At 40.5% G+C, this 126,241-nt stretch overlaps 24 protein-coding genes and 3 long non-coding RNA genes across 46 annotated transcripts; 13 read left to right on the top strand and 14 right to left on the bottom strand.

The window, feature by feature from the left end:
* The first annotated feature begins 16,642 nt into the window (after positions 1-16,642).
* On the top strand, positions 16,643-26,458 carry Dh31 (diuretic hormone class 2). Its single transcript, XM_031969554.2, has 4 exons — positions 16,643-16,734; positions 24,712-24,816; positions 26,116-26,220; positions 26,309-26,458. Exons 2-4 carry the CDS (start codon positions 24,731-24,733, stop codon positions 26,439-26,441), a joined length of 324 nt encoding a protein of 107 aa, XP_031825414.1. The 5' UTR covers positions 16,643-16,734; positions 24,712-24,730; the 3' UTR covers positions 26,442-26,458.
* Positions 26,459-26,904: 446 nt separating this feature from the next.
* Positions 26,905-31,004, bottom strand: LOC143174818 (uncharacterized). Of its 3 annotated transcripts, none has more exons than XR_012999203.1 (6): positions 30,661-31,004; positions 28,719-30,586; positions 28,423-28,644; positions 27,893-28,037; positions 27,129-27,806; positions 26,905-27,041 (listed from the first exon to the last, which is right to left on the bottom strand). It is a non-coding gene; the product is annotated as an uncharacterized LOC143174818 (long non-coding RNA). The 3 variants fall into 3 exon arrangements; XR_012999204.1 differs by having other exon boundaries at positions 27,129-27,259; XR_012999202.1 differs by having other exon boundaries at positions 27,129-28,037.
* On the top strand, positions 28,789-30,644 carry LOC143174817 (lysosomal acid phosphatase-like). 3 transcript variants are annotated; one of them, XM_076370079.1, is made up of 7 exons: positions 28,789-28,937; positions 29,003-29,098; positions 29,260-29,316; positions 29,395-29,499; positions 29,668-29,974; positions 30,086-30,306; positions 30,423-30,644. In XM_076370079.1, the coding sequence occupies exons 1-7, from the start codon at positions 28,809-28,811 to the stop codon at positions 30,564-30,566; spliced, it is 1,059 nt and encodes a 352-aa protein (XP_076226194.1). In that variant the 5' UTR covers positions 28,789-28,808; the 3' UTR covers positions 30,567-30,644. The 3 variants fall into 3 exon arrangements, with proteins under 3 accessions (XP_076226194.1, XP_076226193.1, XP_076226195.1); XM_076370080.1 differs by having other exon boundaries at positions 28,882-28,937; positions 29,260-29,330; XM_076370078.1 differs by having other exon boundaries at positions 29,260-29,499.
* Positions 31,005-31,510: 506 nt separating the features above from the next.
* Positions 31,511-37,955, top strand: Past1 (putative achaete scute target 1). 2 transcript variants are annotated; one of them, XR_012999201.1, is made up of 8 exons: positions 31,511-32,214; positions 32,561-33,071; positions 33,161-33,474; positions 33,744-33,852; positions 33,988-34,306; positions 34,742-34,912; positions 35,098-36,828; positions 37,020-37,955. XR_012999201.1 is itself a non-coding variant. In XM_031969445.2 (7 exons), exons 2-7 carry the CDS (start codon positions 32,586-32,588, stop codon positions 35,301-35,303), a joined length of 1,605 nt encoding a protein of 534 aa, XP_031825305.2. In that variant the 5' UTR covers positions 31,511-32,214; positions 32,561-32,585; the 3' UTR covers positions 35,304-37,955. The 2 variants fall into 2 exon arrangements, 1 of the variants encoding a protein (XP_031825305.2); XM_031969445.2 differs by having other exon boundaries at positions 35,098-37,955.
* Positions 37,956-38,384: 429 nt separating this feature from the next.
* LOC116423862 (uncharacterized) lies at positions 38,385-40,580 on the top strand. Its single transcript, XM_031969553.2, has 4 exons — positions 38,385-39,584; positions 39,690-39,812; positions 39,898-40,060; positions 40,146-40,580. The coding sequence occupies exons 1-4, from the start codon at positions 38,441-38,443 to the stop codon at positions 40,237-40,239; spliced, it is 1,524 nt and encodes a 507-aa protein (XP_031825413.1). The 5' UTR covers positions 38,385-38,440; the 3' UTR covers positions 40,240-40,580.
* A 158-nt stretch (positions 40,581-40,738) lies between these two features.
* On the top strand, positions 40,739-44,966 carry Gga (ADP-ribosylation factor-binding protein Gga). The gene is made up of 11 exons (XM_031969552.2): positions 40,739-41,555; positions 41,625-41,785; positions 42,004-42,237; positions 42,324-42,497; positions 42,564-42,783; positions 42,873-43,220; positions 43,398-43,533; positions 43,594-43,907; positions 44,011-44,177; positions 44,294-44,404; positions 44,489-44,966. The coding sequence occupies exons 1-11, from the start codon at positions 41,519-41,521 to the stop codon at positions 44,579-44,581; spliced, it is 1,995 nt and encodes a 664-aa protein (XP_031825412.1). The 5' UTR covers positions 40,739-41,518; the 3' UTR covers positions 44,582-44,966.
* A 122-nt stretch (positions 44,967-45,088) lies between these two features.
* On the bottom strand, positions 45,089-47,140 carry Lst8 (MTOR associated protein, LST8). Its single transcript, XM_031969560.2, has 8 exons — positions 46,700-47,140; positions 46,495-46,620; positions 46,252-46,404; positions 46,108-46,169; positions 45,860-46,010; positions 45,562-45,764; positions 45,318-45,460; positions 45,089-45,234 (listed from the first exon to the last, which is right to left on the bottom strand). The coding sequence occupies exons 2-8, from the start codon at positions 46,618-46,620 to the stop codon at positions 45,110-45,112; spliced, it is 963 nt and encodes a 320-aa protein (XP_031825420.1). The 5' UTR covers positions 46,700-47,140; the 3' UTR covers positions 45,089-45,109.
* Positions 47,141-47,313: 173 nt separating this feature from the next.
* LOC116423867 (SAP30-binding protein) lies at positions 47,314-50,338 on the bottom strand. Of its 2 annotated transcripts, XR_004234326.2 has the most exons (4): positions 50,324-50,338; positions 49,645-50,190; positions 49,143-49,263; positions 48,921-49,069 (listed from the first exon to the last, which is right to left on the bottom strand). XR_004234326.2 is itself a non-coding variant. In XM_031969559.2 (2 exons), exon 2 carries the CDS (start codon positions 49,081-49,083, stop codon positions 48,094-48,096), a length of 990 nt encoding a protein of 329 aa, XP_031825419.1. In that variant the 5' UTR covers positions 49,084-49,263; positions 49,645-50,184; the 3' UTR covers positions 47,314-48,093. The 2 variants fall into 2 exon arrangements, 1 of the variants encoding a protein (XP_031825419.1); XM_031969559.2 differs by lacking the exon at positions 50,324-50,338 and having other exon boundaries at positions 47,314-49,263; positions 49,645-50,184.
* A 130-nt stretch (positions 50,339-50,468) lies between these two features.
* Positions 50,469-54,246, bottom strand: LOC116423869 (dnaJ homolog subfamily C member 17). The gene is made up of 7 exons (XM_031969561.2): positions 54,096-54,246; positions 53,856-53,984; positions 53,601-53,768; positions 53,311-53,523; positions 53,120-53,200; positions 52,873-53,037; positions 50,469-52,797 (listed from the first exon to the last, which is right to left on the bottom strand). Exons 1-7 carry the CDS (start codon positions 54,162-54,164, stop codon positions 52,681-52,683), a joined length of 942 nt encoding a protein of 313 aa, XP_031825421.1. The 5' UTR covers positions 54,165-54,246; the 3' UTR covers positions 50,469-52,680.
* Positions 50,566-52,662, top strand: SerRS (Seryl-tRNA synthetase). Its single transcript, XM_031969555.2, has 5 exons — positions 50,566-51,027; positions 51,094-51,378; positions 51,460-51,681; positions 51,758-52,014; positions 52,126-52,662. The coding sequence occupies exons 1-5, from the start codon at positions 50,566-50,568 to the stop codon at positions 52,388-52,390; spliced, it is 1,491 nt and encodes a 496-aa protein (XP_031825415.1). The 3' UTR covers positions 52,391-52,662.
* Positions 54,247-54,562: 316 nt separating the features above from the next.
* BckdhA (Branched chain keto acid dehydrogenase E1 subunit alpha) lies at positions 54,563-56,821 on the top strand. Its single transcript, XM_031969556.2, has 8 exons — positions 54,563-54,863; positions 54,947-55,144; positions 55,236-55,431; positions 55,533-55,694; positions 55,778-55,922; positions 56,001-56,204; positions 56,280-56,543; positions 56,641-56,821. The coding sequence occupies exons 1-8, from the start codon at positions 54,786-54,788 to the stop codon at positions 56,717-56,719; spliced, it is 1,326 nt and encodes a 441-aa protein (XP_031825416.1). The 5' UTR covers positions 54,563-54,785; the 3' UTR covers positions 56,720-56,821.
* Positions 56,760-57,782, bottom strand: mRpL17 (mitochondrial ribosomal protein L17). Its single transcript, XM_031969562.2, has 3 exons — positions 57,305-57,782; positions 57,027-57,237; positions 56,760-56,956 (listed from the first exon to the last, which is right to left on the bottom strand). The coding sequence occupies exons 1-3, from the start codon at positions 57,497-57,499 to the stop codon at positions 56,823-56,825; spliced, it is 540 nt and encodes a 179-aa protein (XP_031825422.1). The 5' UTR covers positions 57,500-57,782; the 3' UTR covers positions 56,760-56,822.
* LOC143174819 (uncharacterized) lies at positions 57,783-58,946 on the top strand. The gene is made up of 2 exons (XR_012999205.1): positions 57,783-57,902; positions 58,070-58,946. It is a non-coding gene; the product is annotated as an uncharacterized LOC143174819 (long non-coding RNA).
* LOC116423819 (E3 ubiquitin-protein ligase RNF34) lies at positions 58,160-60,605 on the bottom strand. The gene is made up of 6 exons (XM_076370081.1): positions 60,342-60,605; positions 60,048-60,240; positions 59,843-59,918; positions 59,501-59,732; positions 59,227-59,407; positions 58,160-59,148 (listed from the first exon to the last, which is right to left on the bottom strand). The coding sequence occupies exons 1-6, from the start codon at positions 60,387-60,389 to the stop codon at positions 58,976-58,978; spliced, it is 903 nt and encodes a 300-aa protein (XP_076226196.1). The 5' UTR covers positions 60,390-60,605; the 3' UTR covers positions 58,160-58,975.
* Positions 60,606-61,470: 865 nt separating this feature from the next.
* Positions 61,471-69,542, bottom strand: LOC116423804 (uncharacterized). Of its 8 annotated transcripts, none has more exons than XM_031969415.2 (5): positions 68,568-69,542; positions 65,589-65,927; positions 64,538-64,874; positions 63,668-63,805; positions 61,471-63,570 (listed from the first exon to the last, which is right to left on the bottom strand). In XM_031969415.2, exons 2-5 carry the CDS (start codon positions 65,851-65,853, stop codon positions 63,420-63,422), a joined length of 891 nt encoding a protein of 296 aa, XP_031825275.1. In that variant the 5' UTR covers positions 65,854-65,927; positions 68,568-69,542; the 3' UTR covers positions 61,471-63,419. The 8 variants fall into 8 exon arrangements, with proteins under 8 accessions (XP_031825275.1, XP_076225962.1, XP_031825277.1 ...); XM_076369847.1 differs by having other exon boundaries at positions 69,092-69,542; XM_031969417.2 differs by having other exon boundaries at positions 69,125-69,542.
* Positions 69,543-72,345: 2,803 nt separating this feature from the next.
* Positions 72,346-90,035, bottom strand: LOC116423852 (uncharacterized). Of its 4 annotated transcripts, none has more exons than XM_031969528.2 (6): positions 89,884-90,035; positions 89,231-89,333; positions 77,509-77,777; positions 77,124-77,365; positions 76,868-77,041; positions 72,346-76,754 (listed from the first exon to the last, which is right to left on the bottom strand). In XM_031969528.2, the coding sequence occupies exons 2-6, from the start codon at positions 89,244-89,246 to the stop codon at positions 76,493-76,495; spliced, it is 963 nt and encodes a 320-aa protein (XP_031825388.1). In that variant the 5' UTR covers positions 89,247-89,333; positions 89,884-90,035; the 3' UTR covers positions 72,346-76,492. The 4 variants fall into 4 exon arrangements, with proteins under 4 accessions (XP_031825388.1, XP_031825389.1, XP_031825387.1 ...); XM_031969529.2 differs by lacking the exon at positions 89,884-90,035 and adding an exon at positions 89,401-89,491; XM_031969527.2 differs by lacking the exons at positions 89,231-89,333; positions 89,884-90,035 and adding an exon at positions 81,648-82,728.
* Positions 88,548-90,549, top strand: LOC143174786 (uncharacterized). Its single transcript, XR_012999126.1, has 2 exons — positions 88,548-88,928; positions 89,986-90,549. It is a non-coding gene; the product is annotated as an uncharacterized LOC143174786 (long non-coding RNA).
* Positions 90,550-91,589: 1,040 nt separating this feature from the next.
* On the bottom strand, positions 91,590-93,354 carry Ctu2 (Cytosolic thiouridylase subunit 2). Its single transcript, XM_031969526.2, has 3 exons — positions 93,205-93,354; positions 92,823-93,136; positions 91,590-92,728 (listed from the first exon to the last, which is right to left on the bottom strand). The coding sequence occupies exons 1-3, from the start codon at positions 93,273-93,275 to the stop codon at positions 91,626-91,628; spliced, it is 1,488 nt and encodes a 495-aa protein (XP_031825386.2). The 5' UTR covers positions 93,276-93,354; the 3' UTR covers positions 91,590-91,625.
* A 114-nt stretch (positions 93,355-93,468) lies between these two features.
* On the top strand, positions 93,469-96,467 carry mRpL40 (mitochondrial ribosomal protein L40). Of its 2 annotated transcripts, none has more exons than XM_031969538.2 (5): positions 93,469-93,656; positions 94,292-94,375; positions 94,466-94,636; positions 94,710-94,908; positions 95,033-96,467. In XM_031969538.2, the coding sequence occupies exons 1-5, from the start codon at positions 93,625-93,627 to the stop codon at positions 95,153-95,155; spliced, it is 609 nt and encodes a 202-aa protein (XP_031825398.1). In that variant the 5' UTR covers positions 93,469-93,624; the 3' UTR covers positions 95,156-96,467. The 2 variants fall into 2 exon arrangements, with proteins under 2 accessions (XP_031825398.1, XP_031825395.1); XM_031969535.2 differs by lacking the exon at positions 93,469-93,656 and adding an exon at positions 94,067-94,217.
* LOC143174785 (uncharacterized) lies at positions 94,925-96,406 on the bottom strand. The gene is made up of 2 exons (XM_076369844.1): positions 96,006-96,406; positions 94,925-95,908 (listed from the first exon to the last, which is right to left on the bottom strand). The coding sequence occupies exons 1-2, from the start codon at positions 96,404-96,406 to the stop codon at positions 95,389-95,391; spliced, it is 921 nt and encodes a 306-aa protein (XP_076225959.1). The 3' UTR covers positions 94,925-95,388.
* A 152-nt stretch (positions 96,468-96,619) lies between the features above and the next one.
* On the top strand, positions 96,620-102,480 carry Qbp-1 (Queen brain-selective protein-1). The gene is made up of 4 exons (XM_031969541.2): positions 96,620-97,206; positions 99,863-99,929; positions 100,284-100,422; positions 100,762-102,480. The coding sequence occupies exons 2-4, from the start codon at positions 99,877-99,879 to the stop codon at positions 100,951-100,953; spliced, it is 384 nt and encodes a 127-aa protein (XP_031825401.1). The 5' UTR covers positions 96,620-97,206; positions 99,863-99,876; the 3' UTR covers positions 100,954-102,480.
* On the bottom strand, positions 101,916-104,183 carry LOC116423821 (uncharacterized). The gene has a single exon (XM_076369846.1). The coding sequence runs from the start codon at positions 103,691-103,693 to the stop codon at positions 103,325-103,327; it is 369 nt and encodes a 122-aa protein (XP_076225961.1). The 5' UTR covers positions 103,694-104,183; the 3' UTR covers positions 101,916-103,324.
* A 310-nt stretch (positions 104,184-104,493) lies between these two features.
* On the bottom strand, positions 104,494-111,569 carry LOC116423822 (uncharacterized). The gene is made up of 3 exons (XM_031969449.2): positions 105,524-111,569; positions 105,313-105,434; positions 104,494-105,249 (listed from the first exon to the last, which is right to left on the bottom strand). The coding sequence occupies exons 1-3, from the start codon at positions 110,481-110,483 to the stop codon at positions 104,551-104,553; spliced, it is 5,781 nt and encodes a 1,926-aa protein (XP_031825309.2). The 5' UTR covers positions 110,484-111,569; the 3' UTR covers positions 104,494-104,550.
* Positions 111,570-111,602: 33 nt separating this feature from the next.
* On the bottom strand, positions 111,603-113,078 carry Dph5 (diphthine methyl ester synthase). Its single transcript, XM_031969531.2, has 5 exons — positions 112,931-113,078; positions 112,641-112,810; positions 112,348-112,524; positions 111,916-112,243; positions 111,603-111,839 (listed from the first exon to the last, which is right to left on the bottom strand). Exons 2-5 carry the CDS (start codon positions 112,773-112,775, stop codon positions 111,616-111,618), a joined length of 864 nt encoding a protein of 287 aa, XP_031825391.1. The 5' UTR covers positions 112,776-112,810; positions 112,931-113,078; the 3' UTR covers positions 111,603-111,615.
* Positions 113,079-113,411: 333 nt separating this feature from the next.
* On the top strand, positions 113,412-114,048 carry EMRE (Essential MCU regulator). The gene has a single exon (XM_031969544.2). The coding sequence runs from the start codon at positions 113,412-113,414 to the stop codon at positions 113,676-113,678; it is 267 nt and encodes an 88-aa protein (XP_031825404.1). The 3' UTR covers positions 113,679-114,048.
* A 167-nt stretch (positions 114,049-114,215) lies between these two features.
* fliI (FLII actin remodeling protein) lies at positions 114,216-120,282 on the bottom strand. Of its 3 annotated transcripts, none has more exons than XM_031969522.2 (22): positions 119,882-120,282; positions 119,697-119,807; positions 119,360-119,598; positions 119,114-119,275; positions 118,795-119,015; positions 118,518-118,734; positions 118,205-118,446; positions 117,984-118,072; positions 117,840-117,910; positions 117,518-117,764; positions 117,237-117,422; positions 116,833-117,144; positions 116,407-116,579; positions 116,195-116,321; positions 115,991-116,113; positions 115,710-115,913; positions 115,511-115,632; positions 115,179-115,430; positions 114,917-115,064; positions 114,654-114,836; positions 114,461-114,574; positions 114,216-114,383 (listed from the first exon to the last, which is right to left on the bottom strand). In XM_031969522.2, the coding sequence occupies exons 1-22, from the start codon at positions 119,942-119,944 to the stop codon at positions 114,249-114,251; spliced, it is 3,741 nt and encodes a 1,246-aa protein (XP_031825382.1). In that variant the 5' UTR covers positions 119,945-120,282; the 3' UTR covers positions 114,216-114,248. The 3 variants fall into 3 exon arrangements, with proteins under 3 accessions (XP_031825382.1, XP_031825383.1, XP_076225957.1); XM_031969523.2 differs by having other exon boundaries at positions 114,938-115,064; XM_076369842.1 differs by lacking the exons at positions 114,216-114,383; positions 114,461-114,574; positions 114,654-114,836 and having other exon boundaries at positions 114,985-115,064; positions 115,179-115,226; positions 115,312-115,430.
* A 108-nt stretch (positions 120,283-120,390) lies between these two features.
* mge (translocase of outer mitochondrial membrane 22 homolog mge) lies at positions 120,391-122,249 on the top strand. The gene is made up of 3 exons (XM_031969539.2): positions 120,391-120,774; positions 121,038-121,143; positions 121,226-122,249. The coding sequence occupies exons 1-3, from the start codon at positions 120,652-120,654 to the stop codon at positions 121,429-121,431; spliced, it is 435 nt and encodes a 144-aa protein (XP_031825399.1). The 5' UTR covers positions 120,391-120,651; the 3' UTR covers positions 121,432-122,249.
* Positions 122,250-126,241: the final 3,992 nt, after the last annotated feature.

Raw genomic sequence — 126,241 nt, 5'->3', positions numbered from 1 at the left:
CGGAGGAAATTTTCGAGCCGCTAATCGGTATCGTCCGCGAACGCGCTATAATTTTTTCCTCTTCGAGTCTGCAGTCGTTCAAGGTCATATTTAAATCGTTCTGCATCGAAGCACCCCTCTCTCCTCGCCGGCCCCCGTCCGCGGCGCGGCTCGTTCGCCCCTCCCCGGCCGCGGTTTCCCCTACCGAGCCCGCTCGTCCCCTTTCTCGTCGGACGCGGGTACGCCGTATCGCGATCGAGGTATCCCGATCTCACGGAGGATTTTATCGTATTCGCTATCGTCTGCGCGATTATCTCGATAGCGATCTATCGATGCCGACGCGTCGGGTATCTTGTTTTTCTACCGACGAATTTCCCTCTTCCCTGTTCGCTCGGGCGATTCGCCGTGATCGACGAGTGGTACATCCGTCATCTCGAAACACGACGGTGATACTGACTGCTCTTTCTGCGGCCGATGTTCGTCTCGTCGAATAAACGTATAGAGAAACAGCGTGAAGTGTATTCTTAACTCCCTCGCACCGATGCATTATACACAGTTCAATATTAACCCCTTGACTTGCACGCTCGGGTTAATTCGAGCGCGCTGAACCCAAACTGTGAAAATAATGTGAAAGCAAAGAAAAATCGTTTTATCGATATTTATCATTTACATGGGATGTAAGCTATAACACTTATTTATTCAAGAATAAAATATAGCCTTTTTCTATGGAAAAAAAGCGCAGTATATCAAAATTGATTTGTTTGGCCGGTTTTTTTAAAAAAAACTGCGTTAAGGGTTGAACAATAGATTTTATAGTTTCCCCGCATTGAATCAAGTGACTGAAAATCAACTCCCGAGTTCAAAGGGTTAATACCGCGAATTTCGTTACATCAAATAATTCTAGGGTAGTGTCTTTGATTCGTGAAAATGTTTCATATTATAACTGGTGCGATATTGGAGCCTACAGAGTCCAAAAGGTTAACCCTTTGCGGACGAACGTCGACATTCTGCCGAGATTAGATGTTCATATTTGCAACACACTTACCAATGTTTGTTTTTTCTCATTGTCACTAATTTTTAGGCAGGAATGATGTTCTTGATTATTTTTCGTAAAGCCTGACCAGTGTTTAGTCCTAAATTTATTAATTTTTAAGGAAAAAAAGACTAATTTTCGCCCGCTGTACGTGTGAGTCGAGCTCATGACGTTACCCGCCGATAGTGTGTTAACTGATTACTTAATTTTACTCGCTACTTTGAGTGCAAAATGGAATAAATCAACGAGATGCCAATATACTGATACGCGACTTCAAAGTTACACGGGCCTACATAGGGTTAAGATGACGCGTATACCGGTGAAACGCGGTTAATTGGTTAAAAGGTTTGATTACTAGGCGGTTACTAGTTGGCGACTAGATTGTCACTAGTTCGTTACTACCGCAAGAACGATTGCGTCGACGGGGACACTCTCGTTGTAAATAAATACATCGAACAGCCGCGTTTAGTATTCCCGAGCTGCAGGTAGCATCCGGTTAAGTGGCGACAGCCGCACCCACCGATCGCGTATACAACGTTTATTCCGCCGTCTCTGGCACGATTCCATTTAACTCGATGGAAACAGTCCTTGAAAATCGGAGGACAGCCGAGCGATTTCTCTAATCCCGGCGCGCGGGATGCGCACGTCGGTGTGCGTTTACAACGGAGCCAGCGATACTCGATCGGAGCGACGATGACAGCGAGAGGCATTGAAATACACGCTTCCGTTTCGCGAAGGAAGCGATCGGCTTGGTGACAGTAACGCTAACGCTGCGTCTCGTGATTCTTCTTTAATTCTTCTCGTATTCTTATTTAAAATTTTGTTATTAACCCTTTGCGCTCGAGAGGTGACTCTCGGTCACCATTGCCACGGTGGTCGACGATGACAAGAGCTTCCAAATTACTGGAGAACAATTAGAATAAAAAGCTTGATTTTGAAAATAATTATTAATGATTTAGTATTACAGTAGTCATGTCACGCTATGATCTAGCTACTTATGTTACTAAACATTCTTATTTAAAACAGAGGCAAATGGTTTTGAAAATAATTATTAATGATTTACTATCACAGTAGTCGTATCACGCTATGATCTAGCTACTTATGTTACTAAATATTCTTCTTTAAAGCAAAATCGACAAAGAGCTTGGCCGATATTATTGTAACTGTGAAAAGTGATCGTTCGCGACGGATCGACGAGTAGTTTAGTCGAGACGTTCCAAGAAGAGGCTCGCAGCCGCTGCGTTCCGTCGATCAGTCGACGCGATCGCTCGGTTATCGGGTTCAGTGATAACCGCAAGATCGATCGGCACGGTTTGCTACCGCGCACCCGATTCTCTTTGCATATCCTTGATCCGCGAGCAACGCGGACGTCCCGGGAGAGATCGAGATGACTGGCTGCTGTCGGCGAAGGTGGGGAGGGCGGGCGGGGGGAAGGAGAAAAATTGATCGCCCACTCTTCTAAATAGCGATACGTTGCGAAACGACCGGTTCGCGCGCGCTCGGTCTACGGCTACGACTATCGCCGAACACCCGCGCCGCATTTCACCCGTCTGAGTCAGCGTATCGCGCGACTCGACCGATCAGAACGACTCGCGCGACTCGGCTCGCGAGTGCCGTTGCGCAATTTTCGCGGAGCGTGCTGAAGTCCGTGCGCGGACGCACTACCGAGAACCGTGGATCCGGAGCCGAGACTCTCTCTCCTTGGTGAAATATTCGTTTGGTTAAAGTACGCTAGCCGTGTTCCTTGTTTCCCTTAACTGGATAGTTGGAGTGGGACGAATGGTTGGACGGTTAGGTAGTTGAATACTTAGATATTTGAATATGTAGATAATTGAATGTCTGGATGGCTAATTACTTGGATAACTATATTGCTGTAGACTTGGATAATTGGATAAATAGATAACTAGATAGCTAGATAGTTAGAAAGTTAAGATAGCTAGATAGCTAGGTAGCTAGATAGCTAGATAGCTAGGTAGCTAGATAACTAGATAACTAGATAGCCAGATAGCTAGGTAGCTAGATAGCTAGATAGTTGGATAGTTATATAGTTAGATACCTAGTTACCTAGATAGCTGGATACTTAGATAGTTAGAAACGTAGATACCTAGATAGCTGGATACTTAGATAGTTAGAAACGTAGATACCCAGATAACCAAATAACTAGATAGCTAGATAGCTAAACAGCTAAATATCTAGATAGCCAAGTAACTAAATAACTACGCAGATAGCTAGATGGAAAGATACCAAAATAGCTAGCGAGCTAAATACCTGAATAAAAACATAACTAATCAGCTTAGTAGCTAGGTGTTTCAACACTTATATAGAAAAACACCTAACCAGCAATAACCTAAGAACTCGAATTATTAAATCTGCTAATAACTAAGACTCCGAACGATCTAGGTCACCTAAGATAACTCGATTAATTCAGATCCCACTGCATCTGCGAGTGAATAAGCTACGCAGTTTCCACGACGATCGACGATCGAGCGAGACGGTAAAAGCCAGGTACACTCGAAAACTCGGCCGGAAGACCAGATTTCCCTGTCCGTGGGAACCGAGCGAAAATCGATCCGGTCTCGAAGGCTTTCGAGAGGTCCGCGCGTCTGTATGCACGCATCTCCTCCAATGCGTGTTGCCCGCTACACGTATGGCCTCCCGAACATCCTCCGCCGATTCAGTGTACGAGTCGTATCGATTCGCCACCCTTTTCCGCGATGAAAGCCTCCGACTCGCGTGGTCAGCCGATTTAAAACATCGCCCAAAGGAAGGATGTGGTCCAACCGTGAACCGAGGCAGGTGCTTTCAACCGTTTCGAGCCGCTCGCAACACCGACGAGTTGTTTGTTCGTTAACGCTTCGACTGCCCCGTCACCCAAATTCGAGAGACACAACCTTACATACAGACATAAAACTGTTCTCTTCGATAACTCCTCGGAGAGACCGAATTTCCTTCGAACCACGAGATCCAAGATGGCCGACGCTAGAGCGGCCCGACAAGATGGCGGGTCCCACGTGTCTCGGTTCATCGCTTTTACTCAACTATACGTTAAATTTCGTCTAAATAAAAGAACTCCAGTTGATTTTTCTACCAGCTATTATCTTAAAGTTCTTTTTATAAGATAACTGTACACCAAGATCCATCGATGCGATCGATCAATATGTGAAGCAGTCAATAACAGTTTCGAAGTTTCTTAAGGAAACTCTTCCGATTGGATGGGATTTCGATGAGTGCCGATTAATAATTGCTTCGTGTCGCAATTCTTATGATATACTGTTGTCTTGCACTAAATGTTACTAAACATTTTCATTCGATGATCTCACTTTCTCGCCGTTTCCAGGCAATTCGGTTAGCACCAGTTGCTTAACCGCTCCCTCGCGTTTCGCGTTCGATCGACGAAAACAGAAACTCGGCGACCAGCTCCGACACCGTTGAACCGGCGTCGGCGACGCATCGAATTTTACAACCGCGAACGACTTATCGATGGAATGTACGTGGAAACGGATATCGGTCCAGCTGTCCAACAGCAGCTGTATACTTCACCTGTCGGCGTATCGCCGCTCGCGTGTACGCGGCCCGCTACGTATGTGCGCCGCTACGTACGCGCGTGCACCAGTCGAACGTATCGTATCGGTAATTCCATGGCAGTAAACGCGGCCTCTGTTCTTGCCTGCCTGACACTCGACCCGCACTGTAGCCGCGACCGTTAATCCTTTTCGAACGAGGATTTTTTCGAGTACTCGAAACCGAGTCATCGAGAGAAGCTACGTTACAAATCGAACTCTGAAACCGTTCGAGTGTCACTTAATCGCTTTATCAGCTTCAGCTCAGAAACAATGACGCTTTTTTATTTTCATATAAAACAATTCTAAATAGTGCGATCGTTCTATTGTTTCATTTATAAGCAGGTGATAACAGAGATAAGTAATTAGAAGAAAGACAAATATTTCATTTGATTCTGTGAACCGGTAGCACTTAACCCTTTGCACTCGAGAAGAGACTCTCAAAATGATCAAACCTTATGTATAACATTTAATTTTATCTAATGCATCAATACATAAATTATTAAAATATTGAAACATAAAATATTCAAATATTGAAACACTCTTCTACTGAATTTAAATGTTTCCTCATTACTTAGTTTCACAACGTCTATTTCACCGGAAATCGTTGAATACCTCTAAAAGCTTTCGAGTGCAGAGTGTTAATATTCGAACTAAAGGAGACCACTCGTTGATCTTTCCAAATGATTCGATTACTCGCCTGCGACTTTCTCCTCTAAATACGAAAGCTTGGTGTCTTGTTACATATCAGAAGAAAGGGAATTATCTGTTAACCCTCTGCACTCGGACGTTTCTTACTAGAAATATTTAACTCTTAGCACTCCAGATGGTTTCGTAATCTATCAGCAACTGCAGCTAATTTTTATAGTATCTCTAATGAAAATGAAAAATGCTATAACATTCCTTCAATCTCTTATTTCCCTTCTCAGTACAAAATTTGGATCTGTGAAAAATCTAATAATTTTAGGGTAGTTTCTTCGATTCATTAAAATATTCAATATTACAACTGGTGCAATGTTGGAGCCTACAGAGTTCAAAGGGTCAACATTTCTTTACGAGAAGACGATATTCTTTGAGACTAATTCGAAGAGAAATCACTAGCACATTGAGGAACAAAACTGTTTCACTCCAATGTTCCACGTATCGAGGCATTACAAAGTTTAACATTAAACATCGCATTCTATAGTTTCCGGTGTCAAATCAGGCGATAACTGAGAATCACCTCTCGACTGCAAAGGGTCAAGCTTCCATCGTCCGAACAACGCAATTACTTTCGCGCATCTTTCCGTTCCACATTGAAGCTAGAAACTTCAATCTCAACGTCGCCAGTGCAACAACGTTCGTCCTCGAACGATTGAACGTACATTCGAGACTATCGACGAACGGCGTCCAAATAAACGACCGTGCAATCGCGAGCCCTCGGCGCCTTTTCGACTCCGTTCCTCCTGGATACCCAGAGGAACATCGGGAGATGATTCCGAAACAATTTTCGCAGTCGCCGCTGCGAAACGTGCTCCGTCACGGTACAGAAGTCAAGGGACAATGATTTTACGTATCCGGCTGTTTCGCGCCGGCCACGCTAAGCGTTCTTCCTGTTTGTCCATCACAAAAGGCCTGACCGCTGATTTTTCGGTATAGACACATCCAATGGCTATCACAACAACAAGTATAGCTTAAGCGACTCCGATCGATCGTTTGACAATTTTCTCGTGTCCGGCTTGCCGAATCTCCGACCAGTCCCACGGATTACCGCGTAAAGCCGATGGCGGGTGGACAGCCAGGTACGCGGAACGGTCTCCGACGATTCGGAAAGGTAGGCTAACAATAAGCGTATTGGCGGGCAGGTAGACAGGTAGACCGATGGACAGGTACGCAAAAAAATTGACCAATGGATTTACGAGTAAATGGTTAGCTATGCAAATAGGTGTTTAGGCGGACAGGTAGACGCTAGGGGGGATGAGATCGGTAAATAGCTAGGTAGTTAGGTGGCAAGATACTTAGCTAGATAATTAGTTGAAACAGCTAAATACCTAGGTACTTAGCACGATACGTGGATATGTGGATAAACAAACAGGAAGATTTGAGAAAGTAAACAAGTATCGCTAACAGAACGACGAAACCTCATTTCGATCTTCGGTTACGCGACAAAAACGGAAACGATCGGTTCCCCGTGTCGCACCTGTTCCTATTCGTACGTCCTATTTGTCGCTTGCACCTTTTCCGATCGAGCGGGTAAAGCGTGGATGCGAATCGGCGAGCGTTTTAAATAAGACTAATTTCTTCGGGTTCCGAGTACAAGAAACCGGATGGAAAGCCCATTTTATTGGTTTGTACGAAAGATCGGACAGGTGCGGCCGACGGTAGTACACCTGCGCGAGTAACCGTACATCGGTTCTACCATTTCATCTTGCTTCCCTTCCAGCTGGTGTTCACGCGAACTTTAAACGGCGGGTACGACTGTGCGCGAGTATTCTTCGAGGATACGAGGCCTGTTATTCGTGTTGCTTTTGTGCCGTTAAATGCTCGACCCGCAACATTTATAAAACCACGCGTCGCTTATTTCTCGGCGGTTTCGTGTCTCGGGAACAATAAGTTCGAATCGTCGAGATCCTGCTAGGTACGCACATCCCATTAAATGACTCTCCTTTCTTTCAGGTTCATCGGCGAGTCCGTTCGATGGTGGACCGGAAATGGCCGAAAAATAAATTGCAACGCGATTGAGTTATATGTATGTAGGTGTGAGAAATTTAAGAGATCGAGAGATTTTCAAATGTGATAAAATAGCGGCTTCGTCGATGTTGCGAATTTCTTTGTTACTTACGGATTTATTCAATGGTAAGGAAGAACTTCAATGCTGCGTCGATACGTGACGCATTCTGTCATTTGCAACCTTACCGACGGAATATAAACGAGTAAATTAACATTATCTCTACCGAGGGTGTTAAAAGATCGAATGTTTAATTTAAAATTATTCTCCAAGTTTGGTTGTATATATTCTGAACTGACTTTTCGATCTTTTTAACCCTTTGACCTCCGTAGACTCCTCTCAGTCACCTTTCGATTTGGCACAGAAAAATTATGCAGTATAATATTTAATGTTAAGTTTCGTGTGATGCATTGATGTGTGAAATATTGAAATAAAAACAGTTTCAAGAAATGTTAACTATATTTCATCAGAAAGTGGTGGGTATTTTTGGTAGAAAACTCTTGGAGTGCAAAGGGTTGATAACGATTACGAAATTAACTATAGAAAATTAACCCTTTGCACTGGGAAGTATTAGGAATAACATTTTCCAGCTAGACGAAGACGACATTTGTAAAATTCGTTTAACTCAAAACGAAATCGTAAATTGAGGACATATGGAACACTAAGTTTCAAACGAATGATTTAATTACTTGAATATCAAGAAGTATAGTTTCCTTTTTTTCAATTGTTTAAGCATTCGTATAATTCAGTTTCATACGTTCCCTTCGTGTACAAACAGTTTTCGTCCAAGATTAGAAATCAAATTCTATGGAGTTAAACGTAAGGATCAAATCATTTGCATAGTATTCCAAATACAAAAGTTTCCCTCAAAATGTCGACATTCGTCCGCAAGGGGTTAGCAGCAAAGGTCACATCAAAACCACTCTTTACACGATCGGTACTTCAAACTATCCATTAAGAACTCCCATAGAATGTCTATACTATCTCTCGTCGATGATTTCTGTTTCCCATCAATGGTGCATTCCCGTGTCCATACCGCTAGTCGGTTAAGCAGATGTCTCACTACTCGCGCCACCCACGCATTGCTTTCCCTGCGGCGCGACGGAGCCATCTTTTCCATCGAGCCATCAAGCACCGTGCCCCATTTTTATTTTTATTTCTTTGTCCCGGGGTTCTTCGAGCTGCTAAACGGATTACAGGAGGGTCGACGTTTCCGACGACTTGATTATCGAAAAACCACGAAATGAACGTCCGATAAATACAGCTTAAACGGGAGAATTTACGTGTCGAAAGTTCCCTCGGAACAACATCCGCGTGACGCGCGTGCACGAAATCTCATTGGCGAGCCGAAGGAGCCGGATCGGTCGTTGTAAAAATTCATTGGAAGCCGGTAAATTTATTATTTCCATGTTTCCCGTTTTATTCGCCAACGGGTCGCCGGTTCTTTCTTCCCTGGGACGCGAGAGCGCCTGGGAAATGTGCGCTTGCACGCGAATGCAATATCGACATCGGTATCGGCGTCGCTATCAACAATGGTAAATAACGACGGCAACGGCAGGGCGCAATGTTGATAATCGTTTCGCGAGGATGAACGTTAAGTCGATTCACGTTGGCCCGACGCGACGCGAGGCGACGCGACGCGAGGCGGCATGTACTTTTACGTTAGTTACGAGATACGCGGCACCTACGCGATTTCCCTTCCGTTCGACCGCGCAAGATCGTCCACACTCGATCGCGTAGGAAAACGATAAATTCTAATTACAAGACGGAAAGACGCGTTATCGAGCGGCACGCGGAAAAAGAAACCCGAGATCCGCGAGAGCACGGTTCAGCTAAGTTTTGATTAATCGAGCCGTTACCTCGTTAATTCCTAACCGATCAGTTTCCGCCCCTTTGGAGATCGATATTCGGAATATCGTCGGTCCTCCCCGTTTCTCGGGGGAGCACGCCGCGTCGAGAGTTCAACGGAGCTTCCGCGAGTTTAACTGATTCCGCGAGCAGCCCGCTTAAACTGCTCCCGCCAGGGAATCGTTGATAAACCGAAATCCTTGGGATCGGTATCATTGAAACGCGCGTCCCTTCGAAAACGAATTAACGAACTCTCGACCGACCCCTACACGATCGGGAATATACCCTTCCGAACGGCTAAACGTATCGGCGACTGCACCGCCCGCGACAGATTGATTTCCAGTTTACGACTCGACAAATATTCCATAAAACCGACGGTGGTATTTCGTTATAGCGGCTAACGGTATCATTTTTCTCCGACGTTTCTGGTCCGTGTCGTGGATATAACGCACGCGGCGCGCACAGATGCGGAGTGTGTACGTGCACACGCGTCCCTGTGTGCGTTAATGAGAGAAAATGGAAGAATCGAAACAGCATCGAACGAAAAATGAAGATATCCGATGCGCCAGAGGTTCTATGGGAAACTCTTTTACCTTGAGTTTATTGCCGCCGTTACGTCTGCTGAAAATCGGAAGGTTTCCGAGTAAGCTAGATAGCTAGATACAGAGATACCTAGATACCAAGATATCAAGATAGCTAGATAGCTAGATAGCTAGATAGATAGATAGTTAGATAGCTGGATAGCTGGATAGCTGGATAGCTGGATAGCTGGATAGCTAGATACCTAGATACTTAGATACCTAGATACCTAGGTACCTAGATACCTAGATACCTAGATAACCAAATAACTAGATAGCTAGATACCTAAACAGCTAAATAACTAGATAGCTAGGTACCTAGATACCTAGATAACCAAATAACTAGATACCTAGATAGCTAAACAGCTAAATATCTAGATAGCTAAATAACTAGATAGCTAGATAGCTAGATAGCTAAATATCTAGATAGCTAAGTAACTGGATAGCTAGATAACTAAACAGCTAAATATCTAGATAGCTAAGTGACTAAATAGCTACGTAGATAGCTAGATGGAAAGATAACATAACTTTATATAACATAAAATAAAATTCGATATTTAATATTGTACCTTGTATAACGCATCAATTTGAAAAATATTGAAATAAACTAGCTTCGTTCTTCAATGTACATGCGATTTCGCTTCGAGTCAGTTTCACCAAATATCGTCTCATCTCATTAGAAAATATTAAATTATTTCTAGTGTAAAACTTCCGAGTGCAAGGGGTTAACTGAGATTCCACCCTCATTCGCATCTTTTTGCATCATCTCGCGACGTTCTCGACCAGCCCGTGTCCCTGTTGCTTCAGCCGCGAAGCCAAGAAATTGAGAACCGATAAATCGACCGAATTCACAAGATTAACAGCGATGGGACTGCTCGCACACCGCCGTCTCAATCGATTTAGAAAGGCGGAAACGATTAAAAGTTCAGCCGCCGGCCGAACAGACAACACCCATTTCGTGTTCTTTTTTCCCTTATTCCCGTCCTTCCCGCCACTCCTTTTCGCTGCTTTCTTGTCCCCCATCTTTCCCCGTCTTCTTGCTTCACTGCTCCATCTTTACGCGAAACGTGCGGTCTCTCCCCTAGTTTCGCGATGGTACAATCCTGTCGAGATCCCATGCACCCCTACCATCCCCTAAGTCACTCGAATCGCTTAGACCGCTGCTACTACGGACGCGAACTGCGTTCTGACGAATCGTTGTCGATACGTCAGAATGATCGGATACATAAAACAGTTTCGGTAGATATGAGCAAGGTCGTACGTAAGTTTGAACTAAATGTTTCATCGCTTTTCGGAACATTCTCCTTGAACATCAACGCATTTTCTATTCTATCGTTTCCTAACCTTAAACATGTGATGGTTAAACAGCTGAATGACTGCTAGAAATGATAGATCTAAACTTTCGCAGCAACCTGCCAGATGTCTAGCACAGAGGCAAGAGTTTCTAGTTTACAGTTCTATAGTTTTAATTAGTTACTTATAACCGTATCGACGACAAGCGACATTAGTAATCGGGAATATCAAGAATCAAGACATGAAAGCAACAAAACAATCAATGGTAGAAACTGAAAACTGATTGATCAATCGAATTTCTTAGCTTTCTCATCAAGTAATCTACCAGCAGCGTTGTGTTTTATCAAATTCTAGTCTTTTTAGTTTACAGTTCTATAGTTTTAATTGGTTACTTATAACCGTATCGACGACAAGCGACATTAGTAATCGGGAATATCAAGAACCAAGACAAAAGCAACAGAAAATTCGGTGGCACAAACTGAAAACCCATCGATCAGTCGAATTCCTCAGCCTAGCAGCGTATATTAGTTCTTATGGGAGTAGTTACACCATACGCGGTGTGTTTTTTTCGAATTCGTTGGGGCGCATTGATTCTAGGACCGCCGGAACCGCTTAGATCGCTTAGACTAGTCGAGTCGCGTCGCCACAACCACCAGTTTATCCCGTCGTTTGTAACGCGTTATGCCCGGGACGGCTATTTGTTTCACGAGACCACCATTATTAAAATGGGCTATTAGGTGATTTGCATGCCGACTATGCTAGACGCAGCTTCGTGACGGGGGAACCCGTGGGCGCCACGTTAAACGGCATTACGACGGTCTTTCCTGCGTACGAGATGGTCGAAAAATGGAAACGAATCGGAAAAATGCGAGGGTGGACGGAACAACCACCCGCAAACCACCTTGGAAAAAGCACTGTGCTCTGGGGTCCGCATCCGTCACGTTTCGACCACAATGCTACACCCCTCGCTGATGTATCGCAGACGTTAACACTGGAACTACACGACAGTTGAACCGACTTCTTAAAATTTCCTTGTAGGAACTATAAGTTTGTCTTTATTAAAGCTTCAGTTGACTTGTATTATAATTTAGGTGTCACTTCATTAGCTTGTTTAATCGTTTCTCAATGAATTATCCTTTTCAGAGATTGTGAAGGAAGAAAGTAAGACGACCTAGTGTTAACACTGGAATCGAGCAGTTGAACCGACTTAAAATTTCCTTGTATGAACTATAAGTTTGTCTTTATTAAAGCTTCAGTTAACTTGTATTTTACTTTAGGCATCACTGTATTAGCTTCTTCAATCGTTTCTCAAAGAATCATCCTTTTCAGAGATTGTGAAAGAAGAAAGTAAGACGACCCAGCCAACACTGCAACTACCGAGTAGTCAAGCCGTATTCTACAGAAATAAGGCTGCACATATCGAGATCACGATCTACTTATACTCTACGGAATAAATCGATTTATATCAATTTCTCAGAAACATATCTATATACTCTCGACAACTATGAAAGGAGTCCGACGCAAGTGATTTCGAACCATCCGTTTCCAATGGTTTTCGGAGTATCGGTTACAGACAGCCATTTGCCATCGTAGTCTTCGCATTATCGATAACGCTGTTAAGAATCTGAATTCGTTTAGAGAGCAGCAGTCTACACCGTCGGAGTATTCCTGGCCGTGAAAGCCTCGAGCGAATCGATAGTTACCGTTTACGTTTCCCCTTTTGAGAACGTTCCCCGAGTAGGCTGATTGGGTCCAATTGTCGCCGCGTATTCGAACTCGGTGAATACCGATTACAACGACAACCACGCGAAGATATGTTCCATTTCGCTCGGCCGTGTCCGAATACCAGGAATAGTCGGATAGCGGCGCGCGAGTGCCTCAGGAAAGGAAAACTTGTCGAGTCGTTGCCACGAGGACGCAAACACCGTGCTACGCTTGTACGCTTAATGGACTCCGGCTTCGTTCAATCACAACTACGCGCGTCTACGATAAAATTATCGATGAATCAAACGTGACTAACGACCGACCAGTTTCTGTTTCCTTTAAATGCCGCTTTTGTGTACCCACGCTTCCCGAACCCTTCCCTTTAACACTGGAACTACCGGATAGGTCAAATCCGCCCGTTCCTGTAACCTTCTTTCGCGATTGTTTCAACTACAGCGGACGCTTCCGCGAGAAGCCACCAGAAAAATTGATTCGCGCGAACTCGGTCGATCGAAATCTTAACCCTTCGCACTCGAGAGGCGACTACCAGTCGCCGGATGATTTTGTACAAAATTAGAGACTTTGGTGTTTACCATTGACCTTTGTACACTGCATCGATACGTGAAGTATTGAGAGAAAGTAGCTTAACTAATTTACGTATTATTTCTTGTTAAACTCATTTTATAGAATCTTGTCTGCATCTAATTAGGAAATATAGAATAGTTCAAGTGGAAAACCTTCGAGTGCAAAGGGTTAATTCGTTCGAGTCGGTCCCGCGACGATTTTCAATCGAATTCGAGAAATGAGAAGGTTGTTTGCTTAGTTTTTGTACGAATGAAATATTGTCAACCCCTTGTTCTACAACGAGCGAGAGTCGTGGTGGTTTTCAACATGATTCAACAAATATATATATATAATTAAATATAGGAATAATATTTACTTTGAATTCGAATGAACTGAGAACAATTATAAAATTGACTACAATTACATATATATATATATATATATATAATATATATATATATATTACTCAGTTCATTCGAATTCAAAGTAAATATTATTCCTCTGTAATCAACTGTTACGCTTAAAAGTTAATATAGGCGAAGCTTAGAATTTTCCTCTTTTCCACTAATTTATTAATGACAAAGTAGCCGTATCGATCAGCGTTGAGAAAGATATCATAGACGAAGGGGTTAATCCTCAATCTGCAGAGTAAACGTAGACATAGGCAATAAATTCTGTTCCTTTTCTACTGAATTATTAACGATAAAGCAATGTCAAGCACTGTTGCGAATGGAACCGCAGGACAAGAGGTTAACCCTTTGAACTCTGTAGTTCACTTTTGTTGTGATCTTCCGCACATCCAAATTTCGTGCTAAGAAGGAAAATAAAAGATCGAAGGAATGTCACAGAATTTCTCATTTTCGCTAGAGATACCATAAAAACTAGTTGCAGTTGCTGATAGATTACAGAACAACCTGGAGTGCTAAGGGTTAACCCTTTGAACTCTGTAGGCTCCAATATCGCACCAAGAATAATATTAGATATTTTAACGAATCTTAAAGGAACTACCCTACAATCATTAGACTTTCCGCACATCCAAATTTCGTACTGAGAGGGAAAATAAAACATCGAAGGAATGTCACAAAACATCTCATTTTCGCTAGAGATAAAAACTAATTGCAGTTGTTGATAGATTACAAAACCATCTGGTGTTCAGGGTTAATAGATACTTTCCCAGAGTTCCCATAGGAAAATCTGAAAGTACAGAAATAAACATTCCGTTGCGTTACGTTGGACAACAACGTCGTATTCTCATCGGATTAGCCGGGAATTCGATGATTCTTCGCTGGAAACTCTGCCACGCACTTCCCATCGAAGTTCAGTTGTATTCCTTAACTCGGAATTTAATCGACTGCTGTGTGTCTATTTAATTAGGCAACAATTAGGAACGTTGCTCGGTAAAATAACAGAGGAATACTGTGGCTGTGGCTGAATGACAGTGCGCGGAACGGAAGACACGTTGAGAAGAGAGATTTTTTGAACCTTTAGCCTGAGATCGCAATCACGTGCATCGTTCCAAGCGAAGTGGTTAATGGCGGGTACCTACATTTTACACGTTCCGAAAGTATCTCGACTGAATAAACATCTTCGAAACGACGAGCGCCGCGGAATGGGATCCGCGCGACGAAACGTTCGAATTGTTGCCGGCCGAAAGAGGACAGGAACGAAATGGCCGAACGCGGCGCGGGAATTAATCACGCGTGGATTCTGCTTCGATTAATACATTAAAGTCTCCTTTAATCCGGCTGGATCGTAAAACTCGCGGTAGGATACGGTAAACGAGAAAGATAGCTGGCTATAACGATTCGGCGACGTCCGAACACTGAAAGAAGTGTCAGGACAAGTACAAGGACAGCTGTGGTTACGTTCTCAGAGTGTCGCTTGAATTCGATTTAATTAATATTTAAATTAATTATTATATTAATTATATTAGAACCTTGTAGTTATAGTATTCCGTTGCATTTTGATAGACAGGTATTTATTTTGTGAAGTCAATTCAAGATCTTCGTGATCGTTGCCGTTTGATCATATAGGTTCGAGAGGTAAAGGGAATGAGGGCATAGATTTTCGATCGAGAAATGAATGACACTTTTGAAATAAATTATCTTTACTGTCAATTTACCGAGAGACTGTGTTGTTCAACTCAATGGATCATAAAATTCACAATGAAACTCAGTAAAAAAGATAGTCGCCCATAAAGATTCGGTAACGTCTGGACCTTAGAGATGCTAGGAGGACATGTGCGAAGGCAACGGCTACGGTCACGTTATGACTCCACGTCACGCGGGTCCAGCCTGATTCGATTAATATTACAGAAGCCTTTCATCGTGTGAGATAATAAAGTTCACAATGAAACTCGGTAAAAAAATAAGAATAGTCGGGCGTAGTCCGGTAACGTCTGGAGTTTGGAGAAGCTGCCGGGACAACTGCGAAGGCGACAGCTACGATCGCGTTAGAAGTTTACGTCGCGCGGGTTCAATCTGATTCGGTTAATCCGTAAAAATCTGTTAATCTAGCCGATAATAAAATTCATAATGAAACTTGGTGAAAGATAGGGATAGTTAGCCGTAAGGATTCGATAGCGTCTAGACCTCACGGAAGCTAGCAGGACGAGTGCAAAGTTGATAGCTACAATCACGTTAAAAATTCACGTCGCGGCGGTTAAATTTAATTCAGTTATTCCATCGAAATCTGCTAAACTATCAGACAATAAAATTCACAGTGAAACTCGGTGAGAAATAAGGATATTTAGCCATAACGATTCGGCAACGTCTAGATCACAGAGACGCTATCAGGACAACTGCGAAGGCGACAGCTACAATCACGTTAAAAGTTCGCGTCGCGCTAATTTGGTTAGCCCATGAAAATCTGTTAATCTATCAGCAGTAAAATTCACAGTGAAAATTGGTAACAAATAAGGATTTTTATCCATAACGATTCGACAACGTCCGGACTCCAGAGAAGCTATCAGGACAACTGCGAAGTTGATAGCTACAATCACGTTAAAAATTCACGTCGCGGCGGTTAAATTCAATTCAGTTAATCCATAAAAATCTGCTAATCTATCAGATAATAAAATTCACAGTGAAACTTAGTAAAGAATAAGTATATTTATCCATAACGATTCGGCAACGTCCGGACTCCAGAGAAGCTGGCAGGACGAGTGCGAGGGCGACGGCAACGACAGCGACGGGTACGTCCCGAGTTCGCGTCACGCTCGTCGGCGGTTACCGGGACGATACGGGGGGTTGGTGGTAGGAAGCTCGGACGGGGTAGAACACGGGTCCATTCGATTGGACGAGGATGTTTAGATACAACGGGGTGGGGATGGGGATGAAGCGAGTGCCGCAAAGTCGCGGGCTTATATAAACCGACGGCGAAGGGTTTGGGTTCGCAGAGCAGCACTCTCCTTCGTCGAGGAATCTAGTCCGTTGAATCATTCACCTCACAACAGATTCGCGAGTCCAGGTAAGTTTGTCGTGTCTGTTTCAACAACTATCGAACCCTTTCTTCGCGAAGTCGCGAACTTCTTCCGCGGCTCTCCGCCGGCGAGCTCGTCCTCCCTGTCTCTCGCGGCCGCGGAATTTTCTTCAATCTCCGTTCAATTTGTGAGCCAAGGGAACTTGAAAATAGTATCAGCAACGGAATCGAGGATCGAGATCGGAATTAGAACCGTCGCCTCTCAGAATAAAGCGTATTCCGATGGATCGCGATCGAGAAACGGCGTAAATGCTATTTTCTCCGAAATCGTTGCACTTTCTTCGACTCCGCTCGCAATTGAGACTCGTCGGAATGGTCCGTCGATGATCATTGAGAACTGGGAATCTAGGAAACTAAGATTCCCTGTACTCTTCGATTATATGTGTACTGCACTTCGCAGTACTCTCCTCGTCGGTTCTGTGTGCTTCGTTACTTCCATCCCTTGTTGCCATCCTCGGCTTTACTTTAACCCCTCGGCGTATTTACCTTCGTTACTAAGTTCGTGTTATATTTTACTATCGACAGTCTGTAAGAAATACAAAATTTTCCATTTTACTTCGGGTGGAAATTTCATTTGAAGATAATACATTGATAATAGCGAAATAGTCGTTTGCTTTCCGTGGGTAATGAACATTCTTGTTAAATTAGTTTGATCTTCATCGCGAGTCTCGCTCGTCATTGTACGGCAAGGGGTTAATACTTCGTAGAAAACTTTGGTAATCATTGAATCGCTGGCTTGCTCGACCGACGCGTCGAGCGGTCGGATTGTCCGATTTTCGCGCCACCAGTTGCCCCCCCATTGTTTTCGAGGGATTCGGGGCCGGGAAAGTTCGTTCGCGGGATCGATCAACAACTGTAAAATATAAAGGACGCTTCGCCCCGAGCGCAACACCGCCGGATTTGAATAAACTCGGGCGGAAGAAGGCGGAACGAAATGGAACATTGCACAAGAGAGAGAGAGAGAGAGAGAGAGAGTTCTGTCGATTTTGACGAGAACGATCCCGGACACGTCCGGTCCATTCGTTTCACGACAAAACAATTAACCGTTCGCGCCGACACGCGGTTTCGCCCGACGCGGAACATTTCCGAACGCACGCCGCTGCGAACATTTTTGACGCGCGTCCCGGCGTCTCGACGCGGTGCTGATAGTGCTGTTGTGCGGTGACCGCGAGGCAATCAACGTTTTTTATTCATTTATTTACTTGTTCATTCATTCTGTCGGAATGGAACTCGCGTTACGAAAGTCTCAACGTTCTTCGCATTCTCCAGGCGTTTAAACATCGATTCACCGTAGTTTCCTTTAGTCCATCGTAACGACACGAGATTTCGAATACGGAAACGATATACCGAGAAAAATCGTTCGTAAACTAACTACGCTCCGAGTAACCGCGCCAATTTGTCGAGCGCCATTACTATTCAGCGAGAATTAATACGTCCGTCCATGGTTTACCATTTCCACTTATTATCGGCATTAACGCGTGCGTGTTGAAATTTCGACATCGATTGCCTTGTTCCACATGTTCGACTAGCTTTGCCATACTCGCTTCCTTCTCGAGAATACCACGATCTCGAAGTCTGTAATACCTCGATATCGAGAAACGCGTGAAATTCTCGAACTTCCGAGCTCGACGCTTCCTCCGATCTCCGTGCGATCGTCGATCGTCGCCTGAGACGCGAGTGTCCGCGTTTCCGGTCATGATTCTTCGGCTCGCCTCGCGGCGATAGACAAGAATCATTGGCCGCTGCACCGCGCCGATTCATTTCGTTCGAACGATCGCGGTTTCACGGCCTGCTCCGCGAATCCGCGGCACACGTCACGACGCGTGCGACGACTAGACGAACGGCCGGCACAAAATCGCTTTCAGTCGAACAAATTATCGACTGCGGCACGGATGCGTGGCGAATAGGGTCGCCACGCAGAACCAGTCGCGAGCGTTCATTTTTCTCGGTGACTCGATGCTCCTCGTCTCCTCTTATCTTCTCCGCCACTTTCTCTCCCCTCGTGCTCCTTTTTCTTTCACCTTTCTTGCTTTTCTTCGTTTCTCTTAGATTGTCATTGTTTCTCTTCCCCTTTCCTTTCTTAGATCTCTCTTGTTTTTCTTGTCCTCCTCCTATTTTTCTTGTTTCCTTTGTTCACTCCAATTTTTCCTGCTTTTCTTCTGGCACTCATCTCAATTTTCACATTCTTGTTTTCCTTTCTTTCAACGTCCATAATTGTACAATGTACAATATTTCTAACTTTCTTACACCGCCATTTCCCTTGCCACCTGCCAATGTGCCCCATTTCCACTTTCCATCCAGTTTCCCTCCTCTCCATCCTCCCATCTTCCTTCCTTCCTCCCAACATCCTCGTTCCCCCATCCAAGCACGCGACACGTGAAAACGCTGTAACGTCGACCTTTAACATCCCGTCGCCTCCATCGGTCGACCAGCGTATCGAAACGGGTTCTTTCTTTTACCCCCGTTCCCGCGACTTGCGAGCAAAGTCGTCGTTGCCACGGATCTCGCGCGAAGCCGTTTCCGTTGCCGAGTAAACGCCGGGCCGCCGTTTTATCTCCCCGATCGGGCACGCGGAAATTGCTGCTCGCTCGCGCACTTCGAACTTTAAACGCCGAGTAAACCCGACACTCGAATTCGCGTCGTTCCCCGGAAAATGGCTCGCAATCGTTTCTGTCATTTCCTACGAGGGCGTTCGCGCTGTTTCCGATTTACAGTCGAACCTAACACACGGCTGAGCAACGTTCCCTCCTCGGAAACCATTGGAGGACGCGTTTCCATGGGAAACTTCGCCCCGAGAGGACGGCGAACGTTTAATCCCGTAAGACTTCGCCCCGCGTTCTTCGAGAATTTCATCGGGAATCGAGTTCCCGGTCGTCCTTGTTCCCCATTTCTCGCGATTTATCCGCCGAGAGACTCGGAAGACTCGACTTCCGCCTCGGAGGACACGCAGCGGACGCGGAATCGGCGCAGCTGCGAATCCGATGCGCGCTCATGCCTGTCTAAGCGAATTCTTCCTGCCGCGCGCGCGTTCCCTTCGCGATCCTCGGCGAGCCGGTCGCAACATCCGGGGAACAAAGTGGAGGAAGCGGGAAATGAGAAACGGGGACGGGGCGAACGGAAGGCGGTAGCCGAGAAATGGAAAACGACGGACGAAAATTTCGGCGACGGCGGACGCCGCGTGAATGGAAAAGGGAACAGTAATTTCGTTATTTCTATGGTCGTGCGAACTCGCAATCGAGTGCGCTCGAACAATGAGGTATTCACCGCTAGGAACACTGCGATAAGTGGATCTTTATGCGCTTACGGTGAATCCGGATGTGAAACGCTGCGTAGAATGCACGCGGTAGGAAAACGCACGATAAAACGCCTTTCGGAATGTTTCTTAAACTATTGTTTGCATTCTGCTTTGTCCGAACTGCTCACAAATTTCAATTTGCACGGAGATTCGCGGTGATCAGTGTTCGAAGCTCTGGCAGCTGTTTAGACAGTTAGATAGCAAAAATCAAAACTGGTTTCGATTGTTGTCTCGATTATCGATATCTGAAAAGCACTGCATTTGACATGATCTTTAAAATGAACAGTTTCGCTTGAATACTACAATGAATGTCTGAAGAAACCGAAAATAATTCGGTACAATTTTTACAGGGGTTGCACGTCAATCGTATCGAATCCGTAGTTCTAGCGTTAATTACGCTCGTTGCCAGTGATCACCGGTTAGACATGTTTACTCGCTAATGAATTAGAGAAAGGGGAATAATTATGGCTCGCGGACAAAAGCTTCACGGGCTAGACAGTGTCGCTGCTAACTTAGTTACCGCGCATTTTCGATTGCGTTCACCGGCTCGCCTCGGCGGACACACTGCAGAATCTCGGTGCTTCGAAACTTGTTTAAGAGCTCGGACCCAAACGGGGGAGCATGCCCAACAGGAAGCGAACAGGTGCTGCCGGGTAAAAGTATTAGCTTGTCCCGTAAGTTTCCGCGGCGGTCCGCCCGCAGCGTTCGGTCCGGTGGAAGTTTCGAAAAAGCGACGCTGTAAGGCCTCCGGAAGACGGAGGAAGACAATAAATGAAAGTAGACCGCGGATTATTCAGTTTCGCGACGTGAAACGCGAAACGTTGGATCCGTCGTAGGACAACATTTCGAGTCTTTCGAACTTTGTCCTTCCATTCGTGAAATCGCAGCTCGGGGTAAATTAAATTCATATAGGGAACGCCGTATAATGATGCACTTTAATATTGCGCGGTATATAATTGGATTTATACTAGCACGTTGTAATTTATAATTCATAACAGTATAATATTGTAATTATTATTCATCAGGGAATTATTATGGAATTATTATGAAATTGTTATTAATTATTGTGCAGCGAATGAACCCCCAGCTACTGAACGAACGAAATTAGAATTGTAACCTGTTCCTACGGAAAGGGTTAACTCGTTAGCGCCACGGAAATTTTGACTCTTTTCATAGAGATATTCTTTAAGCAGAGGAAAATTATTAATTAGTCGCTGTTGCGAACCTTGCATTATATTATCAGTTTAATTACGTTATTGAACGTTTCCATTCGACATTATCTTGCACGTTACGAGTCCGAGTCGTTTAGAAGTGTCGATCATTAGTGAGTGACATACGTGTTAACCCTTTGCACTCGAGAGGTGACCCTCAGTCACCACTTGATTTGATTCGCAAAATTATAAAGTCTTATATATAATATTAAGCTTTGTATGACACATCAATATATCGAATGTTCGAATCAAATAACTTTCCTTCTTAATTTATATGTTTTCTTATTAATTAGTTTCAAAGAACATCGTCTCTCATCGAAGAATATTGAATATTTCCAGTGAAAAACTTTCAGTCACCACTTGATTCGACACATGAAAACTATAAAATATATTTAACGTTGAACCATGTATAACGCCTCCATACGTGGAATATTCGAATAAAATAGCTTTGCTCCTTAACCAGTTAACTGTGGAATTTCGTTGGAAAAACCTCTGGTTCTGCGCGCAATAAAATCGAAAAATGGAGCGTGTACTCGTCGAACGTAAAGTATATTTTAATCCGTTTTAAAAGATCAAAGCGAAACAAGGAATTACATGTTTATGTGAAAAGATAAAGAATTCGTATCGTGTCAAGCTTCACGATGACGCGTATACCCGTCAAACACAGTTAACTGGTTAACACTCGCGTTCTCCCTTCGAGTTAATTTCAAAGAATATCGCCTTCGTTCAGAAATGTTGAATATTCCTAGAGAGAAATTTCCGAGTGCAAAGGGTTAAGAGTCTCGAGAGAGATGCGCAGTGCCCGTTGGCAATCGAATTCCGGCGAACAAGCGAGTCGCGGTGTTCAACGCGATCTTCCCGAACCCGAAAGGATCTCGGAATACGATCAAAGACTAGCGTCGACTACGTTACCGTCGGCCGAGCCCGAAACAAGCGTACGCGTGAGAAAGTATCATCGAGCGTCAATTATCGAAGGCAACGAATCCAATTATCCCGCGTTACGGAGGATCGGCACGCTCAAAGCGGCTTGTGATTGCCGTCCAATGGGACGTTGATTCAACGAATATCGAAATCGATGGGAACTGAAAGGAGTCGCCGTTGTAATCTCGCGGGTGCGATGAACTCGACGTTAATTCTTCCGACCGCGATTAGAATTCGAACCGTTCGCGTGTGCGCTTTCACCCTTCGGCGCCGCGGAACTTCCCGAAAATCCGATCGAAACGCGCTGAACGGTGCGATCCTCCGATTCGACTCGAACACCGTGTCGCTCTTTTCTGATTTCATCTGGAAAAATGCTGAACAGCGCGATCTTTCGTCTCATTTCCGTTTCCAAGCATGTAGGATAAGATAAGTAACGAACTGTTCGTGATCCGAGCGATTTTCGGTGCAACCTTTAATAACAGCTCAATTCGAGAAGCTTCGTCTCGACGGAGAAAAACTATAAATCCATGTACATTCGTTTCTTTCATCAATCTGCTTCGTTGCAGTGAAAAGCTTCGAGTAAAAGCCGAATTATAACGTATATTTTCCATAAAGAAACTGAGATTGCTCGAATACCTTCGTTCGAAGTTATAAGACATATTTAGAAACTCAATGACCTCAATTTCTTCAATATTTCGATTCGCTGAGTTGAACGAAGTATTAGAAGTAGTTCGAAACGAATGCTGGTAGCTATTGAAATAATTCGTTGAGTAGAACGGACTTGTAATTAGCATTCAGGACGTTTCATTGTCTCTGTAGCAGAGCCAAAGGGTTAACAGTGCAACGGACACGTAAATTTAATTTGTCTCCGCGAATCGATAGCCACCACTTATAGACAGTGGATCGGAGAACGATCGCGTCGCCCGCCGTTCAAAGGGTTAGAGGTTACGATTCTCGTAGGGGATGAAACCATAATGCACCGCAGCGACTCAGGTCGCACAGCCTCGCTCGAAGTCCGCACACGAGCCTGTGCATTCGGTGTCCCTCTTCCCTAAACCGTGGTCTCAATAGTTTGTTAGTCGGCGTGCTCGAATGTGCGCCACACTTAACGGTCCGGGACAAGGGAGGCTGTGCAATCTTTCTCGTTCATTCCCCGCCCCCTTCTTCCTCGTTCCCTCTGTCACCCTCTGTTTCTAGTTTAACGTGTCTTTCCTCGTCAACCACCGTATCAGAGATTACACTCGCCACGGAATCTCATTCTTACGGGGCGAAGTCGAGTGCCAATTCGCACCGAACCAATGCGAACCGCGGAACCTCGATTATTTCACTCGATGCAGCTTTCTCGCTTGTTTCGCTCGAATCTTGATTGTCTGCGCCATCTTAACGCGTTGGATGCCATGGGGGTCACCGGTGACCTCAACCAAATCGAATCACTGTAATTCATTCGATTAAATTAATTGATTATTTGAAAACTTTTCTATATTGCAAGTAATACCGCCTAATGCAGCGACATTCGACAAGACAAATCTGTAATAATAATAACGTGATTCAATGATTCGAGCGAGTACCACCTAGAAATTCTGAGAATGCAGCTACTGGGATTTCAATTGACTTACGATTCAGTTTGAGTATTACTGAATCAGTTTCCTTAGTGACTCGCAGAGGGGCATGTGTTTTTAATCATTGGGAAAGAAGAACGTGGGAACGAGTCAATTTTACCCATACGGTTTAACACGTTGACACTAGAATTTCGAGGGTTTTATAGTAATATACTACGATAACAAAGGCAAATGGTATTGATAATTATTAATAATTTAGTCATATCGTATTATCTAGCCACTCGCGTTACTGTATATCCCGATTGAAAATCAATGTTCTGGAATTGTTCTTCAGCAGTTTATAATCTCTGACGAACCTGTTAACCCTTTGAACTCCGTAGGCTCCAACATTGTACCAGTTATAATATCAAATATTTCAACGAAGCAAAGAAACTACCCCAAAATTATTAGATTTTCCACGCATCCAAATTTCGTACCGAGAAGAAAAATAAAAGATCGAAGGAATGTTGCAGCATTTCTCATTTTCACTAGAGATACCATAAAAATTGTGATGTTCTCGCGATACTGAATATTTCTCATTTGCTGAAACCAACTGAGAATCATCTGTAGAAAGCTAGCATCCAATAAGAGTTAATCGTTCGAACTGATCATCCGAAAAGGTCAAATCGGTCGTATGATACGTGTGAGGTGACAAGATCATGTCGAAACTCAATCTGTAATATTGCTTCGTAATAAATCGTTTCTAACGAAATGTTGTTCTCGCGATACTGAATATTTCTCATTTGCTGAAACCAACTGAGAATCATCTGTAGAAAGCTAGCGTCCAATAAGAGTTAATCGTTCGAACTGATCATGCAAAGCCACTTTGGTCCCGATTCGTTCGAACGACCGAGGTTCCGCCGCGCGCGCGCGAAAACCGTGCGAGCGACGGATATTCCGCTTCGATCGCCGCTGGTACATAACTTCGTTTCATTTTCAGATCGGAAAGTTGCATCAGTATGCAGGGAAGAATCGCGTCGTTCTGCGTATGCCTGTTGCTGATCGGACTTATCGCGTCACTGACACCTTCCAGCGACGCTGCACCGTAAGCCCGCCTCGATAAGTTCCCCGCCATTCGTTCGATTTCTTCGTTCGCATGCTGATTGGGTCGTTCGCGGGACACGTTGTTCCCGTGCAACGCCGCTTCACGCCGGCAACCTCCCCCGTATCGACAGTTCCCAACTTGCGTATCGCTTTCTTGTCAATTCGCGCCCGCGAACAGTCGAACGGACAAACGTAAGTAGGCAGATGATTTCAACGCGTCGACGCCGGCCCTGTAACTTACGGTCACGTCCATCTGTCGATGGATCTCTCGAAACTATGGGAATTATCGACGAGTAAATGAACCCCTTACGAATTTCTTTCGAACGTTTTCGCTTCGCTGCAACTTCACGGGCACAACTGTCGAAAGAGAACTAGAAAACAGGTTGAACGACAGTTGAATGGACAAGTGATTTTGCTTAGCGCAGAAATGAAGTAGGGGTTGATTTACATCCACGGTTTCTATTTGCTCGTCGAAACTCGCGGTAGTTCGGATACCGAAATCTGATCCACCAGTGGTACACGCCATCTGACACGTCGTCCAAGCGTGATCCACCGGTGGCGCGCGCGGGCGTCGACGCGCGAGACCGCGAAAGGGAACGCGAGTCGCGGGTAGTTTTAGAACCGGCTGGAAGGGGGACGTAATAAGGCCAAGTGGACGCGATAGACTGTGCAACGGCGGAAAAAAGGACGCGCCGGTAGGTATACGCGGCGGCAAGTGAACGCGAAGACGCATCTGGCCGCATCGGAAAGTTTAACCCAGTTTCATTTGACGAGCCGCCGTTTAATGAGAACGGTTCCTCGTATCCGAGGGAAGTAAAGAGTGGCATTGTGACGACTCGTCGTTACCAGATCGCGCATGCCAATAAGGGGGAGGAGTTACAGATTCGATCGTCTCGTAAAACGTTGCCAAGATCCGCGGAACGACCGTTGACGCGTCGAATGCGCTTCCGTGCGTGTGCATGTCTCTGCGCGCGCGATAAAACGGGACGCGTCGGAGAACGAAAGAGTCCGTTCGAGCGCGTTTCCGTTGAAGTTTTCGGTAATTATCTCTACTTCTTCCTCGAAGCTTCCAGACGCGGGCCGTGTCTATTATCGGTGTCCCGTCGTTCCGCTAGCGTCGCGCCTGGCAACGTCAGCGGTCCGGCTGATGCTGGCGTGGGTGACCTCCAATTAATTATTTTAATTGGTCAGCCGATCAATTAAAACGAATGCAACGCTAGTGGGACATCGGAAAATCATACCTAATGGACACGGCTCGCGCCGGGACGTTTTCATGAGAATTGTCCTCTCGCTTCGGCAGGCAACAGAGTTACTGGAGCCAGTACGACGAGGAAGATCCTAAAGCGCTAATGGAGATAATCGCCCGACTCGGGCATTCTATGATGCGCAATCCGGAGGTCGAGAAGTAAGTGAACGAAAGTTGAATAAAATAAAATACTAGCTGACAGGCAGAGGATACTCATCGTCTTCGTCGTCGATCCGTTGCGTTTCAGCAACAAACGAGGCCTGGACCTGGGTCTGAGCCGCGGCTTCAGCGGCTCGCAAGCAGCGAAACACCTGATGGGACTGGCCGCGGCGAATTACGCTGGAGGCCCCGGCAGGCGACGTCGTTCCGAGCAGCCTTAAATCGAAACGGATTCGCTCGATAGTTCGCCGCTCACTCTCCGACTCCGATCTTTGTAAATGTTCGCTCGTGTTCGTTCGTTCGTTCATCCATTCGTCTGTTCGTTCGTGTTCCGTGGACTCTTTTACTTTGCTCTCGTGTATAGACGCGTACACACCTCGCGCTACAAGTCGGACGCGCGTCGTCCCCGATCGCAGCCATTCTTGCCCTCCCAGCTACCGTAGGTCCGCCGCAAACTGTTCTCGTTAGATCTGCACGCGCGATAGATCGCCGCGAGCCACTTCACCAAAGCGATCAGCTCCGGCAAACTGAAATTTTAAACGAGTCCGATGGAGTTTCATAGACCAGTCGAGAATTTGAACATTGAAATTTCTATTGTAACTCAAGAACAATCGGACAGCGAAGTTGATCCGGTCGCTTTGAACGCCTCGCTCGCATCAGCGTCTCACCGTCACCGTTTCCGTTCGGAGAATCGTTGCCGCTTCCAAATTTCGACGCATCCGCATACAGTCTCCGCACACCTCGCCGCGCTACACACCAACACCTCTCCGCCGAGAGCGCACCGCAGCGTGTCTGCGTCGTTTTCGTTGTAGAATCGGCGTCTACGGTTACCAATGATGATTAAATGTTTGATTGCAATTAAAATATAAGTTTGAATATATTCCTCCACAATCCTTTGTCTACAGTACCAATACCATTGCGCACCCGTTCATCCTCCTTCCGGTTGTAGCTGGTTATATCATATATATCATATAGCGGGAACAGTTACCATTCGTTTTCAATTATTCTTCGTTTCTGCTCGCCTCGCATATCGACAAACCTGTGCATCGCAACAAACGTGTGCGTGTACTCGTGTTACATCGCTTGCATCATGCTACATACATTATATACGCTGGCGCGAATAGAAATAACGCGCGACCACTGTTTCGCGTTTCTTCGTTACAAGTAAATAAACAAACGAGCTCACGGCTAACGATTGTTACAGTTAATTGAAGGACACCGGTCGCGCTGTACGCGGTCTGTCCGTTATGTTGCGTCTGCGCATCCTTAATATCTTTGACACTGAAACTATCAAGCTATTACATGTTTGTTTATATATTACACAATACGTCGCAAGTCACTTATATTTTAACTAATTCATTTCTACTGCTCATGCGTTGATACACAACATTGAATATTGAATTCTAATGTTTATAATTTAAGTCGCCTCCCGAGTGCAAAGGGTTGACGCTAGATTTACGGAACGAGCCAATTTGACTCGCGTTGAATTTTATAAACATTTTCATTTTGATTCAATTGCGTGATTATAATTCCTAATATTGTTAAACGTTTCATTTCCTAGACCTAAGCAGACAGCATCAATCTTTCTGGGAACAATAGAATAAACTGTACAATAAATGTCCGTGAATCTAGTGCTAATATACTTAACAATCCTCCAAAGAACCATCTGTACCTCTTCAACGACCGCAAAAGAAGAATCCTGAATTGATTTATTTTGATCCATCCGATTCCAGCGTTAACTGTCAGCGAATAAATACACGCATAGATGCCTGGACTATGCAGCAAGATACAAACAGTATCTTGCGTTTGCTTTTTACCTGAAAAACACTGTACGTGAGACATGGTTGGGAACATGGAGCGCGGAAAATCACATTGGGATTATGGCCGGAATAACCAAACTCGTATCGCGCGCGCGCTCGCGTCTATTACACAGTACACATATACTGGAGCGCATAGCAAAGAATGTCAGTTGTAAACGACACGCGCGACGCGTTCAGCATTCCGCATCTAATATCTACCACGAATTAGGTGGAGTCTCAGCAGAGATTTAATTAAGTCTACGGTTTTAATTGTAGTTTTAAAACGTTATGCGAGTGAAAATGTTTTCCATGAGTTTCCGTTTTCGTGCTACGGTTCCAGCGACGTGAACACGCGTCGACGACTTTATTCGAGGATAATAAAAATCGAGAATCCAACGATTACCTATTTTTCCCTCATTCGTTTCAACGACAGTTCCATTCGAAGAGTGCAACCTTCCAATCACCCGTTCGTTCCAATGATCCCAGGCATATTGGATGCACATTTGGCTCCGTTGCATTCTGGACCTCGTAAAGGCGCCAAAGTGCGTTTACTTGTTAAACTCGATGGGTAACTGTTTACCGATTGCACAGCGCGGATTGCGTCACCGGTTTCGATTCTAGGTATCTATATACCGACAGGACGCTACGATGAGATGGGAGGAAAAAGAATCGATAAAAACAGAAAGAGATGTAACATACCTATTGACTTTTATGCGATACGCACGGTGACGCGGATTCGGTCCAACAAAAGTGGGAGACCGTCTTGATATGCAATCATTTTGATCTGAAATGGATAGAAGAATGGGCGTCCACGTAATCACTATCGTTCTCGCTGTTATCATTGGTACCATACTGCTTGGATATGTGGTTAGGAGTGACTCAGATTATACGAGTTCGTCTGTGCAGCAAATAATATTTGTAAGTACGATATTCCGTGAATACGTTCTTTTCCATTGGTTTAATCGTTGAACGGTTCGAACCAGGTATTTCGTCATGGAGATAGGACGCCGACGGAGACGTACCCGAAGGATCCTCATCGCGATTACAAATGGCCGAACGGCCTGGGAGCTCTGACCAAGGTTACAGAATCTAAAAACATTTGTCAAACCGTTGAACGAAACAGCATCGTAGGGAACACGTATACGTCAATTAGCTTAATCAGAAACGGAATAGACCTAACCTAACCTAATCCGGAAGTAGCCCAGACCCGCACACATTTAAACGTGGAATCGTTGCGTAGAATGGCATGCGTCGAATGTACAACATCGGCGAATGGATCCGCAACAATTATGGACCGGTAATTGGCAAAAAGTACGAGAGCAGGCTATCTGTGACTCAAAGCAGCTACGCTGATCGGTGTTTAATGTCCGCGCAGGCATTGTTGGCGGGCTTGTATCCCCCAACAGCGGATGAGGTCTTTGTTCAAGGATTAAACTGGAGACCCGTACCTGTTCATTCCACGCCTAGGAACTTAGACAAAGTGAGTAAGATGGTTGCGTGCTTCCTCGTTTTCGTCTTCGTCTGTTAACAGTGCTTTCAGAAGTTTATTCTTTTCTATTCTTTCAACGTGGAACAAACGAACAGACGAACCTGATGGAACACACGACGGAACGACGGGCGAAAGATATCATGTCGCGACAATTTCCAGACTATCGTGGTCAAGGCACCCTGTCTCCGCTTGGAGGAAGCTTTGAAAGAGGCGTACAGGAACGAATCTCTGAGACCGGGGACTCCGTCGGCCGAATACTATCGTTACCTTTCGTTGCACACTGGACAAAACATGTCCACGATCACTGACATTGAGTTTCTGTACAACACTCTAGAAATCGAAGAGCGAAGTGGCTTGACGCTACCGGACTGGACGAAGGATTACTATAATCTCGAGATGCGGCAGATAGCGGCGCGTAGCTTGGCCATTTTTACCAGCAACACCTTGCAACGACGGCTTCGCGGAGGTTCGATCAAACTTTTTCTCTATTATCCCATTAACGACGCTGAATCGTTAAATCAACATCGTTAGAGCGATCGTTAAAGTTCTTCTTGTCATCGCGTCGCGTACGTTACAGGGCCGTTGCTGAAGGAAATCGTGGAACGCATGCGAGCAGCTGAATCCGGTAAAGACACCAAGCGTGCCTATCTTTACTCCGTGCATGACATAACTCTTGTTAATTTACTGCGAGCCATGGGATTCACGAGCGAGTACTTTAAACCTGACTACGGCGCAATGCTCATCTTTGAACTGAACTTTGCCACCGGCGTTGCGGACAACAGACGCGCTGAAATCAAGGTACATGAATCTCTTCTTACATACGGCCTCCTTTGAATATCACACTCATCAACCTCGATTATCATTCTTCGTTATTCTCCCCGTGCGTTTCCTATCTTCCGCATTTTATTTTACAGTTAACATACCTAAACGACACGGACAAGTTCACGGCGTATCCCATGGAAATACCAGACTGCGGTGCGCCTTGTCTACTCGACGACGCGAACAGTTTATGGAAAGACGTGCTCCCTGGTAACTGGGACGACGAATGTTCATCGTGATTATCCTCGGCCTCCGTTCCCTAAACATTCATATTGTAACATATGTATTTAGTAAAAAGAAAAATACCATTCCAGTAAGAGAGTAACCGAGTACCCGCGTTTTCACTTGCAACGGGTCAACCAGTGATCCGGATACCACCCAGCGAGTGATCTTGAGGTCCGCGAAGGGTGCGCGCAGCGCAGCGCAGCACGGTACAACGCGGTAAAACGCGCGGTACGTTAACAGAGCGCACGTACCGTGCGAATCAATTCTAATTCGAGCGAAGCTGGTTAAGATTACTAAATTGGCACAAAATCGTTTAACCAGGATGTGTCCGCGTTGCTTACGCAACAAATGACACTGGATGTTTTGCATGTCTCGTTACGTAATACGAGAACGATTATTACGGAGCAGTCTTTCCGCTGAATTCGAATACTCAGACGGAATATGGACGAGCGTTAATTAATTAATCGCCGACCAGTGTGACTCGGGCCGATCGGAATACAGCGGCGGCGAGCCGCGAAATACGCGTGTCATCGATACCGCGGTTATCGTTCATCATCATCGTCATTATCGTCGTTATTAAGTGCTCAGATATATGTAGGTCACCGCGAGTATCTCTGTTCCGTACGAGGACGACGATACGACCGCGTCGCTGTCCCTGCTTCAGAGAACCGCTGACCACATTTCTTCCCCTTTTTCGTCCTCCTTCTTCCGTCTATTTAGCTATCCCATTATCGCTCCTGGAGACTGACTCACTTCTCTAGCCAATAAGCAAATAAATACAGGACAGTACTTCTTATCGAGCCGGGCGTAGAGATAATAGAGAATCGAACGTCGATCGTCGATTGTACGGTTACGTACACGGAGAATGATATTCTAGTCGCATAAATGCTACAGGATCGATGGAAACATCGCGTTGGAATAATAAAAGCTTGCCCTTCGATCGATCGAACAATCATCTGTGACTCACGATTCGATTTGGTTCAAGTTCATATCCGTACGGTTAGCTGGCTATTAAATTTACCGAAAAGAAAAACGAGAGAAGGGAAAAATGTGAGCGGAAGCACGGAAACGGAGCGAACATTATGCAAATATCGTGCGTGCGATAATTGTGCTTTAGGTAACATGACAAGGAGAACGACGAGCCGCGACGAGAGGACGGCGCAATGATGCTCGGAATCTGAAACGTGGAATCGGGAACGGAGAACGGAGAACGACGAATGGCGAACAAGAAACGGTGAACGGTGAATGACGGCGAACGGGGAACGGGGAAATGCGAGTCGTAAACGAGGAGAAAGAGAAGGAGGAAAATCGAGATGCGCAGTCGTATCGGTGCGGGCTTATCTGCTACGTGCGAGTTCAGCGGTCGGATCGCGATCATTCGATTTCGCGATCGACACGACCGAGCAGTGTAACTTGAATTGAAAAATCAGCCGACAAACGGTGATCGGATACATATTCCGAAACGATTCGGGACCACTCGGCGAAAGAAAATTAATCGGCCAGCTTTCTAGTCATTTTTTCTACGATTATCCGCGAGTCGAGCAGCATTATCGACCGACGACATCACAGCAACAGTTGTACACGCTGTCAATTCCACTCTGTATGAGAGCGTTTGATCGCGCCCATCGTTTTATTTGTGTTTCGCTCGAGTGAAGAAAAGAGGTTAGTTTCATCTGGATTATTATTTTACGTGTACGCGGTTTCTCCGTAATTTATTCGGTTGATACGCCCGTGAAACGGCACACGTGACATTTCTACTGAATTTTCTAGTTTATTTATAACGGAGGAACAGCAACTGTCGTGGTACCGTCGTTGTGAATCAACAGAATAAAATTCGCTCGAATAACGTCATCTTGATAGGTTTTAATGTGAATTTCGTCGTGGTTTGTTGCTAAAATTAAAAGTTAAATCATACGTGAATGGCATTTAAGCGTTGCGGGATAAAATGCATCATACGGTCCTTGAAAGAGAAACTTTTATATGAATCATGTTCGTAATTCGTTCGCAGGACTGTTCAGTCATTTAGCCACGAAATGTTCAGTTGGTTAAGCCGGGAAGAGAACGACAAGCAAAATGTCTTCGAAAATGTCACCGAGGGACTCAAGAAGGTCTACAAAACAAAGCTGCTGCCACTGGAACAGCATTATCAGTTCCACGATTTTCACTCTCCGCAACTCGACGATCCAGATTTCGACGCTAAACCAATGATCCTGCTGGTGGGTCAATACTCCACAGGAAAAACTACCTTCATCAAGTATTTACTCGAACGAGACTTTCCTGGGATAAGGATTGGTCCTGAACCAACAACGGATCGCTTCATTACAGTCATGTACAGTGAAAAGGAAGGTGTAATCCCTGGAAATGCTTTAGTTGTCGATCCTAAAAAACAGTTCCGTCCACTTTCCAAATTTGGTAATGCTTTTCTAAATAGATTTCAATGTTCTACGGTGTCGTCTCCAGTATTGAAAGGTATATCCATAGTTGACACACCTGGCATTTTGTCTGGAGAAAAGCAAAGAGTATGTATGCTCAAGGACCGCATGAATTGTTTATTCATTATATATAATAGCAACACGAATTTCATGGTGTATCTTCTTTTTGTTACTAGGTCGATAGAGGTTACGATTTTACTGGAGTTTTGGAATGGTTTGCTGAACGAGTGGACAGAATCATTTTGTTGTTTGATGCGCATAAACTTGATATTTCTGACGAATTTAGACGATCCATTGAAGCACTACGTGGTCACGATGATAAAATTAGAATAGTCTTAAATAAAGCAGATATGATTGATCATCAGCAGCTAATGAGAGTATATGGAGCACTGATGTGGTCTCTTGGTAAAGTACTACAAACTCCTGAAGTAGCCAGAGTGTATATCGGGTCATTCTGGGACCAGCCCCTAAGATACGATGTAAATAAGAGGCGAGTACTTTTATTTGCCTCGTATTATAAAGCAATCCCCTTACACGCAATTGCGTGTGTTGTCTTCCTTTTGTATTCGCTCAAACGCATACGCACCGCGATCCTTATAAAAAAAGAGGGTGAACGTGCGCATACGTTTCTGTCGATGGAATAGAACAAAAGTGACTCGAGTGAACCTCCCCTGTGCTGAAATTTATGTACAAGTATGCATGTACGTACACGCACATACATATTTAACCATTCGTTATCTATACTTTTTCTGCTCTTAGATTATTCGAAGACGAGGAACAGGATCTGTTCAGGGATATACAGTCGTTGCCTAGAAACGCAGCGCTTCGAAAACTCAATGATTTGATTAAACGCGCACGATTAGCCACGGTGAGAAAACATAAAAATCACCTTCTCGAACATTATTTAGTCGCTCGATCAACTGTGCAAATTTTATTTACTTATAAATTATTGTATAATAATTTACAATATTGAATAATCATACATATATTCATTCAATCCTAGGTGCATGCTTACATAATCAGCGCCCTGAAGAAGGACATGCCAAACATGTTTCGCAAAGATACAAAGAAAATAGGGCTTATCAAAAATTTGGGTCAAATCTATGACCAAATACAAAAGGAGCAACAAATTTCGCCCGGCGACTTTCCAGACTTGAAGAAAATGCAGGAATGTTTGGTACATCATGATTTTACCAAATTCAATTCCTTAAAGCCTAAATTATTGGAAGTAGTTGATAGAATGTTTGCCGAGGATATCGCAAAACTTATGGACATGATACCAAATGAAGAAATCATTTCAACATCAGACTCTTTAGTTAAAGGTACCTCTCTCTGTTTATATCTTTCCACTAAGATATCTGAACATTTTTATAGAATCTTAGAGCAGAAGCACATAGATATCTATATTCCTGCTATTTGTCATTACTCACTAGTCAAACTTGTGCAACTGAACGTAATCGTAAATGGTTATTTCATGGATATCATCTTAAGTGCTTCTCGCGATAAATTTCAATGATATACTATAAAACTCGGAATAAACGCGACTCTGTATATCTGAATGCCGTAAGACGTGCAATCGTCTCCTTTCATCGTTAGCATTCTGACATAATATCGAACAAAACATTGACCTACTTCTCGCCGATTGGCACGGGAACCAATTAATTATCAAATTTCATAGATTTTCCACGATGATTGACAAATAATTTCTTATGAAACAGAACCTTTCCAATTTAATAATGAAGCTTCCACCGTTACAGGTGGTGCTTTTGAAGGTGTAGAAGATCAAGTAAGTCCGTTTGGTTATAAACGAGGCGAAGGTATCGATGCTGGTGCGGGTGAACCAGAATGGATCGTTAATAAAGAAAGATACAAATACGATTCCATTTTCAATACGCTTGACCCATGTGACGGCAAAATTACTGGGGCAGGTAATTTCTTATACGTCTCTATCTAAAACGATACTGGTTTGAAACTCGAGTCTATATAGTATGCATTAATAATGCATATATATATATTAACTGAATATATATTGTCATAAAAATATGTTTGAAGTCACAAATCTGCATTAGTTATAAATAACTTGAATAAGCTGATTCATTTTATTCATTTCCAGCCGCTAAATCGGAAATGGTAAAATCTAAATTACCAAACAGTGTGCTTGGGAAAATTTGGAAATTATCCGACATTGATAACGATGGATTCCTGGATTCCGAAGAATTTGCCTTAGCGATGCATTTAATTAACGTAAAACTCGGAGGTTATGATCTACCTGCGGAATTACCGGACCATTTGGTACCGCCGTCGAAACGAGATTTATAATTTTCAATCACTATTTTTGTATAATTCGTCCCTTAAATTATCAACGTCAAACTCCATCGATACGTTTTTACTTGTCACTTTGCTGCTTACATAATCAAATTAATTTACATCGGTTCCACGTCTCGTTTTATCGATCTAGCGAACCAGAAATTACAAAAAAGAACACACAAATAGTCTTTGATTATCTTTCAATTATCTTTCGTGTTAGGAAAGCACTTTGATTCCAATTCTTTGATGATTTCATACCGTACACCGCTTTTTATCTTATCGTTTTTATTCATAAGAATCAGTGCTATGAAATTTCCTGAAAGGCATTAGAAGAAGCAATATAATATATGAACTGCACATGTCAGCTAATCTTTTACAATTTCCTTGCATGTACGTTGATTGATACGTTGAAAATCGGGCGTGAAGAAATAATAACATGTGTAAATTTATATTGTTTTTAGTTTAATGAATTCGCATAATAGCAATTGATATGGCGTACATGTATGTATATATGTAGATGGCAAATATTTCAGATGTTATAGACGCATCGTTCTTATTAATATCATTATATTCATTGAAAAATATGTTATTATTAATCTTATCATCGTTCTGTGACGATCCGTTATTTAAATTCGATTTCATTGAGTCGCTTCATAGAAATAGAAATCTCCCGGATGCTCATGCTGTTACGCACGAAACGAACCAATGAACGGAAACTGAGTTCATTGCGAATCAGTTTTACCTAAATTGTTACCGTTCATCTGATAATCGTTCTCTGCCGCCTACCACTGTCACGTTCTTAATCCTAAAAGCACCGTTTATTTTTATTCGTGGCATATTTATGTTTCGCATTTTTGGCAGAGAATGTTGATCTTAGCGTGTATATATAATTTTAACGTCACGCTAAGATCGTATTTTTACAATGAAAAACTACAGAAAAAAAAGAAAGAAAGAAAACAAGAGGAAATCGAAGAAGACAATTATGTTTAATAACGTTTAATTCATTGACACGACCAAGAGGCAACCGGAAAACGTTGGTGAAATCGCATTGCATTTTATTAGCACTGCCTTCGCATAATGCGTTCTTATGTGATATAGAGAAAACAAATATTTTTAGATTATGATTATTATACAATGGCAATTTTCAATATTTATAGTCAATTTAAATAAATTATACTGTTCGAGAGGAATTATTGTATTAAGAGGACAGCATTCCCCGAGCATGGGAACAACTATTTGTCGAGTACGGAGACAGAGTCTCCCCTCTCGACCGGTATAAAAAAGAATTTTGTAAGTCGACCCTGTCTACGAACAATTATTTTCGACACGTGGTTTTCACTTTTCTACGCGCAACATCGTATTTACATATATTTAATGTAAGATGCGAGTCAATGCATGTGACACGTAAACGTTCGATCGACAAACGGTCTCTCCTTGCAATTCGTCGATCACGCGGAAGGAATTGTTTCTCGGCGTCTTGGAACAAGACAAATGAAACATTGTTCGTGCAATTTTAGTTCTACACGGAAAAAAAAAAGTACTTAATATATAATGTGACCCGTTTCTTTTTTTTTTTTAACGATTGCACAACCCATTTACTCGTACACGTTTATTTATACAGTATAAATAATAATAATAATAATAATAATTGTAAATAATCATTGTAAAAATTCTGTAGACATCTCGCGAGACGACTACCGTATAAATAATTGTTCGTTCGTTTTACAGATGAACCTTGTTAAAACAACGGTAACGGCCTAGGCTTATTCGATCGTATTGATCTAAATAACACTTACTACGAACGAGTCGTGAATGTACGTAAATAAATTGTATATTTAAGTACGCATACGAACAAGTCACCCTGGACAACGCGAGTATCGCCGGCATAGATAGAGAAGGTCTTTCTTGCTGCACGATCTTGAAAAACCCGCTCAAGACGCGATTACGTATCTCGGTGAATTCTGTTGATTATTTTTCAGATTGTATACAAATGTAATGGTACTTTCGAAATTCGTCATTAGGCGTTTTCCAATTAATGCTTATCCCACTTGTTTCACTGAATACTCTGTTTTTTTTTAATCGATTATTGGAATCTCGGTATCAGATAAGAGGAGGTTTACTAAATAACCTTATCAGATGAATCGGACGTACAAATATAGGACAAAAATGCCCCTTTTGTTTTGCCTTCTTTACCCTGTTTCATTTGAATTCATTTCATTTAAACTGTCACATTTTATAATAGCTTCTGTACGCAAGTTTGAAGAGCTAAAGAAACGATAGAATTGTTTGATACGTACACATGAAATTGAACAGATAAATCAGATAAACGATACGAGGCCCGTTACACGCACCGGTGGGCGGAATCTCTAACCATTTAAAATACTGTCACAAATGGTAATCTCGTATGATCTTTGACATCATAAGAAAGGAACATGTGCCGCCATCTAGAGCAAAAAATTCGTCGCAAGATGGCGATACTGTATTCTACAATGGCTGCCAAATGGCGGGAATAAGGTGAACTACAGGTAGATTTTGTTCAATGGTGAACCGTTTTGAACCGAATTAACTGCTATTGATTATTTCACATGGAATACGCTTGGATTCTTTGTATATGAAGATATTCGATTTATTTTGAGCCATATTTCCACAGTAGCTTCGTTGCATGTAAGTAATTAATAATAATAAGATTCATTTTTTCGCAAAGCATAGAAATAAGGTAGGCATGTACAAAATAAAATCTTTTTTATGTGTATAATTAAATATATATCAACAGATCTTTTGTTTTTAAAGAACAATTGAATCAGTTTATTATAGTTACATCTGTGATTATCATTTTATGATACGCGTATTGCATATTTAATATCATAAATCTGTCTCCATTTACTGATTGTATTAGTTTATTATTTTTATATTGATCTAACAAATGATATACTTGCGTTTATCTTCTAGAAGAAAGAATGTAGATTACAATACAAACGACAGCGTATTCAACGAATGACATGAAATTAAAGAATCAGAAAAGACTAAATAAATCATCTAAATCTCCAAACACTCATACAGAATGTGTACATGGAATGAAGAATAAAACTTTTAAAAAGTGAAAAAGCTTTTATAAAACACATTCGAATAATACTTTGCCTTTATCAAAAATGAAAAGGAATATGAGTTTGACTATGAAATTATCACCAAGATCACAGAGACTTAAGACGTCGCCTAAACGTAATGATTCATTGGCAGAACCAAATTTATCCAATGTCAATATAAATAAAAGGCATAGCTTGTCAACGTATAAAGTATCAAAGAGCCCCAGAATTATTTCACAATCAAAGAGCAAAAAAATACAGAAGATTTCAGATATTAAACAGTACAATACTAGAAAGTTCCCAAAATCTCCAAAGATTATGTTAAGATTACCAAAATCAAAATCTCCATCTAAGAAGTTAAGTTTGTCGGAATTAAAAGTGTTTAACACAAGTAAAACCGTGTCGCCAATGAAAAAAAGAAGATCTACATTTTCAAGAAAAAGTAATATTGATAAAACAAACTTTAAAGCTTCAGCTACCTATAATACAGATATAGTTACTTTTATCAGCAAGAACTCTGTAAAAGATACGTTACTGTTAAAGAAACCAATAGTATTATTACAAAGACTCCCGAACAATATTATGTCTAAATCATCCTCAACTTCTTTCTTAGAAATGCATGTAACTGATTTACACAGTAGTACTAAGAGATCAGCCTTAAATAGTAAAAACAATAATGATAAAATTAATGTTAAATCATCATCTAAGTTCCTAGGAACTGTAACCAAACCTTTAATGTTTTCTACACCCATAAATAAACAGCGAGTAGCTAATGGTACTCGAAAATCAAGAAGGATATCGAACAATATGATTATACAAGATACTGAAAATCAAATCAGTTTGGTAATAGAAAATGAGCAGACTGTGGGAGAAAAGAAAAATGAAACATATGAACTTATTGAGCCTAAAACACCAAATTTACGAAATATGTTACATGAGAGACGAAATATGAAAACTGATAAAACAAATTCAAACAAAAGAGCAACAAAAAAAAATCTTGAAGTAAATTTCAAGAGTCCTGTCTTGGATATTAGTTGTTCAGAAGTTCCTCCGTCACGAATACAATCCAATAAAAAGAAACTCGCAAAGGAGTCTAACAATGTATCAACCAGAGTAAATATTAACAAAAATGCTGTGATAGTATCAACAGCACTTCTCAAAACACCCGATTCTGTAAGCAAGAGAACTGTTCCTTCCATTAAAAAATCAGGTAATATTCTATAATATCTATTAATGTACATGTCGGTTAATTGACCATTTTATAAAACTGTGAATAAATTTACATGAAGATCAATCTAAATATTTCCGTTTTTAGGCTCAAAGAATTCTTCAACGAAAAAGGTTCCAAATTTTGCTAAAATTCATAAAAAACTTTTTGCAAAATCAGAATCTATTATAAATGTAAAGAAACGGTTGGAAGAAAGACATATGGCATTAAGTAATATATTACAATCTTTTTGAACTTATTTCCTTTGATATATGTCAACAATAATTTTTTATCAATCTTTTAATCTCTTTTTTAGCCAAACCAACAATAAACAATTTACCAAGGTCCAATACGGACACAAAAAATAATTCATTATCTCGTAATTCAAACAAGGACGATTACAACCGATTTGGATATAGAATAAGGAAAGATAATGCTACAAATTACATTTTGAGAAAATATAATGCAGACTTAATAAGGTAATGTTCTAAAGACCATTGAAGTTTTGAAGTTATGAAAATGTGAATATATATTAAAATTTCTTGCTTGTGGATTTATTTTCAGAAACAAACAACAAAAGAACAGAGAAATTCTAAAAGGTGTGAGAACGAATCGGCGTTTTGAACTGCAAATGAAATCCAGAAATGTAAAGTTTTAATGATTGCAATAATTTTCTCAAACGAGAAAAATTGGAACATTAAAACACAATGAATTCAATGTTATCTCGAAGATTTTTAATAGTTTCATTTAAACCAGTTGAAAATTTTATTAAGTTGATACCATTCTTGATCCGACTATGATTGTTCTGTTATCAATTACAAAAGCAGTTATGTAACTTTAATTACATTTGATTGTGTGTAAGCATAATTGTGCTCAGTACCGACGAGTGCATGTTCTATTTGTTATAATTATATTCTCTTTGTATTGTATACCACTAATAACCCCGAATAATAATAATAATCATGTCGTCATTAATAAATTTATATTTCTTAAAAGTGATCCATCTTTTAAATATCCACCTTATTAGGGAAGTATATATGGAAATATTCAATATTTCTTTTCATCTATATACTCTGGAATTTACATTATAAAAGATTTGTTAAACTGATTTCATTATTTATTCATATTTAAATTTTCTGAAGTATTGCGAACAAATTTCTGTTCTCCAAAATTCTGTTGCGCGGACAGATTACGTGGCAACGTGCAAGTGAGAAACATCGCTGCTTGTTAACACCGAATGACATTTCTCTTAAAGCATTGTCATTCACTTAATTGAAAAATGTATTACGATGAAAACCAAGGAGACTTAGAGACCGAACTATTAATAAGATGGTGCTATACAACCTATATAATTACCAATTAAATCAATAAACTATTAAATTTACGATGAAAAAGTGCGTTATGAAATATTAATTACAAGGAATGATTTTTTCGATTTCAAAAGGGAATTAATTATTCAGTCTGGACCTTAAAATGCACGAGCGAACGCGTATGCGCATGTACGTGACAATGCTAAATTTCTAAACCGAATGTTGGTAAATTTTTATCCTTTTAACGTTATCTACCGCAATATATACATATATATGTACATATATGTATGTATATATCGAAGCGCTCCTTGGTTTCAAGAAGTACCGAGGAACACTACACAACAGTGGATTACGTAGTGAACAGCTGTTTGGAGTGAAACATTCTAAATATTCTTTGAAAAAATTGATTTTGTTCGCGATATCTCTTCGACAATAGAAAGATTTATAAAAATAGAGTAGAAGCGGTGGACGTTGAATTTATTTCGAGACTGATCGATTTTAAGGATATTCGTGAATACGAACAACACGATCAAAATGGTATCCCTAAGAGTATCTCCCGTGTTAGCTGTCAAATAAATGGACGTAACTTAAGCTTGCGAACTGAAAGAGACAAGTAAAATTCTAAAAATGGATGTCGTGACAACAAGTTTGGAAGCTTTGATACGTAAGTTAAATTTTAGTATATCCATTGTAAATACGACAAATATTTTGTCAGCCGGAATTTGTTTCGCAGAAAGAGTAACGAATCCACAAAATCAAAAACCCGATATTGCGGCTATCGAAGCTTTTTGTGTAATGTTGACTAAAGAACCAGAAGGTATTCAAATTGGTACAAAGTTATTAGCATTACATATTCAATCGTCTAATGAGTCAGAAGCGCTTCAAGCTCTTGTCGTAAGTTTATTCGTAAACTCTTATTTAAAACGAACGTTAGAACGATTAATCAGTAAACTAAAGTTTCTTTTACTTTATTTTAATTATTTTTCATTGTAAAGTTAATATCTTTCGATACTAATAAATGATATTATATAGATACAGAAAACGAATTCTTAGTTATAGGCATTCAAAATGATGATAATGCAATAAGATTTTAAGTCTTGATAATTTCACAGCTATTGGATATGTGTATGCAAAGATGCGGGTCATCTTTTCATGCAGAAATTGGTAAATTTCGTTTCTTAAATGAAATGATACGACTAGTTTCGCCGAAATATTTAGGTGGAAAGACACCGATCGTGGTACGCCACAAAGTATTACAATTACTACATACATGGACGAAGGAATATCCACGTGAAGTGAAAATCAAAGAAGCTTATGAAATGTTGAGAAAGCAAGGAGTTATAGAGGTTAGTTTTATATCTTATTTATTAGTTATATTTCCTTAACGTTATTTCTGGTAAGACGCGCCAGTAAACAACGTCTGTATACTTAGGATGATGTGTTGTGCACAATTAATGCTTCAGAGGATGCATCAAAAACATCAAAAGCTAAGCATACAATATTTGATGATGAGGAGAAATCCAAATTATTGCAAAAATTACTTCAAAGTAAACATCCTGACGACTTATTAGCGGCAAATAGACTTATTAAATCTATGGTGAGAGAGGTGAGCAAAACGTGTCTGAAATACTACATAACTATTATATCAGGTATATTAATGATTCTTTTGTAGGATGAAAGAAGGGTACAGTTGAATTCGCGTAGGATAATGGAATTAGAGTCTATACATAATAATGTAAAGTTATTGTCTGAAATGTTAGATTCTTATAATTGGAAAGAAACCAGTAAAGAAGACCTTGAGTTGATGAAGGAATTGAAACAAGCCTGTGAAAGATTGAAACCAATTGTACTTAGATTAGCAAATGAAACTCAAGATAATGAAGAAATGCTTGGTAAGCATTTATAATAATAACTAACATTCGTTCAAATGAAATACAGATACGACAGTCGTCGTTTCTAATGTTTAAATAATTTACACTAGGCGATGTGCTCGCTGCAAGCGACGAATTGGAACAAGTCTTCGAAAAATATTCGGCGGTTATAGACCGTGGTGAATGCTTAAATCCTAAAACAGACTCCAATGTCAACTCGTACTTATTAGACCTGTCTTCGCCGATAGAAAATAAGCCTGTCGAAAACAGTGAAATGAATAAGGTTTACGACGCAACTGGAATTAATCATCAATCGGACATGGAAGTTCTAGGGGATATCTTCAGTTCATTAGGAAGATCTGAAAATCCAGAAATCCCTTCCGTCTCCACTACAAATCTATTAATGTCTAATTCGATGATCATGCAACCAATAAGTATGCACCCGACAAATAAAAAAGGTCTGTGATGCTGAAGTATTTAATACATGCTTATACCACTCGAATAATACTGAAGCTTTGAACGCATTAAATATTTTTAATAGCGGATTTGACCCGGTTACCAATGATAATAAACAGTTATTACTATACCAATAAGCAAGAATGAACAAACGGTGAATAATTTTATTCCATCGCCAGGTGAAACAGTCGACACACCTGAAAAGAAAATGGACAGTAAATCAAGAGCATTGGAGGAACTGAACGAATTAGGGGAGTCGTTGCTTAAACAAAGTTTATCGGACTCGGTATCAAATATTCGATCCTCCTCGACAAGGTTGGTAAAGGTATGCAATAAATGATAAGAAATTACAATCTAAATGAGCTCTTTTCATAGTAAGGAGATAAGCAATATCAAAGTACGTGCAGAAATTCCATCGAAACATAATTCAACGGTTATTCCAAGTAACGATCCTTCTAATTTTTCTGATTCATTGGACATTTCAAACGCAACGAACGGTGAATCAATTAATACTTGCACAAATCATATCGTTGATACAAATGATGCGATCTCAACACAAGTGTGTGAAAGTCCATCGGTTATACGAGACGCTATTTTGATTGCACCAACGACAGAAGACATTCTGTGTGCAGAACCAGAAATCAAACCGTTGACGGACATAAACGTTAGTCTTCACGACATTAAACCAGGTACTTACAACTTCTACATTCTTGTTCTTTATTTTTAATAAAAATGTTTAATACCCTTAAACGTAAATTTCCTGATATTTTAAAAACCACATACTTCGAACAGGCACCAACCCACCCATAACCGTGCTCGAAGAAAAAAATGGTATAACTGTCGTGCTTCATTTTGCCCGAGATAATCCTAGGCAAGACGTGTATGTCGTAGTAATTACAACGATGAGCAAAAATTTGAAGCCACTTAGTAATTATTTGTTTCAAGCAGTGGTACCAAAGGTAAGTGCAAAATGTCAATTGAAGGTTAAAGTGTAAGAACTGACTGGAATGCAAATTCCTTTCTGTTTTTCTGCTTTATATCTGTCGCAACCGACTTTGCATATTTAAATTTACAGAAATGTAAATGTAGACTTCAACCACCTTCTGAAACTGTATTACCAGCTCATAATCCATTTCTTCCTCCATCGGCAATCACTCAAATTATGCTGATTGCAAATCCCAGTAAGGTAAACAAAAATTTTCATTTCAAATATATCTGTTCCTTGTAACATTCTCGTTAACAGTTACTGGATAACGAATTTCTGTTGCAGGAATCAGTGTCATTAAAATTTATGTTAAGTTACACAATGGAAGACGAAACTTTTACAGAAATGGGAGAAGTGGAAAAGTTGCCTTTACTTTGAAGAATATTTTCTAACGGTAATTTGAAATCATTATACCAACTGCAGTAAAATAATACGATTTCGGAATTAGTAACTAAGCAGTAGTTAAAAAAAAAAAAATACACAAGTTTTATTAGATTGAAACACAAAAATTGTTCCTGACCGACGAATAGTGTTATTTTACTCTTCATTAAGTTATTTTAAATAACTACTTCATTTAAAAATACATCAAAAAGCAAAAGTAAGAGTTCATGATCGTTTGTAAGTCATTTTGTGATCTGTATACATGCTTGAAAATGTGCAAAGCTATTTTAAGACTGGAATTTAAACTTAATGAAATGTATATGAACACATTCATAAATCATATGCAATCAAGTTAAAATAAAGAGAATTAAGAAATATAAGGACCACATTGCGCCTTTGATAAACGATATTTGCTGATGAACCATTCATTGAGTCTTATGTTAAGGGTTGATATCCACTATTATCAAGTTACATATATATAAAAACATACATCCTGTTCAATAATTTAAACGAACGAGAATTTATTTAAGAAACAGAAAGTACTTCATCATGAAATGCAAGAGCAGTAAGTGCTTTAGTATGGCCTACATATTCTCGTTCTACGCTTCCCGTTGATACGTTCCATAACCTGGCAACACCATCGGACGAAGCTGAATTAAACAAAAGTTCTTGTTTAAGTACTTAAATATATACGATAAATAAATATCAAAATTATAAGAAAACCTATTCTTACCTGTAAATATATACTGTGAGTCCGCACTGAACGCTGCATCCCAGACCCACCGTTTCGCTTCATGCTGAAGCACTTGTGCCTCCGAAAAATCTGTTGTTTTCCAAACTCGAGCAGTCTGATCAGCTGATGTGGTCACTAAAAGCCTGCGTTATGAATTACAAATAATTTGTTCGATTTTATTAAATATTACGAAATCGTCTGTAGTACAAAAGTTGTATGAGAAAAATATAATACATTAACTTACGTAGAGTCAGGACTAAATTTGCATCGCAGAGCGTAACGTTTGTGCGCCAAAAGTTTATGACGAGGATTAAGGCGCGTCGGTTCTTCACCGACGCCACCCGTTAACGTCCAAATATAACAGTGACCTTTATTATTTACTGCTGCCATGTACGTACCGTCTTGATCGATTGTAACATCTTGCACAGATGCTTCTGCCTCTGGAATCTTCGAAGGCAAATTATTTTTATCGATTTCAGTCAATACGACAAATCAATTCATATAAATAGCTCATTCCCAGTTTTTATTTTTTTTATTTGTACCAGCTGTTCATTGTGGTCAGACCGTAGATCCCACAAATGAATGACACCACTTTGATCGCCAACAATAAGTTCCGCTTGATTAGGATGTAAACACACACAATTTACAGGAGCCGATACTTGAAATATTCTTTGGCATTGAAAGCTACTTGACCTGTTATTATTAATATTATCATTGTTGTTATTATTTTTATTATTATTATTGTTGTTGTTGTTGTTGCTTAACATAATTTAAAATTCTATATATTCACCTGAGGTCCCAAATACGTGCAGAACAATCCTCACCCCCAGTGTACATCCACTTACCTTCTTCCTAAGCGGAATAAAATATACTAATAATTGTTTTACAATATTACGTTGAAACAAATGGACACTATTAAATGACAATGTCTAACCTGAAAACCCAAGCCTGTAATGTTTTTTGTTATTCCTTCATAATTAATAACTGGGTTTGGATTATTAGAGAGTAAGTCATACATTCTTATATGTTGATATCCTGCAGCAGCAACTCCATATTTGTCTGGAGTAATATCCAAAGCATTAACTTGCTATAAGTAAAGCGCAAAGAAACAGTTACTAGAAAAAGACCAAATTTAAAATTTAAAAAACATTTTCAATTGAACATTTTGAAAAAATACCGAATCTGTATGTTCTGCGGTACGCTGGCAAACTCCTGTGTGGGGTTGCCATATTTTGATAGTGTGATCATAACCACCTGTTACAAGAATTACTTGTTCGTTAGTATAGGTGCTGTCTGCTGTCATCTATAAATGATAAAAATAATTGAAACGCAATTTTTTATATTTTTTTATCATGATTCTCAAATGACAAATAATTGTGTACCTTTTTGTTTTTATCGCCTCAGATATACGTTCATTCACGTTAGCGTACTTTTAGATACATTTTCAGTGTAATTCTGTATAACAGGTTATGTTAGAAAAGAAATCTATCATTCTACATAGTTCTTATTGAAATGAATTCCCTAAGAATCGCAGGTACATTACATGAAATTTCATTTCAATTTCTTTCACAAATAATTGCTTTACATCACTTGTATCGTTGACAACTAAGAACTAATCACAAGCAAAGTTGTTTCTGTCACGCTACAAGCACTAACACCATCTGTATTAAACAACTTTCAGGTTTTTTCTATAAAAAAATATTTAAACTTAACATGGATCTATGTCACTATGAAATTAAGTAATTTTATCATTTGAAAATTTTAATAAAATATTGTAATATATAAAGTCCTTTCTGAAACATCGTTTCTGAAAAGTAATAGGCTAGAAGTTACTTGCTGAATGCATACATGACACACACACACACACACCACAGAAGGATTTAATGGATATCAAACATGATCTTAAGAAAACAAATTTTTCATATAGAAGTAACACTAGGCATTGTTTATTTAAACTTAAATAAAGTTAAACAAATTTGAACCCTCAGCTGATAAACATTAACAGTGTTTTTTAATAAATTATAATTACAAATACTGTTTCTTCATGTTACTTCAGATTGGAAAAAAATTAATTTTCAATTTTGTTGTAATGACAACACATTCTTATATTATATATATTTTACAATAGTGTTTTTAAAATTACCAATTGATAAAACCAAAATGGAATATGTTATTTAATGTAAAATACATATTAGTAACTCGCATTATATTAATATAAAGAAAAATATCTCATTAAATTTTTATTGTTTTGTTTTACTTGTTTTCCCCTCAAAATGATTAAAAACAAAAAGAAACATTACTAATAAGTGTTTTAGAGTAATAGTAATTTGAAAATTTTACAAGGCACAATGAAAATAAAAATGAAAATAATACTTAATTAGTGTTACGTTTCGACCTAGTTTACAACTCCTTTTCTTCTGTCTTATGAATCAATTATCTACATGTTTTATTCGCAATTAACGCTTCAACGTGTTAACTAGAGATATGCTGCACCGATAACTATGCTATTGACGCTATCGCATGTGTGTCGCGCGAGACAAATGTACAAAATTAAGAGCTGAATGAATAATCGGTAATGCTTATAGAGAAATCTAAAAAAAATGAAATTATGGATAATATACTATGATTTTATGTATATACGAAACGCGCTTATGCGTATACACATTTACATAAAATTCACAATTATTCCGCACTTACAGCAAAACTTTGAATGAAGAATGAAATGTAATCTTTTTTTTTTAAAGAATTGATATTTACAAATGATTTACAAAATATGTTACAGTCTTTTCTTTGGTAAAGATCCAAAAGCCGATATTACCGTTGCTTTGGTGCCTGTCGCAGATGACGTTAAGGTAGTAAGCGTCGGTTGAGATAGTAAAACGGTAGGCTTTACCGAGGCTGTGGCTCCAGTTGCCACTTGATCCCATTTACTTTTTCTCTTCTTAGCATCGTCTTCGGTCGCGCTAGAACTATTTGGCCGCTTAGCTGTACCGGAGACAATCTCGATTTTTGTTTTCTCTTTCCTCGCTTTTTCAAGTTTGTCCATTTCAGTTTTTTGAACCTTGGCAAGCTCCTCGTAATAAGAATCTTTACCCCATTTAAATGGATCAAATCTATCTGGAGGATAGTTGGTGCCCAGTTCGTTGATGCTACAAAACTGAATAAGTTTTTCATAAATGGATGGATTCCTAAAGTCCTTTCTTTGTTGTATAACTTTATTCATGTCCAAACCGCCGCTCTCCATTTTCCTGAAAAGTTTAGTTATCTTCTCCTGTAATTCCACAGGACACTGTCCAGATGGTTCTGGCGGTATAGTCACTCCATACGGATCAACCTCGCTATCTGAAACTAATTCTCCTTGACAAGAGGGAGAGCGGTCCGTAATCGAGGAGGGCCTTCCATTCTCAGAAGGCTGTCCATCGATTGGTATTTGCAGCGCTCCCTCGTCATCGGAGACTATTGTGTCATCAAAGTATGAAACCAGTCTATGCACCTTAGATGTCACATCTGTCACTAAGGTGGGTGCGTTTGACAAATCGTTACTAGACTTGCCACCAACGCTGGGAGCAACGACAGGACTATTTGAGGCTGATCTGCCAGATTTGGGACTGGTGAAAGCCTGGGGCTGACCGACTTGGGCATTATTCGGGGCGGCCCCCTGGGGAGTGTTCGAATTCTCCTGAAGGTCGTCTTCCACCCCGTCTTCGCCCTCCGAGTCGGTATAGGTGGCCGTGAGAGATGCCAGAGCAACACTTTGTACAGACATGGTTAGTTGGCTTTGAGTGTCCGCCGTACTACCAAGCAATATTTTGTGTTGGAACTCACCGATCTAGCGTCGAGTTGTATGCCTTTTAGTTGTAGGGCTTTTATGTATACAAATTTGCCTTTATGTATAAATAATAACTATGCCCCAATGTTTGTTGGAATGTATATTACTATACCGTATCTGAAAAGGACCATAGTACAGATATGCGGTTCCTTAATTGTTTCTAATTTAATTCTTAATTCTAGTGCAAGTGTGAATTTAGAAAATGAATAATTATAGTTTTATATTTACGTTAATGCATGCAAAAAAGAAATGCTAAGAAATGAATATGAAAAACAGAACAAATAACAGAAATGTCACGCGCGAACACGCGTATTTTACAAGTTAAAAAATATCAACTACTATTAAATTTGGTTGTATATGACCTATCATAAGAATTAAGCGACCAAGAAATTTCTGTATTGTCAAACGTATTTCATCCTATCTCACATGCATTTTATTGACAAGTTTATTAGGTTATGGTAGTAATTATCACAATTATATACAATAACCATAACTAACCTGAGTATTGCAATCCGCCACGATACTGTCTGCTTACACTGTACCTGATTTCATTGCGATTAATTTAAAATACGTTACACGTCGAATAATTTCTATTCCATTAATTCACGACGATAAATGTAATCGATGTTACCGTGGCGTATTCAGAGTTCCTGCTTTTTTCTCTTGACGAATTTCATCATGCGCGTGCGCCTTACTTAATAGCAATAAAACACTGATTGTGTTCACCCATGTCACAAAGCACTTTACTCACATGTGTTTTATATATATTTTTAAATATATCTTGAAAATTGTTTGGATTTCTATTTGCCTTCTTTCTCTATTATATTATCTTTCTATTACTGAACTAAGTACCAATTCTATTCTTTGATAAAACTATCATTTGCAGAAATGATATGTAATGTTCGATCGTTGTAACGAAAGATCTCTGACAGGAATTAAAATTTGTATATGCACATTTAATGAATGGCGTTCATTTACAAAATAAATGATGTTTTAAATACTCTACCACTAACGTTAATGAAATCTTCAACATACACTACTGACCTGAAATATGAAATTAAAATTATCCAGTAATAAAAATTATTTTATAATTATTTAATCAAACTTATATATATATTAAAATGGAACATAAATAGTTTCTATAACTAATGAACCAGTAGTTTTATGAAATATGGACCTTTAGTTTTATACTTTTGATCAGCAATCTATAGACTTGCGAAACATTCGCAATTCGTATATTACATGCCATGCAGTGTTGCGCGTGCGTATATCGAATTTATCGTCTAAACGTCAGTAGAACAGTAGCGGTGAGTTGGAACAGGCTCTTTAATCTCTCATACGCTCTCTAAAGGATCGTGCAATCCACGTGTAATTTAGTTCAAAGCAGCAGAAGAATTTCTTGCATTGACATTATTAATCATGGTATTGGACTTAGATCTTTTTCGAAAAGACAAAGGTTTTGATCCAGATAAAATACGGGAAAATCAAAAGAATCGTTTTAAAGATGTAAATTTGGTGAACGTGGTAATTGAAAAAGACAAAATTTGGCGTCAGCTGCGACATAAAGCTGACAATTTCAATAAGTTGAAAAATGTATGCAGCAAAGAAATTGGAGAGAAAATGAAAAAGAAAGAAGCAATAGGCACTGATAGCACAGTTTCGGAGGATATTCTTGAAAATTTGGATAATTTAACATCCGATATCCTGAAGTCATTAACAATTACTCAGATTAAAACTATTCGTAGTTGCATTGATGATGCCATCACGAAGAATGATAGAGACTTAACTGTAACTGGATTGGAAAGAAATAATAGCCTTAAAGAAATAGGAAATATTTTGCATGAATCTGTACCAATTAGCAACGATGAAGATGAAAATAAGGTATATGTTTGACTATGTCAGATTTTGTATATATATCGTTATACAGTATGACATGTTTATTCATAGGTTGAGAGAACTTATGGGGATTGTACGCAAACCAAAAGGTATTCTCATGTTGATTTAATACATATGATCGATGGATTAGAAGGAGAACGTGGTACCAATGTTTCTGGCGGACGTGGCTACTTTCTAGTAGGACCTGCAGTTTTTTTACAACATGCATTAATACAATTTGCTCTTAAACAATTATTTGCAAAAGGTTATAAACCACTTTATACACCTTTTTTTATGCGTAAAGATGTTATGCAGGAAGTAGCACAGTTATCTCAATTTGATGAGGAACTATACAAGGTACAAGTAAAATTCTAATTACTTATGCATGTACCTATGTCATCTCCATTTAATATTTCAATCACTAATCGATTTGATCAGGTAATTGGTAAAGGCAGTGAACGCAGTGATGATAAAGATATAGAAGAAAAATATTTAATTGCTACATCAGAACAACCAATAGCTGCATTTCATAGAAATGAATGGATTCCTGAAAACGTTTTACCAATTAAATATGCAGGATTATCTACATGTTTTAGACAAGAAGTTGGTTCTCATGGACGTGATACAAGAGGGATTTTTAGAGTTCATCAGTTTGAAAAAGTACCTATTGCTACAGTTGTAATAAGTTTAAGGAAAGCAACATACAATTTCATATTTACTTACACGTTTGTAACAGGTGGAACAATTTTGTTTGACATCCCCATATGAAAACAAATCTTGGCTAATGATGGAAGAAATGATATCAAATGCAGAACAATATTATCAGGCTTTAGAGATTCCATACCGTATAGTTAACATAGTATCGGGTGCACTGAATAATGCTGCTTCAAAAAAATTAGATTTAGAAGCATGGTTCCCTGGATCTGGTGCTTTTCGTGAACTTGTATCATGCAGTAACTGTTTAGATTATCAAGCTAGGCGTTTATTGGTCAGGTAAAAAAGTTTATCGCAATAATTAAAATTCTTTTAAACTCTACTACATTGATATCACTATATAATTATGAATTTTGTGCAAATAAAATAGATAAGACAACAATGTTTCAGGTATGGCCAAACAAAAAAGATGAATACTAGCATGGATTATGTACATATGCTAAATGCAACAATGTGCGCAGTTACTCGCGTTATATGCGCTATTTTAGAAGTACATCAAACCGATACTGGTATTAAAGTCCCAAAAGTTCTCGCACAGTTCATGCCAACTGAATACGAGAATGAAATTCCATTTGTTAAAGCAGCTCCTATTGACGAAGCGGAAGTGAAGAAAACAAAAAAATCTAAGGAACCAAAGGACATTATTCTATCTTAAGTATATCGTTTTGGTAAACGATCACTTTGGAATAATGTAAAAAAATCTTAATGAATTCAATTGTGATTAATTCTAATATTTGGGATACATTTTGTTCACAAACATATAAGCGAATATATGTTATAGTTCGAACGCTTTTAGCATATATACCCGTAAATTATTGAGATTTATATACTTCATTATTACAAAACACAAATAACAAACATAATGCACTTAAGTACATACATAAATATATGTTTATTATACAATAAATAAATCTAGAAAAAGTTGTATCATTATCTGTACATTTATTAAGTGCCTTTTTTTGAACTCGACATATTTGAATGTCTTTTTTCTTCTTCAGCTCTTCTAAGATTATTCAATACAACGCGTTCAAATTCTGCGTCGGACATTTCACTTTGACTTACCTGAAATATGACATTTGTATTTAATATTAATAATTTATAAACAAATCAAGAAAAACTATTTTATTTTGAACCAACCTTATTTTTCGTCATATCATTGATTATGTTAGATGTACATTCATTCAGATTTACAGTGTGACTTGACTTCTCCTCTTTAACATTAGATCGTGTTGGTGAATCCCATAGCTTGGAAAGTTTTAATGGGTTTTGCGTTAAACCAATTTCCGTATTTAAAGCCATTTCCTAAAAAATAAATAAAATAACTATTATATTGACATTATATTCCTTTCATATAGAAATTTTTAATTTTAATTTATAGATATACCGCGTCATTCCTATTTTGATATTCAACTAATGCTCTGCCATCTTTTGTAGATGAAAGGATTAGAGTTACTACATCACCATACTGAAAATAAACAATCATACATTCAAAATGTCATAAATTTACTATTATCTATTGACACCTATATACTGATAGTGATATTTAACATCATAAACAAATCTATGATTAAATACCTTTGAAAATATTCTAAATAATGTATTATAGTCATATGTATTATTAAGATTGTTCTTGTTAGTTTTCCATTTTATTTTAATTTTGTAAGAACCACTGTCATTATCAGCTGCTGTCCATAGTTTTTTTGATTCTTCTTCAATCTTTTTTTTCATAAATGCTACTTCCTCTTCTACTTGCTTTGATCCTTCTTTTCGAAGACGTTCTATTTCAGCCTAGAATATAAAATGTTACTAAAACTCCCACCAATGGCTGGAAGTAAAAATTATTTTAAAAAATATATTATATTTACTCGTAATTTATCTTCATCATTGTTCCTAGAACTTTTCGGATATAAAGATTGTTTATAAGCATCTTCTCGTGCTTCTAAATCTTCTTTTAATTTTTTACGTTTTGCATCAAACTCTCTGGCCCGTAATTTTGCTTGATGCTTGGCATTAATAACTTTGTCGTAAGCTGCCTTATATTAATGGAATAAAAGATTAGGAAATTTATTTTCTCATACAGAAATAAAGCAGAAATAATAACAACTTTTTTATATACTTACCCGAGCAGATGCATCTGTAAGTATTTCCAATGCCCTTGACAACTCATGAAATAATTCTGCTGCTCTTGGATTGTTTGGATTCTTATCAGGATGGCAAGATAAAGCTTTTTTGCGATATGCTTTCTTGATCTACAATGATGAAGAAATTATTTCATGATGCAAATTATGTTAAATATTTTTGAAATAATATATAAATTTTATTTTTAAAACTTTTAACACTTTTATGTGAAATTTTCATACCTCCTGAGTTGTGGCTGAATTTGTTGTGCCAATAAATTCGTATAAATCTCGATCTATCAAGTGATCCATTTTTTTCTGTGTTTATAAATCTGTCACGTATATACTTCAAATAATAAACACGTTTGAACATTTGGCTTGGTTTCACAAGAGGTTAGGTACTTCTGTATTCATTATTACGTTTAACTTGATTTTATTTCTATATTATATTAATTCTTATTTAGAAGGAAGTGAAACAGAAGAACAGCTACAATTCTTCTATTTAACTGAATTATGAATTTATTGTAAAAAAGTAATATATCTATTAACACATTGACTACTACGATGATAACCGATGATCAACTTTATCAAATTTTATTTAAATCATTACGATGAATTAAATATCATTCATTTTCTTGTAACTAAATAACAGTATAAAGAAGAAAGTCTGGCACAGAATAATTCATAATTTTTAAGAATATTTATCTTTCCTACGAATAAATATGTTTATTGGCGGGAAAGTAAATTACATGTGTAAATATTTATTAGGAGCCTTTGATTACGTATTAACATATTATGCATATATACATAATTATGTACGTATTTGTGCACGTTCAATGTTTAGAAGTGTTACATAAACGTTACAAAGTGGAAATAGAAAAAAAGAATTACCAGTAATCTTGATTCTACAAAAAATTGAATAACATCGGAAAAATGTTTAGTAATGTAATGATTGATAAAGTTTTGCCAAGATTTGTAAGACAAACTCGCTTTAAACATATTTTGCAACAGGTAAATATATAAAATATATGATGTAAAACTTATATATAGCACAATGAAAAAATTTAATGATTCTTTTATTTCACTAATTTTAGACAAAACCGTGGTGTAATAATGTAAACACTAAAATTGAGATCAGTACCATGACTGATATGAAGGAACCTTCCTTCATGGGATTACAAATGAATTTTACAGATAAACTTCAATTTTTTAATAAAGAAAATTACAATGCTTTACCTATATTTAGAATTTTAAATTCATCTAAACAAATTCAATTACCTAAGGAGTATGAGGTTCAATTATTTAACGTTTATGATACATGCAAAATAATTTCAGCAATGTTTTTTTTTATTTTATTAATAATATATTTCTTTTTCATTGAAGGTAAATGAGCAAACATTGACTAAAATGTATAATACGATGCTTACTTTAAGTATAATGGACAAAATTCTGTATGAATCTCAAAGGCAAGGACGTATATCATTTTATATGACTAGTACTGGTGAAGAAGCACTTCAAATTGGTTCTGCTGCTGCTCTTACTTTAGAAGATATTGTATATGCACAATACCGTGAAGCTGGTAGGAATTTTTAATTAACAGTAAAAATAATATGATGATAATAGCAGAATAAAGTTTATTTTAACAATTTTTAAAAATTATATTTTTTTTTAATTTTATAGGTGTTTTATTGTGGCGTGGTTATTCTCTTATGGATGTTATGAATCAGTGTTATGGTAATCACAAAGATCCTGGAAAGGGAAAACAAATGTCTGTTCATTATGGATCAAAAAAATTGAACTTTGTCACTATTTCTTCACCCCTGACAACACAATTGCCTCAAGGTACTGAAATGACCAAATACTAAGTAAACTTTTTTTTAAAGAGTAAATTTTTTAATGTGTGTTTAATGCATACTGATTTTCAGCTGTAGGTACAGCTTATGCTCTTAAACAGTCTAAGACTAAAAGTTGCGTAGCATGTTACTTTGGTGAAGGAGCAGCCAGTGAAGGAGATGCTCATGCAGCCTTTAATTTTGCAGCAACCTTGGAATGTCCAGTTATTTTCATATGGTATATTTTCTTAATTTTATATTTTCGTATTAACATTGTAAATGAAGTGATTGCACAATATACATTTGATCTTTCAAGTCGAAATAATGGTTATGCCATTTCAACTCCTACTCTGGAACAATTTAAAGGTGATGGGATTGCAGCAAGAGGTCCAGCTTATGGGATTCACTCAATTCGCGTAGACGGCAATGATACTCTTGCTATGTACAATGTAATGAAAGCTGCTCGTCAATTTTGTATCGAGGAAGGAAAACCTGTTTTAATCGAAGCTATGACCTATCGGTACAAGAATATTTTATTTTGTTGTATTTTCGTAATATTCTATTATACATATACATTTTTCTATGCGAATTTTAGAGTAGGTCATCACAGTACATCTGATGATAGTACCAGATATCGTTCGGATGACGAAGTAGCTCAGTGGAATTGCAGTTTACCGATAGGAAAATTCCGCAACTATTTAGAATCCATAAACCTTTGGTGTGAAAAACAAGAACAAGAGTCACACGACTCCATAAAGAAGTCTATTTTGCATGCATTTACATGTGCAGAAAAGGAACTGAAACCTTGTTGGAAAGAATTATTCACAGATGTATACCACACAATGCCAAAACACATTAAGTATGCATCTTATTTTTGCTTAAACTCTACATTTTTACATATACTGCAGAACATCTACAATTTGTATACATTACTAATATATTCCTTTTACATTTAGAAAACAATTAAGTTCCATGGAAGACCATGTTAATGAGTTTCATGAATATTATCCATTAGAGTCTTTTAAATCAACCTAACAAGGTAAAATAATGGTAACGATTGAATTATATACATTCCTCATTTGGTACTAAAAATTTTATATTTCTTCTATTAATAGATAATAAAATTGTTGCACAATATTTATGTGTTCACATTATTTGCAATTTCTTCAAACTTTTGGGCTTCTTGTTCTAGTCTAGCTGCATCAAGTAATATATTGTGAAGCAAAACAGATTTATATGGATTATGTTGCTCTACGCTAGGATATATATTGCCTAGAAACAGTTATTTCCGTTAATACTTCTATAAATCTATATAAATGCATGGACTTCTTTGAAAACATACCTTTCAACTCTAAAACAGCTCGCTTGTATTGTTCTCCAGGGTATATAGTCGGTGCTTTATGAAGTTTTGTATAAGCAGTTGTATAGTTTTGATATCTTGGTACGAGTACCTTGAAAAGTTTATGGACTAGCTGTTTTTCTAATATCCAAAAGTCAGCAAGTTCCATTGTTTCTTTATGTTCAGGTCCATGACGTAATGCTTCCGATATTAACTATAAAAGATGAATATTGTGAAACACGTTTAAATGAAAAATATCAAACAATTTCTGAGATACGAACTCGCTCAGTGTAACCTCTCGTCTCGTCCGCTCTCGGATAGTTCAACTCGAGTCTCTCGTATTTAATTAAAGCGGTTAACGTTTTCTGAAGTTTGGCTATTCTTCCTGCAGGACCCTGTAGATTTCGAAATTTGCGTCTTGGTTTAACATTGTATCTTAACCTAGAGACCAAGTTCTCAACATTTGCTTGATTCATTCTCGTTAATTTTTGGTGTACACGTTTTTCATTATTTGCGAAATTCAACCAGCCTTGCTGTATAAACTGTTAATTGTATATATTCATAATAGCTCACTATTACAAAATTTCATGAAAGGTTAGAAAGTTTTTTCACCCGTGCTACCGATACAGACGAGGTATAGGATAGATAGTGCAAGCTTATGGGACTCGGTGTCACGTGATCTGAATTACCGATTGTGTGAAAAATCTGAATTTTTGCTCTGCCCTCTACGCCTACAGAACGGTCAATAAGAAAACTACAAGCAAAATGATCGAAGTTGATGTCATTTAAAACTATAATATTTCTGATTCTCATTTCTATCATTTCTAGCGCTGCCATGTAAAGTTAGCCTTAGTCGATATGACAAATGACATAAAAATGGTAAGTGTATTCCTTGAGAGCATGTGACAAAATTTTACATTGCATGTAATGTGTATCCTTTATATCCGTCTGTGATACCGAATACACTGTTTCTTTCATAACGTCGCTCTTGAATACCTCTTTAACGTCTCGTTTCTATTTTTACCATCTCACGATCTATTCAACAGGTATTCATTATTCATAAGTATCTCGTTGAAATTTTCGAATGTTGTGAAATCAAAAAAGTGGTTTTTAAAAGATTTTTAATTAATAGTAGATAATTATAGATATAGAATTTTATTAAATTTTATCATTTGAATGATACGTTTATAAATTTTACAAATTTTAACATGTTCAGAGTAAAATACGTTTAACCAGAAGACGGTGTTCTTGGTAAGTTTGATATGTTTATTTTTCGGCCTAAAGCCATGTGGTGATCACTATATATTTTTTCAGAAATAGTGAATTTCTGACGTAGTAAGCTTATGTGTATACTACTTCGTATTTCAGTACTGTTTATTTGTCATTCTTAATATATATATATATATATATATTATAACAAACCATCATCACAATAATATTCAGGTTTGAATATTTTGTACAGTGTGGTAAGGTCAGCACAGTAAAAATTATTCACGTTTATATTTAATATAAAGATCAAATGTGGAAAACTGTTTTGATAAAAAAATTTTTAATTACTACATACAAATACAAAAATTGTTGAGTACTTTTGATAACTGAATATTACTAAGATTACCACTTCTACATATACCACTGACATATAAATTATGTATTATACAACTAGCTTACCCACTTATTCATTAAATTGCAACATTTTTGTATCCAATTCCTTCTCTCACATGTTGCATTTCCCATATTTTTGTATTGTTTAAGACACAGTTATTGCACTTACGGGAAATACTAGTGTCATAAATTTCTCTGGCCAATTAGTACGTATACTTAAGTAGTAATAACAAAAGTGGAGTATTATGTATTTGTAAATTATAAACTTGCGATTAATGTGTCAAAAAATATATGTAAAAAAAATTACAAAAACTTGAAAAATGTTCTTTTTCTAACTATTTTCTTTCCTGTTAAGCTTTAAAGATTCTTATCACCCGTACCACATACTGTTTACATATAGGACATTCAGACATTTGCTTGCCACAGTTGAGGCAACAAACCATATGACCACATTCTAAAATCACGCACTCAATTGGTTCATCCCAGCAAATTTTGCAAAGATTTTCATCAACTGTTTCCGTATCTGTTAATAGGATGTGAAATTAAGTTTTCATGTAACAAACAGGATCAAAGGAATGTGTTTTATATAAAGTAATCTTACTTGTTTTCGACTGTTTGTACTCTTGCCATAATCTCCAGGCTTTATCTAATAATTCATACCTCTCTGTACAACCTTTGTAGTCCACCCGATTCGTACTTAACAAAGTTTTCAATTGCTTCACACTTAAACATCCCAATTCTGATAATGTGTTTATATCAGATAGATTGATTCCATCTGACCACTATACAAAAAGAAGAAGCAAAAACAATTTTATGGAAAACATAGTAATACAATAAATTAAACGAACTAACACAATAGACTTAATTATACATACTGTGGAAACTTTGTTACTTGTATCAGAACATTGAGAATCTGTAATCACTGGTGTTTCACTTTCTGTCAAAATGACAGGTGTCCTACTTTCATCTGTACCAACAGCTGTTCCTGAAATTTCTGCCCCTGCATCACAATCGACATTTGTATTATCTGTTTTATGTTTCTGTTCACAAGATCCATTGGTACGTTCATTGTCTGGGTCTGTCACTTGATTCAAAGCAGGACTATTGCTAAAATTACATCAGAATAGAATGACAACTATACTACACAATAAAATGACAATAATATCGATAAACCTCTACATATATTCAATATCATCATATTCAAAAACATCACGTACACGTTATGCTTCCATGTTGGACATTTGTTAGTCCCATTAGCGAACACCATCAACAGTTCTATCAGATCTTCCTTCTCTAAAAATAAAAACTATGTATCAAACAAAAGACGTTAATTGGAAAATAAATATCATACTTTATACAAAAAAAAAAAAAAGAAAAACAATAAAACTACATATAAAACACTGACTGTTCATTGCTACTCACCAATACACCCTTTACTAGATATCTTTTTTGCCAGTAAGTATCTGTTTAAGTCTCTACAGCGCAGTTGTACAATTTGACTTCGTATCAATGGTCTTCGCGACAGAAGACTGCAGCTGTCGCAACTTAAAATTCTGTCCAATCGTTTGATCACACATTCGGCGCAGAAGTACTTTAAACATTCGTTACATTGTTTCTGAAAAAAAGTCGCGAAATCGGAACAAAAGGATACGTCTGTCGGAGGTTTTTTTCATGGATTTATCGTTAAAAAAAAATACGTAGCCGAGCAGTTCTTACCTTGCGTGTAAAGAAACTGAACTTCGCGTTACATGCTTCACAAGCCATGCCGTCTCCGAATAATAATATGATAATGTATACACGCGCATACGCTTTTCGCGAAATATAACATAAAATCGGAAGATTAGGTCAGTGAAGCCAGATCAATACTTTTTCCCCACTCTACTTTATCTTCGATACCACTCTACCTCTCCCGCAGCGAATTTCCCCATTATCCCCACTGTCACTGTCAGATTAGTCACGTGACTGATGGTAGGACTACGGCGTGGCATCTCGGCGTCACCATCGGCGCTATAGGACGAGCGAGAAGTCATCGTCTGGCTTCGCTCCTCCGAAACTCAGCTAGAGATGGCGCGATTTAACAATTAATTTTTAATTATTAAAGAGGAAAACTTAAATTAAAATATCCTCTCTCTTACCGGAAAATGTTCAAATATTTCCAATGAAAAGAGTGTAAATGATTTAATATAATATTTCTTCCATTTCGTGTCTTTTTCTCTATTAACTCGACGAGAAATCACACGTCGAGGAACAAAGCTATTTCGTTCGAATATTTTTCAAATTGATGCGTTGCACGAAATTTAATATTAACAGTTAGTTAATAACTACAACCTTTTTCATTATCTTCGATTGAACTTATTTAACTGATTTCATCGAGAACTTCGTTTTATAAAAGCGAGAAAGATAATTCCAGTTATTTGCAGTTTATCGAATTAACCCTCTATAGGCTCGTGTGACTTTGAAGTCACACATCGATATATCGAGTTGAACTGACGTATTTAATTTTTCATTGCAAAACGACAAACGACATTAAATAATTAACCAACTTAAACTGTTCTACACAAAATATATTCGTTTCAATAAAACTGCTGAAACCATTGAATACCATTGTTAACTTGTGTTCATACGTTGATATTTATTAATTTCATACTGCATAAATTTTGTTATAATCACGAAACAAAATTCGGCCCATAGAGGGTTAAAGAAAAAAATGAGCAAAATAAAAGGCAATGCCAACTGTTAAATATGAAATTTTATAGTTACACTGTACGAATTATTTAAATCATTATTATATTATTTTACTGTACGAATTACTTAAATCATTCGATTGAATCGCACGTACTTCCTATTTGTTCGTCCACCTTTTCACAGTTTTATTCCTCCATTATTTTACATATTGTACATGTTTAACATATGTATGGTACGCGTAAGTAATTGATTTAGTAATTAAATACGTATTGTAAAAAATTCTGTGCATTTGCGCCAGTCGTGCGATAGACTCTCGAAGCGCAACGGTTCGAGACGCAACTCTGCGAACCGGAAGTCAGCCGAGGGGGCTAAAAGGATTCGTGAAAAATATGCGTGTCTTATTATTAATATGAGTATCCTATTGTTGTTACACGAAAAAAATGATCCGGCTAGGAATACGCGTGTCTCATCGCGGTACTGTCATATTTGCTAGGTAATATAATACACTCGTGTAATAAATCTATGTGAAGATTGATCGTCCGCCAATCGAACGGCGATATTAATGTAATTAACCCTTCGCGTTCCAGAAGTTTTTTAATATTCAATATTTTCTAACGACAGACGACATTTTCTTAGACTGAATCAAGAAATCTCGCGTGCATCGATTTTCTTTCAATGTTTCGTACGTTGATTATACAAAGTTTAACGCCAGATTTACGGAACCCGTCAATTTGATTGCATTTTTTAATTATTCATTTAGTAATAGTCTGGTTCTGAAGTTATTCTCTCGATTTATATAGACGAACCCGTAGTTTTCTAGAAACAATAAAGTTTAGAATAAACGTCCGTAAATCTAGTGTTAACATCAACACGTTAAATGCCGCGGGGGTCACCGGAGACCCCAACCAAATTAAATTACTATAGTTCGCTCAATGAAACGACGATTATTAAACATTTCCATATTACAAATACTGCTACCTAATTTCGTGACGTTCAACTAGAACGTGCGATAATAATAATGCAATTCAATGAAACGATTCGATATCATGTTTTTTCCATTCTGTGTAATTTGCTTTATATAATCGCGCGGCGTTCAACGTGTTGAATATCAAAGTTTACAGTTCTGTCGAATCTAGTGACCTAGAGGCGCCTCTGGAGCGCGAAGGGTCAACGTGTCACGGTTAAAGGGTATTTCTTCTTATTATTGTTGTAGAATAAATTACTAGAAAATAATATGGCGAAACAGGGGCGGAGAGGGAGGGAGTGGAGACAGCGGCTCACGTACTCGCGCGTAACATTGAGCAACTTAGGTCAATAAAACATGGTAGATACACTAGACTACGTAAACATATAAATACCTACGTACACTGCCAGCCAAAAGTATTCGAGTATTGTATGATAAGCTAACGACCTTCCGAACTGTTGTAACTTTTTCGAGGAAATCGCACATGGTTCGAGGGGTCATTGCAAAGGGCAAACTTCAGTCTACGAAACTGAGTACGAAGAAAAACGATTCCCTGCGTTCGCAGATGTGAATTAGAAAAATTGTTTGAAAACTCAAAAGTTCTCTACCAAAAATACCCAACACTTTCCGATGGAACGTAGTTAACATTTCTTGAAACTGGCTTCACGAGAAATCGTATACAAATTAGAAAGATGTTTTATTTGAATATTTCACATGTTAATGCATCACGCGAGATTTAAATATTATACTCCATAATTTTTGGGGTGCAAAGGGTTAACACGTTTACGGCGTGTACCACCGGTGGCTCACAGTAAGATATTAGCGTGTACCATTGACGGCTCATTAGACGGTGTGTAGCGTGAAATATGTCGTCAAATGGTTTGGTAATTAGAGAACATTGCCATATAGTTGAGAATTAATTGACTCATCGATCATTAGAATATTTTCATTAATTTTGAGAATTCGCTCGCCAAATGACTTTCACGAGACAATTGAAAGGAATCGTTAACTTTTCAATAGGTGTCTAAATATTTACTGGCAGTGTACACGATGTGCGTACGGATTTGGTCTCTGAAACAGGACTAACGCACTTGCATCGTTTCCCCGTTTTACCATGGAATGTAAGAAGCTCGAGTGTGACGCGCTCACATTGCCGTGTGTAACATGCGTTTCGTGTACAATTGAATTTTCTCCTGCGATTGTTTCATCGACTCGATCGGGGAGACGTATTCCTCTTTGCTGTCCTGGTCCACCTCGTTCCTTTCGGTGTCGGTATTCTCATGAAGCGATCCTTTCCTACAAAGAAAGAAAGAAAAACATGTAGAATAAATGATACGTTCAGTCGTGAATCGAGGTTCTCACAATGATCATTTATCAGACCACGTCTGCTTACGTGTATCTGTTCTCCGACGAACGGAACAGTGACTTTGGGCAGTCTTTGAAATAGGGCCAGCATTCCCCGTGAAACTTCCCCCTGTTCTCTGCCTCCACGTAGTCCGTTAGAATATTCGCGAACGGTGATTTGCTTGCACTGAAAGTAAACGTTTTTCGAACATACGAATTGTCTAGACGCGATAAATTCTTTTCGCGACGTATGGATTTACCGAGAAGAGATCCTTCGAAAATTCAACCCTTAACGGACAATCTCGCGGAATCGAGAAACGGATTAATCCGCGTTAACCCCTTAACTTGCACGCTCGAGTTAATTCGAGCGCGCTAAACAGGCCAAACGGTGAAAATAACAATGGCAGTCAAACATTCACTTGGCAGTCAAAGCGTTAAGGGGATGAAGTGTCAAAGTTTGTATGGAAATTATTTGATGACTGTTAACTTGAAACTTGGACGCTATAAAACAAGAACGAAGGGAAAAGAGGAAAGGCAAGAAAAAGTAGACTAAGTATCACTGATACCAATTAACCCTTTTCACTCCGAAGTTCTTCACTAGAAATATTTCAACATTTTCTGACGAGATGAAGACGATATTTCAAAACCAACTCGACGAGAAGTTCACGCGAATTGACGGACAAAGCTATTTTACGTGAATATTTCTCGGATTGATGCATTATATGAATAATATTAAATATCAAGCTTTACAGCTTCACTGTAGGAAATCAAGTTAAGCTAAATTGCATAATAATTGACAATATCGCAGCGATTGTTTCGGAAGAATAGAGACGATAAGTTCTTTCGCCTTTCTTGTGAGATAGAAGAACATTGCACAGGTTATAGTTCAGCGTTGCTTAATTAACATGGAGAATCTTACGTGAAGAAAAGCTTGAGCATCTCGCCGATCAAGCCGAAGTTGCTCAGGGGATGTCCCTGAATCTCGCAGATCGCTCTCAGCAGGCACGCCTTCCCGTTCAGGCCAAAGTTCGCGATCATGTCCTCCGCGGTGCTGTACAGAAGAGCCCTTTCACCGCCGTAAAATGCGTTTTTCGGTAAATCTGTGATGGCTTCTCTTTTGCTGAGTCCACGCTTCACGAATGCCGCGATGAATTCCGCCGTGGTTGAACCTTGCTCCCTCGCGGTGGCGTCGAACGCGGACGGCAGGACGCCGTAAGGGTTCTCGTTGTCGGTCAAGCCGAGCTTGTCGAAATCGACTGAACACCGAGACGAGACAATAGAGACCAATGAACTTAATATTAAATAAAAATAGAAACCGATGAACTTAATGATATCAAATAAAAATAGGAACCAATGAACATAATATTAAAATAGAAACCGATGAACTTAATGATATCAAACGAAAATAGAAACCAATGAACAATGATATTAAATAGAAATAGAAACCGATGAACTTAATGATATCAAATAAAAATAGAAACCAATGAACAATAATATTAAATAGAAATAGAAACCGACGAACTTAATGATATCAAATGAAAATGGAAACCAAGGATCACTGATATTAAAGAAAAATAGGAACCAATGAACATAATATTAAATAAAAATAGGAACCAACGAACTTAATGATACCAAATAAAAATAGAAACCAACGAACAATGATATCAAACAAAAATAAACCAATAGAAGAGCACTGAAACGAATGCACCAAGTATCTACGTAAGAATCTATCCAGTTCTCTCAAACCAATTTATCCAGCTAAGCGATAAATATTTCAAAACTTCCCTACATTACATACAAAGTATCACGAAACGGTAACACTTGGCAAGACGAATGCGCAAGGAATGGAACTCGGTTAAACGATAATCATTACTAGTATAAATATATATTTCATACTACGGGCATTTCGTTTCCTGAGATCGTCCGGCATTCAACGCGGTACTCGCGCATGCCCGGCGTCGTTTACTCACTGGTAAAAGGAAGACTGATGGTCATATTGCTGAGGAAACCATAGGGCGGGTACCGAACGAATGGCAGTGCCAGCGTCGGAGTGATGGTCATTATCGTGCCCGGCGGTAAAGCGATCCGACCGTCGTTAGTTACCCAAAAGAATCTCTTCTGCCGATGATGCGAGTATCTCGGGTACGAGTGCCCGTCGACGCCGCTCTCGACGTTCGACGATTTCAAGAACAGGATCAGCCCCAGCAACGCCACCATGCTCTTCTTCTTCTCCATGTTTCCTCCTCGGCGAAGATCTCGAAGGGTAGATATTCAGTTAACCGTCAATCGAAAGACGACACGCAGGATCCCTGCAACGGCGAAATTTCCACATTTAACGTCGCAGCGTCGTTGACTTTAATATTCAACGCGTCGACTGCCACGGTAACCTTCAGAGTTCCATGTATCCTTTTGTAACAAAGATAAAGAGGAACTCTCACTTATTCGATACCGCAACGCTTCCGTTACACTGTCCAATAATTCACGCTATGAAATATTTCCCGACATTAGTTGTCCGACAAATTGTAACTATTGTCAGTAATCCGAAAGCTCCGATCGGCGACCGACGTGGCAGTCAACGTGTTAACACTGGATACTCCATCTCCTGTATCTCGAAGCCCTAATTATCAAGAAATCAACACTGACTTCTATAACCGATCGAATATACAATAGATATCTCTAAACGTCGTGTCAGAGATCGGCATGATCAAAGAATTTTGTTACGCGCGTTTCATTGAACAGTTGCTCGACGCTGCATTCAATCCTTTCAAAATTATCGGAACGACAGTCGCTCCTCCGACTTCCGGAGAAACCGATCACTAACGAACCGAACTGCAATCGTAATGTCGATGCACTGTTAGAGGAACGAGGAAAAAGCGACTAGTCCCAGCGTGACAGGAACTCGGTTCGGTTCGGTCCGAAGTTTTCGAATGGCGATGACACGACGACGGTCCGAAGTTTTCGATGACCGAACTCACGGCGGTGGTTGTGAATCGTGAATAATCACGAGTCGGTGGATAAGACGAATGTCAAGATCGGCAGCGTCGTTTTTCGTTTCCCGCGGTGAGGTTCGATCGGGCACGTTCGATCGTTGATGAAAACGATCTGACGGGAACGCGAAGGTGGGTCACAGACGGCGTAACGCGGAATACAAATTTCGGCCGCTACGTACGGCGTAACAGCCGGCGTAAAAGTCTTACTGTTATTCGTCGCTCGATCGACGTCGACGTTCGTGCATTGAAATCGGAATCGAACGAGACCCGCCTGATCAATTGGATCCCGAATAGCAATCAAGCACACGATTTGCGTACGCTTTCCGTCGGAACCGTTAGTTTACGGCCTCGCCAGAAAAACGGGTCGCGAATAAACGATCGCGCGATATGTGTACCTTTGTTACCAGCTTTCCCTGATTTCGGTCAGTAACTGTTTTTTTTTTTTACTTCACCCATTTCCTCGTTCACGACACGCTCTCCGATCCCTGTCCCTCGTTTTCTATTTCCATTTCGACGCTCGCACCACTTTTCTCTCCGTTTACTCGTGCGAATACTTTTGCTTTAACACATCGGACGCCGGATAAATTTCAGATAATAAAAACGCGAGCGTCGGTGATTATATTGGTACATTTTTAAACGTCGATTAAACCAACGTTTCTGACTTACGGAGGAGAACGAGGAATTCGAATTTGTAAATTTTACTTTCGATTTGTGCTACACGTATCTAAAATGTTACGTAGGATTAGCAATTAAATCTAGTTTTATGGGACGAGCCAATTTCTTATCGAATTTTATAAACATCATTTGGTAAACGAGTCGATTTCGATTGATTCAATTAGGCGATTATGGTTCCTAATGATATTTGTTTTAATACTAGTTCCACGGGACGAGCCAATTTCTTATCGAATTTTATAAACATCATTTGGTAAATTTTTTCAGTCGATTTCGATTGATTCAATTACGCGATTATGGTTCCTAATATTTTTCAACATCCGATTTTCTAGATAAACGGTGAACATCAATCTTTCCGGGAACAATACAATGAACTACGATAGATCTGTATGTACTTTGATAATTAATACGTTGCGTACCGGCTAATTTTCAGGAAACTGAACTGTTACGGCAATTTTCACTAAGATCAACTTACATCACTATACATAGAAAAACTCGGATATATTGTTACGTAATATATTTCAAATAGTCAATTCGAATTAAATTTTATATTTCTTCAATACTGCGTTAATCAGCGAAGTCGCATAGCTAAGTGTCTACATAAAAACGAGATTTCTCGTTACCGGTACGCGATACGTTAAACATCGTCGCGTTCGATCGAGAGTCTCCAACAACGGATCGAAGGTAACTCGCGAACCTCCTCAAAAGATGTTCGCGCGGTGACTCCGGAAAGATGGGGCCTCGAAGCATCGGTTCGGTGATAAACGATTCAGCGACACGGCGGCGCGCAGACGATCCGCAGATTCGCCTCCCTGTTCGCGGGTTTAAAAAACTATTAACGGTAAAGAGAATTTCCGATAGGACATCTGAAAATGATGCTCCTTAAAAGGTGCCTCGTAACAGATAGAGCTTTGAAATCGATGGTGTTGGGGCTGCCGGCCCGAATACCGTAAGACCCGAACAAGCTCGAGTACCGATACGGGATTCGACTTCAAAAACCAGTCGCGAGTACAACTTGTTTTTGCGTCACGAGGAAATATTAACTTGCAGAAAATCCGAGTACGCGTAAAAATCGGCGATTCTGCTCGCGGTTGGATCTATCGCCTCTATTTTCCGTCGAGCCACGTACAGGCCGCGACGAGGCGACCGAGAATCCTCTGTCGGGCAACGCGTAATATCGTACGCTAGCACCGTAGATAAACCGGGCCATCGACGTAACGAACGTCGAAACGATAACGAACCGATCGTCGGACGGCGAGACGATCGGGAAATCGGCGAAAAGAATACCTTCGGGCTCTCCTGTAAACAGCGTTGTTTGTTTCGCAGAAATGTTACCGGCAGAGAACGGTCGTTGTACTATAACTGGGCTAATTTTGATGCACGCTGATTAACAGGGCTACGGCATAATTGCGCCCACTGTAGTTTCTTTGCTGTAAGAAAATGCAACAGGAATCCAACTGTTCTTTGTTCCCGGCTAATCTCCTCGCGGCGATAGAGGCTCGCGGCTATAATTTTCCTCCTGTTCTTTTTTCGGACGAGTTCCAACCGATTTCCGGCTGCGATTCCGATCTGCCGAGTTCACGGCCGTTGCGTCTCGCGGAACTATCCGTTTAACGCGACGTCACGCTCGGAATGCAACGCGCCGTGCGATATGATATAATATTCCTGGCAAACGGGGAAAGAATGAATGAATACGCGCAATCGATACGAGTCGGACGTAATTCGAGCTTCGGCATTCGTGCGTGCTTGCGTGCGTGCGTGCGAGCTGCAACGTTTGCAACCGTCACTGTCGCTGTTAGTGCCGCTGTTACCGCCTCTCCTGTTACTGTTACTGTTACTGTTACTGTTACTGTTCGGCGTTACTGGAATTGTTACTGTCACTATCACTGCCACTGTCACCGTCACCAGCAACGGCGTGTTGCTGCTCGTCCCGCGTTACACCTTGCCGTGGCTCGCGATCGAGTATCGCTAACGCCTGACTCTCGGTCTCGGACTGACCGGGTCGTCTGCTCGACGCAACGTTTCTTGTTTCACGTGCCACCTTATCCACCATTACGATACGGTTACGTTACGTTACGTTACGTTGTTTCCCACTTGCCTCGATCTTACAAGACTGTCGATCTCCTTCGGATTTTCGTGGGCACCGTCGAAAACCGATCGCTCGTCGCACAGGGTACCTTAACCCTTAGCTGTCCTATGTCCAGTCGGACTCGACGTTCTATTTTATTGCGACCTCTACCTGTTTTAACCCTTTGCGGACGAATGCCGACATTTCGACGAGACGGAATTTTCGTATTTGGAAGACTGAGTCGTTGATAAATGATTTAATTGCTCGAATAGAAAGAGATCGGCACGTAGTTTACTACTTTTCTGTTGGTAAAGTAATTGATGTGTAATTTAGCTTCATCTGTTGAGGGTCTTGTATATTTCAGAGAATCTTCGTCTGCAAAGGGTTAACAATTTTTTTTATATTTGTAGTATCACAATTGTACCATTTAAAGGTAACATTGTAATGACTCCCAAATATTGTTGAATGAATAAATAGAGCGTCGTATTAAGCTGTAATTGAACTAACATCGACGTGAACCTGAAAGTGAGGAACCAAGACTTCTTCCGGTGCCCTCGCGTTTCCGGTAGGTCCGTCTTCAACCGTAATCGAACCACGATGTGACTTTGAGTCACGTTTGAACAGTTTACTTAAATTTTTTGACTTCATACTGCATTTCCAACAGTTTTTTTGGGGCGTTCAAAATTTGGGCTCTATAAACAAAAACAACATTTTAACCCTTTGCACTCGGGAGGTGACTCTCAGTCGCCACACGATTTCCTACAGTGAAGCTATAAAGTTTTATATTTAATATTACACTTCATACAATGCATCAATCTGAGAAATATTCACGTGAAACAGATTTGTCCGTCAATTCTCGTGAACTCGTCAAGTTGGTTTTAAAATATCGTCTTCATCTCGTCAGAAAATGTTGAAATATTTCCAGTGAAAAACTTCGGAGTGCAATGGGCTAAAATGTTGCTTTTACTCTCATAAGTGATCGAGAGTCACATCGCGGTACGGGTATAAATCAATTGGTACTAGGGTTAACGACTACTAGGTCAAAATGATCGGTTTCAGATCTTTCGGAGAAAATATAAGGGACTGTTGTGTAGGGTTAAAAGTCGAATTCGTTTCGATAGTATTTCCGTGGAATGTGATTTCCAAATTAGAACTGGAGTTTCGAAAGAGTTTGGAATAGTCTGTTCGGAGAAGTTCGTAGGTGTTCGTGAACTTTAATGGTTTTGTTTAGGATAGTTCCCGATTTAGAAAGAAGTATCTTCGTATTTTTCGTGGAAGGTTTGACGTGAGCTGTCGTGATTGCTCGGCGGTTCTGGTGTTGAGAGTACGCGTGATAAACATGGAGAGATGAACGATGCGATGCAATGACCATACGCATTATACGGATTAATAATAAAATTCACAACTTTATTATAAATTTTCGAACCGAACAATACAGGTATCGCTAATTCTAAATTATTCGGAGAACCTTCACGGGTTAAAATCTAATAAACCGACGCGATGCGACAATGCTCCGTTTTCGTGGTCGGCGTAGGGGGAAACCGCGGAGCCGAGATTTCGGGATGCTCGCGCACGTGCGATATCATCGTGGATAGAGGCAGACTGTTTCTCGAAAATTGGGGGGAAAACAGATGAGAGAAAAAAAAAAAAAAAAACACGAACTTCCACGTCCAAAACGTAACACGGCCCCGTGAAATGGAATTACTTGCTAATGAATATCCGCTCGATATCCGATTGACTCGGTTGTCCTACGATATCGTGTCAGACTCGCGCCGAGAATTCGGCGAATCCGAACGCGATTCGCTCTCGTTTCAGGCATAAATTAAATACTGCTTCCCTATTGTCAGTCAATTTTCCTACGAAACTCCTCTAACAAATCACCGACGACAAGGCAACTCGATCGAGCACGAGATCGTGAAAGAGACCGTAGGACAACCGGTCAACGCGCTGCGCTTTACAAAACGATCTCTTATGGCACCTGATACGCGCGAGTCAACTTAAAGAGTATTTCGTCTCGTTCGGGTCTTAACATTACTGCGACGACGTCGTCTCCGATGGGATCGCCGGTAATCAGAATTCTCTTTGTATCATGTAACTTGCAACAATTTAATTAAAAAAAAAAAAAAAAGAAGAAACGTACACACTTGCAGGATGTTGGAACAAAGCACTGAAGCATTTAAAAGTATACAACAATCGATAAAAAGGTGAGGACCGTAGCGCGGGATTGATATCGATCCCGTTGTTTTCCTTCAACAAAATAAACCGACGAAAAAGCTCGTTCAAACCAAAAAAATAGTTGAGTTTCTACACGTCTACCGAGTAACGTTCAATTTCCTTTACTGTACCCATTCAATACACATATATATATATATATATAGTTCGTTCCTTTAGAATTTCTCGTTTGGCATCTCGCTTCGTTACCGTAATTACACGCATATCTCTCCGTGTGGGCGATCCGGCAGCGAAACCGAGAATACTTCGAAACAGATATTCGAATTCGTAGCGGCCAGTGAACAATACCGTCAGAAAATATTCAAACATTTTATAAATGATAGAAACGCTAAATAATAATCTGTACTGCACACGCATTTCCCTACTGTTCGTAACCTTCCTCCGTTTTTTCCCCTTTGTTACTCTTTCTTCCTTGCACCCCTTTCGTTCCTACACACGCACACGCATGCTCTCCCCTTTTTTCTCTCTCTCTCTTTTTCTTTCTTTCTCTTTCTCTCTCTGCCTCCGTAGAGATCCCGTCATTCTCTCATACAGGCACACTAAATATACACCCCTCTCCACCTACCAATATTCTCTTAATAAATGCTGATTTAGAGGAATCGTTGTCTGGTTTTTATTTGTGGAAGAAATATATTTGTATAATTTCGAGCCGATGCTTCCTTTTTCCAATTAGCCGCCCCGCTTCGCAACGAAGGTGCCCGTTCGCTGTAAACTCCGCCGACCGTTCAGACACAGTGCGCATCGCCACGACAGTAGTATCAAACGTATTATTTTATGTCCATATATATTTCAACCGATACAACTTTTCCATTAGTTTCAAACAAAACAAAAAGAAAAAAGGACTCCTAAAAACGAGGACGCGAACGATATGTCTTCCCTTTTTGCTTTTCACCGTTCTCTTTTTTTTTTCTCTTCTTCTTCTTCATCTTCACTTCTTCTTCGTATTCTTCTTCATTCTTTAAAATAGTGTACACGTTAGAAATATAATTCGACGAATTCGGCGATCGTTTTAACACACTTTCGTAAAATATCAACTATTCGGTACGCATTCGTGAGACGTCCGAGCAAGGCACTGTTATTGCTTGTCACTGTTTTCCGTGCCGCGACTGCGAGCGGAGCAACGGCCGTTGCATGTTACGTTCGTTGAAACTTTTACGACCCTGCGCGTCTATTCAATGCTGCGGAAAGATTTAGGAACTTTGGAAATTCGATGCTTCGAGTAACGTTCAATCACGCGAGCAACAGTCTGCGACTCTGCATGCAAACATTGTTTAGGATGCAAGTGGGCGGGACAGAGATCTCAACGCTAGAACCACCGGACGTGCCGAAACGATCTATCATCTCGGGTTTCTTCTTTCACGGTTCTTCGAATGATAGAACGAGGAATCATTCGATTTCGTTAGCGCGCATTCGAAAATACAAGTCGATCGAAATCTCGATAAATGCACCCTTGTAATCCTCGGAGGAGAATAACAAGAGATCGGTTCGAGCTGTAAGACAGTTCTAGCGTCGATCGACAGTAACACAGTCCCGTCTGTCAGTGTACTCGAGCTTCGAACACACTGGTGAAGGTTGGAATCGCTTAATGCAACGACCATTTCTCGCTACTCGATCTTGGCACATAATCTATTCTCATTTTTTTTTTCTTTTTTTTTTCTTCTTTAGTTTTTCGCCGTTTTCGTCTTCGTCATCATCCTCGTTATTATCCACGGGATTCTTCGCGCGAACGATTAGTTCTGTCGACGAAGAAGAATCGGTATTTCGTGGACTGCTTACCTGACGTCGGAGAGAGATCTATTCTTAACCTAATACAAAGTAATTCCCTAACAAGTTCCTAACGAGGCGGTCCCATAACGGCAACCATAAGGATTATCGCGATTTAAAAATAAACTTGAATCGTATTTTGTACATCGAAGAACTTTGTTTCTTTTGAACACGGTTTAAATCTAGCTCGCGCATCGACGCGTGCGTATATGTATATATATACATATATATATATATGTATGAAGGTGTATATATAGATATGTATAAATACGTACACATACACTTTGTGTAGATTCATGATCAACGAAGGTACTGGTACTCTGATAGTGTACATACGTTGAACGTTCGCATCGATTCACGCTCGCGTCTGCATTCGCACTTTCACAGTATACATACAAAGAACGCGGTAACCTAAAGTTTCGATAGGCACGATTGTTCCAACGCTTTCTGCGTTCTTCTTCTTCCTTTCTCTCTCTTTCTCTCGCTCTCTTTCTCTCTCTCTCTCTCAAACTTATTTCTTCTCTCTTTCCTCTTCGTTTGTTATTTTTCCATTCCCCCTCCCTCTACATAAACTACACCTTTAGTGAATGCTTTTTTTTCCTTTTAAACGCTCGAACACACAACAAACACATTTACTAGCTATGTTTTTCGACAAAGAGGACACCCCTCTGTTTTGAATATATTTGAACAACTTAATGATGAGTAGAACTAACAGTTAAGTCTTTGGCGTTTGTACCAATGATTTTCTCTATGCGTGATCATGCATCACGATATTGATCTTCAATCAACGAACTGCTTTCGAAAATCGAGATTCGATATTCGAAATTGTATAATATACCGTGTATGAACCGCCGGTTCGACTGTATCCATATAAATCTATATATATATATATATATATGTATATTTATATATAGATGTATATATACATATATATATATATACATATGTATACGTATACGTACTTATTGTCTATACACGTATCTCTTAAACAGGCACGCGCGCTTGTATTCGACTTACTTTATATATACTTGAGATATAATTAACACACACGATTGGCTTACGTGTCTCACATACCGCCTATATCGAAAAAAAATCAACGATCTCTTTTTCTCTTCACGGAAGCAATGCGATTAACGCGCAATCAAAAAAAATGGCTAATCAGTGGCGTTGTCGCAACGTTAGCTCATAACCGCATCAGGGAGGAAAGGGAGAGACATGTATCAATCGTACGCGGACGTGTCAAAAGAATCAACGAATCTCTTCTCGAGCAGTCTTATACGTCTAACATAAATGCGAAGGTAAACGCAATAAAGGTTCCAACTGCTGTTAATTAGTTCGTAATTTAACGGTAACGATAAAAAAAAAACGGAGAGAAAAGGACAGAGTGTTAAAAACAAATCAAGTAATGTAACTACTTATCGCGTTAAGTACTGTGCTACCTTGAAACGTGGACAGGAGAGCACACGCAATCGTAAATAATCTACATCTACTCGCTAATCCTGGCAAAAAGAAAAAGAAGAGGAACCGAATACTAATGATAATAATGTTAATGATGACGATAGTATCAGTTGGCGACAGCAATCGTATTTGTGGTTAATAGTAACAGTAGTGAAGAGTATCAGCGGCATGGCTGCGGTATTTAGTCGTGATGGTAATATTAATAGCAATATTGATACTAATATTGATAATATTGGTAACAATATTACTAATGTTAATAATAACAGCGGTGATGGTGGTGATGAGTGTTAGTTGTATTAGTAGAAATAATAGTAGCAGCAGCAGCAGCAGAGTAGCAGCAGCAGCAGCAGAAGTAGTAGTAATAGAAATAGTATCAATAGTAGTAGCGATAACAGTAACAGAAATAAAAGTACTAAATTGACAAAAACACACAGGATGCAAGAAATGCTTTCAATGTTCTCTTTGGCTAGTTCCTATGTTAATTCCTTGAAAAGATATCGTGAAAATATAATCGGAAATCGACTCGAAGCATGTACACTGTATGTGTTCCTAAACTGAATAATTATACGGAATCAATCACATGTTCTACCAAAAGCTATGGCAGCATATAAGATAAAGGTTTCCAACAGACGCAGACGGTCCCGTGTGAATTCTGAAAATTCATTTCAGTTCGTAGTAATGATACTTAATGCGATTTATTTCTCCCGTCGTTCTCCCTTTCTTCCACTGAATATCGAAAGAAACAGAAATTCGCATTGTTACCAAAGTTATATAATATATGGCGACTTGATGATTTTACGAAATATAACGAAATAGTCGACGCGCGGAAAAAAAAAGATTTACGAACATGTAAACTGATGTCTGAATTAATGTCTTCTCAGTTACACTCAATTTGTCACTACGATGTAAAATTTTGGCACTTGTTTGCCGTCCATCCAATACGCTTATCTCGCATAAATACAGACAGAAGCGTTGCAAAATAGGAAATAAAACATCCTTATTAGTCGCGTGGATCGTTCCATGCGAGGAATTCTCGCACGAGAGAGAGTGTACTCAACAATTCAATTTTACAGAAACCTGTAGATAACAGTTAGTGCCTCTGGAAGGAATCTGGCAATCCTTCCTTCTACATTATTGAATTTACTCTCGGTTTACAAAGGAAGCTTCAACTTCGGGGGTGGCCCGATTCGAATACTGAAATATTGCAGCAAATTGTCTTTGAAATAATTTCTCGTTCACGCGAATTTTAAGCAGAGTACACCTCCATAAATCACAACACATTTCGAGAACACCGTTATGTAAGAGTTGAGAAAACGTTTGGTTATCTTTCGTAGATTATCTCTAGTTATTCTTCGAGCCTCGAGAGAGTCTTTCTTGAGATATTTCCTTCGGCCGCATTGCAAGTAGAAACTCGTGTCGTAAAAGTTAAGGCAACGATCGCCGCGGATCACGATCAGTTTTCTACCCGATAGACACATGTATTTCGAAAATGCGTGTGGCTGATCATCAACAGAGGAACACCGGAAAGACTGTCATCTCGGACGAAACTCGAAAAATTGTCGTGTACGCGTTGACAAAGCGACAAAAGTATGCTGTGTATACCCACTCCGTAGGATGATGGAACTGGAAGATAAAAAATTGTCGATACGAATGACAACACGAGCAGCAATATCGATGTGCTCTGCTCTCGTTAAACCGGCACGGCTCCCTCGCGTTCCTTTTCCTGCTGTCGTACGGCGACAGCTGCTTCGACCAGTAAGTAAAGACACTTAAACTTGTCTTTATCTTCCTCTGGCGGTGTCGGCGGCGGAGTCTCATCCGTATGTGGACTATGAGCATTATGCGTGCTGTATACTTCCGTTTCATGCTGCACGTCAGGAGTTTGAATAAGATGTTGTCTGGGCGCGCTCCAATACGGCGCTTCGTTTCTCATCGAAGATTCATCGTCGTCTCTGGAAAAAGCGAAAGAACCCCGGTTTCATTTAGCTGATCGTCGTACAGCAATGAAAATGAAATCAAGTGAAACCGAGTGATAGCCATTTGGCGCACTCTCAATAAATTGTACCCTCGTCGCGCAGGATGGGTGATCGTTTCCTCGTAAGCACCAAGTTGAGCAACGTTCTGCTCGATTTTCGTCTCCGAGTAAGGATAAACTATTACGCTAGGCCACTGTGTCGTTGGACGTTCTTCTTCGCTATGAGAACTACTCTCGTAATCGTTCGGGCTGTCCTCCTCGCTCCTAAAAGAGAAAGAAATCAATTACCATTGAAATGCTACTTTAATCGTCAATTTCACCGTTGCAATAAATAATTGCCACGAACCGATACATTAATCCAGCAGGATCTTCGTAGTCGTGATCCCTGCTACGTTTCGGTGCACTCATACCAGCCAACGCATCCCAATTTTGATTGTTTCTCGAGCCAAGATTGGACGACTGCTGATGACTGCCGGCAGGCATTTTTTTCCCACGACGTGAGATCGTGTACTGGAGAGGGTCGTGTCCCTCCCTTCGTATCATTTCAGGTAAGATTCGTCGCCTAGCGTTTATGAACCAATTGCACACCTACGGTAGAAACGTTCGGTAATTATTCGAGAAATATCAAGTGTGTACACTGTGCCCGTTGATCTTCGGGGAACACGCTGTACCGATCAACACAAAGTGACGACGATGATTCGAAGAAGGCATTCGGTAACAATACTACTGACCTGCAACACCGTGAGATTTGCTTCTTGACTCAACGTCAACTTCTCGCTGTCGCTCGGATAAGCATTGTATCTGTGTTCGTAAAGCCATCGCTTCAGAATTTTTACCGAGTGCTTTGGTAAGTTACCTCGGCGTTTTCTTACAGAATGCGTACTCGAGTGGTGAAGGACTCCAGAATGAACTTTACCGCGCAGCGTGTTCGAATCCTGTTCCGTGTCGGATCCGCTTTGGTCGTCGTCCGTGCTACTCGACGAAGGGAAACGTTCTCTCGCTGAAACAGCAATAATGATCTTAAAATACGTGTACATTTACGCACTCATATGGAACATTGAAATTCATTTATGTGTCTCGAGTAGTTTTTAAAGTAATAGGTACGTATGCGTGCTATAACCTTGCGAAGTCACTATTAACGACACATATTTTTCCGCTTAGCGCGGAATGTTTCCCCCCTGTTCGTACACAGCAAAACAATTATCGACTATTCAACGAGTACATCGGCGAAGAATATTACAAACGAAGATAGAACTACAACAACCGTAGAGAGATAAGATGAAACTGAGAACCCATCGAATTGTCGAATTAGTTATAGTTTTTATTCAAATATATTCGAGTCGGCTATATTTGTCGTTATTCTTCGAGAATAACTCGCCTCGTGGGAGGATTATGTATATTACACCCGTGATTCATCCTAAATTCATTATTTCATTCGATTATACTTCGATTCCTTCAGTAATGCAACGATAACGACGACGACGACGACGACGATGACGACGACAACGACAACGACAGCGACGACAAAAAGCTTTAATCTTATTGTAAAATTATATCTTTGAAGAATAAATCGGCGGTTCTGGTTAGTTCGTACTGTCGACTAATCTTAGCACTTGAGTTTGTAGTTACGTAAGGTCCAGTAACCCGACGGTACAAAATTAGGTACCAAGCTCGTCGCGACTAGACGAAAACTATGTGTCACGGCGGTGATTGCAGCGACGTCGAATGCGATAGAAGCATCGTACAGCAATGCAAAGAACTGTACGTAACATTATCGACACGATGAAACGAACACGGGTAACCAGACAAAAGAACACGGCGATGTTACCTTAGCTATGGTCGGTACACTTCCTCCATTGAGCTAAATATATAATGAGCTGCCAGCAAGTTTACGAGTGCATCGTCTATACTCTAACAGCGCCTCTTATCCGACAAATAATCTTCACCTTGCTTTGTTAATCGAATCGATACGATCTTCAAGGAGGCGCGAACGTTACCGTCTTCCAATGATTCAGTAATTTTTACTACAATGGATTGCCAGGTTAACATTGTATATTTATAACACGATCGTCGTATCCAAGAATCTCCTATTTTCGAACCGCTAATGAAGAATAAGAACCGTTCGTAGGAGGATCTCTGCTCAATCACGCCAAATGTATTTACCATCCGTAAAAGTACACCTTGCTAGCCCGACAGTCGGTGACCCGTAACACGTTTGGATGATTTCCAAAAGATCAGCGTAGCGCAACGGACGTTAATTAGTAGCGTCCTCGCCATGATTGAAAATACTACGAAGACTCTCGATTTTTATACTTTTCGTCGTCGACCCACAACTTCTGATCTACGACCTACGAACCACAACTCATCCCTGCCTATGACGTTTCTTTGCTTTGTATCACAATTGTGAGTTGCGTCGTAATACGAACACGTTCGTATACTTCGATGGTTTCTTTGTTTTTATCGGTTTCGCGTAATAGTGGAATGTTATTTTCGAATCGATCGGAAATGATTATTTAGTAGATTTATAAACATTTCCATGGTTGCGACTGAACTTATTTCAGTCGCCGCTTTGACACCTTTGCACCGCTAGCGATTTTCATTGGGCAGAAAAGGGGAAAGCGACCGCTCGAGAAATCTGAATTTAACGGTCTCCTTGAGCTTTTTGTGAACGCATCGGCGTTATATAGATATAACAAAAAGGTAGAAAAAAAAAATGAAAGAAGTCCGACACGATTAACCTCCGTGGCATCTATTTGCGTATGCAACGCCTCGCGTATTTTGCATTGAATACATCGATTACGTACGTTAGACGTAAATATCTGCACATATGTGGCCACGCGAATTTTACATGTGTCACTTAGTCGAGTTTACTCCAATAGCGAAATTTCGAAAACCGTCGGTTATTCTGGAATGGGAACTGATGCAACGTAGACAATCAAAATAATATCGTGACGCATTGCCGTCTTTAGCGTGATAGTTTTTTTAAAAAATATTCGAAACGTAATGCTTCTTTAAATATTCCTTTCCTTTTTAAAAACTATTTTCCATCGCGATTCAAGCATATCCCGAAGAATCTGAACTTGCAAGATCCCCGATCTAATTATAAATTAATCGAGACCTCAATGGACACACGCAGAAAGTCTCTATAAAAAGAATTAAAGAAAGTCAATTCGACTACTCGATGGTTCTGCTATTAATTCGCGATTCGTTTCACTCCTGTGCAACAGATTTCCTCCACGTGTTCCGAGTAAAAGTTTTCTTCGATTTCCGAGAACACGTGTCAAATCGACGTCAAGCGATTCGTGTGTCCTTCCATTGGAATCGCACCACGGGGTTCACAGCCATACCGACAGGGAATCTTTCGGTTGTATTCGAACGCGTGAAAAATAAGTGTTTAACCGTATCTGCGCAAACGTGGGCAAGCTCAGTCTCTTTTTGTCCCGCTCCTTTTCGTATTTTCTCGTTATTCCGCTTTTTATCGTAGGAAACATCGTGGTTGAACACGCGAGAAACACGAGACTCGAGACACGAGATGCAAAGTACTACACGTACCACGTGGTGTCGAAGATAGATACGTAAACGTGGTCGGGCAACCGTTTTTCCGTGACTTCTTCTCGATTTGACAATTGCAACTGTCTTTCGTCACAACTTTACGGCTAAAATTCCCCCGTTATTGTATTAACTCCGTTTACTCGAATATTTCATCGACTAGAGCTTACAGTAACTCGGATGTTCGGGCTTTCCATGATTATGTAACACACGATTGATTCGAAAGCGAAACTGTTAGATGAGATTTAGAAGATAGCGTTGTTAACGATACACGAAATTAGACGACATTCAACTGCAAATCACAATACTTCGTTCCTTTAGCGCAGGAATCCGCCGTGCTCGAGTGGCACGCTGTCGGCGTTAGAAGTTAATAGGGTTCAAAGGGGGCCGATGCGAACTGTATAATAAACGAAGAAAGTTTCCAACGTTTCTTTTACGCTTCGCGGAAATAAGCAACGCATTCGAGGCACGAGAGGAAGAAGGCGAGACGCGTTAAAAGAGGACATGGGCGCCAGTTGCGCAACAGGTATGATTCTCTACGCCAAGTTAGCCGTGGACGCTTGATCCCAAAGGCAATTATACATTTTATCTTTAGTAGAAAGGGAAGGTTTCAACAATCTCAATCGTTAATAACACAAATTCACATCGGTGGTTCTCGAAACCGTACACCACGAAATAAACGTGAAAATGTAAAAAAAAAAAAAATTGCAAAATAATATTTCTGCAAAGAATTCATTGATCTCCAAACAAATTCGTCATTTAGAATTGTTTCGACGAGGCATATTTGAAAAGATCGTTGCCTGGTCGTTGTCATCGTAGTAATACAAATAGTAACAGTAGCAGCAGTAGTAGCGCTGGTAGTGATAGCAATAGTAGTGGTGGTGGCGGTGGTGGTGGTGGGATAATGATAATAGTAGTGGTGTCGGTGATAGCGATAGCGGTGGTGGTGGTGGTGGTGGTGGCAAGACGTCGTCGTCGTCCTTACCTGTTGCAAACATGTTTATATGTTGGGGCGAAGATGAATTATCGTTACACGGAATCGTTAACGAGGGCAACGTCGATACGATGCGACGGTTTCGCGAATGACTGCGACGACGCTGTCGCTGACGATCGGTCTGACTATGCTGATGATGTTTATGGCGATGATGGTGATGATGATAATGGTGGTGATGGTGATGATGATGCTGCCGATGATTATTGTTACGGTGATGACGACGCCGGCGGCAATGATAATCTTCCTCCTTCAGTGGACGCCGATGATGGCGATGCTGATTATGACAATAGGGACTACAATACTGGTCTTGACACTGTTCTTGTGTACCTGTTATCTTCTCGGCACCGGACTTTTGTTCCAAATGCATAGCCGCCGGTGGTAGCATGACACTCTTATCGTACCCTCGAATACGCAAGACTCAAGGCGTGAGGCGTTCAAACGTGAAACGGTGAAACACGAGACGACGTAACGCCTCAGCGAACCATCCAAACGTTTCGATAACGGATCTTACCGCGTTTCCACATTTTATTTACAGCTGCACGTGTTCCCCGATCGTCGCACGGTACATTTTCGATCGCTCGTATCATCGCAACGTCTGTCTCATGACGCTTATATAAAAAAAAAGAGGAAAAAAAAGCTAGCTTTTGTTTTATCGTCACGGTTACGTTTCTCTTTCCTTGTTCCTTGTGATTCACGTTTCACACGTTGCTGCCTGTAGACCACGTGGCAACGGAGACTTCAGGCATCGAATATTCGATCTTAACTGTTCCCTTGTCCTCTGGGCGATCGCTGGTGCAGTCTCACCCCCAGCATCCGCACGGAAAGCAACATCGACACCAACGACGTCTCGACGCCGACCGAAGCGACCGCATCCGACGAACGCCGTCTTCGTCCCCTCGAATTCTCCGCTTCCTCGGGACGAGAGAATAAAAACGGATGCAACCTTCCACTTTCCTCGCTATCCCGGGATCTCTCATCTGTTACGCGCGCGGCTCGATTAAGTACATCGCGAGACAGGGAAAGCGAACACGAGGAACGGCGTCCCTCTTTTCGACGACGGTCACACTCGGTTCACTTCTAGGCATCCGCGGCGACTGGAAACCGATGGAAGAGCAGACGAGAGCGTGTCGTTTGTCATTCGCGTTTACGTTCGAAAACCGGCCGAAGTCCATCGCACAACGTTCGAGACGCGACTGAGCCAACCATGTTCGGAAGCCGGCTTGACAGAGCTCTGACAAGAAGAACAAGAAAACGAGGAGGAGGCAAACATCAGAATGAGCGCATAGGTGTCCAACAGAGACGGAGGATTTGCGCGCGAGCGCGTCAGCCCGCGTGAGTCCACTTCCCGCTTAGAAGGCTGCCTGGCCATTTTCTCTCTTCCTCCCCCTCTTCCTCGCTCATTCTCACTCTCTCTTTCTCTCCCTCGCGCGCGCAGTCTGCCTCCCCTCCACGTCTTCACCGCCATTTAGACTTGATCGTCACGCCGAGACCCGTTGGCCCGTTGTCCTAGTAACGATAACGATAGCTCACTCCCTCTCTCCTTCGTTCCTTCTCCCTCTCCAGCAGATAGTCCGGTTCTTGGCGGGAAACGCATTGCACAGCGGCTGTCTCTTCGCCCCGGCATCTCGAATTTTCAATTCGACTTTCGACCCTTCCTTCGCCGAAATTGCGAATAAGCCTTGCGAGTGTGGATCGTTGGAACATCGATATTCAGATGTTACGTGATATCGTACTTCCGAATTCTCGCGACGATTCTAACCTAACACACTTTAGTAGGGTTTCCGTAAGAACGAGGGGAAAGTTTTCTGTTTCGGTAACCTAAAAGGACGAAAGCTTTTGTACCAACGGATTGTGAGTTTTTAGAGTTTGAAGCTTCGAGACACGTGTTGAATGGAAATTTGAAATTCGGTAACGTTTCAGATTCTAACCTAACTAATACGCTTTACTAGGGTTTTTATAGAAAGAAATGGAAAGTTCTTTGTTCTGATATGCGATAACTTAAAAGGGCAAAAGCTCTCGTCATCGACGGATCATGAGTTGTCTCGAAGTTGAAGTTTCGAGAAACGCGTTGAACGCGAATTTGAAACTCTGCGACCGTTAAGGCGTCGAGCCCGCCAGATCGCTGTTCGGTGCGCACGTGCATGCACGGTTCGGTAGGTTATCTTCTTAAAGTTTGTTCGAGAAACACCGCCGGATCGTGTGAAAAGGGAAACGGAAGTAGTATAAGTTTATCACGCGCGTTGATGTACATCGTAAGAAACGATGCCCGTCCATACCGTGGAAGGCAAGACGATACAAGGGGAGTGTGATAACGGGAAAGATAAGACCGAAAGATTAAGTATAATCCAGGCACGGAAAAACCGTGCACATTAAGATCGAGCGGCTAGTAAAAGCATGAAATGCGTCCCTCATTATAACCTCTTCGCGCGAAACACCGAGCTCGTTTCTTTCCGTGACATCGAGTGCAATCAATCCTCTTCTGTCGTCAGCTTTCGACGACAACAGTGAAACCACCCTGTGTGGGATTACACGTACTCGCCGGTTTTGAAATAAACGTTTCCTGTCTTTATGTATTTCTGTTTTAACCCAGTCACCGCCCTAAAATTGTCTAGTTACCATTTAAAAATACCCTGGGAGATAGGCAAGTTCAAAGGTGCAATTAAGATGAACACATTTTCACCGACAGAACAAAGGTAACTCTGTAAAGTATATCTATCTCTTCTTCACATAGAATTTATAGATAAATTGAAACCACGTTTCACGTTCGCGGACGCAACAATATTTTGTCGATAATGTTTATATCATTCCATTCCATGTATATACATACATATAATATTATTAATATAATAGACCATAAATTATATACATATATATACACAAATATTGTAAATTGAATAATGTATTACGTCGTGAGACTTCATTATTTGTATCTGTAATAATTATTAAAATATAAATTGCGGGTTTTCAGACTTCAGATACTATAACCAGTTAATCCAGAATATTCCAGACAGAGAAACGCGCGCGTTTCAAATCATTCTGATTAACGAATAGCGCGAAAGTTCAAACAACGCTTCACGCTGTTGCAACAGATAGGAAAATTCAGAAAAGTTCTTTACTTTCTACCTGCGCATGCCAGCGGAGAGCCAAAAACGGCTCAGCTTCCCCTCGAGTAAAGAAATAATCTTTTCCCCATAAATCCATGTTTCTTTCGGCCTGCTCCTGATCCTTCGATAATTTGACACGCTACGTTTTTATCTTATCAACGAAACCTATGTTTTACGTTCGGTTCGATAGGCGATTCGATAGGTCCGCGGTTCATGATAAGATGCCCCCACCGTACGCTACATCCCCCTTTATTCCCCGTGCTTTCCTTATTCCTAGCTTCCATCGTAGAGTCAGTAATAAGCTCATTTCCATTCGTTTGCATTGGACAGCGGATTGTATATATTTACGACAAACAGAAATGCACGAAGTACAAAGTCGAGGGATTGTCAGAAAAACTTCAGAATGTTTATCACTTCAATTTCTAATTCGCCAAGATTCTCGAACGATGACATTGCTTTCCACCCCCTGATTTTTTTATTCGATACACGGGGCAATTGTTTTACCTTTCACGCCTGCCTCTGTTCGTATCGTGTAACGTGTAAAACAGGCATGGGCCCTTCTTGTTTATTTTGATCGATGCTCGGTCAAGACGATCCGTAAAAAGGTCGAAAGATGTTGCGCAGTGACGAAAGCAACGAATAGGACGCGTGGAAAGAACGAACCTTCGAGTGAGAATAAAAATCAGATGAAAACCGACGAAACGTTTGTTTAAGTTACAAACGCGATATCGTCGACAGTAACGGTCTTATCCGTGAAATTATCTTCCGTTTCGAGCACAATTTTAAATTTAAATTCTCTTGTGTCTTGTATAATTTGTATATTGTAGATAAAAATTGTATACCTCGGTAGATTTTATATTTTATATTTCCACGATGCTTAGCATTCCGATTTTTCGCAGGTTACAACGTGGAAATATTAATGTTATGAAGCGTAATGTTTATAAGAATACAATCAACGTGGTACATCCTTTCTCTACTCTAATTAGATCGTTCAACGACATTTGAAACTCGTCGAAACCGTTTAGCGACACGTCTCTAAATACTTGGCGAGTATTCGTTAGATTCCTTAAGCAGTTTAAACGAACACTGGATCGTTCTTGCAACCAATCAACAAATTTGCACTCCTCGTTAGCTATCCGGTGCTAACGCCTAACATTTTTATTAATGCGGCCTCGGTAGAAACTCAACTTTATCGCACCATTAAAGGGATCATTTGACAAAAAAATGGTTCGTTCCTTCGGAACGAATGAGGGTTAATTGAGCAGAATCTGGGCAAGATCATTTATACTATAGTGTGCTGAATCTTATGCTAGAACTACCAAGCACTTATAATTTCCTTTAAAAATTAGAATATGTTTCTTAGAATTCAAAGCACCTATTATCCTATCCATATATATATATATTAAAAAAATTTATTTAACACTAGAACTACCAGATGGGTCAGAATTATTTCTGATTTCCTCTTTTACAATTACTAAAAAAGTAGACACTTCTGCGAAAACTCATTTGGAACAAATTCAGTAACAGCAAAACTGAAGTGCAGCTCAACTGAAATCTCAATATTGTAAAAGTCTAAACTTCAATGATCATAAAATCAAAATATTTGGACTGACTTCCACCCGTCCGGTAGTGCCGTTAAGAGATTTAGGTCTAAGCACGTGTCTAGAAGTCGAAGCAAAAAAAAAAGAAAGAAAGAAAAAAAATGTACAAAATGAAAATCTAAAAGTCCAGAGCACTTAGAGACTAGAGGCAGTCGACCGAATCGGCGCGGCTCGACTGCGGAATCTTTCGCAGGGGTGTTTCGGGAGCAAAAGAGAGCTAGCTAAGCTTCAAATCGTCAGTGTGCAAAGAAACATCGAATTAAGAGGGGAGGAACATTCCTCGTAGGTCAGCGCATAGAACGATTTTAGCTACAGTCTTTGAGCTGCCCGTGTCCCGCGTTGCTTCGTGGCCAGCTCGTGTCAAGAATCATTTAATTTCGACAAAGGTTCACGCCTTTCGACTGTCATTTTCCTTTATGAAATCCCATCTCGATTCCGATTCTCGATCATTCGGTTTCCCCAGATTTTCGTCGCCCCTCGTGCGATACACACACGTCCCTCCGATTCGATATTTTTTCAGTCCGAGGCGACACAACCCGTATCGTTCATTTCCCAATATCCCAGTTATTGGTCATTTATTTCACGATCTACATCCACCTACGATAGCCTCTACGGTTCCGCGTCATGAATAAGATAACCTCAAATATCGAATAAATAACCTAAAGAAAGAAAGGGCTTAAGATAAGGACGCTACGAGACACGAGAGCTTCTCTTGCTAACCAACTACGAATCACTACCATCGAATCACTCGGCGATTCGGTCGATCGAATCACACGCGGAGGTTTACAGCTAAAAATCATCATCTTGTCGACTAACGAGTCTCGTGTCCCTCGTGCGCTGATGTAACTGTGCATCGAACCCCGTGACATGCGTATATCACATCGTACAAGTACGTATTACATGATGCATCTATCGACGAAAAAAAAAAGAAAAATGTTTTCTTTCTCTTTTGCCGCCTTTTTCGTTACGATCGTCGCGTTACCACGTTCACGACGTGCCCGGATAGATTCGTGAGGAGGTAGATCGAAAATTCCGTCGGAAGCAACTGAACGTAGTCGAAAGTAGGGATGAGTCGAACGAACGACTTCGCTGCTATCGGTTACGTAACGAAGCAAAGATTACAGTGACACGCTTCGACGTTTTTTACTTTTACAGAATACATTTCGCATTATTACCAGTGCATTCCTTCGTTCCTTTTTCTCGTCTTATTTCTCATCGATCTTTTATTGCGTGCTGATTAATTTTTTTTTCATTGAAACGCGATTAGCATGTTTACTTAAGCAGAGATCACCTTTTCCTACGATCGTGACAGATATTTTCATCGACATCTAAATGATACGCATCACCTGAATCAATATCGTAAAGTAGGGAGTCAGTTGTCTATGCATTGTAATTCAAATAATTAATAAACAATCAACAAGTCTGCCACGAAAAATTACATTCAAAATTTTTCGATAATCATTAAACGTTCTACGACACGATTTTACTAATCGCAAAATCAAGTAAAGCGAGTTACATGTAAAATGGTTGTCAATATTTAACGTATTAATGACAATGACGATGACAATGGCAACTATGAAAAGGAGAAGAAGGGTGATGACAACGATGATGATGATAATCGATATTACCGATATTACACGAGCTCTTACTAGTAACACTATTATTACTATTATTAGGAGTGTTACACAATACTCTCGTGTCTTTATAAACGAGTTTCACTGGCCATTGACCAAAGCTAGATAACGTCGTGTATCGCGACCCATTTACCGAGTTGCTAATCTTGGACTCTAATCCGAACTTGATTTTCCCCCTTGTTATTCCAACTAAACATTTTCTCATTCATACGATGTCCGCGGGCACTGCATCAGTATAAACACACATCCTCTGTGCGGCAATAACTCCAAGAATGTCGTAAATTACATTCAATGTCAACTATTTTGCGGTTTTATGTTACAATTTGTAACGTAAACAATGCGCAGTACGTACGAAGACAGATTGCGCTCCCGATCGCATTTTTTACGCCCGGTAGTAGATATTATCTATAATATACAACTGCCAAAATATTCGGTGGTAAGACTGCGACTTTGTGAAACACAACCAACGGACAAACATTTGCGTACTTCCGTTAAATCTTTATCTCGTCTGTTACGTAAGCGTAATACGAATACGACACGAATATATTCGAAGCGTTTATGCACTTTTATAAATGCTTAACATTTTCATCGAGAAACTGAACAGACCCATTGACATAATTCCTCTTAACGAGTTAGTTATTCTGCGATTTGTCGCGGCCATTAACGCGAACGGCATTCAAGTATCAATTGCTTGAAGATTTCAAGCTGTAACAATACGACTATTTACTAGCTAAAAAAAAACGTACTATTTTCGAACGCATACATCTTTTCATACGTTCGGACGTCAATTCGAAACAAATGTTCCATCGATTTCGATCGATCGGCGAAAAAAGAAAAAATAATGAAATTATATCGTACCTTACTGTAGCAAACGTTGATTTAATTTGAGCAATAAGACAACATGAATAAAAATTCTTCGGTAATATTGAAAAGATAAGAAGTTATGCATATCGGAACACCGATTTCATTGTGTAACCTCATATTCGTCTCGACGAATCGAGAAATTTGCCATTTATGAAATGCGTCTTTTGCGACGAGAAAAACAAATTCTATGGAGTAGGTGGATGTTACTATTGCAAGCTAGCAGTAGTCACAACGGCGGTGGAACAAACGCGCACGTGTAAACATATTCGTTCACGTATGATAAGTACGCGTGCACGCAAAACGACCGAGTCGGTGGCCAGCCGGTAGGCCGGCAGGCAAGCGGGCAGGCAGGCAGACAAGCAAGCAAGCATGGAAGGCACGACGGAAAAAGCAGAATGACAGTTGGTAATTATAACGAGGAGCGGATTCCGTGGGACAAGACTAGTGAACCCCGTGCAAGTAACCAAGTCCGCGCCGTACCGCGCCACCACGTGCCTCACCAGATAGCTGGCTCGCTGACTGCGTGTTGACTCGGTAGCCACGCGCTGTACCATCATAGATGATGGCGTCCCACGATACAATTTTCGATCTACTACAAATATCAAATATCTTCCAGAATCTTTCCGTATTATATCGAAACCGTAAGACCCGCATCGCGATTTTATGTTATAAATGCACGAATTGTACGATTAAAATTTTCAACTTACCAATGCGATGGTCCATAGTGATGAAATCAAAGCGAGGGTTCTATACACACTCGGAGCAATAATATCCCCGTAGATTAGATATGTTTATTCAATACTCGCACAACTGTCAAACAGAAAAAACCCTGTTAAACACACGAAAGTACACTGCTCCTATCGTGATTAAAAATTACCCGGCACGTGTAGCAATCATAGTTCTGAAGCGTTACAACTATGAAAAGCGAACGAGAGAGAGAGAGAGAGAGAGAAAGAGACAGAGAGAGAGCAAGAGAGAAAGAGAGAAAGAGGGAGAGAGAGAAAAATCGGTAGAAGGAGAGAGGGAGAGAAAAAGAGAGAAAAACAGAGAGAGTGAGAGAGAAAGAGAAAAATATACGAACTTCGACCGACAATTTTGTGGAGATGCTTACACCAACGCGACGGAAGAAATGCACGATCATGAAATTTGCAACGTTCGCGCCAAACAAACTAACCGATTCGATTTTCACTGGTTACGAATATGTCGAGGCGAACGTACGAACGATGAATAAAGAGCAACACTAAAAGTTGCAACACTGTCTCCACATCGTTGTATAATTATAACACGGTGAGATTTCGCGGCTTCTTTTCCTTCACGCGTTTTCTTCTCAGACTCGATGATTCGTTGTTCGACAACTCACCGGCGTATCTCTGTGTAGTTTTCTTGCGTTTTGTTCGTTCACACTACGTTTTTCCGTCTGAATTGCTTCCTGCTGTAATTAATTTCTTGTTTCTTCTGACAGATAAACACTACGAATGCGGCGGGTTCTTGTGTCGTGTGCGCCAGCGTCAGTAAGATTGACAGTCGGCGCTGATGACAGACAGGTGCGCCCGCCTTCCGGCCTAACAAGTCGGCAACCTACCGTCGTGCTAGCGTATCTTTTTCTGTCGCTCGTATACTCGCCTGCCCGCCAAGCTACTTCATACGACCTGTGTTATACCATTCACTCTTTCATTTAACATATTCCTGCCATCTAGCGACAGTCTACTTGAAATATTTACGTTACCCTAACATCATTTTTCACATCTCATTGACTTAGGATTGTCAGCATTCAGAGATTAGACGGAAACATTTTTAATTTTTACCGACTACTGGCTGAGTACATGAATATTTAAGGTTAAAGCACGCAAAATTAAAAAGAAATACAATTATACATATTTTCTAACAGTATAATTTAATGCACCCTTTCCATACATTGTGTAATATATTACATACGCTCCTCTATGAATTATTTTAAAATGTAATGATGGATTTTAAATAAACAATTCAAAGTAAATCTTTGCGAGGAAGTGATATATATTCTCTTCCTTTCTTTTTTTGTTGTTCCAAGCGTTCTTTCATCATTAAATTCATTCGTAATAGTCGTTTTCTTGCCGTATTGCATTCTACCACATCATCATAGAAATCTTGGCATTTCTTTTTTCCATTATATATTCCATATGCTGCCAAACAATCCGTCCAGCGTACATTGAAATCACTGCACTCTGTTCTTTCTTCTAGATTGGCGACAGCAACTGCTTCAGGAGCAAATAAATGTGGGAAGAAACTTGGTTTAGCTTCATGAGCCATGTTTCTGAAAATCACAAGTTTAATTTGCAATTTGTAATTATACAAATATAACACAACATTATTTCTTAATACAAAGAAATCATTATTTCTATAAAAATCACGTATAGAAAAAGTTGAATATGGTTGGATAAATATTGTTATACGTCAAATACATTGTATATTATGAGTGTGTATACATGTCAATGAATGTACGTTTAGTAACCTAATAATTACAATTATTCTTCTTGGAATACAAGCTATAGATTGTAATATGATGCGTATCTAAATTTTTTAACATTTTAAATTTCGTCTTACGTGTTTAGTTTTGAACAATCACAAATATCGCTTCTTAATCAAATTTATATAACAGTTGTGTATCGACTTCGACACTTTGGAGCATTTCTATCAAAACTTGAATGCAGAACTTTCCGTGAGGGGAAAGTCACTATGAAGCACGCGAACTCTCATTAGTTCGACAACCCTGTCTGGATGTATCCACAAGCTTTAATGTTCATTCCCAAGCGACGCTAATGTCGCTCTGTGTTATGGATAACATAGTAAATACTATGTGACATGAAAACAATGTTAAGTTTAAATATTATAATTTAAATATAGCAACTGTCTTCAGAATAATTGTTTATAATATTACAATGACATTACTTTATATTCACTTACATACCTTAATATACGTTTATTCAGGTTTTAATAATCTAATTTCCATGAACGAAAATAGTTACACTATAAATATGATGAAATAAAAAGTGAAGAAGTAGGAAAGGAAAATCATCAAAATATTAAATAAAATACTTTAATTCGTTACTACAATAAGTATTTTTATAATAAGAATTCCGATATTTCTTCTCGTAAACGTGTTATCTGTAGTTTCTCTTGAATTTTTTTATATAAAAATGAGCATAATAAATCGAACTTCTGATTTGAATTTAAAACTATTAGTTTGCAGGCATAACAGAGGTGTGCTTCTATTAATTCTCGTTGCGATGTATTAAATTCAATACAGGTATTATTACCGCAGTGACAATTTTTTTTTTCTAAATCATTTATTTCTTGCATTTGTTTATTTTTTGATTGATTATAAACATTTAGCAAATTAGAACTCATGCTTGATGGAAAATCTTCATCTGTTGACACTAATTCAGAAAATATTCTGGCTTGAACAACTGAGAGTTGCTCTCCTTGCAAATTGCAGGAATTCAAAGTCAATTCACAAAGTATACATGTATCTTTGTCATTAATAATTTTAACGTTTTTACTATCGTTTGGAATATTTTTTTCTTTCATTTTTGTTGCTAATTTTTCACTGGTACGATATATGGTGGAAACAGTTCCATGAAAGTCTGAATCCAAGTGATGGACAAAATTTCTTGCAATGTTTCTTATGCAACCAGGAAATAACTGATTAGATTTTCCAGATGCAAAAATTGGAATTATATTATGGCATTCCAAATAGCCTTTAATATCATTTTGTGTAAAATCTCTGAGTGGTCTAAGTAATATTACATCCATATACCTTGTATCAGAGAAACCAACATTTAGGGGCACTTGAGAACCTCTCCCTGTTGATATATCTCCAAGCACTTTTATTGCAAGATCAATAGAAGTGTCAGCAATGAAAACTTTATTACAGTTTAACTTGCGAGCTGCTGATATAAATACTTTTTGTTTTAGTTGTCGCAGGAGTTCATCTTTCATTGTTTCACATTCAATTCCATCAAACATTTCTCGTAATATAGATTCATCATTGTGAGTCATATTTGTTCGCAAAGCATCTATCGACTGAATTTCTTCACAAAGAATATCAGTGGTATGGGTTGTCAAAGGAGTTATATACATTGTTATTTGTAGTTGTTCTGCTTCTTTAGCTAATGCATTTCGAATATGTTTTCTTTCCTCTGTTGAAAATCCTTTTACCATGCCATCTATGCACACATAAAAAAACGTATGACAATAAATTGAATGTATTAATATTTTATTTTAAAAAGTAGTCACCACCAATATAAAGATCAATATTACCATCTACATATAGCATTTGATATTTAAATTGAAGTCTTTTAGAAGCTGATTCATTCGCACTATCCGTCATAAGATGTACAAGTGCCGTTGAATTTGCCTTCCCTGAATGAGTAATAAGTATTGAATCGGTTGGACGAACTGATTTGGATTTTCCAAGGGTGGCTTTAAATTTATGCATCAACGTGGACAACAGGCATGTTCTGCAGTACCCAGATTTGCCCCTTAATGAAGCTTCAATTTCTTGGGAGTCACATTTTTTACAGGATAATTTAATGTCTGTTACACATGTGGTAGCAGCAGTAGAGTTAATAGTCCTATAAAAGATAAAAAATAATGACAGTATACATGTAAAGTGTTTTGTTCGTGCTGACAAAATACTCACTGTATTTCACTTTCTTCCACTGTTTGACTTATTTCAAAAGTATCACACCCAAGATCATTTAACGAACACATGATGTTTTTATTAATTATTACTTTTATTTTGTTATAATTATGAGATTTGCGCTAATTTTATTTAATACAACTTGAATTTTAAAAATTCCAATTGATATTAATTAAAAATAGGTTATAGAAATGTCCATCCATATTTACAGTATTTGCATGCGTCACGCGCGTGCTGGAATTGCAAGAGGTTTAAGATGTATGGATATTCTTTATATTTAGTTTATAAATTTGATCAAATATTTGATTTTATAACACACGAAATCTAATTTTAATACTTACGACTCCAAAATAGCAAAATTTAATGTTATACTACGTTGAATAGTGTACGTGAAAAATCGTTGTACATGAATTGTATTCGATGGGTAATACAGAGCGGTCAACTCCGAATAGGTTAAACAGGATTTATCTTTCGATTAGCTCATAAGTAGTTACAGATATATTTAATATTATTGTTAGAACTAAACTTTTTCAAAATTAAAGCACTTTATAAAATCTCTTATAAGATCGTCTTCAGCAATTTAAATCATTTTAAAGCAATTTTACGAAAGCAACACTAGTAGTATTTGGCTTTGATCAAATTTTTCGTTCATTATGTAATAATTTCATTTATTATTTTATTGTACAGTTTAGTATATTACACTGTATCATATTTATTATTGTGTTAAGACTTTTTTTTACTTATCTACGTAATTCAATTTACGTAAATGTGTACATTTTATTTGGTATTTGTTGACATTTGAATAGAACATTTTGTGAGGTTTTTCTTGCATAATTAATTTCCAGATATTTCCTGCGTCCTCTGTATTATTAATATTTAAAGTTGAAAAACAAAGTAACTTATAAACAAAAATTATAAAAATCACAGGAAAAACTATTATTGAGGTTACGAGTAATTTATAAAAACTTTATAGACGTGATGAGTGTATTTCATTTGCTTAATAATTTCGCTAGGTAATAATTAATATATAAAGTTTAGGATATTTGGATATGTTGATAACTATAATTTCATTTGTATATTGATACAGACTGTCTGTGTGCTCAGCCGTTAATCCGCGATATATTTCCACATATTCGAATCCATTGTATTTTCAAGTCACTAATATACTTTTGTAAGTAAATCAAAATTTTATGTTTACTAACTTTATTTTTAACATTATAATATTCTAAACATTATGTATTGTACTAATCTTTTTTTGTAGAGGAGAGCCACTTAAAAAGAAAAAAAGAATTGATCCCCAAGTTATTAAAATGAGAGAAGATAGGAAAAGAAAGAAATTGGAAAAACAAATTAAACGTTTAGAACGTATTGTTAAGCAATTGAAACCTATCTATGAATGTGAAGTACCAGTCAAGTTAATCGAGGAAAAAGAGTAGGTTACATTATTATTTATCTATTGCTTGCAAAATTGTACATAATGCAATTACATATTGTGTATGTTACAGGAAAAGGTTACGTAAGGTTACTGTTCTATCTCCCGAGGAAATAGACAGGAGAGCATTATTGCAAAAAGAATGGTGCAGATACAAATTGAATCAGTGGTTGAAAGATTCAAATACTATAAACTCTATTCTGCTTTCACAGGAGAAAGCATTAAAGGAACTTAAAGCTGAGTCAGAGGAACTTTATCAGAAAGCAATAGAAGTAAATATTACTTGCATAGTGTAATACAATGGAAATTTGTTTTATTCATATTAACAATTGGTACAAAATAATTCTATAGATGTCCATATTTAACAACTATTTATAAATTCTATTTCATTTTCAGTTTGATGAATCATTTCTGCCATACAGTGTATTTGGACCAGTGAATACTCCAGCGATACCTGATTATGAAGCTCCAGATGGTGCATATACAGATATTTCAATTAAATACATAGGAGAAACCTAAGCAAGTAGAATCAATATCACTAATGAAGAATTGTAAAATGCAAAAGAACAAAAGTTTAATATGTTCGCGTTTTTACGTAAATGAAAAAGTTGTTACCCTCTTCGTTTTTCACATTTTATAAGACTATTTTCAATTTGAAATTTGACACAGAGAAAACTTAGTCATCAAGTAGCGATGATTTAGCTGTCGTTCGATTAAAACAACAAAAGATACAGAACTAGTAATTCTGTGATTTATTGATGATCCGATACCGATTCATATTGGAATTTCAGCTTTCTTTTACACAAAGGACACGTATCGCTAATCTTAAGGCATCGACGTAAACAGTCCGCGTGGAAAAGGTGGTGGCAAGGTGTTGTTCTCGCTTTGACCATATTACAAAGACAAACAGCGCAAACATCGTCGAAACGAAAAATTTCTTCAGGCGTTGCTTTCCTGTAGTAATTTAGAAATTGCTGCTCACGTTGCAACAGAGGCGCGAACTTTCTCAAAAGGTCTTTCAATCTCAAATAAATGTTCATGTAGCTCGAGACAAGCAGGAATCTCCAGGACATCGTTGGCAGAAGGAGGGATATGTGTAAAACAGATACAATGATGGTGAATGATCTTAGTAATACAGGAGCATAAAGTTCCTCCATGTTCTCGAAGGCTTCCACTTGGAAGAACTTGAAAATCGATGGAAACATCTCAACGAAGACCTTCTCTGTCGCTGAATAATAAGCCCACGTTACCACGGTGTAAAATATCGACGGCCTATAACAAAAACAGATATCGGAAGGATAATTTCGAATATTCTGTTCCGTTCGAACTCTCATCCTCTCCCTGTTTCACTTCTATCGTTATCGCTTACTTGTAATTATGGAGACCCTGCTCCAAACCGAACACGAGCAGCATAAACGTTAACGTTACGACGAATGTAACGGCCTTAGTCCATTCCAGTACTATTTTCGTAGCGGACATCGCTAAATGTTTGATCTTCGATCTTTCCGTGAGAGTTATGTACGGCGACCAATCCTCCTTCTCGATCAATTCCTTAATGTAGCTAACGCAGTACGTGATCACGTTGTAAAACATTAACGTGTAAAGATACGTCATCTCGGGCTTGTGCAGGTATATTAGATCGGCCATTTTCAAAAATAGAATTTGGTTGGTCATCACAGAAATATTCTTCATTTGAAGGAAGATGGTCTCTGCTCGGTCGATCCGTTCGCAAATGTACGTTAAGAATTCGCTGACTCGTTGCCAGATCATCTCGGGTACGGTATCTTCGTAGAAAAAAAAAGAAAAGGGGAAAAAGAAAAATAAAAAGAAATTAGAACTGCCACGCTAGCCGAAGAGAGAAAAACCTCCTCTGTCAAATCTCTCCGTGGCAATCGATAAGCATAACGATCAACGCTTTCCGCGTGTAAAGGGTTGAAATCGAAGCGCTCCTTTCTTCCCCCTCTGTCGGTTTCCTGCTGGACGTCTCTCTGAAACATATACGAACGTCCGATGATTTCGTTTCGGCGTCCGCCGATTCTACAGTTGATTAAATACATTATCGCGCGAATAAAGTTGACAGGGTGATTTAGGGCGGTTGTTAATAGGATGTAACAAGTGCAAATGACGCGCGTCGATGAATGATCATCTTCGTTTTTCGTAACGGCCAACCCGAGAGCATTTACATATTAATAGACGTCCGTCGAGAAAATTCACTGAAATTGGAAAAGACGTGTTCAGAGGAATATTTACGACATCGTTCGGATATAATTGGACGGAAAGCAAGAATTTCACATGGCAACCAGGATCTCTACTAGGGAGAAGAGACACCGGGTATACATTGCGTCTTCCCGGGTGAATTTATGCTCCCTCTCTCTCTCTCCCTGTCTCTCTCTCCCTACGCTCCTCTCCCTCTCCTTCCCTTTGTTCAGGTCCCTATAAAACAAAGCGCACTTGGCTTCAATGGCACATTCAACGTCTCGGCGTTTTCACCGCTCGGTGTGTCTATCAGAGGGAGAATTTCTCGAAAGCATAATCATTAGAACTCTTCGTTGACTAGAATTCAATTTAGGGTGAGCACCGATCGTGTCGCTGTACGCACAATGGTCGTTCTGTTACTCGTCCATTCTTTCGGCAATGAGATCGTCGGGTCACCTTGCGTTTCCATTTTTCTCTCGCATCCACGGGACAGGATCGTTTTCATTGAACGACCTGTAATCGAGAAGAATGGCTAGGGTGGGCGGGAAAACGAAGGGGCGAGTAAAGGGCCGTGCAAGAGGTACCGGGACCGTAACAGAAAGAAGAAGGCGACGCTAACGAGGGAACGGCGAGAGAAGATCGTGAGAGATTACGATTTTAGAGGAACCTCTTTATTCTCGTGTTCAGTGCGTCGGTTAAGACACCTTCGACGCGAATGCTGGGCAACGAGAGCGAAGCTGTTAATGCCACTGGCAGAATTAATAAGGAGACGAAACACTAGCGTGGCAACGTAAGCGGAAGTAAACAGGCGGTCCTGTCTTCACTGTTTTTCTCTGTTTTTTTTTAAGACGATCGGCAACGGTTCAGCGTCTCTCGCGCTACCGGTAGCGTGTTCTCAGAGCAACGACGGACATTAAAGTCACACGTATCGTTAACGAAGGGAGAAAACGGGAAAGATGCGGTATCAGCACGTTTGCAGATGAAAATCGTGTACGGTGTCGTGGATAGTATTTTTCTTTGCATACGATAGATACACCAGATGCACGCGCGACGTGCGTGTACGCGAACGTGTGCGGTAATGTCGATGGGTAGTTAATACATTCTCGTAAATTGTCGAGCGTTCGTTATCGTCGCGGTTTCCGGGGTTACCCTCCTTCCGTGTGAACGGTACACAGCGACCCCTGCCACGGACGCGAAGTAACATCGGCAGATTATTAATTATTCCGTTATTAACGTGTTGCACGGGTTTCCATTTTCTCAGCAGCGACTCGTTCGTCCGATCTAACATACTCTAACATGTTCTCGTCTCGCCGAGGGTGTTCTTCGACTCGACAGTAGCACGGGGAAACTGGATTATCCGCTATGCGTCTGTTTTTTTAACACGCCGATTCTGCAGAGACACGGAGGACCACAGCGTGGTTAGTCGTAGAGCAACTTTAATGAGTTATAGAGCGACGAGAGTGACAGACGACGAGTTTAACGGGAGAAAGCGGCCACGGGGTAACGGGCGGCACGGGGGACGAGAATGCGCGTAGAGATGTAAATCTAGATAGGCAGGTAAATAGGTAAGGAAAGAAGAAGCGAAGATGCTGAAAGAGAATCTGGCATCGATCACGACCAACGCAAATCCTTTTGCTATTCTTAGTAGACGAGAAACCGGGGGAGGGGGGCTGCTGGCCGAGCGTGGTTGTCCTCCTCCGTCCGAGCTGACCGTTTAGCGAGGCTCCAAGTCTCCCCCTTCGCACGCGGGAATTTTAAACAAATACCACGGTACCGGCGCTTTTCGAAATCGAACGTTCATCCGCATTTCCACGCGTCGATCAGCTGACGCCCGCAAGGTCATCGCTTTTGTAACGGAACTTTCCAAGGAAACGAATCTCTTCCGGGCGACCGATCCGACACGACCGGTCCCCGTCCGACGGGGGTTTCCATACGTTACCGCGGACCGTTCGAAATGACTTCTACGAGGAGACCGATTTTAACCCTCGTGCACCCATTGTATTATACGACTCACTATTTATTGATATTCTTTAAGCATGCTATGTGTTATTTTCAGTTTCATTATTGTTATTGTTTCTGTTGTATCAAAGGGTTTTCGTCAATAAATTTATCGTTATCTTCATTATTATTATTGTTGTTGTTGTTGTTGTCGCTGTTATATTATTATTACTGTTGCTGTTGTATTATTATTATTATTATTATTATTATTATTATTATTATTATTATTATTATTATTGTTCAATAACACGCGTACGCAACGCACCGAGATTCGTAGAATGGTAACATTCTAGCGCAGCGTGCAACGCGCGTAACGATCCGGGGAAACCGGTAGAGCACGGCGAAAGAAAGTGAGCCGGCGGGACGATGAATCGGCAAAAGGTCGAAGAGCAGGAGGAAAATCGCCTTCGCGTTTCAACACGGTCGCCGATAAATGAATCGCATGGCCGGCGATCTTTGTCTTGAACGTGATCGGAGGCGAGCGCGCGCGCGCGCGCGCACGCACGCACGCCCGCGCCTGGCGTCTGGCCTTTCGCGAATTTCGCGTCCGACAACCGTGCACTTCAAACCCCGGCGAGTCTGGGCGGGAAAGAAAAAAGAAAAGAAAAAACTGGATCAAGGATAGAAATCGAGACGTCGCTCATTGAACACGTCGCCAGCCATCCTCTGCTCGAAATGTGCACATATCGAATCGATTAGAAAACGAACAATAAGAGCAATTAGGCAGAGATAACGGGTACTCGTTGTTTCGTTTACAAGGAAATAGAATGGAACTGGTCGAACGGTTCGTCGGAGGATCGCCGGACTTTCGTCGGGGCTGTAATTTCACGCGCTCGGCGCGCACCGGTACACAGGTTTCTTTTTTTTCTTCTCTTTTCCGCGTTACAACCGCCCCGCGTGTCGTCGGTCCGGCGGCGGCACGCGAGGAATAATCCGGGGCGAGAGGCCGCGTGTTCCCCCCTCGTCGGCGCGAAAAACGGGCGTCGTTCCGCGTTCAGACGCGATTAACGGGTGATTTGAATTTTGTTGCAGATCCACGAAGCGAAATGTCGGCCATACAGACGATTTGCGTGGCGGTACTGGTACTCGTTGTACTCGCGTAAGAACCTTTTTGTCCTGAGAGCTTCTCTTCGGCGCCGATTCGCGATAAACGGTTCTAGTCGCGCGATCGGGACCGCAGATTTCGGCGCCGCGTTACGGAATTAATCCTTTGCACACGATGCCGCGGGATTTACCGGTTTCGACGGTGGACGTTCGATCGCGAGGAAGTATCAGAGTGGAACACTTTTGTTTCCCTCGATTGCTCTTTTTCCATCGGTTCTATGCAACGTCGACGTTCGATAAGGATACGAGCGCGACGAGGAGACTGTCGAGTGCAAAGGGTTAACGGTTATCGAATGTGAATCGGTAGGGCTGCTCGACGAACCAATGATAACGCATTGTGCTTGACCAGGTTCGACAAGTGTTTAGGGTATCCGTCGATCAAAGTGAGAAGAGAAAGGCATCCTTTATGCGAACCCTGCGGGGAGACCTGTGGCGACTGCAAGTTCGGTGTGAAGACGATACCTTCTTGCGGTGAAGTGTGCGCAAAGGTCAGCTATCGAATCGTTAACTGGTTCGTTACACGGTAGAACCTTGGTTACTCGAACCAACGGTGCGTCGGTTTTCATTTGCTTCACCGTTCGATTAACAATTAATTACTATTCATTATCCGAACCATCTTGCTCGCCGTTGGTTCGGTTAACCGAGATCCTACCGCATCGTTCTATCATCCAAACCGTCTCGGTTCCAATGAACTTCGTATAATCGAGATCTCGCGTCGTTCTGTTATCCGAATCGTTTTGATCTCAAATCGGTTCGTACAGCGGAGACTCTACTCTGTAATGTTCTTGTTCGCGAGACGAATACGGGAAATAACTTTTCGTTTGCAGGGCCCCGGCGAGACCTGCGGCGGGATGAGCAACGAATGGGGCGTCTGCGGCGAGGGTATGATTTGCAATTGCTACCAGTGCTACGGTTGCCCCTCGGACGACCAGGACTGCAAAGAAATAGACCTGGTCGACCGGTGTCATCCCCGGAGTAAAAACACGGAGCTTCAATTTCCATACTTTATGCGCCTATAAGCGAGCACTCGCGACAATACTCTACCACGTTGACCGAGACGAGAAGGAAAATAAAAGCGAAAGACGGGAACACGGGAAGACAACGACGAGAACGAATGATCGATGAATCAAGGGACATGTAAAGCTCCGTTACCTCGTTAGCAGTGTAATCGAAAAATTCCAATCGATCGCGTCTCATGCGATTCATAGCGGATAAAACGTAACCGAGCGAAGTGACTGTCGGTTCCTTCGGTTTTCGGCGATAGACGAGCCAGACCTGTTATAGAACTCTATAACAGGAATTTTTATAGGGCAATTTCGGAAAATTATAGAGAAACGACGATGACACGATGGAACCTCGGTCACTCGAGCTTCGATTACTCGAAATCGTTCGGAACGGTGTCGCGCTGTTCTCCATTTGTTTTATTGTTCGATTATCCGGGCTGTGCATCCGATTACGTGTGAATCATCGAGGTACTACCGTATTATAATACACAGCATCGAATTTCGTAAGCGTTTATTCGAGCTGCACGTGCACTCGACCAGCATGATTATTAGACCGCGGATCTGTACGCGGTTCCAAGTCTGTAGGAGCGTAATTAGAAAAGCGGAATTGCAATGGAAAATAATCTCCCTTAGAAAACATTGTGAAGAATACTGTACTCTGGCTGTGCATTACGTGCAATTTCGCATAAACGCATAAAAATTCGTAATCCAATGGTTACCATCGATCGTAGACGAATGTAACTTGCAAACCATTCCATGCACCGTTAACCAACTCTACACACGAACGTTAGAATCAAATCTATCGGTCGCAAATGAAAATGGAAGGAATGTCCGAGGTACGATACATGTTTCATGAATACGACTGCATTAATGATTCAAATAAAAAAATACCCATTGATCCTGAACCAAGGCAAAAATGAACTAAACTCAGTTGGAGAGAGAGAGAGAGAGAGAGAGAGATAGAGAGATAGAGAACATTTCTTTCCAATTATTAAATTTCATTTATTCCTATTAATTAACTACAAATTCTGATACGTTCATTGAGAAGCAACGTTATTCGCAAACATAATAAAATTAAGCGGAATAAAATGTAATCGGTATAATAATATTACTGTTCCGTTTCATCGTTCAGAGAAATGTTTCTCCGTCGACGTGTACCGTTTAATCGCATCGAAATACAATACAAAAATACAATATCTTGCAAACCGACTTTTTTCGCATTCGGAGCCTCGACGAGGAAAATAATTGTACCACTTATCAACGTATAACCCGCATTTCGTAAATAAAAATGGAACGAAAAAAAAAGTCCCGGATCTGTCTGTTAGATATGTCCGTTAAGATACTTCGTATTTTATTTATATTTGTGACCCGTGATTTCTCCCCTCTCGACTCGAGTGTTCCTCTTTTCTCATTGTTTACGTTCGAAATTTCTGCTCGTACGTCGATTAAATACGTTCTACGTTGCGCCGTGCAGTCGTAATAATTAAAAAAAAAAAAAAAAAAAAAAGAAGAAAAGAAAAGAAAAGAAAAAAGAAGAAGAAAGTGGATCCTCGGAAGCAACGTCACGACGCGGTACAAAAACCGATGTATCTTCGCGAATCGATAATTCCGTTGCGGAGACGTTACGAGGAGATACGTATATGCACATGTGCGCGTGTGATTGAATGTAATATGATATACCTCCAAGAGACTTTCATTGAGGACACGGATACCAAAGGAAACACTGTTGCCCGATGCCACTCGAGATTTTCGGGCGAAACGTTTCGTGCATGACTGTACTGGGCTGCGGTTAAAAATTAACTGGTCTCTCGACGAAATATTTTCGCGCTAACGCGGTGTACCAGTGTCAATGTCGTTGCCAAACGTCGTCGTCGGTGACCACCGAGGCTATTTTGATTATTCCCCCGATAATTATGGATCCATTCGCCGCGAGGAGATCACTGGTTCGGTTCGGAGGCGGCGTAAGCCGCTAGAATAACAGCGAGACGATAGAGAACGAGCGAACTGTGCGACGATTTTTACGTGGCGGGTAAAACGGCTGAATAAAAGGCCAGCACGTTCGAGGGCACTGGTAGCACTGAGAAACGGTTCGATTTCTCGAACGCGTATCCGACCTGCGTAATAAACGTTAGGCGGTCATTCTCGAATAATTATAGTCACTCGGTTATCTAACGTCGCACTGGATTTCCCTTCGTTTTACCGAGTCCCGTTGGCTTCGCTTGTTTACACCGAGAACGATACGTACGGAACGGAAACGATCTATAGGACCCTGTCAGTCTCACGTTCGGTGGTCTCGACGGAACAATGAGCGTGTAACGCGTACACTCTGAAACGGCACGGAGAACGATAAAAGACGAGGAACGAGGCGGGGAGACGGTGGCCACCTTTATTGTCCGCTTTCTTTCAGCAGCTTTCTGGTCTTGAAACCTCGGAAACCGGCTTGGATCCTGGTCGCGGCTACCCGGGCCACTTCCTGCCTCTTCCGGACCAAGAAGCCGCGCACTCCGGCCTGGATTTTCGTCGCAGATTTCTCCTCCAAGCTCACCCGCTCTACATTTTCCTTCTCCGGGACCGGGGACTCCCCCTTTCCCCGCGGATACTCGTCCCGTTGTCCTTGATCCATAGGCGACTGCGAGTTGGCGTCTTTCTGCGACTCCTTGAACCGCTTCCGAACCCGGTAACCCCGGAAATTAGCTTGAATCTTCGTCGCTGCCATACTCGCTTCCGTCGTGTCTCGATGACTGTCTTGCGGCATGACGAATCGTGCAGGCTGTCGCGTTCCTCCTCGTTTTTTTCGTCAGCCGAATCGCGACCGATAGGCTCCCAGGCCGTTGTCTCATTCTCTGGGAACGAGACACATTCTCAAGCTTTCCCGATCAATCGCCAGTCCGTGATGCAATTGTTTACGCGGAGCTAAGGTGGAACGACGTTACGTGTGCGAGGTGTAAGAGCGGTCTCGCTCTTGCTATCGCGAGCAATTAGTTCCATATATTATGCGTACGCCTCTGTGTGTGCACGTATGCGTGCGCCCGTGCCATTGGAAGTGTACGGGCGTCCTATCCAGTCGAGCGGAAACGATACGACTCGGTGCAAAGTGACCGAGAACAATATTATATTCTATTCCACAGAGATCTCAAGAAAATGAAGCGTAATACTTCTGCTGTGTGAAACCAGTAAGAGTGTCTTGTCCGAACGTGAACGTCCACAAACACGTTACCGCCCGATACTGCACGATAATCGCGTAACTACTCATCGCCGAAACGAAAATACGTAACCCCCTAGTTTGCTTCCTCGCGTCCGCGCATGCGTTTTGCTTGATACTTTTCCACTGGCTCTAGCCTCGCTCCGAACAATCTCGTTCGCGCTCTTTTCCTTTCGGAATCGAATTGAACGCTTTGTCCTTTTTTGGCGAGACTCGTTCTCCGTGTCCCGCGTATCAGCGAGCACCGCGTGGAAAGAGGAAAAGAAGCGTTCGCGCGTTATTTGCGAGGAACGGCGTTCAATTGCCTTACACGCTGGCACTCGGTACGCAAATTTGAGTACCTCTAATGTCCTTAACCCGTTGTCTACGTATACAGGTGAACGCGTACCCGCGTTCGTACTCGTTCGTTATTACAAAGGTTGAGTGGACTTCGACTCATCCGAATTTTCCGGAGGACCCTCTTTTTCCTCAATGCTCTTTCGATTGTCGGAATCAACAAGGTCAACCGGTGAACTGGTACGCTCTTCAACGTTGTCCTGTGGCGCGTGTTCTTCCTCGTCGGCGGTTGTGATCTCCTCTATGAGGATGGATTTCGATGTCCCGTCGAGAGCCAGTGGTTCCCGAATGCTATCGACGTCGGAATCGGAATGCTCCTCCGTGGGATTACTGGCACGCGTACCGTTTGCTTCTCGTTTGAAATCAGAAGCAGAAGGCGGAAACCCGACGTAGCCTTTCCAGTTCGAGCCATCGTCCAGTAAGCTGTTCGGAAAACCGAACGCCAACAGGACGCACGCTTGAGGGGACTCGGGATCGAAGAACGGCGTATGCACGGGTTTCGCGGATTCTCGCATGCACCTCAACATTTTGTCTTTGGGAAGCTCCAAAATCGGCAACGGCAGCGAGTCGTGAAATTCTCCGGTGTGTCTGGAGCTGTAAACGGTACTCGATCGATCCCCTGGCCTCCGCTCGTCGCCCGTGTTCCCCGTTGCTACCATCGGCGGCCATTTTTCGTTCTGCTCTGATCCAGATACCTCGGATGCTCGGGATTCCTCGGACTTTTGCGGATCGCTAAATTCGTCGTTCGAAATAACGAAGCCTTCACCTTTCCCCTGCAGAGAAACACGGTAAAGCGGTAAGATGGAAAGGTTGAGAAGATGTACGCGCGTTCTTACCGGTTCGGCGTTTTCTCGTAGCGATTGCGACGTTTCGCTTAGAATCGTGGCCGTGTTTGGAGTACTTGGCCCGTTTTGCTCGTCAGAATTCTTTCGGCGCCTGGATAGGAATTTACGCACCCCTTTGGAAACAAATATTTTATCATTGTAAATCATAGCTGTACACTGCTGCGAAGGCTCGAGGCGTTTAGAGATTTAAAGATTCACTTACAGATCTGGATCACTCTGGCAGCCGTGTCCAGCGTTATAGTCGGTGAACTTGAATCGGTTACTGGATCTTTTGATTCTTCCGGTTGATCAAGGTCGATTAATAGTTTTTCCGAGTTTTCAGGCTGGTCGAGAGTTTCGATGAACGGTTCCTTTGATTTTTTAGATTGATCGTTCTCCGAAGATTTCTCACATTCGATCGTCGCTTTCTCGATGTCATTCGAATTCGAATCTTCCGTTTCGTCTTCTGCATCCACTCGAATACTATCGTTCACGTTTTCTTGACAATTTTCTCCGTTCAATGTGGACACCATGGATATATCACCGGGTTCTATCGCTACGGTGGCAGGAATGTCATGCTTATCCGAAACAGTAGCGTTCAATTGACTGGTAGAGCAGAAATTCGATGATTCGTCTGCATCGAAAGAGGCTGCAGTCGCGGTGGTGTCCTGTGTTCTTGTAAGCATCGATATTTCATCGGTCAGATTGCCTATTAGTTCTTTTGCGATTTCTTCTTCTACGTTAGGAGAACTTTTCCCTGTTAATTCTCGTGAGATTTCTTCGTCTACGTCAAGGGAATCTTTTCTCATTAGCTCACTCGCAATTTCTTCTTCTACGTCAAGCGAATCTTTTCTGATTAGCTCCCTTGCAATTTCTTCTTCTTCGTCGGGAGAATCCTTACCGGTTAATTCTTTCGCGATCTCTTTTTCTACATCAAGAGAATCTTTTCTTATCAGCTCTCTTGTAATCTCTTCTTCTGCATTGGGAGAGTCTTTCTCGATTAGTTCTTTTGCGATTTCTTCTTCTACACCAAGAGAATCTTTTTTTATTCGCTCAATTGTAATCTCTTCTTCTGCATTGGGAGAGTCTTCCTCGATTAGTTCTTTTGCGATTTCTTCTTCTACACCAGGAGAATCTTTTTTTATTAGCTCAATTGTAATCTCTTCTTCTGCATTGGGAGAGTCTTTCTTAATTAGCTCTTTCGCGATTTCTTCTTCTCCATTAGCAGAATTTTTTCCTATTAATTCTCGTGAGATTTCTTCTTCTACGTCAGGAGAACCGTTTCTTATTAGCTGTCCCTTAATTTTTTCTTCTGCATGGGGAGAGTCTTTCTCGATTAGTTCTTTTGCGGTTTCTTCTTCTATATCAGGAGAATCTTTTCTTATTACTTCTCTCTCAATTTTTTCTTCTCCATTAGGAGATTTTTTTCCTATTAATTCTCGTAAAATTTCTTCTTCTACGTCGGGAAAATCTTTTCTTATTGCTTCTCTCTCAATTTCTTCTTCTCCATTAGGAGATTTTTTTCCTATTAATTCTCGTGAGATTTCTTCTTCTACGTCGGGAAAATCTTTTCTTATTGCTTCTCTCTCAATTTCTTCTTCTCCATTAGGAGATTTTTTTCCTATTAATTCTCGTGAGATTTCTTCTTCTACGTCAGGAGAATCTTTTCTTATTGCTTCTCTCTCAATTTCTCCTTCTCCATTAGGAGATTTTTTTCCTATTAATTCTCGTGAGATTTCTTCTTCTACGTCAGGAGAATCTTTTCTTATTTGCTCTCCCTTAATTTCTTCTTTTACATTAGAAGAGTCTTTCTCGATTAGTTCTTTTGCGATTTCTTTTTCTACATCAGGAGAATCTTTTCTTATTATCTCTCCCTTAATTTCTTCTTTTACATTGGAAAAGTCTTTCTCGATTAGTTCTTTTGCGATCTGTTCTTCTACACCGGGAGAATCTTTTCCTATTACTTCTCTCTCAATTTCTTCTTCTCCATTAGGAGAATTTTTTCCTATTAATTCTCGTGAGATTTCTTCTTCTACATCAAGAGAATCCTTTCTTATTAGCTCTCTTGCAATTTCCTCTTCTATGCCAGGAGAATCTTTTCTTATTAGTTCTCTGTCAATCTCTTCTTCTACATTAGGAGAGTCTTTCCCGATTAGTTCTCTTGCAATTTCTTCCTCCACATCAGGAGAATCTTTCCCTATTAACTCTCTCGCGATTTCTTCCTCCACATCAGGAGAATCTTTTCCCATTAACTCCCTCGCAATTTCTTCCTCCACATCAGGAGAACCTTTTCCCATTAACTCCCTCGCGATTACCTCTTCCGCATTAGAATCTTTCCCACTTTGATCGTCGGCAACCGTCTGAACACATTTGTCCTCGTTGTTCTCCACAGAATGGTCCCCGAGGTCCATTGAAGCTTCATTCTCAGAAGTCTTACTTCTCAACGAAGAATTTCCATCAACAATCGACGAATGTTCCTTCCGGGACAGACTGTCGATCGAGGAGAAAGTTATCTCCGTTTCGCGAACAGCATTCTGCTCCAACTCTTTATCCTCCTTCAACCGACCCTCAGAATTGATCGAATCGCTTCTATCGTCGACGGAGGATGTATCCCGAAACGAACTCAGATTCAGCTCGGGCACGCACGGTTCCGTTATGTCCGACAGGAGCGTGTGTTCGCCTTCATTGGACGCCGCTTCTCTTGGTTCTCGGTTGCTGGTGCGGTCGGTGGTCTCAGTGGTAGCATCCTCGTCCCGTTCAAGCGACTCCAGTTCGACGCCAATCGAACGTGCGCGCGCGTTCATCGCGCTGTCCGACGCATCCTTCTCAGTTTCCTCCTCTTCCTTGATATTGGCCAGATCCTTGCGCGAGATCGTTCGGTCGACGGCGTCCTCTATGTCGCGCAGGAACTCCATGCCAGCGCTCGAATATTCAAACGTTTCCGCTGGATACGCGACGTACTCGCCGAACGAGTCCGCTCCAGGCTCGAATCTGGGGACCTCGTCGTCGCTGTCCGCCTCTTTGTCCGGTATGATCACAGTGGTCACCGACTCCGGTATTTCGCAAGGAGAACCCTCGGTGAGCACGTAGCAGGAAGGGTCTTCGTCGTTCGATACTTGTCGGGTTCTCCTTGTGTCGCCGGTGTCCGCGGAATTTCGTCCCCTATCTTTGAACTGTTTCCGGTCTTCGATCGGGCTGTCCAACGAATCTCTGTCCACGTCTTCCAACGCTGCATCGGCGACGATCACATTGTTCCCAGATGCAACGCTCGATTTTCCCGAGCTCGACGCCGAGGCTATTAATCCGTGATCATCGTCAGCTATCAGGACCGTCTCCGAGGAGGTCAACGTATTTTCAATGTTCTTCTCCACCATTTCTATTTCGATCAACTTGCTTTTCAGTTCGTTAGCTACCGCGTAGCTTTCTTCCGCTTTCCCCTCATTCCTCGACTGCTGTACACTCGTATCGTCCGGTTCCGTTGGTTTCCGTGACAACTCCCTTGAGTCCGCGTTGGCATCGTCGTCTTTGGAACCATTCGGAACCTCTTCCTTGCATTCGTCCGCGTTGGCAGTGTCATGATCGCTTGGATACTCAATCTTCATCGACTGCTCGTCGTCATCCTCTACTTTAAGAATCCGGGTCTCCAAAATAGACGCGTCGGGCTCTGTCTCCTCGAATTTCGGAACCTCTTCCTTGCGTCCGTATTCGTTCGCGTCGGCGGTTTCATTAGACTCGCTTGAACGTTCGATTTCAACGGACCGATCGTTCTCCGCTTTCGAGTCCTGGCTGTCCGAGGATGCTTCCAGCTCCGAGTGCCTCCTCCTTCCATCGCTCGAACCTCTTCGATCGGAGGCGACAGCAGACTGCCGATTCGTCTCGATCGTTTCCGTGAGCGTCGACAACAGCGGCAACGGCAACAGGTTGTCCTTCTTGGCCGTCTTCGACGCGTCGCTCGATATCGGCGGCAGAACCAGGTAGTTGGGGTCCTCTTGCTCGGCAGTGTCCTCCGGGTACCGACTGGAACTCTGCTTCGTGACCACCGACGGGAGAATCACGGATTCTGGGTTATCCGAGGGCTTCGCGCCGTCGACGTCGATCCTCTCCGCTTTACCGTTGTCCTTCGACGCTTCGTCACTTTCCGCTCGGAAGTTCAACTTCGAGGCAGCCTCCGTGCTTCCTCTCGCTTTCTCCTCCTCCAGCCTCTTCCTCTCCTTCGCCTCGAGTCCCCTCGAGAAGGACTCCCGTCGAAACTGACGATTTCGGGGGTGGGTCTCGAAAGAGTCGCCCTCGTTCCCTGTCAGCTGGTCGCGTCGCGCTTCTTCCTTCCCGGCGGGCCCTCTGCCTTTCAGTATCACGTTCACGAGGGAGTGAGACCTCCTCGCGGCGTGGTACACGCACTCCTGGCGAACCCTGGACGAGGAGCGCGCGTCCTCGATTTGACCGGCGCTCCTCTGCCGCTTCAACGTTCGCGCGCTCTCGCGAGGCTTGTTGCACTCGTTGTTCCTCTTCGTGTCCTCGTGACTCTTCTCGAGACACCGGCTGATGTTCTTCGCGAGGTACACGTCCCCGACGGACAGGGACCGGAGGAACCGGTAGTGCGCGATCGTCTTCGAGAGCTGCGGCGATCGTTGCTCGCGGTGGCTGGGATGGACCTCCTTCTCGACGGACTTCTCGAAGCTCTGCGCGTTCCTCGACTTCCTCTTCCTCGCCTCGTTCTCGTGCTTCTTGAACACCTTCACGGTCTCGCCGATGGACCAGCCGCTTCTATTCGTCGTCTCTTCCTCGCTTCTCCTTCTTCTTCTCCTTCTCGCTAGTAACTTCGACGCGCTCGGTGCCCTCGTCTCTTTGAGCGCGGCTTCCTTGATGGGATCGTTGCCTTCGCGATCGGAACGGCGATAGCGATCGTGACTCGGCTCGTTCTCCGGGTCGCACTTGTCGCGGCAGATCCAGTCGAAGAGGATGCGGTGCTTCTCTTTGCGCGACGCGCGGTCGAGGATCCTTGAAACGTCCACGGCGCGGCTGTGCTCCCTCAATTCGACCAGGTGCTCGAAGTGATGCGCCGCGAAGGCGTAAACGTCTTGAGGCCGGTACCTCAGAATTTCGCGGGCAAGACCTTCGACCGCGGACGCTAAACCTCGAGGCACCCGTGGACCGATCGTCAATCCTCTCTCCGAGAGAGCCATGATCAGCCTGCGGTCCTTGCTGTTGTATAGATATACAGCTACACACACGTACCTTTATTGTCAATCGTTCGCCGTTAACATGGCGCACATAATGATCGAAGAGTTTTGACTGCGTCCATCTATTCGATCACTTTCTCATTTGTCTACGAGTCAATCCCCATTTGACCATTTTGAATTTGGGAATGTTATGAAAATCTTGTTACTGCTTCGCGTGTTTCTATTTGTTTCGACGTTTCACGTGTGCAGATTAATTGAGGAACGTGGTTTAAGGAAACCTTGGCTTCAGAGGTCGAACGTCGAATGAGTTACCTTCGAGGGGAACAGTGGAAGCGTTCAAGATCACGGCAGCAGGAACTTTGCACACTTTACCCTCCTTAACGCACGGAAGTAGACGAAATCAATCAATAACGTACAATTTCGGTTCACCCTATTGTTATGTAATGTAACATTTCTCTTGCTAAGTTTGCGCTTTGCGATTGTACGTCTCGCTTGCTTTCCGAGTACTAACGGACACGTTCACGAACCAAGGAGTCTTTACGACGTGGACGACGGTGACGACGAATACGAAAACAACTTGAAGCGGACACGCGAAACCTTTTCGCCTAATCGATCGTGTTGCCTCGACAACATTATAGTCTCCTCTCCCTCTGCGTATACAGTATAGTCACGGTGTAGGGTTTACAGAATCGTCGCTTTTTACTTGATTACTTCGGTTTACAGTATTTCATTTTGATATTGTTCGAGTAAAATTATGTTTGAAACGAGGGCGAGGAATACTTAACGCGTTGGATGCCACGGGGTCACCGGTGACCTCAACCAAATCGATTTACTGTCATACATTCCATTAAACGATGATTATTTGAGAACTTTTGTATGAGTAATACCACCTAAACAGATATTCGACAAGATAAACCTGCAATAATAATATAATTCAATTACATGAGTTGATATTACATTATTTTCTATATTTCTCTCAGCAAACTCGTGTAGCACTCAACGTGTTAACGCGTTACACGTTTCGAGGACTTTAGAATTGCTCTCGTCTCCTATGTGTTTCCAGGGAAAATCAAAATTCGTAGGACATAGGAGAATGAATGCGGAGAATGAATCTCACGGCTATTCATTTTTTAATTCATGTGTTTATTTCATACATCGTACCATTTTTATTACCCTGTAGTCTGTAGCCATTAAGAAAGTCATCCTCGAGAGCATGCAATTCAGGCGCGGTAATGATTAAACAATGAAGCGGTGGTCCAAGATTCACCGAAGACATTTCTCCAAGGGAACAAGCGACGAGACTTTGATCGTCCCAGCCTACACGGGACAGACCTACCACCAGACTGGATTCTTTGAGTACTGCAAAGAATATGAAGTGTTTTTATGTATTCTGTGGCTAATGTTACATTTACAACTTGTTTCTTATATTTCTTACCTGGTTCTTCTTCTGTTTTCTCTTCTTCTTTTTTCCTAATTATCTGCATTAGCTGATCAACAGCTTCAGATACGGTCATAAATTTGGTTGGCATGTATACCTTCTTCTTCTTTGTTAAACTTTCCAAAGTAGGTTCTTTCACTTTGATATCTAACAAGCAAAGTGTATGTAGATTCCTTTGCAAATTGGAGACAATCTTGTCATAGAAACTATCTGGTTGTGAATTATCACTCCAGTATGGAATAGAAACGGTTTCTCCAAAACGATACAACTGAAGACCACAACAACCTATTGCAGTTAATATGGATGCATTGTGAACAATCTGGAACTAGTTACAAAACAATGACAATATTTACGAATAACTTATCATTCATGAATGACATTGCTATCAATCTTGCTGCATAAACAAACATCGAAACAAATTTCAGTTACCTTTAGACCTTTCATTTGAGCTCGCAGTACCAGATCAGTGTGAGTTGTAGCTCCAAATGGGTCACCAACTACCAGAAATGCCACATTTTCCTCCTCATCTCTCGGTAGTATCTCATCAGAATTACTCTCGACCAATTCTCTATCTGCCTCTAATACCGAACATCCATAAAATTTTTCCTAATGCGATGAAACATACTGTTGTTAGTATCCTGTTGGATCACACGAATAAGTACGTACTGTACTGTAAAAACTATACTGTAAATAACATTTTCAATTCTTGTTCTCATGCTTACTAGTTCTTCCAGTCCGGTGGACAAAATTGATGTATAGGACTCTAAATAAACGCGATCGCATTTTCGTATGATCTCAAGTCCCTTGACAGTTACGTCCTTTACATCGCCAAGTCCCAATCCAATTATGTACAACATTGTCCTTTGTTGTTTTCGTACTCGTTCTCATATACCTGGAAATTATACCTCTCAAATACCTTATGGTTAAGAGCTAGAAAGGTTAGATCATCAGATGGAAACATAGATCCTTATCAACAACATGCGCGGTACGCAGTACTATATATAGTACCTACTTTGTGGTTTTAAGAAACACGTAGACGAATTTCGTGACCCTCCGCATGCGTATTACGAACTAAAACCAGCAATTCCTATATTCCCGTAAATCTGACAGAAGTGGGCCAGTTGGGTTTCCGGCAGTTTCTGTGATGTATTCTCCGTCAAAGAAGTTGTAATGGATACTCTCGAATATTATCGAATCCAGATATAAGGTAAATGAAGTATATTCATATAAAATAATTTGTACCGTTGAATACCATGGAATTTCTTAAGTCAGATACCAGCAGGCAATGAACGAGAGATTAACCTAATTTCGTTTTACCGATATTGTCCGGAACTTCTGTATTCTTGGTTGCAGCCGAGCGGTTCATAAATATATTTCCGAGCGTACGTAGTTAGAAAATACGTATTTGTATGCATGTATATTTTATTACACCATGTATATGTAGCAACTATTTCTAGCATTCATCATACCAGTGAGAATTTCCAAACGGAATAATGTTGCAACGCGCATCCTTTATATTTCGTAACATCGGTACTTACAAGAGAATCGAGACCGAAAGCAGATTGCATTTTCAGTCGAGGATAACGACACCGTCGGGTGCCATTCTTCCGGAACCGAAAGGGACACCTTTCGGTTACGTGAATGTTATTTCCAGTGTTGGAACCGGTCTAATCATTGGTGTTACATTGAGTAAATTAGTGGCCTACGTTCTCGAGGAGAAAGAACTTTTCATACCGTCGGACGACGATGACGATGATTAAATGCGTTTTTATTTTTTCATGACTCAGGATAGAACAGTCCTAGAGGGTAGCTATGCTTGGGAGGCATGTGACGTTAATACACATTCAATTCTCCCATTTGCCTGCAATTGAATTGATTGATTGACCATTTCTTTTGAAACCACTCTTTGCTTGAATTGCATCTCTTATAGAAGAGATTGTGAAACCTTGTAAACATGTCTGCAGAGACTTTGCAAGTCTATGACAAATATAGAAAATGCATTGAAAACTTACAGCCTTGAGCGCAAATAAGCTTGCACCCAACAAACTGTTGGTATATATTAATTAATTGTAATAATATCTGTATACTGTTTTAGCGAATAAATATGTTGGTGGAAACAGAAAGGAAGAAGTGGAATATTGATCTTGTTCACCTTACATAAACATTCCGGTAGAATCAATGGTAATATTTCAATGCTGTCTCTATATGCATTGTAATCTTTGTATCCATTATAAAAATATATAACAGCCTGGGTAATTTTGGTACAAGCTTGGGTCTCATTGTTTACCATAAATAACATCAAAACGAAAATCATTTTTATTAAACCTATTTTATTGAAGCGGCTTTTTATGCAAACTCCAACCATGAAAACATTTTGCAAATCTTCGTGACTCTTTTCCTTTCGCAGTTAAAAACAGTTTGCGCGGTCTGTCCGGTTGCTTCACTCGTAAATGTTGAATATACACCTAAAATTAATTTACAAAATTTGCGTTTAACACTAGGCTTATTTTACAAAGTGTCTGTTGTTGTCTTTCTTCCTTACCTGAGCGGACTTATAAGCTAATTTGATTTCTACTTCCGAACATCTGCTTCCCAACCACAAGAATACTTGTTCACCATTATCCAATATCATAATATCATCATCCGCTAAATCGTCCTGGAAAGATTGGATTGATCAATTACTGAAATTTATTACCCAAATACGTGCACGAAATATTAACAGATTCGTTGCATACTTGACAGAAATCAGTGCACTTTTCACTGATAGTAAAGTATCCTTTCTCATTCGAGCATCTGAACAACCTGGTGTAATTCATGTATTCTGCATCGACGTCATAAGGTTTCTTTCCACCGAGAGCCACCCAGAAGAAATTATCCGGCTCTTCACCTTCGTTTAAAACCTGAAGACTTATCCATGGCTGCAGCACAAACAGTGACAATATAAATGTTATCGTCCGGTTCACGTTAAATCGTCAATTATATATTGTAACATAGATACCCCATACATGTCGTGACATACATTGTTAAACATTTCCTCGGCAATTTCTTGGATCAAACGTGCTTCATCGCAATCTGCTTTAGAACCGATCCAGGCGTACACTATTCCAGTGTTATCGTCATTGTTAAATGGCACATTCAAGATATAACTGCAACAAAGCGTAGAATCGTTAACATATTGGTTGTAAGATGTTTTAATGAAAGAATGTACGTTTTCGCTGCCATTATTATCATTGTCAGTTATTATTATTCAGTGATCTCACCAAAAGGAAGAATTCAGTAACGACGAATCAGCTGGTATTTGTATCAGCCTAGTACACAATGCACTTCCATTACTCCTCAAATGATAAAACTCAACTCTGTTACTATCAGACGACTTTGGCTGTTTGCGCTTACCATGATGAATGATAAATTTTCTTTTAAAATACGACAAGAACTTTAAGTTTTCCTGCTGCTGATGGGTTCTAACGACTTCTAAATTTTCACCGAACAGTGATTTAAATTTCTTCTGTAGACTGAAAACAGCATACCAAGATCAATATGATTAATTATTTAGAATAAAGAAACGAGGTCGAAAACATTGTTGTTCTCATACCTAAAGGTAAATGTCAACCACCCCATATTGCCTGCGTCTCTTCCTTGCCAGAAGTACACCGTGCATTGGTAATCTTCTTCAAACTGCTCTTCGCCGTCTTCGTTTTCAGCGGTATCCAACGGCTAACAGAAAACAGGAAAGAAATAAAAATGGAACTGAGACGATACGACCTTCCATTATCCATCTGCTCGTTACGTACCATCCAATAACGACAAAGGAAAACGTAACAATCACCGCTATAAAAGTGTCCAAACTCTTCTTCGGGCAGGCGTACGAATTTCTTTCCCTCCAATACAAATCGTTCCATGCGTTCCAAATCGTCGTTCCATTCCGACATAAGCTGTTGAGCTTCGGCGTAAGACATCGGCGGTTGTCTAGGCATGAAAAGCGCAGCCAGGTCCGCCTTTTCCAACAGAATCGTTTCCATCAACAATTTACCTTACGAATACCTTCAATCGCTTGTCCACTTTTCCCACGTACCTTTGTTTCCTGTTGTTTGGCCCATTTCGTAAGGTCGGCGCCAGTCTTAGCGACTGATTCAGCAGTTCTGGTGAAATCGACAGCTATCACTTCATCCCAGCCCGTAAATTTGGATTTGAAAATCTACATAAAGTTCACGATGGAAAAGAGAAAATGAATAACAATTTTGTCAAGCGGTTTATCGTGTCATACATACATTCCTACCTGAGACTCGGTTCCCTCTTGCAGTCTGGTGACCGTGGCATACTCCGGTCGCTCTATCATGTTGAACAATTCTTGAGATAATTTAACTGCTGCTGCTCGTACCAGTCTCGTTGATTTTTTACCGAACCTGGATGTTTGCAACAACACAACAAACATGTACGACGTACGTCAACATTTTCAATGATACGAGCTAAAGGTGCGCTTCAATTTACCAAACATAAACGTCCAAATGGCAGTCCAATATATAAACGTTGCGGTTATTCAGGAGCGTATTCGATAACTTCCCATGAGGCACTTCAACCTGAGGCAATTCTAAATAACCCATGCCCAGTTGGACTTGATACAAACGAGGCGCAAGGGCCACAAAGTCTGGATCCACGTGCTCCTAAAATAAAAGTTACAGGTTAAAATGGTACTCCGATATTAACACGTTGAACGCCACACGATTTCATAGAGCAAAATACACAAAATGCAAAAATATTAAATGGTTTGATTGAACCGCATTGTTATTATTGCACATATCTGGCTGAATGTCATCGCAGTAGGCAGTATTATTTATAATATAGAAATGTTTTCACCGGTGACCCCCATGGCATTCGACGTGTTAAAGATTCTAAGGTTTACGGTACGTAACTTACCACGATCGGTAAAAGTTGAGACGTATCCTTCACGTTCAAACACGTTAGGAAATCGTCGGACTCCGAACTCATGATTTCCGTTAGAATCTCGGCTTTGTTCTTTCTTTCATTTTTATTGATCTTCTCCGCCATCAGTCTCGCCTTCGACTTCAACGTGCTCTTCGCGTTCTTACCGTACCACATGAAAACTTTGTTGCCTGTGTCCAGAACGAACACGAACCCTGGATCCAGGGAATCGTACTGAACCGGTACAGGTTCCAAGTGAATAGAAGCACCCGCCGCGTGTACTCGGTATAGCCTTGTCACAAACGGCTGCCGTATGCAAACGACGAGATAACATTAGTGTATTGTCCAAAGAGAAAAACATATATAAGATGAAGCATGCATCGAAATATTATACAAACCGTGTCCTCGACCGTGTAAAAGCCGGACGAGGTGCGGCCTCCTTCGATGTAAGTTATACCAGACTCGAACAGCATTAAAAATTCATCCGATTCCTCCCCTTGTTCTTCTCTAATGGTGCGGCACTGCGCGCCCAGATAATTCCTTAAATTTACAGCATGAATAGCCGCGCAAGCTCTTTTATCTAACTGCAACAATAAGGTACAAGCTGTAATTATTAACCATACGCGTTCATCACAAACACAAGTATTATCTATGATCGTCATTGAAGCCATTCGCTTACAGTAGCTTTCTCCCCTATCCAGAAGTAGATCGCCCAAATCAACGATCCCGTGTCATCGACTTCAGTCTTCAATACGATGTAACAATCGCCTTCGTAAAACTTTCCATGCGCTACCTCTTCTATCTCATTTGGCAAGAAGTTCTCTATCTCCCACACCGAAAGACCAGGTACTTGACCCGCGTCCTCATCAAAGAATTCTGAATAATCTAAAGGCGGCTTCTCGAGGGTCTCGTCCCATCGTTTTGGTCTGAAAGCCAAATGAAACAAAGGTTAATTGATCGTTGCACGCGGCTCGCAATAGCTTACAACGCGACGAGCTTACTTTAACGATTCTGCTTTGGACTCTTCGCACTCTTTGTCCTTGTTCTTCTCCTTTGCTATATCTTTCATGCCCTGGAAAAGGAAAGCATATTTTTAAAGAGAGGAAAGTATATTTTTCAAAGCTGTTCACCGTTACGAAAAATACCTTCAATATCTTGGCTTGATCCTGATCAGCCTCCTCTTGGTCTCGTCTTCTTCGGAGCCTCATTTTACGAGCTATCGGGTCTTTACTACCTGGTACACGCGTCAACATGTACGATTTTCGAAAAGCAAAACGCGATACAATGTACGCGGAAAGAATACTCGGGATACGTGTGAAATGTGAACTGTTCGCGAAACAGTGATCGACGATATTTCAAGACTTACCGGCCATTTGAGTCGGTGCTGGTACGTTTGCACCAGCAAGTCGTAATTGATGTTGCAACGAAAAATCAATATTATAAAATTCAATTCCTGACCCTTTCTGTACCTCGGTCGGTTTCGGCGGCATTACCAAATTGGGATTATCCCTCAAGTCTAATTGTTCTAAATCGGTAAGCAGATGAATGGCGTCCGGTACAGTGATCAATCGGTTGGACGTCAATATTAATTTCTTCAATGAACCACACCTACAGAAATTAAGCGTGTATTTGTATGTTCGTACACCTCGGCAGCGATGAAAGGAGAATTCATGAAATACCTGCACAAGCCTTCTGGTATCATTTCCAAACGATTGTTAGCCGCAGAGAAGACTTGCAGCGATGATAACTTGCCAATTCCCGAAGGAATGCCTTCGAAATCTAATTGATTATCGTTTAAATACAATCTTCTGAGTGTTACAATTTTACAAAGAGAAGCAGGTATCGCGGTCAGTCTGTTGCGGCATATATTCAACGTTTCCAGTTTAGTCCAAAGTTCTGTGAACAACGAGAAATCAGAATAGAATGGACTCAAGAGAGTACACTAACCGAATTTACCTATAGCTGTTGATAATTCCGTTATTTGATTGTCACTCAAATTTAAACGACGCAAATTTTGTAGAGAATAAAGAGCGTCCGGTACTCGGGGCAAATTGTTCTGCGATAAATCAAGCTCTTGTAAATTTGTCAAGGTTTCCAAACTTGAAGGGATATTGTTCAATGTTCGTTGCGTGTCGCGCATCTGTAGGGTCGTTAAATTCATCAATGATGGCAACTGCCTAACTCGGAAAAGAAAAGAAATGAATCAGAGTTAACAGCTTAAAAAGAGATCATTGGCTATGTTCAACTTATCTAAGTTGAATTGTTCTCTGTGTACCTCAATTGGAAGTGTCCCAAAGGATTGTGGTTTAAATTCAAAGTTTGTAAATTAGCTAAACGGCGAGTTTGCGGTGGCAGTGTCTCTAATCTATTATTACTGAGATCCAGGAAAAGTAAATCGGTTAAATGAATAAATAATGTATTGGGAATCATCTCTATACTGAAAAACAAATATCAGGCATTAATCCTAAGAATTATACCAATCTCATTTTTATATAAGAACAAAGATACGATATGCTCTTACTGGTTATAACTTAAATTCAAATTTAATAAAGAACGAGTTCGTTCAAGGCCTTCTGGTACTTCCTTTAAATTATTGTGACTCAAATCTAAAGTGGTCAGTTCCTCTAGATGAAACAGTTCAGCTGGTATCCCACTTGATTTAATGTTGTTACGCCTAATATTCAATGTTCTTAGACAGCTAAGTTCCGTGAGTTCTCCGTACAATCGTTCCAATTTATTCTTAACCAGTGACAGATGTTCCTATTTCATAAACAAAAGAGTTCCAAGTTTTATCATTCACTCTGTAAACTCGTATTCCCATAAAAGAAAAGGATGGACAATAATATAATCAACTTTACCAATTTCAACAGTTTCCCCATTTCTTCTGGGATTTCTGTCAAATTGGTTTTGTCTAATTTCAGCCATTGTATCCCAGTCATAAGACGAACGGACTCCGGAAATTTGCCATCCTGTAAACGAATAATAAATCTGGAATAACTTGTGGACCATAATCAAATATATCCTGGAAAAATGTAACACTTACGCCAAAATCATTGCTACTGAAATCGACACCGCGTACAAACGGCAATACACCGGTGTTAGCCATTTCGTTTGCGCTGGTAATATTAATTTATTCCTCTATCGTCGTTCACGACAACCGTATCCATTCACGGCATATTAATACACACGATTCATAAATACGGAAACGATACCATTTTCGAGATTCGTCGATTCATTCAGGAAAATATTCTATCTCGATGCAAAGTAGTTATCGTCGATACCCATATAAAGCGAAGGATCGATGACAATATAGTTTCACAATATCGATAAGAAATTCGTATAATCATCGACTTCTCCACATAACCTTCAACTATCGATGATCGCAGCAGTACCTTTCAAGATTAGATCCCGACCTGTTTACAATGCAACGTGCACATGCGAACAGTTCGTTTTGGGCTATTATCTAGGGACATTTATCGGATACTTTCTCCGGTTACAAATAGAAAAGTAACTTATATAGTATCTAATAGTTCAGTAGGGCTGAGGCTTCCACGGTGTCGAGCGTGGACAAGATTTAGGAAATAAGGCGACATGCACATCTAAGTTTCGAGTCGCGGCCCGTATTTTATCCGCTCTCTGCACCGGTGTGAATCGTCGCGCATTATCATCATAACGTGCAGAGCAATCGACGACGGTGAACAACTTTGTGTACATATCTCCCCGAGTATTTCATTCGAAAGAACGAACTAATCGGACATCGTTCAAATACACGTTCAGCCGTTCGTTTGTCTCTGTCGACGATTGTTTTTATATATGGCTTCACTTGAAGATTTGGAACAACTGGATAGCGGCATAGGTAGTTGCGACATGAGTAGCGGCGACGCACGTTCCCCGGAGGTGAAATCGCTTCTTCCCGATGACGAGGATGACGAAGAGGTATATCGTACTTTCATCGACTGGAATACGAATCAATTATAACGTTCACTTTCATTCTGAAATTGGTCGAATTCAATTAAATGACACCGATGTTATTTTAACCAAGTTTCGTTTCCAAGTCGGTAAACTTCTTTTTCCTTGTGCAGTTGTAATGATTAAAATTCAATTTTACTATACAACTGTAATTTCTATTATAATTTCTGTCGTTATATTGCGAGTGATGCGTTTATAGGTGATTTTCTTACGATCCATTTTTTATGCAGGATGAAAGTCTCGCGGAGAGGTTATTGGGTCTCACAGAAATGTTCCCAGACGAAGTACGTAATTTCAGCTATAATGTCGGCACTTGTTTCTATAGCTGTATGAAAGGTTAGTGTAAATTTCATTTCGAGTTAACGAAAAAAAATTGTTTGATCGTCTGAAGGGTAAAAATTCTTTTTTTTTCTTGCAGGCTTGTACGCATTTTCGTGTTCCGCCGCATGGTTATTCTTCAGTTCGTCGGCTATTTTATTCGCACCTGTATTATTCGAAATAGAACGCGCGCAAATGGAAGAAGTACAACGTGCCCAACAGAAACAAGTCCTCTTAGGACCTAATACAGCAATGTCACACATTAGCCCTTCGAGTCTTCCAATGGCTCCACCAGTGCAACGATAAAATGCATGTTAAATATCATATTTGAATCACCACGAGTCAGCAGTTCTGTTCACCATTTACATTTATTAGTGTAACAATTCCAATGTGCATTGTAATCTCTCACCGATCTAAGGCATATAATTTTCAAATATTTCTTGTTTGGGAGCACAAAGTTTGAACAAATCTAGTGATTAGTTACCAAATAATGTCACTGGTTATTTCTTCATTTCTTTTTTTACAACTTACAAATGGACAATGGACTTTTAACAAGATGCATTTATCAACACCACCGTATTATTTAGATATGAAAGGTGAATTGAATTGTATTAGTAGTAAATTGTATCTTATTTGTTGAAATGATTAAAAAATTTTAATAATTCATTGTAACTAATCTGCTTCACTAGGTACATTTAAATCACGTCATGTTATCATTCGCAGCGTATCATTTCCTGATAATGTATTCCTGTAATATACAAAATGTAACATCGTATAAACAGTCGAAAATGAAACAAAAATATAGAACTACAAAGTTTGTAGTGAATTTTCACACCATAAAAGGAAGCATTTGAATTTGCGGAATTAGAAACAAATATGTTGCGTACAATCGAAGTTTGGATTCCTACAGGCTTGTGTTTCTTATTTTTAAGTATACCTTGCCTATTTATCGATGAAACTCGACGGTACTAACATAAGAAGCGAGTACATAGGTATATATATATATATATAAGTGAGAACAGAGCAGTTGTAGTCACTATGTCGCTAACGTATATTATAGAGTCAAGTCAATTTCTGTTATTAGAAACTGTATAAATATACATTTTAAACTTCTTTTGTTAATATCCGTGATATTCTGTTTGTAAATTGTTAGTTAGACACAAGCCATCATAGAAGTTGGTCCATAAAAATATTTCAACATTATAATTTAGTGAACATTGTAAACATATAGATTGAATAAAAAACACGTGACAAAAATCATTAAGTTGCGCCATCTAACAGAGACAATGTGGTATTATGTAGCTAGAAGTTTGAGCGTTTTTACAATAGATGGCGCCAACGACACAAGATAAAGAAACACAAGGATAGATATATGCAAGCAAGAACAATAGAGGTTTTAATTGGTGGCGCCATCTAGCAGATATCATTAGGTATTGTTTGGCTAGAAGTTTGAGCAACCTTTTAATAGATGGCGCCATCAATTCGGGATAAGGAAGAGTTTTTTAAAAATTATTTCTTTTCAAATTATCTTAACAGCTTTTTAATAAAGTAGACACGAATATTGTGTGTTATTAATGAAATATTTGGTAAATATTTGACAATCAACAATTTAGAATATTTAGATTGATGATATCAAGAAAATATTTCACTCTCTTTCGAATTTTGGAAGCGAGAAGCAAAACCTTAGAGTTTATATTCTTGTCGTTCCCCCTTCGTATTGTATCGAGAAACCCCTCGGACCCTCATGAGAGACCCCTCGATCTACACGAGAAACCCCTTGGAACTCCTCGGATCATCTCGAGAAATCCCTCGAACCCCCTTGCCGCGCCATGCCTTGTCAAGGAATATGAGGGGTTTCTTGAGGAGTTCCAAGGGATCTCTCGAGGGGTTCCAAGGGGTCTCTCGTGGGGGTTCGAGGGGTTTCCCAAGGGGGCACGAAGCAGATACAGCAGGAACTTTTGCCTTCCCCGTTCAGAATTCGGAACAGCGTTGAATGTTTCCTTTATACGCAGTAGTTAAAAACGATAGGGGAAACAACTGTGAACACAGGGAACAACAGCAATAATCGGCGTATAGGTTGTATGTCGTTTATTTATTTAATCGATCTGACCGCGGTATAGTTTCTTCATTCATTATACTTCGTCTCTCCATAAGTTAATTACAAGTATTTCATCATCGTCTAGAATCTAAAAGGGTATAGGGTAAAGTTTTCATATTTTTTTTTTCCATTTCTTTATAGGTATTTCACAGTATTGACTCTATTACATACGCTAAATTAGATTGGCTAAAGTGTCATCGTATCTACAAATATATCTTGTATCTCTTCTATATACATATACATATATACACATATATATGTAGAATCCGTATATGTGCATATCTATATATACATATATTCGTCTCGCGACGCAATCCCCCGACCCCGGTTCCCGGCTCCCGTTCCACTCGTTCGTTCCTGCGTGCGCGCGTTTCAACTCGATCCTTCCGTTTCCGCGCGACGGATTCGTCTTCTACGGATCGTTCGTTCGTTTACTTTCCCTGCTGTCCTTTCCTCGTCGTCTCCATTGTCTTTTCGTTCCGTTCGTTCAACGCACGTCTTGTTCGTCAGGAAGAAATCGTTCTGCCCGTCGTGGTTTACTTGAGGAAAAAAGAAACAACGCTAAAAGGTGACTCGAGGAGGCCAAAAGAAAGGAAAGAGAAAGAAAAAAAACGAAAGCAAGTACTGCGTGGTGTCGTTCCATCCACGGGAGAGGGTTTTCGTTCATCCCCCCTCGATCGTTCTTCACGTTTCCTTTCTCTCTTGTTCTTCCTCGCTTCGCGTTTCCCGCCCCGTTTTAAAAGTAATTGTATAATATTTGTATAGTATAGGTTTATTCCGCTTGATTTGACACATGTGATTGAGGTCTCGAGCAAGTATCTTCTGCTGCTTAGCTCGCATCTCACAGCCTAGAGGTGATTTAAACCAGACGCGAGGCCCGTTCAGAACGGGACGCCACCGCGAACGACGCGCGACATGTCCTCCGCACGATCGTCAAGCTCGCAGTGTTATTTTTCTCTCTTTTATAGTTGCTTTGTTTCTTTTGTCTGTCTCTTCCTCTTCTTCCTTTTTTTTTGTATTTTGTATTTTGTATTTTGTATATGTATATATATATATATTTATTTATTTATTTATTTATATATTTATTTGTATTTATACTCGTAGAATTTATAGCGAAAAGAGAAACGGAAACACTTTCATCTTTTCGCCGACTCTCTATCGTATATGTGCACATATGGTCGATCGTGTGTTTGTTCGTGTATGTTCGCGTGTGTACTCGTGTTCTGTCGTGTGTCAACGTGTCCTCTTTTTCGATTCGAGTAAATACGACATAGTAAAATATTAAAGCGGCAGCAGAATACACTGCAATACTGGTTCGATCTATGAAAATGATGTCCGTTTGCTCCGCCAGCTCTCTGTCGTTTTCCTCCGTTTTTCGCCGCCGTTTTTAATATAGTTTGTTCGCTTTTTAGTCCCTCAAGGTTCCTTCCCTCTCGTTATTTCCTCTCGTCGCCTTTATACCTATCTATTTATGTACAACGCGCTCAGCAGTTTTCCCCGTTCGCGTGGAACAGCTTCTCCTTTCGTCCGTCGCCTTCGCGGAACCGCGTAAACATGGCGGGCGCGCCGAAGCGCAATTTCAAAGATGGCCGCCGCGAAGACACGACAACCGCCGCTTCGCGATTTCAAATTGATCAACTAACATAACCGTTATCTTTCTGTTATATTTCTCGATAGTCTACAAACGAGCACAGTTGTACGATACAAAATATAATATACAAGTACTTAAACTGAACGTGTTCTGCGGCTCTTGAAACAACACGGCGGTGGCAAGCGATTTTAGATCGGAAGCGACCAAGTTCGAAATTGCGTTAATTCATCGTTTGAAATTACCACGACGAACCTAAAGATACAACGAATCGCGAAGAACGATTGTTACCTTCTCCACCGTCATTTATCTAGCTCTGCAGCCCGAACAATTCGCGCGGTCCCGCAAAGCTCCGAGCGAATCTTCCTCTCCGTATTCCACGCCGCGAATAAACTTTTCTCATAGTCAACATGTCTCGTATAAACTATGCAGTGCCGATGCCTATCAGATAGGCAAGTACACATAAAATATATGGTAATCGACAAGTGAGTAACGTATTAAAATTAGAAAGTACATGTCGCAACATCGTGGACGATAAGATTAGATTCGAGAGAGGCGTGAGCGTCTCGCGGAACCCGTGCGTTTGCGTTCCTCGGGCATCCATCTTCGTCTTTCCCATTTCCGTTCGTCTCCTCTTCCCTTTCTTTGGCGTTTGTATTGCTTTTGTGGATCCGTTCTCTTCCGCGATCGCTGGCCCTCTTCGACAACACGCTGGCGATGAGGTAGATAAAGAGACCAGACTCTTCGGCACCGAGTTCTCAGCTTCCTGTCCTCGGACGATCCCTCAGCTTCGTCTCCCAGTCCCATTTGCTACTTTCATTTTAATGCCTCCTTTTATCCAACCGTGTACAGAGTGTTCAGAGAAACAGCAGAGCTCGAAGTTTCAAAGGAATTCGCGATTTGGATGCAAGCACCTTCGATTAAGTACAGCGGTAAAATGAAAGTCGAACAATGACACAAATCAACTCTAAAAATTATCGACGACCAATGAGGAAAACTACTCGAACGCTTGGAATAAGTACATATTGCTGTGTTAATTCACTTTTCTCAGAACGGAGCAAGATTAAGCGACTAGATTGATGTACACGTCGATGGCAAAAGATAAAGATAAAACGTTTCATCGATTGAAGTATCGTATCGCGAGATCTTTCTGCTTCGGGACCTCCAAATATCGATTACGCCACTTTCCTTCATTCTTACGAGTGTCCGCAACGTACCGATATTCTCGGACCACCGTGTACATCGTCAGGATAACGGACGTCACACCGAGTCGCGACTTCTCCACTGCCGAAGAAACGATTTCAGAACGTCTCCCGTCCCTCGACCGGTTCGCAAACGGCGGCGGGGGTTCCCCGAGTGCTCGGCTCCTCTCCTGCTTTGGATAAACTCTTTCCCCGGAAACCGTGACGCGTTCACGGACATCGATTCAA

Source organism: Nomia melanderi, chromosome 8 (genome assembly GCF_051020985.1).
Source record: "Nomia melanderi isolate GNS246 chromosome 8, iyNomMela1, whole genome shotgun sequence".
Classification (NCBI taxonomy): Eukaryota; Metazoa; Arthropoda; class Insecta; order Hymenoptera; family Halictidae; genus Nomia; species Nomia melanderi.
Note: the sequence above shows the minus strand (reverse complement) of the source record. Positions and strands in the feature narration are given on the sequence as shown.

Coding starts and splice junctions, on each gene's coding strand:
- EMRE (XM_031969544.2), top strand. CDS start 113,412: ATGTTGCAACGCGCATCCTTTATATTTCGTAACATCGGTACTTACAAG.
- Gga (XM_031969552.2), top strand. CDS start 41,519: ATGGATGTCGTGACAACAAGTTTGGAAGCTTTGATAC. Junction 43,221..43,397: donor GCACCCGACAAATAAAAAAG/GTCTGTGATGCT, acceptor TTCCATCGCCAG/GTGAAACAGTCGACACACCT. Junction 44,178..44,293: donor TTCAAGCAGTGGTACCAAAG/GTAAGTGCAAAA, acceptor TTAAATTTACAG/AAATGTAAATGTAGACTTCA.
- Dh31 (XM_031969554.2), top strand. CDS start 24,731: ATGCAGGGAAGAATCGCGTCGTTCTGCGTATGCCTGTTGCTGATCGGA. Junction 24,817..26,115: donor CCTTCCAGCGACGCTGCACC/GTAAGCCCGCCT, acceptor TCGCTTCGGCAG/GCAACAGAGTTACTGGAGCC. Junction 26,221..26,308: donor CGCAATCCGGAGGTCGAGAA/GTAAGTGAACGA, acceptor GTTGCGTTTCAG/CAACAAACGAGGCCTGGACC.
- LOC143174785 (XM_076369844.1), bottom strand. CDS start 96,406: ATGATCTGGCAACGAGTCAGCGAATTCTTAACGTACATTTGCGAACGG. Junction 95,909..96,005: donor CAGGGTCTCCATAATTACAA/GTAAGCGATAAC, acceptor TTTTTGTTATAG/GCCGTCGATATTTTACACCG.
- LOC116423862 (XM_031969553.2), top strand. CDS start 38,441: ATGAAAAGGAATATGAGTTTGACTATGAAATTATCACCAAGATCACAG. Junction 39,585..39,689: donor TCCTTCCATTAAAAAATCAG/GTAATATTCTAT, acceptor TTCCGTTTTTAG/GCTCAAAGAATTCTTCAACG. Junction 40,061..40,145: donor TATAATGCAGACTTAATAAG/GTAATGTTCTAA, acceptor ATTTATTTTCAG/AAACAAACAACAAAAGAACA.
- LOC116423804 (XM_031969415.2), bottom strand. CDS start 65,853: ATGGAGAAGAAGAAGAGCATGGTGGCGTTGCTGGGGCTGATCCTGTTC. Junction 64,875..65,588: donor CATCAGTCTTCCTTTTACCA/GTGAGTAAACGA, acceptor CTCGGTGTTCAG/TCGATTTCGACAAGCTCGGC. Junction 63,806..64,537: donor ATGCTCAAGCTTTTCTTCAC/GTAAGATTCTCC, acceptor GTTTACTTTCAG/TGCAAGCAAATCACCGTTCG.
- LOC143174817 (XM_076370078.1), top strand. CDS start 28,809: ATGGATAGAAGAATGGGCGTCCACGTAATCACTATCGTTCTCGCTGTT. Junction 29,099..29,259: donor GCCTGGGAGCTCTGACCAAG/GTTACAGAATCT, acceptor ATCGTTGCGTAG/AATGGCATGCGTCGAATGTA. Junction 29,500..29,667: donor CGCCTAGGAACTTAGACAAA/GTGAGTAAGATG, acceptor GACAATTTCCAG/ACTATCGTGGTCAAGGCACC.
- LOC116423869 (XM_031969561.2), bottom strand. CDS start 54,164: ATGGATCACTTGATAGATCGAGATTTATACGAATTTATTGGCACAACA. Junction 53,038..53,119: donor ATCAAAATAGGAATGACGCG/GTATATCTATAA, acceptor TTTATTTTTTAG/GAAATGGCTTTAAATACGGA. Junction 52,798..52,872: donor ATGATATGACGAAAAATAAG/GTTGGTTCAAAA, acceptor GTCATATTTCAG/GTAAGTCAAAGTGAAATGTC.
- Qbp-1 (XM_031969541.2), top strand. CDS start 99,877: ATGTCGGCCATACAGACGATTTGCGTGGCGGTACTGGTACTCGTTGTA. Junction 99,930..100,283: donor CTGGTACTCGTTGTACTCGC/GTAAGAACCTTT, acceptor GTGCTTGACCAG/GTTCGACAAGTGTTTAGGGT. Junction 100,423..100,761: donor GCGGTGAAGTGTGCGCAAAG/GTCAGCTATCGA, acceptor TTTCGTTTGCAG/GGCCCCGGCGAGACCTGCGG.
- LOC116423821 (XM_076369846.1), bottom strand. CDS start 103,693: ATGCCGCAAGACAGTCATCGAGACACGACGGAAGCGAGTATGGCAGCG.
- Dph5 (XM_031969531.2), bottom strand. CDS start 112,775: ATGTTGTACATAATTGGATTGGGACTTGGCGATGTAAAGGACGTAACT. Junction 112,525..112,640: donor CCACCGGACTGGAAGAACTA/GTAAGCATGAGA, acceptor TCATCGCATTAG/GAAAAATTTTATGGATGTTC. Junction 112,244..112,347: donor CTCAAATGAAAGGTCTAAAG/GTAACTGAAATT, acceptor TTTTGTAACTAG/TTCCAGATTGTTCACAATGC.
- fliI (XM_031969522.2), bottom strand. CDS start 119,944: ATGGCTAACACCGGTGTATTGCCGTTTGTACGCGGTGTCGATTTCAGT. Junction 117,765..117,839: donor TCCAAAGCAGAATCGTTAAA/GTAAGCTCGTCG, acceptor TTTGGCTTTCAG/ACCAAAACGATGGGACGAGA. Junction 115,633..115,709: donor TCCTTTGTCGTTATTGGATG/GTACGTAACGAG, acceptor GTTTTCTGTTAG/CCGTTGGATACCGCTGAAAA.
- Past1 (XM_031969445.2), top strand. CDS start 32,586: ATGTTCAGTTGGTTAAGCCGGGAAGAGAACGACAAGCAAAATGTCTTC. Junction 33,072..33,160: donor TGTCTGGAGAAAAGCAAAGA/GTATGTATGCTC, acceptor TTTTGTTACTAG/GTCGATAGAGGTTACGATTT. Junction 34,913..35,097: donor CGGCAAAATTACTGGGGCAG/GTAATTTCTTAT, acceptor ATTCATTTCCAG/CCGCTAAATCGGAAATGGTA.
- LOC116423819 (XM_076370081.1), bottom strand. CDS start 60,389: ATGGCTTGTGAAGCATGTAACGCGAAGTTCAGTTTCTTTACACGCAAG. Junction 59,919..60,047: donor ATCTAGTAAAGGGTGTATTG/GTGAGTAGCAAT, acceptor TTTTATTTTTAG/AGAAGGAAGATCTGATAGAA. Junction 59,408..59,500: donor CAAGTAACAAAGTTTCCACA/GTATGTATAATT, acceptor CTTTTTGTATAG/TGGTCAGATGGAATCAATCT.
- LOC116423822 (XM_031969449.2), bottom strand. CDS start 110,483: ATGGCTCTCTCGGAGAGAGGATTGACGATCGGTCCACGGGTGCCTCGA. Junction 105,435..105,523: donor TGCCAGAGTGATCCAGATCT/GTAAGTGAATCT, acceptor TTGTTTCCAAAG/GGGTGCGTAAATTCCTATCC. Junction 105,250..105,312: donor TACGAGAAAACGCCGAACCG/GTAAGAACGCGC, acceptor GTTTCTCTGCAG/GGGAAAGGTGAAGGCTTCGT.
- mge (XM_031969539.2), top strand. CDS start 120,652: ATGGCTTCACTTGAAGATTTGGAACAACTGGATAGCGGCATAGGTAGT. Junction 120,775..121,037: donor ATGACGAGGATGACGAAGAG/GTATATCGTACT, acceptor TTTTTTATGCAG/GATGAAAGTCTCGCGGAGAG. Junction 121,144..121,225: donor TTTCTATAGCTGTATGAAAG/GTTAGTGTAAAT, acceptor TTTTTCTTGCAG/GCTTGTACGCATTTTCGTGT.
- Lst8 (XM_031969560.2), bottom strand. CDS start 46,620: ATGACAGCAGACAGCACCTATACTAACGAACAAGTAATTCTTGTAACA. Junction 46,405..46,494: donor CCGCAGAACATACAGATTCG/GTATTTTTTCAA, acceptor CTTTACTTATAG/CAAGTTAATGCTTTGGATAT. Junction 46,011..46,107: donor GCACGTATTTGGGACCTCAG/GTGAATATATAG, acceptor TAATAATAACAG/GTCAAGTAGCTTTCAATGCC.
- SerRS (XM_031969555.2), top strand. CDS start 50,566: ATGGTATTGGACTTAGATCTTTTTCGAAAAGACAAAGGTTTTGATCCA. Junction 51,379..51,459: donor TTGATGAGGAACTATACAAG/GTACAAGTAAAA, acceptor CGATTTGATCAG/GTAATTGGTAAAGGCAGTGA. Junction 52,015..52,125: donor GCTAGGCGTTTATTGGTCAG/GTAAAAAAGTTT, acceptor ACAATGTTTCAG/GTATGGCCAAACAAAAAAGA.
- BckdhA (XM_031969556.2), top strand. CDS start 54,786: ATGTTTAGTAATGTAATGATTGATAAAGTTTTGCCAAGATTTGTAAGA. Junction 54,864..54,946: donor TTAAACATATTTTGCAACAG/GTAAATATATAA, acceptor CACTAATTTTAG/ACAAAACCGTGGTGTAATAA. Junction 56,205..56,279: donor ATCGAAGCTATGACCTATCG/GTACAAGAATAT, acceptor TGCGAATTTTAG/AGTAGGTCATCACAGTACAT.
- mRpL40 (XM_031969535.2), top strand. CDS start 94,183: ATGAGTGTATTTCATTTGCTTAATAATTTCGCTAG. Junction 94,637..94,709: donor AAGTTAATCGAGGAAAAAGA/GTAGGTTACATT, acceptor TGTATGTTACAG/GAAAAGGTTACGTAAGGTTA. Junction 94,909..95,032: donor TTTATCAGAAAGCAATAGAA/GTAAATATTACT, acceptor TTTCATTTTCAG/TTTGATGAATCATTTCTGCC.
- mRpL17 (XM_031969562.2), bottom strand. CDS start 57,499: ATGAATCAAGCAAATGTTGAGAACTTGGTCTCTAGGTTAAGATACAAT. Junction 57,238..57,304: donor CGAGAGGTTACACTGAGCGA/GTTCGTATCTCA, acceptor CATCTTTTATAG/TTAATATCGGAAGCATTACG. Junction 56,957..57,026: donor AGCTGTTTTAGAGTTGAAAG/GTATGTTTTCAA, acceptor AACTGTTTCTAG/GCAATATATATCCTAGCGTA.
- Ctu2 (XM_031969526.2), bottom strand. CDS start 93,275: ATGTGTTCGTTAAATGATCTTGGGTGTGATACTTTTGAAATAAGTCAA. Junction 93,137..93,204: donor GTGGAAGAAAGTGAAATACA/GTGAGTATTTTG, acceptor TATCTTTTATAG/GACTATTAACTCTACTGCTG. Junction 92,729..92,822: donor TCAAATGCTATATGTAGATG/GTAATATTGATC, acceptor ATGTGTGCATAG/ATGGCATGGTAAAAGGATTT.
- LOC116423867 (XM_031969559.2), bottom strand. CDS start 49,083: ATGTCTGTACAAAGTGTTGCTCTGGCATCTCTCACGGCCACCTATACC.
- LOC116423852 (XM_031969527.2), bottom strand. CDS start 81,705: ATGCTACCACCGGCGGCTATGCATTTGGAACAAAAGTCCGGTGCCGAG. Junction 77,778..81,647: donor CGGTGCCGAGAAGATAACAG/GTACACAAGAAC, acceptor TTGCTGTTTCAG/CGAGAGAACGTTTCCCTTCG. Junction 76,755..76,867: donor ACCCATCCTGCGCGACGAGG/GTACAATTTATT, acceptor CGCTTTTTCCAG/AGACGACGATGAATCTTCGA.